At 35.0% G+C, this 144179-nt stretch overlaps 9 protein-coding genes across 17 annotated transcripts; 6 read left to right on the forward strand and 3 right to left on the reverse strand.

Annotated features, from left to right (window-relative positions):
* The first annotated feature begins 6679 nt into the window (after window positions 1-6679).
* Window positions 6680-10314, forward strand: LOC104904795 (peptide methionine sulfoxide reductase B5). Its single transcript, XM_010693179.3, has 3 exons — window positions 6680-7139; window positions 9471-9627; window positions 9938-10314. Exons 1-3 carry the CDS (start codon window positions 6763-6765, stop codon window positions 10085-10087), a joined length of 684 nt encoding a protein of 227 aa, XP_010691481.2. The 5' UTR covers window positions 6680-6762; the 3' UTR covers window positions 10088-10314.
* Window positions 10315-12859: 2545 nt separating this feature from the next.
* LOC104904796 (K(+) efflux antiporter 3, chloroplastic) lies at window positions 12860-24974 on the forward strand. Of its 4 annotated transcripts, XM_010693180.4 has the most exons (19): window positions 12868-13229; window positions 14643-15029; window positions 15536-15637; window positions 15958-16038; window positions 17193-17294; window positions 18150-18227; window positions 18342-18410; window positions 18644-18694; window positions 19533-19646; window positions 19732-19833; window positions 19932-20066; window positions 20911-21092; window positions 21177-21312; window positions 21856-21927; window positions 22016-22117; window positions 22585-22746; window positions 23621-23710; window positions 23806-23967; window positions 24593-24974. In XM_010693180.4, exons 1-19 carry the CDS (start codon window positions 13194-13196, stop codon window positions 24812-24814), a joined length of 2385 nt encoding a protein of 794 aa, XP_010691482.2. In that variant the 5' UTR covers window positions 12868-13193; the 3' UTR covers window positions 24815-24974. The 4 variants fall into 4 exon arrangements, with proteins under 4 accessions (XP_048492760.1, XP_048492759.1, XP_048492758.1 ...); XM_048636801.2 differs by lacking the exon at window positions 24593-24974 and having other exon boundaries at window positions 12862-13229; window positions 23784-23923; XM_048636803.2 differs by lacking the exons at window positions 23806-23967; window positions 24593-24974 and having other exon boundaries at window positions 12860-13229; window positions 23414-23686.
* A 4242-nt stretch (window positions 24975-29216) lies between these two features.
* LOC104904797 (probable sphingolipid transporter spinster homolog 2) lies at window positions 29217-38281 on the forward strand. Its single transcript, XM_010693181.4, has 17 exons — window positions 29217-29352; window positions 29679-29848; window positions 30381-30509; window positions 31331-31432; window positions 31826-31930; window positions 32003-32078; window positions 32476-32550; window positions 33201-33303; window positions 33394-33459; window positions 33979-34051; window positions 34915-34994; window positions 35651-35727; window positions 35929-36042; window positions 36253-36372; window positions 36684-36812; window positions 36991-37069; window positions 37693-38281. Exons 2-17 carry the CDS (start codon window positions 29679-29681, stop codon window positions 37803-37805), a joined length of 1611 nt encoding a protein of 536 aa, XP_010691483.2. The 5' UTR covers window positions 29217-29352; the 3' UTR covers window positions 37806-38281.
* Window positions 38282-38457: 176 nt separating this feature from the next.
* On the reverse strand, window positions 38458-45660 carry LOC104904798 (nucleobase-ascorbate transporter 1). Of its 2 annotated transcripts, XR_007270153.2 has the most exons (15): window positions 45412-45660; window positions 43518-43615; window positions 42555-42731; window positions 41802-41902; window positions 41625-41700; window positions 41369-41428; window positions 41094-41281; window positions 40899-40995; window positions 40644-40730; window positions 40161-40219; window positions 39974-40065; window positions 39813-39890; window positions 39573-39727; window positions 38908-39296; window positions 38458-38619 (listed from the first exon to the last, which is right to left on the reverse strand). XR_007270153.2 is itself a non-coding variant. In XM_010693182.4 (14 exons), exons 1-14 carry the CDS (start codon window positions 45485-45487, stop codon window positions 39084-39086), a joined length of 1557 nt encoding a protein of 518 aa, XP_010691484.2. In that variant the 5' UTR covers window positions 45488-45660; the 3' UTR covers window positions 38776-39083. The 2 variants fall into 2 exon arrangements, 1 of the variants encoding a protein (XP_010691484.2); XM_010693182.4 differs by lacking the exon at window positions 38458-38619 and having other exon boundaries at window positions 38776-39296.
* Window positions 45661-61012: 15352 nt separating this feature from the next.
* LOC104904800 (probable protein S-acyltransferase 23) lies at window positions 61013-71724 on the forward strand. 5 transcript variants are annotated; one of them, XR_007270131.2, is made up of 13 exons: window positions 61013-61453; window positions 61964-62104; window positions 63524-63636; window positions 64730-64809; window positions 65790-65953; window positions 66385-66523; window positions 66602-66701; window positions 68697-68754; window positions 69414-69491; window positions 69630-69728; window positions 70033-70111; window positions 70209-70365; window positions 71224-71422. XR_007270131.2 is itself a non-coding variant. In XM_010693185.4 (13 exons), exons 1-13 carry the CDS (start codon window positions 61205-61207, stop codon window positions 71410-71412), a joined length of 1650 nt encoding a protein of 549 aa, XP_010691487.2. In that variant the 5' UTR covers window positions 61015-61204; the 3' UTR covers window positions 71413-71724. The 5 variants fall into 5 exon arrangements, 3 of the variants coding, with proteins under 3 accessions (XP_010691487.2, XP_010691488.2, XP_010691489.3); XR_007270132.2 differs by having other exon boundaries at window positions 61014-61453; window positions 70033-70115; window positions 70217-70365; XM_010693185.4 differs by having other exon boundaries at window positions 61015-61453; window positions 70033-70115; window positions 71224-71724.
* Window positions 71725-72553: 829 nt separating this feature from the next.
* LOC104904801 (L-galactose dehydrogenase) lies at window positions 72554-75612 on the reverse strand. The gene is made up of 5 exons (XM_010693189.4): window positions 75245-75612; window positions 74397-74625; window positions 74011-74310; window positions 73405-73533; window positions 72554-73060 (listed from the first exon to the last, which is right to left on the reverse strand). The coding sequence occupies exons 1-5, from the start codon at window positions 75421-75423 to the stop codon at window positions 72929-72931; spliced, it is 969 nt and encodes a 322-aa protein (XP_010691491.2). The 5' UTR covers window positions 75424-75612; the 3' UTR covers window positions 72554-72928.
* A 14115-nt stretch (window positions 75613-89727) lies between these two features.
* Window positions 89728-93053, forward strand: LOC104905056 (transcription factor bHLH18-like). Its single transcript, XM_010693500.2, has 4 exons — window positions 89728-89763; window positions 90212-90733; window positions 91917-92309; window positions 92982-93053. Exons 1-4 carry the CDS (start codon window positions 89728-89730, stop codon window positions 93051-93053), a joined length of 1023 nt encoding a protein of 340 aa, XP_010691802.2.
* Window positions 93054-114284: 21231 nt separating this feature from the next.
* Window positions 114285-117366, forward strand: LOC104904802 (transcription factor bHLH25). The gene is made up of 4 exons (XM_010693190.4): window positions 114285-114486; window positions 114860-115441; window positions 115704-116072; window positions 116729-117366. The coding sequence occupies exons 1-4, from the start codon at window positions 114451-114453 to the stop codon at window positions 116801-116803; spliced, it is 1062 nt and encodes a 353-aa protein (XP_010691492.2). The 5' UTR covers window positions 114285-114450; the 3' UTR covers window positions 116804-117366.
* Window positions 117367-139399: 22033 nt separating this feature from the next.
* Window positions 139400-143483, reverse strand: LOC104904803 (cytochrome P450 76AD1). Its single transcript, XM_010693191.4, has 2 exons — window positions 142408-143483; window positions 139400-140205 (listed from the first exon to the last, which is right to left on the reverse strand). The coding sequence occupies exons 1-2, from the start codon at window positions 143293-143295 to the stop codon at window positions 139594-139596; spliced, it is 1500 nt and encodes a 499-aa protein (XP_010691493.2). The 5' UTR covers window positions 143296-143483; the 3' UTR covers window positions 139400-139593.
* Between the last annotated feature and the right edge of the window lie 696 nt (window positions 143484-144179).

The following is a 144179-nucleotide window of genomic DNA, read 5'->3' on the forward strand; positions in this document are numbered from 1 at the left end:
AAAAATAGGCGTGTGCCACTCAATCTATATTTTAGGAAATCAATCCCCGCATAATCCTCAATTGCTTTAAATAGGAATAGTATCTTTGGACTCCCTATCATATCCCATAATTCTCGGCTATGATCTTAATAACATTGAAAAACAGTGAATTTCATATACAAAAGATTATGCAAAAAAAATATTTTACTAATGGTGTTTATAAATACTGTCATTTTCTTAGCATACAACATGCAGAGTTCTCACTTTCTCATTCATCCTAGCTCAACGACCTTCAATACAAATCCGTATAAGGCCCATTAACATCTAATTGCACTCAAAATAGTTGGGACAATTCATTGGAGTTTAGCAAAATAGATGCTGTGAAAGTCTAGAAATTCAAGCAATTGCTTTAGTGTGTTCCGCGAATATATTTCTAAAGTTGCTGCAGTTGGAGTTACCATAGAACTAAATTTTCTATTACAAATATGAATCAAAAAACTTTAGCAGACATATTGAAACGATGTTCAACATACTTGAATTTTCTAATGGCATCATAAGTTACAATCATTCTGTGAAATCAGTTTTATATGCACGCGATGCGTGCGAAAATATGTAGAAAATCAAATTAATTGTTAATTATATCTAATAAATTAGGAATTTTTTTGTTGACTGTTTTCTTTTTGTAATGCCTTTTTTTATCTTTTTTTACTTTTAAAATTAATTAGGTAGTTTCCTTTTCTATTTTTACTTTTTGTATTTTTTAATGAAAGTAAGTAGTTATCTTTTTTTTTTTTCTATTTTTTGGCGTCCTATCCTTCTCGACATATAAAATAGAGATATAGAATCCAAAGAAAAAAATATATAAGTTACTATTATGCTAAAAAATCAAGCCAAATATATTTGAAGCAGTTACACATAGTTTTGTATTGCAATAAAATACAATCCAAAGTAATTTGTTCGAGCGCTCTTCATGTCCAAGGTGATAAATAAATCCAATCATCAACCCTTATGTGTAAGTTTGTGGTTTAGTATATGTACTATGAAGGATTAGTCTATTGTTATGAAAAACATTATAGGATAAGTATACTATGAATGGTACTATGAAGAATTAGTATGCAAACGAAAATTATGAAGGATTAGTATAATCGTATATGAAGATGGGTCTTTAAAATACTATATATGAAGGATAGTTTTAAGGAGAGGGAATCCATTAACAATTATTAGAAGATTAGTACAGTGCTAAACTTATGTGAAAAGATTAGTATGAGATGATATTAAAAAGCATAATATGAAGAATAATAAAGTATTAAAATTTAGCAACCACTTTATTCATGATAGAATTGAAGGATACCTTCATCTTTCGCAAGAGGGTGATTATATGATGTCGGTTTTTTTATTTTTGTTAAATAATGGAATTAGGGCCTGTTCTCTTCGGCATAAAACAACTGAACTGAACTGAACTGAACTTATTGGAGCTGAACTAAACTGAACTGAACTTATCAGAGCTGAACTGAACTGAACTGAACTGAATTGAATTGAATTTAATTGAATTGAATTGAAATTAACTGAATGTAATAAATATATAAATAATATTTTAAAAAAGAATAATATGAATATTAAATAATAATTATAAAGATAAGTAATAATAATGAATAGTAATAATAATAGTATTTTGGATATTTTTAAATGATAGTTATAAATATATAATATTAATAATCATAAATTAATAATAATAATAATTAATGATAATAATGATAATTAATAATAATTATTTTATATTATTTGTATTAATATATTAATACTTGATGATGATATATAATAACAATAATATCTAAGAAGTAAATTAATATTACTATTTTAATAATTAGATTTAATAATATAAAAATATTTAGTAATAAAAATAATGATTGGGTTGGACCGCAAAAATTACATCATACACCGTCTTGACGCGATTTGATTGGTTTATGGGCTAAAAAAAAAGTGGGTTTATTTGTGCTTTCACCTAAATCATGTTCCTCCTAATAATAATAGTAATAATAATGAGTAAAGCTATAATAAACAAAATAATATATAGAAACAACAACAATAATAATAATAATAATAATAATAATAATAATGATAATAATAATTATAATACTTAATAGTAATGATATATAATTAAATAATAATAATAATCATAATAATAATAATAATAATAATAATAATAATAAGAAGAAGAAGAAGAAGAAGAAGAAGAAGAGTAATTAGTAAAATAAATTATACCAACATAATAATAATATTTAACAAAATAATTATAAAAGAATGGAGCTGAACTGAACTGAACTTATTGGAGCTGAACTGAACTGAACTTATTGGAGCTGAACTGAACTGAACTGAACTGAAAATAAGCTGGGGAGAACAGACCCTTAGATTTTCCCCTTATATAATATAACTACAATTTATGGAAATGATGTGAAACATAATATTTTTTACAATTTTAACAATATTCATGTGAGATATGGAAGGTTCACATATATTTTTCATAATTTTAAAGGTAATATATATGGTTCACTAAAAGGTTGGGTTTTCAAATTTTTTGAAGGTAACATATGCCAACTACCAAGTCCTTATTGAAAGTTGAGTTTTCAGAAATTTTGAAGGTAACAAAAATTTTCAAAAATGGAAACCTTATTCACGTGTTTAGAGGAATGGAATCCTTATTGAATGTTGTATGTATATAAAGATTTAACAACTGATATATTTAACGAATTTAAAAGGAAAAAAAAATAAACTGCCAATTTAAAAAATAAGTGTCTAACACTTCATCTATATATATTGACTAACGCAACTGTTCATCTATGTAATTTCCTCTTCCCTTAGTCTTCTCAAATCCCTCCACTTAATTGTGATAACGGTTTTTAGTGTCAATGAAGCTCGAAGTAATCCTTAGTATGAATTATGATGACATAAGAATGGTTAATGGAAAATTTCTATCTCCCAACTGAGAATTCTTTTTTTTTTTTACCAAGAAGACATGGGTTTGACAATTTTACGATCGGGTTGTGTTAGATACTTAGATATGATAAGGTATCCAAGAAGTTTTACTTTAGGAGGTCGTTTGGTTCACCTCAAATTCCACTGGAATTTGGATTTCCTAGGAAGTACAAAATAGGTTAGTTGTTTGGTATGCAGAAAATAGGGAATTCATGGGAAATAAAATTTCCAAGGACATGGAAATTCCTATGTAGTGTAGGAAATTAATCACCAACCCCCCCTCTTGGTGATTAGAAATTCTTGTGTTAATTACAAATTTCTATGCTCAACCAAACACCCAAAGCCAAATCCTAGGGAACAGACAAAGGAATTTACTTTCCATGAAATAAGATTTCCCATAGGAATTAAGTTCCAACGGTAACCAAATGAGTCTTAGATATTGACCTAAATTCAGACTTGAAGAGCTAAAGTTGAGTATGAATACTCCTCAAATTTGGATTATTAAACATTTTTTTATTGTGACAACATGGTATTGTACAAGTTGCATAATATTTGGCCAAGAGCTCACAAGGTGTCCAAGAATTTCTTTGAAGAGGTGAACTTGAACAATGAAGAACACCCACCAATTTCAAATCCAAAATTGCTTCCTTTTTTAAATAAGGATGACTAATGTATTTTGGTTATCAAATAAATCAATAATAAACGACTTTTTATTTATTACTAAAAATTATTCCTTCGATCCTATTTATTAAATATTTGAATCATATTGTTATATGCAATGATGAATAAATTTGTACTTCTAATGGAATGCTTTGAAGTTTGTTTAAATAATATATAACTTCAATTCACACGAATCAAACATTATTGCAATTAACTAATACACTACCTCCTAAACCCTAAGAATATGTACTAAATAATTAACTAATTTCACTACCTCTTATAGTTTTAGAAAAAACCATTGATTTCATTTGACATTTCAGCTGATTTTTAGAATCATATGCATGTTTTGCTTCAGATTTTGTTTACAATGTCTGTGTGTATTTTTTTTAATAGAAGTTATACTTCATATGACATAATATAGAAGGATTTAGAGGGCATAATTAAGAAATTAACTTGGGCCAAAAATAGGGAATATAATAAAAATGGTTGGATTTGAATTTCTTCTTCGTTATATTTCATTTAAGCCTTTTTTTAAAAAAGAAAATCAAGTATTTCTTCACTATAATGAAAGAATTGAATTTGAGGTAAAGAACTAAACCAACATGCAAAAAGATAATTTAGTAATCTTCAACCTCCAACGGATAAATAAAGAAAAGTCTTGAAAAAGGGGTTTGAAAATCTAATATGTGTTAAACGTCGAAGGATCTGAATGTTACCACTAATGTAATGTACAAGGAAGTAATTCAGAATGTGTAATCAATAATCATAGTATTAATCTACTTGACTATTTAATTTATTTTGTTACATGATCATTCACACTCTAAGGGGCTGTTCTCTCCAGCTTATTTTCAGTTCAGTTCAGTTCAATTCAGTTCAGTTCAATTCAATTCAGTTCCATTCAGTTCCGTTCAGTTCAATTCAGTTTAGCTCAGCTCAGCTCTGGACAATACTTTTACTCTCACATATCACTATTCATTTCAGTTCAGTTCAACTCAGTTTAGTTCAGTTCAGTTCAGCTGTTTTATACCGAAGAGAACATGCCCTAATTCATCTACTAATCTGTGTTGTTTATCAAATTTGATTAGTTTTGCTCTTATTATAGAAGAATTGATCTTTTGTTTATATTCATTGGCACCATCTCAACGTTTTAAATTTTGTATTACTTTTGATTTTATCAAAAAAAAATTGTAATGAAATTGTTCTTTAGAATGATTTGGCTAATTATATCAGCGTTTCCGTTGTCATTCTAAGAGAAGATTGTGTTTCATATAAAAAATTGAATTATTTATGTAATAGAAATTTAATCTAATTATCTCTCATAGTGTCAAACAAACTATATTATGGAAAAAATAACTCTAAGATCCGAAAAGAATACGTCATATAATGATTAAGAAATATAGAGCAAATCATGACAAAACATCGCAATATCCATTTGATTTTTATGAGCAAAATGGTTATTTTTTTTTGAACTGCCACATAAAACCTCCCGTGCATTTTTGCACGGGTTAAAAACTAGTAACTCAATATTTCGAATAAAAAAGTGAAGTTTGTAATCTATGGGGAGTGAAAGTAGAGAGAGATGAAGTGTGAGGAGTAGGGGTGTAAGTGAATTGGACTGGATTGGACTTTACCAAATCCAAATTCAGTCCAAAGTTTTTTGGACTCGAGAAATTGAGTCCAAGTCCGATCCAAATATTTTTTTTGAGTCCAGTCCAATCCAGTCTGATAATTTTTTCTTGAGTCCGAATCCAGTCCAGTCCGATTATTATATCTTTTTTCCCAATTTAGATTCAATGATTCACAACGTTTTTTGAGATGCTTGAGCATTTGACATCTGATTCAACTATCAATATCCACAAATTAGATTGAAAGCTTAAATTAAAGTAAAATACTATGAATAAAAAGTTGAATTAGATGCTTACCTTGATCTAAGTTGAGAAGAAGCAGAAAGACTAAGAATTAATCTGAGGGAGAAGTAGAGAATGCGAGAGTCGAGACAACGAGGTAGAAAGAAAATGAAGAGTAAGAGGAAGTGAGTAGTAAGGACTGAGGAGTGAAGTGAGTAGTAAGGACTGAGGAGTGAAGTGAGATAGAATTAGTCGGCTGCAGTGCTGCTAGTATAATTTACTTATTTAACAAATGGAGCTAAGTGCAATAGTCTGGCGCCAAGTAAAATTTTCTGGCGCTAGTTTTAATATATATAGAGGGAAGGTTGAAAACTCCCAAAATTTTAAATATAGTATCAATTTTTTTTTAATATATACATTATAAATGTATTGAATATATATTATATATAAAAATATTTTTGGACTGGACTGGACTGGACTTATTGGACTCCAAAGGGATGAGTCCAAATCCAGTCCAAAAATATTTGGACTCGAAAATTTGAGTCCGAGTCCAGTCCGAAAAATTTTCAGTCCAGTCCAGTCCGACAAGTTTGGACTGGACTGGATTGGACTCTGGACTTTTCTTAGTCCGCTTACACCCCTAGTGAGGAGTATGTGAGGGAAGGGGTAATTTTGTCCTAATTAGAGTGACGTTTGGAGAAACTAGGGCGATATTAAGCTGCTTAAGCGTTATTCTTTTGAGCCATATTTCAGTTCAGCTATTCAGTTTAGTTTAACTAACTTTAGTTCAATTTACCTAATTTTAATTTGGTTCAATTTAGCTCACTTGAGTACAACTCAATTTAATTTGTTTAGCTTTCTTCAATTTAATTTACTTCGGTCCAATTCAACTTAGTTCAAGAAAAGAAGAAAGAGTAAGGGTGTGTTCTCTTCAACTTATAAAATAAGTTTTAGGTCCAATAAGTTCAGAACAGATTTAATCAGGTCTAACTTTACACAACCCTCATAATAAATTTTAATAAGGATCAAGCAGGTCTAATAAATTCAATTCATGTTTTTCGGGTGAAAAGAATACACCTTACTTATTATAACTACACATAAGGGAAAACTTGATAATTGTTTTTGTTTAAAAAAACCATATTGGATAAGAGGGGCCCAACAAGATTGTTCTTTTTGGTGCTAAACAATCTCAAAGCTATGTGTCTTAGCCCAACCCAAAGATCTTGGAAGGCTACTTTTTGAGCAACACAAATATGGCAAGTAAAAATTAGATTATCCAACAAAAACAATAATTTTCAAAAAAATGGGCTTGAATATCATCAGAATCTCACCCTTTTCTTCACCCATCACCTCCACCACCACAACTACCTCCACTAGAAAACTCTTTCCAAATTTCTCTTCCAAAAATTTGACTTCTTCCCTTAATCATCCCAGAAAGTATTCCATACCCACTTGCTTAAACAAATCAAAGTTTGGATCTTTGGAATCAAAATCTGTTAATCACACAAAATTTTCATCTGGGTTTGGTGGGAATTTGCATCATCATCATCATCTTCTCAAGAAAAGCTTGAGGTTTTCAACAATGGCGGCAACTCCTGATTCAGTTCAGAAATCAGAGGAGGAGTGGCGTGCTGTTCTCTCTCCTGAGCAATTTCGTATTCTCAGACAGAAAGGAACCGAGTATTGCTCTAATTTTGCTTTGCAATTTGATTTGATTTTGAATATTATTTAATTAAACTTCTATATATTATGATTTTGTAAGTAATTTGTAATAATCTATACATTAGCTTTTAGATAATGAATTTATTTAAACATGGGTATGAACAATTTGGAATTTGCAAGTTTGAGGTCATAAACATGGAACAATTTTTTTCAGGAAAATGGTTGATTGTGTTGGAAAGTTGTGATGTTAGGAAGTTTGTAGCATAAATTCATGTATAGTAATGGGTGTTGTAAATTATAAGGGTTTTGTGAGACATAGATTTTGGGAAAAGAACTTGTGTGCTAATGTAGAAATGTTGGTGTCTGAAAGTAGGTCATGAACTTAATTATACTTGCTATACTGATCAATGAGTGAATTTATGTGGCAACTGCTTCAATTGTTCTTGATGATAAATGGGATTATGTTGAAACTGTAATATGCCGAATTTCGTTACAATCTCAATGGCTTTTTATGTTATGCTTAGCACCTTCTTACAAACCTTGATCTCAAAATAAAGAGGGAGAACATCTCCTTCAATTTTCTCTCTTCAATCTCCCTGAATCACAGAGGGTATTGTGGGACGCAAAACCTCTGGAGGAAGCCAAACGGCTTTTGCAAAATCCAAGCACAGCTCGAGCTTGCCATTGTGCTGTATGCTGGCCTGAAATAAAAGCAGCAACTGTAATAAAATTTGCCATTGCGATCTACATGTGCTGTTCCGTGACCCGAATATAAGAGCTCTTCATCATGACTAGGGTTGTAAATGATGCGAGTCGAGCTCGAGTTTGAGCTAGCTCGACTCGACTCATTAGCATTTCAAGTTGAGCTCGATTGGAGTTGAGCTCACTCGAGTCGGTTTTGACCGAGTCGAGCTTTGATTGAGTATTTTTCGAGTAACTTGCTAGTGTATCGTGTTAAAAGCAACCCTAAGGTAGAAAATATGTCAAATTTAGGTACTTTGTAATTTGTATAGATAATTGAGTATTTGAGCTTCTCACGAGTATCGAATCGAGTTGCTCAACTCGACTCACTAACATCTCAAGTCGAGTTGGAGTTCGATTCGAGCTCACTCGAGTCGAGATTTTACCTAGTCGATCTCGAGTAGCTTGCGAGCTGTCTCGTCTCATTTACACCCCCTAATCATGTTATGCCCATGCCTTTATGCTTAACCATCCTGTGATGAACTCTATAATGCTCTAGTGCTACACGAAGTGCTACTATTGACTCCAAAGCTTGCCTTCATGCCTGCACAATCTAGAGTCCGTCCAATTCTGCTGGAGTTGATATGCTGGGTCACCAATATGCAAGTATTCTGTAACAATATTGCACGGTTAGGGAAGCTATGTGTGATTGGGTTGCACTTAACTAGTAGATAGGGAAAGCCAGAATTGCTGTTCACTTTCCATTCACCCACTATAAAAATAAATTAGATTGAATCATGAAAAGGAATCAAAGAAGAAGAAACATGTTGATTCATTGCTTTGGTTTGATATATGACCTGGGAACAGTAAGACTCATTGCAGTTTTTATCAGATTTTAAGTCATCTGCGTACACAAGCAAGCTGCCTTTTGTCCTGTTTACCGCATTCAACCAGGAGAAAATACCTCTCAAGTGGTGAGGGTGATCTGGAATAGGAGCAAATGAGTATTGATTTGGGGTTGTATACCCGACAATGATAATATTGTTTGGTTAACTATCTTTGGATGGTGAGATATCATTTACTCTAGTTCAAAACATCATGATCCTTCATCAGTCAGAGAATTCATTTAGTTTAAGTTTTGTTTTATGCCCAGTGCTTGTGTGCATTCGGCTTCCAATATTTTCCAGAATAGATGTCTTTGTGGTAGTTTGCGAGTTTTTTGCTCTAAATTGGCGTGTTGAACATAAATTCAATATTTTTTCACTAGTTGCCGTGTCCCCGAGTCCATATCCAAAATTTGGACACTTAACAAACATGTCCGCGAGTCCTTGAATTTAGAATTTCCCAAGTCCGACCCTTGGACCCGTACCCGAGTCCGAGCATCCTAGTGTTGAAGTATACAATAGTCAGATGTGCATGTGAAAAGAGAATGTTTATCAGTGTGGTTAGTTGTAGTAATATGAAGCATTGCTTTCTGCTGCCTATTTTTAAGCTGTCATGGCCATTTAGAGTCTTGTATGCAGTCTTAGACTGAACATTTCATCAAATCATTTTGATGTAATTAAGTGGCATAGACAAATATATATAATCACTTGAGTTGCAAACCTTTACCCCTCCAGTCTTCTTTGTTTAGCATGTGTAATGTGCTCGTGGACATGTTCATTGCAGATACCCGGGAACAGGAGAATATAACAAATATTTTGAGGAAGGAATCTATTCTTGTGCAGGGTGTAGTACTCCTCTCTACAAATCAACTACCAAATTCGACTCTGGCTGTGGTTGGCCAGCTTTCTATGAGGGACTTCCTGGAGCCATAACTCGCACTGTGAGCATCTTCTTATTCTACTTAGTTTTACCATGAATTAGTGATTTTTCATTCTCAGTTTCTCACTGTAATGATTACGGACACGTAATGATGGTACTCAGCCGTACTCACTGTAACCTCTAGAGTCATGAATTTGCTATGCCTTTCCGTGTCAAAGTATGTCTCTCATACCATGCTTTCCCATTCAAAATTCCTTCCTAACACACGCAGTATCGTGTCGTGCTGTGCTGTTTTCGTGTTGGGTCGTGCCATGATCTGGGTTGGCCTAATACGTTGCAACTTGGATCTAAATTGCTGTATTGCTTTGCAGCCTGACATCGACGGAAGGAGGATTGAGATTACTTGCACAGCATGTGGTGGACATCTTGGTCATGTATTCAAAGGTGAAAGATTTCCAACACCCACAGACGAGCGCCACTGCGTCAACAGCATCTCACTGAAGTTTGTTCCTCCAAAGTGAGAGTGTTGGCTATTCTATAACCTCTGATATTTGGTGTTTAGGCAACGTCGTCTACAAAGTCCTTTTATCTGGTCCTGAATAAGTGTAACCTTTTACTCTATATGTCTTGTGATTTCATTTCACCAAGATCTCTTTGTTGCAAAAAGCAATCTCACATTGTGTATACTGTATATTGTGGTTTTCCAACTGTATGTGACTGATTAAAGATTTTGATTTTCTTGTGGTGAGATGATCTTTTTTTAAGTATAATTCTATAAACATGAGCATTAGATGAGATGGGGTGGTACTAAATCAATGTCCACAAGTTCATTTTTCCGAAGCGATTTAATGCAACATTTAATATATCAACTTACCTATCTCTTGAAATAAATGGGTCTCTTAATAGATCAAATTCATTTTTTGGTAGCTACAATTTTCTCATGGATTGAGTGAAAGATGCGTGATTTTTCCATGGGTTAATTGGATATATTTGCTCTTTTATCGAAGGTACATAGATTAAGTGAAAGATGCGTGATTTTCTCATGGATTAATTGGAATGTTTTTCCCAAATTATGTCAGAATGATAGACTTTCTCATCAATAGTTGTTTGATTCAGCAAATATAATGGGGTTGTGCTGTATTGTTCGATCTGATTTATTATAGTTTTTTCTTTTCTTAAATATCTATTGTAGATGCCTTTTGGCCTTCAATAATGAAATTTCTCCTTGAAAAAAAAAAGAAGAGGGAAAGATGCTTGATTTCTCATCTCTAAATGTCGAATTTTTCCCTTTAGAATCATGCGTAGGAATGGCAACGGGTCGGACTTGGACCGGATTATGCATAATCCGACTCCGACCCTACAAAAAGTCGGATTTTAAATCCGAGTCCGACTCCGAGATCCGACTTTGAAAATCTGAATCCGACCTAAAATCCGAACATCCGACTCCGAACCTGATCCGACTTATTTTTCTTCCAATTTTTTTATTATTTTTTCTGTGGAAAAAGCCTATATAATACAACTGGCTGAAAGTCCAAGTCAGATTATACATAAATAATACATTACATAAATAAGAAAAAATGATTGATTGACTCAAAGTCGGAGTCGGATTATTTTATGAGATCCGACTCCGACCCTCCTCCGACTCGGAGTCGGATTTTTTAAACGGAGTCGGAGTCGGATTACTTTTTTGTCGGAGTCAATTCGGATTTTTTCCTTCGGAGCGGAGCGGACTAGGGTCGGATTTGGATTGGATTGCCATCCCTAATCATGCGAGTCCGACTTCTCCTCAAATAACTATGTAATCTCTACATGCAACTGTGTCTTCAAAAGGATATTAATTTATTATAAAAATGTATCAATGTTACAATTTTTAAATATTTAGAGCATATGCAATGTTTTGAAATTAAAGTTTTAATTTTTAACAACAACCAATTAGATGTTTTCAAGGTAACAATTCAAGTTTCGGAAAAGCAAAAATTATTAAAAGAGACGGTCTAATTTTAATATAAAAGTAGACCTAGTAACTAAATTGATTAAAATAGTCACAGAAAGAAATTAGCCTAGTGACTATTGGGCTAATTCCCTTTTTAATATTGGGCTTCACACTATTGCCTAATTTTAATTTAAAAGTAGGCAGTCTCTTACAAGACAAACTCTCGGAAAAGAAAAGGAAAGATAGCCAAATAAGTATCTACAAACGCCCTTAATGTAATCTTTATTTGGCTAACAAGTTCAGTGCCTAAATCATTATTAATTAACCAAAATACCCATGCATAAATAAACTAAAGTTAGAGATGGCCACAGGTGCAGGTTTGGCGGGTTGGTCCGTAGGCCCTAGTAGGCCGGGTTTAGATTTCACGGTCCAGATTCGGACCATGAAATTCACGGTTTGGGTGGTCTGGTTCATGGGTTGAAAACTTCTTGGCCAATCTGTTACCCTTTTTTACGTTTTGGTAAGTGGTTCGTGAGCCTAGCGGTCTGACAGGCTGTCATGAAATTTTTTTTTTTCAAAATTATTTAATCATTGGAATCATTTATTATTGTTACATAAAATCTTTAAAATTAATTAAAATATATACAATTACTAATATTTATGAATAAGTTCATTATTTTCGAATTTGATTGAATTATAATATATGCAATTTGATTAAAATATATACAATCTGGTTGAATAATTACTTGGGTTGGACTAGTCCGATTCATGGGTCGTGCTGGGCCAATTTCGTGGACCAGGATGGGAGATTTTAGTAGCGAGGCTTTAGTGGGTTGGACTCAAAAAAATTGGCCCACGACCCACCCACCAATTTCACGGTTTGAGTTGGGTTGGACCGAGCTTTTCGCGGGCTCAACCCAGACTGCCCAAGAGGGGGCTGGGTTGGATTGATCCGCACTGTTGACCATCTCTAACTAAATTTAGATAAAGAATTAAGTTAGAGAAACAAATACGTGTAAGTTGAAAATGTTATTTTTATAAGGTAAGAAGAAAACCCTCTAGGATGCCCTCGCACCGACCCCACTAGAGACCCATTACAAGTCAAACACACTCAACCACCTCCTTTATTTTCCAAGCAAATACTTGGAGTAAGAATTGAATCCTAAACTTTACTAGGGGAAATCGGAAAAACTTACCACTTGAATTTAACCAACGCTCATTCCCAATTGAAAAATATTATTTAGCATTCGATTTCAAGTGATAGCCACTCATCAAACAATCCTCGTACTTTAAAAAAAAATGAATGCTAATGAGCCTTACATTTCCCATGATAGTATAAAACTGGTAGAATTTTTAGAGGAATGAGCAAGAGAAATATGAAAGGATAACAAAGAAGCTGATGTTAACAGAGCCACGTAGGCCCTTTCACTGGAACAAAATGTAATCTCTGGTTGCAATTCAACCTTCAAAATGTTGTACCACAACACTCCACACACTGACCACCGTGGATTCTCCACTTCTTCTCACTTCTCTTTCTCTCTCCTCCCACAAACTCTCCACAAAAATTAAATATTTACAATACACAGTTGCTTATATTTTGCATAGTTCAATTCTTAAGTAATTTACTTGAAATTGGGTACAAAATGATTTGATCATTTTGCAATTTTGCCCCTTATAATCTTTTTGTTGGAATTATGGCGGATTCTATGGTTTTTTCCCATTGTTTCAAGGTATTAAATTTAATATCTTTCTTTGCAACTTTTTGGTTTCTTTTGGTTATGTGGTGAATTGGGTTGAAATTTTAGTTTTAGTAATATGATGGAGTAAATTGCAGTCCCATTTTTAAGTATAAGTTAAAATTCCTTATTTTTTTGTATAAAGTTTGAATTTTTATAGTGGTCTGAATCAAATTGTCTGATTAAATTGTGCATGTAATTTGCTGCAATATAATGCTGAAATGGGTTATTTGATATACAGTTTTGATGTATACATATTTTCTTTGATGGTGTTAGTTTAGGAATTAATGACAAAATCACACATTCATCGGTGTAACTGTATAATGCTAAGTTATGAGGGTTGCTTAGTTAATTCAATGTTATTATCTATCTTTATGTGATACTATGCATTTTGGATTTTTATTGTGGTCAATATGTGGCACGAAAATCCTTATGATGTTTAGAATAGGTGAAGGGGATTCGAACCGGAGACATAAATGCCAATAGGGCAATACCTCATTAGCATGGTCTTTAGTCTTTACCACTAAGTCAAGACCTCATTTACTTTGCATTGTGCAATACAATTCAATTGCTGTATTTCTATGGAACCCGAACTTCTGCTTGAAACTAGCCAAATTGGGATATTAGTGGAACCTGTTTTGGTTACTTTGACTTCTAAATGTACTAAACATGTTAAAATTGTTGTAAAGATGACGATTGTTGTGTGATATTAGAGAAATGGAGAATAAGACATGCGGTCTAACATCTGTTGTCTCACCTTTGGACACCTCTGGGCTCTGAATCTGTGAGTTACCTTCCATTCAGAGACTCAATGGTTGTTTCCCTTGTCAAAGTACCAACTCAACCAAAAGTTTAAGTTGTCCCTCATACATGACGCTAAATATTCCACTTAGAAAGGACGGGTTGATGAGATTTGAACCTGTGACCTTTATGGCACGCTGGCGCGGGTACCATGTCAAACGACCAACTCAACCAAAAACTTAAGCTGATAGTTGGAGTCCTAAGAATAGTTTTATACTCAATCAACTGATATAATTTTAAGGGGGCAGATATTACATTCTTAGAGAAAGTTGTTTAAATTAGTAAGAAAACATCCTGTCAACGAACACAGGAGGAAAAATCATTTTGCCAGTTTTGATATTAAATCATATATTGATGAAATTTTGATGCCTATCTTCTCCTCGGCTGAAAAGCAGATAAGTATAAAAAAAGGGAAAAGTAGTTGAGCGCACTTGCAAGATATTTGATAATCTGTCAAAAAATGTATCGGAATTAGTATAGACCTTTCAATGTTTGATAATCAGTTGAAAGGTGTATCAGATAATGATGGAGTGCACTTAGAAGATGTTTCTGTGCTCAAGTATGAACCTGTATTTTTAACTAATTTGTTTTCTTATATACTTGCAGGGTTCTGAGGTCACATATAGGAACATTTTTAAAAAGACCTCCTCCCATAAAATGTCAAGTCTTCGTAGGTGTTCGCGTCATTTATTATCTTCCAGGGATCGCCTGGTTCATCTGCCCTCAAACATGATATATTCAAGGTTACAAGATGCTTATGTTAGGAGGAGTGTTTGGGACAAATTGTCAACATCAGTTTCAGCATCTTTTAGTCATAGAAAGTTATCCTTCTCGGGCTTTAGGTCAGGTGACAGCAAGAGATTTCAGTTGCATGCTGTGGTCGACATAGCCACTGCGGTTGATGTCATTAATGACTTGGGGATGGATACCTTGACATTTTTGGTTGTTACCGTCATCATTGTTCCTGCATTTAGAACTTTAAAAGCTAGCCCTGTAAGATATTCTAATACTTTTCCGGTCTCTGACTTTATCTGATGTTTCTATATTCTTTTCTACGAAATTTCTTCAGTATGCCATGAAAATGTCACACTCGTTATCTGACTTAAGGCACTCAGAAAACATGAAATATCCCGACAAATAAATGTTCTCTTTCATTTACAGAGTTTTGTTTTTGTTGCTGCAGCTTAAGAGTGTAGCCTTTTTCTCTAGCTGACCAATGCTTTCCATTAATTTTACTGATTTTTATTTTTCTTTCATGTCTAGTTGTCTACCGAAAGTCTGTAAGGAATCTGCAAGATTGTGCAGTGATCTTTGTTTAGAATTTAGATCTTGAATTTATTAGGTGCATCTAAAGCATCTAGATGCAGCATGCCCAGTTTGTGATTTGCATTACTTGTAATATATATGGAACACCTGCAAGAGTTGTTTGTTTGGCATGCCCATGGCAGCTGGAAAGTTTCTGCTTCTAGAATGCTTAAAATCATGCTTTTTCCTTGCAGATACTCGGATTCTTTTTTGCCGGTGTTGTTCTAAATCAATTTGGCCTTATAAGAAATCTTACTGATGTTAAGATTCTCTCTGAGTGGGGTATCCTTTTTCTGGTATGGTTTCTTTTCTCTGCTTAAGGATTCCATTTTCTATCATGCCTTTAATTTATGTTTAGGTATGCTGCTTCAAATAGCTATAAAACTGGGTGAGTTATGTAACTGCTGTCCAGCATTTATTTTATGCAGATCTTTCAATAGCTATAAAACCTTTCAGCCTTATGTGTCATAGCCTTCACGATAAATAGATGTTAGTTCATATCTTTTAATAGCTGCAAAGAAGCACGCAATTGGTATTGCTGCTTTTCCTACACTTTTCTATGTTTGAAAACTTTCATATGGACCTTCGGTCATTCCCTTTTGTTTGCTGTTTCCAGCTTTTTGAGATGGGATTGGAGCTTTCACTTGCACGTTTAAAGGCTCTTGCTAAATTTGCTTTTGGCATTGGATTGCCTCAGGTACATCTTGTGCAAAGTAGTGGCATTTCTATAACTCTTAGATGGTTTTGTTACCTTTCTCGTTTAGAGGCTTTAACCATTGTCATTATGTGTTCTTATTCGTATTTGAAGTAGCAGCTTGTCTTTTTTTTAAATCAAGGTATCATATATTTTCTTTCCCCTTCTCTTTTGGGGTGGATAAGAGAGGCTTCAGATAGAAGTAGTCTCTCTCTTATTGCAAGGGTACTGCAAACATGTATCCCCTCTTACTCTATTTAAGTAGAAGCTTTTCTTAGAGGCATGGAGTTCAGATTGATGTCGATGCATATGTGATGAGTTCAATTAGGTGGATATCATCATTTATGTACAGGACGGAGTCTCCACCTTTATATTTATTTGATTAGATTAAAAAACTTCACTGACATCGATAGCACTTTGAGCTTCAAAGGATATTCATTGTTTCCGATACATAATACTTACATAGTTTCTTGTACATATTTTGATATTTAGGTTTAAATTTGATGTGTTTTGTCATTATTCTCTGCTAAGTGCTAAGTACTGGAATACTAGGAGCAATCCTACATATACCCAGTGGGTATTTAACCCACTAGAGATAATAAGGATCTAGATTAATGAGTTGGATTACACTACATATTCATTTTTATCTCTAGTGCACTATCTACCCAACTGAGTACATAAAGTTTTTTCCCAATACTAGTAGATGTCAATTTTAAAGAATGTGCTGAAGTTGTTGGTGCTACGTGATGTTAAAGACCTAAGCTATTAGAATCATAGAAGGCAAGGCTGCTACTTCTTGAATAGAGCATAGCCGCATATGCTTTGTGCCTCTAATTTGATTGTCATGGGAAAAACAAATTATGAGGAGGAAAAAGGCTAGACTTTTGCTGAAATAAGCCTAGAATGAAACTTTTGTACACTACCTTACAATTTGTGTGCTTCACCAGCACATATAAATTGGTAATTATTTACGTGTAGAAAGCGCTATCCGAAAAAGTTTTACATAACCTAGACTCTCTTGATTGTGGCATGTTTCCATTGGTTTAGCCTAATTCTACATGTTGAAAAAACTGGTGTTTGCAGTTCGGCTTGTATGGTTATATTTTTATAAGCATACCAATGTTACTGTGTTTGGATTCATTTTCTATCCCTTTCAGGTTCTTTTGTCCACACTTGCTTTCACAGCATTTGAGCTTCCTCCAAATGAGGCACTTGGGACAAAAATTTTGGAGTTCTTGTTTCATTCACGATCTGATCTGGTATGTAGTTTACTCTTATCGAAGTTTTACTCGGGGTTCACAGTTTGATTACATTTTATCTTGTCAAGTGTCAATTATATGCAGCTGCTATTGGAAGATTTTGACTGAATTATCATTAGTTGGCATAACGGTTTTTCTTTATGTTTGAACTTGAAGGGTCTTTTCCCATCTGAAAGTGTCTTGGTGTGGATCTAATCCTTCTCCGATCTAGTTTCTTAGCATTCTCTTGCTTGCTGGCCACATTTCTTGGTGCAACTGATGAGGAGTAGTGCGATCAGTAGACATGTTCTGTTAAAAATTATCTTATGACTACTTTTTTTTTTTCCCTTGGTGGGTCATTACTCTCCCGTTAATAACTATATTCCAGATGTGAGAAGAAAAGCTGATCACAGCATATGAGAACTCCTGAAGCTAGCAACCTTGAACTCACGCTGTCACACATACACCTAAAAACATTTAGTCAACTATCTGTTCCTGAACTCTTGAATAACACAAGTTCAGCTTCCTTTTGGCTACGATATCGTTTTAAGTCTACGCACTATATTTAGTATGAACATTAAGCATAATAGGAATGATTTATGATAGAACATAGAAGTGAGATTCAATTAATGAAGATTACCAAGTGAGTTTCAAAAGGTAGTTGAACGATGAGCAAACCATACAAATGAAACTACAAAAGTTACCTGAATCCACTGCTTCTAGATAATGACATGCATGTGTAGTAAGAATCTCTTTCAAGAAGACATAGTGCATGTTTAAGTTACTGAAAACTCTTCTTCATTTAAATTTGTTATGTTAATTGTTACCTTTATTATTGTTGCTGAAGGTACTTCTGTATTTTTGAGTCACTTACAGGTTAATATCAGAAGTGTTGATGAGGCCATAGTCATAGGTGCTGCATTGTCATTGTCATCTTCAGCCTTTGTTTTACAGGTAGTTGGAAATCAAACTCTATAACTTCTTAGGTGCATTGATTCATTACTTAGTTAATACCAAGTAAAGATTGCTATGAAGTTCTGACTTACTTCATGTTACATGTCTTTTTAGCTTCTTGCTGAGAAAGGTGAGCTTCCAACAAGATTTGGCTCGGCTACTTTGGGGATTCTTCTGCTACAGGTTAATACTCATATGTCCAGGTTACTTTTCCATAAGTTACTTATAAATTTTCTCATGATCATTCTCTTATGGTTTCAGTGTTTAAACTGATTACTCATTATGAAATGTTTTCTAGCAATTGTCTGTGATCTTATCCTTTTCTTGTGGATGTGAATCGGAGTTTCCCCGAAAGTGGAACTTTAAGTAGGTTTCTCGATTATTAACCCTATATCATAAAATTGTCATATTTGCAGGATATAGCTGTTGTCCCTCTCTTGGTGGTACTCCCAGTGCTTGAGAGCCAGGTAGATAATACTCCTCAGTATGCAACCGATTATCTTCATCCATGTTGCTGAGAAAGAAAACATGCTTTAGTCTTAGGTTCTTTTGTCGGCTAAATGATGATTCCTGTGTTATCTATACGTTGATGGGTATGTGGCAGAAAAGTCTCATGTGTAGTTAAGACTTTGATAGTTACTTGTTTTGTGGAACTAGGAAACTTGTCTCTAGGCTAAATAAAGAGTCGCCCTTGTACTTGTTCTCCAGATGCCCGGTAGAGATGGAGGGGATGATTATATAATGATGATCGCAGTCAAGTACCATTGCCAACTATTCACTCCTGCTATTGTAGTGTACCGTGCTACCTGACATCCAATAACAACAATAATATGATGCAGTGTCGGTCCCTCTGTGTGCAGAGTCATGGTCTTTTGAGACAAATTATTACGTTTCTTCTTCAGTCCTTATGGTTTGCAATGAAGTGCAAGGGTAATATGGGATGTGTATCTTGTAAAATACTACTTAATTAATCCTCCCCTTGAGATAAGAATTAGGATAGGGGAACTAAGATGAACTAAATATCATTTGTTTGGGTGGTGGCCTGGTGGGTGTTGTTGAGGTACATGAGGTAGTGTTTCTGTGCCTCTTCCAATCGCTGGAGATACTCATTTCCAATAATAGTTTCTTTTTGACGAATAAATGGAAGATGTGGCGGGGGGACCCTTTCATGCTGCCCTTATTCCGTTGTCTTTGTTTATATTTCTGTTCTTCTGTCCCTTTCCTCAAGCTTTCAATGGTACTAACATAATTTCCCTTTCCTCAAGCTTTCAATGGTACTAACATAATTTTTGGTGTTCTCTGAAGAATATAGGAGAGGCAAGCATTTGGCCAATGCTTGTCAAGGAAAGTCTAAAAGCTTTAGGTGGACTTGGATTGCTTTCTCTTGGAGGGAAATTCTTCCTGAGGCGTGTCTTTGAGGTAGATTTAAATAATTTATTCAAGGGCCTAGGTAGTTGAATTATCTACTCTAAATCTTCAGTGTGAGTGTGTGACATATTATTAGGTTGTTGCAGAAACAAGGAGCTCAGAAGCTTTCATTGCTCTCTGCTTGCTTACAGTTGCTGGGACTTCACTTGTTACGCAAAAGCTTGGCTTCAGTGACACGGTTCTAATGCCTTTAATTTGATATGGGAATAGTTAAAGTCACTGAGTATTCTTCACTCAACTTACATTTACTTTTTCCCTCATTGCTTGCAACTTCAGCTTGGAGCTTTTTTGGCGGGTGCCATATTGGCTGAAACAAATTACCGAACACAAATTGAAGCTGATATAAGACCATTCAGGGGTTTACTTCTTGGATTGTTCTTTGTGACGACAGGAACTTCTATTGATACTCAGGTACTCATCAAGTCATAGTTGTGTTGAATAAATTATACTAGGTTTTCGTGTTCATCTTTTAGAATAAAGAAAAAGGTTTCTTTCCACTTCTTCCATTCAATTAATGGCAATGTGAAGGCTTTAACATTATCACTTGGCTAGGTGGCGTCTTTGAACTCCTAAACAAATGGCTTTATCCATAGAATCCTTGATATTTCTTGTTAATATATTTTTTTATCAGCCATGGATGTCTTCTAATCCCTCTATCATTCTCTTTTGTTTGCTTCCTTCATGCCTCCGCCTTTCTGCCCTTATTTCTTCATCTGTTGTGTTGCTCCCCATCTTTCCATAGTGTTTCACGTTGTTTCGTGGTGACTAGGTAAACTGGTTGAATTCCTAATCTGTTTTGTACCATGCATTGGCGTTCCTCACTTTTTCTTATTTCTCTCTTTTCTTTATTCCCTTTTCGCTCAAATTCCAGTTTTTCAAGTTTGAAATCTAGAAATAAAAACAAATAGATGATTCAGTGTGCACTACTACTATGCAACTGTGCAAGCCTGCAAGGGTACTCTCGTTGATATTCTTTTTTATGCATTACATGCTTTTGGGTTGTAGAATTACTTGTGCTGTTTTTCCTGATTTTTGTGGGAAATAAGGGATATTATTCATTCCACTTCGAGCCTTCTCCATGGAATTTGATGCAGGATGGTCTTGAGTCATGGCACGTGCCATATACATAGTTGTCAAGCTGTTATACTATCTTCATGAAATGGTGGGCATGTATAACAGATTATTTTGATTACATCTGCAGAAGTAATAATAATAATTAGAATGTTGTCTATAAGTTCTTCATTTTCCTTTGCAGCTTCTTGCCCGAGAATGGCCCAATGTTCTCACACTCCTGGGAGGCCTGATTGCTATTAAGACGATGATAATAACAGTTGTAGGACCCCGAGTTGGACTATCCTTGAAAGAAAGCATAAGAATAGGGTTTCTTCTTTCTCAAGGAGGTGAATTTGCATTTGTGGTTTTCTCTCTTGCAAATAGGCAAGTTATTCATATAATGCAACTCACCTTTTTTATGCAATTTTTGTTTTTTCTCTGTTTATTGATGAGATTTCATGGAATCAGACTAGGAGTATTACCGCTTGAACTCAACAAACTTCTCATAATTGTTGTTGTGCTGTCAATGGCACTGACACCTTTGCTAAATGAACTTGGACGGCAAGCTGCTGATTTTGTTGCTGAAAAATTCGAAACAGGCACTGTAAGTATGTGTTAATTTGATATATGATAAAAGGCTGCTTGGTATTTCTTAGAGAAATATATTATACTTAGTAGCATAGGGCCAAGGTTTCTTTGAAAGAGACTGAAATACATGCAATAATATCTGTTGGAACAAGCTCCCAGCAATCTGAAAGAAGTAAGCTGGGAACTTCTTTCTGAAAGTTATACACATAGGAATAGACATTCACGAAGAATTATTTTGCTAGAATATAATAAATTTTAGTTGTGATTCACAATTCTCCTATCTTTAAGCAGATACATAGTCAGAGAAATGCTGTGGTAGTTTGAAAGAAGTGCATACTTATTGACCTAATTTGGGAAAACTATTTTTAATAGAATCAAGAGGAAGCAAATGCAGGATATCTAATGTAATCTTATGAGAAAGGCTAGAAAATCTCAGAACAATGCAGTCCGTCTATGCCATACTTCACTTGGGAAAGTATTAATCTGAGTCATAGTGGTTTATCTGTTTGTTTGCATATGTTTATATGAATATGTGAGCATTTTTGAATTATAATGACAGAAAGCTGTAGAGAGGCCGAATTATGACGTTAGTGAACCAGTGGTTATTCTTGGATTTGGACAAATGGGTCAGGTAGGGTTCCCACAAATCATCAAAAAGAAGTTGGCAAGTTGACCAACACAATTAGCATTCTCATTGCTATTTGTGACTGCAACTACAGGTCCTTGCAAATCTTTTGTCAGCTCCATTGGCATCTGGTGCAGATGGTGAAGCTTCGGGTTGGCCATATGTTGCTTTTGATCTTAATCCTGCTGTTGTCGAGGTTGGTTTCAAGAGAAATATACAGCTACATTATAAACAAGCAAAAAAAATGATGAGGCCGTCCCATCCCCTCATAAAAGGAAAAAATAGTCACTCCTGATTTTCTCTCCCAAACCCACCAAAGTTCCCTCATAGTCACCAAATCTCTCTATGTTGAAATCTTCCATTAGGTACAACTAAATATCAACTATATGCATGTATAATTGTGTCAATCCTTACAAAATGATGGCATTGAAAACGAAATCTTTTTAGTTTGAAGCATCGACTTGAACCCCATTTAGTTTGTAACTTTGTATGGTAGATGTCCAAATGGAATAACTTCTCACCCACAAAAGTGTTTCTACTTAAGAATGACCTTTTAGCAGTCTAATTCTTATAACAGTATTGTATTAGCTTTTTTATATAAAATAATCAAGTAATGAACATCGCCCGGGTTTTACCTAACTACTTTTTTCTTCTTTTAAACAGAGAGCAAAGAAGAACGGGTTTCCAGTCTTATACGGTGATGGATCTAGACCAACAGTGTTGCAGTCTGCTGGCATATCTTCTCCTAAAGCTGTCTTAGTCATGTATCCTGAAAAGAACAAGGCGATTGAAGCAGTTAAAAGTGTCCGACTCACCTTTCCATCGGTAATTACTCATCGTCTATCTTAGCATAATATTTTACTCGTAAGTTTAACTTTGATGTTCGAATGTTGTGAATGTGAAGGCAAAACTTTGCCTTGAGATTCTGATATATCAATTTGATTTTCAGGGGAGCCTCCTATAGGCTGTCAGTGTTTGATTTTAAACAATACTCCCTTCGTTTTTTTTTTAATTGCTACATTTCCATTTTAGGAAATCAAACTACCAACTTTGACCAATTGTGATTTTTTTATAAGTAAAAATATAGTCATGTGTGGTCTTGTTAGATTCATCTTGGTGTGTAGATTCATGATATCAAAATTTTGTAATTTTTACTTAAAGGAAATAAGAGATATTAAGGGTTTTAAAACATCTTGAAAAACATGCCCAAACAATGTAGCAATTCAAAAACGGAGGGAGTAAAAGAGATACAATAGTTCCGACTTTTTTTCATGATCTCTAACACACACTATCGACTATTGCTATCTTTAGTTACAAAATAGTGTAAATATGTAAGAAGTTGATATCTAGATAATACAAAATGAAACAAATCTAAACAAGAGCTCACATGATACTACGAAATATTTTGATATATACTTCGTCGTACTCCATAGTGAAACAATACACTCAAAATTGTAAAGTTTGAGCTGAAAACATTTTTTTTGGTGCTTAGAGAGCCACAAGGGGAAATGATTTTGACGGGATTGGATCCTAGATCATGACTTTAGCAACTAAACTAGTTGACGTCCACTCTAAAAAGCAAATATTGCAACTATCATGAAATGGAGGGAGTTGTTTGAGACAATGTATAATGGAGGGAGTTATTTGAACAATGTACAATTACACATATTCTTGACCTGACAACGATTTTACAGAACAGGTCCCAATATATGCTAGAGCCCAAGATCTTAAGCATCTGTTGGATTTGAAGAAATCAGGTGCAAATGACGCAATTATTGAAAATGCAGAGGTAACTATCTGTGATGTTGTGGCAGTTGAATTGTCCAACTTATCTGCTTCCCAAGAGGTTAACATGGTACTAGTTAATTGTTTATCTATGAGCAGACAAGTTTACAGCTCGGCTCAAAGCTTCTTAAAGGATTTGGTGTGATGTCTGACGATGTAGACTTCTTGAGTCAGCTTGTTCGAAATTCGATGGAGATGCAAGCGCAAGATACGGTAAACAAAACAGATGGTCAGGAATACAGCACGATGGAGCCTGCGCAGGTAATCTCTTTGTGAAAAAATTCTTCTTTTAGGCTTTGTTTGATTGTATAGTTGATGATTTTTCATGAAAAGTATCTCCCAGGACAATACAATTGAAAATTAGTTTCCTGTAGTTAGTTCCTTAAGTTGCAAGAGTAAAGGAACATTGTATTTTCTTTCCTTTAAAAAAGGAAAATGTTTTCAATTTTTGAGATAATTATTCTCAATCTTTACAAACCAACAAAGGGAAATGAGAAAATGACTTTTCGATGAAGATGTCTTCCTCCCAAATGCTCCCTTATCTTTGTCTCTGTCTTTCATTAGGACAATCAAAGTGGGAATTAACTGGGAGCTCAATCATAGAACTCAATCAAAGTTGGGTATTGTGTTGGTTTCTTTCTGGGAAATATTCGCGGTTATTAATATTAAAGATGAAGGTTTCCCTTCCTGCTGAACTGAGCATTTCTGAGAAGTATTTTTAGTCTTTTTGTTTTTGTCTGTGATGCTTAAACTTTCAGGAGATAATGAAATAGTCGAATTGCATCCTTGCACGTCTTATAAAATGCACTATAGTTATTCTTTTCTCTGACTCAATATTGAAGCTCCAAATATCAATCCTCAAATTAGTTCTTTTTGTCTCGAAAAGTTTCGAGTTGCAGATATAATCAATACAAGAACAACAGGAGTTGCTGGAGCCGAGGATAACTTATCTGAATTAGATCAATTGATTGAAGGCGAGGTTCCAGACATGGAGGATGAAGTCGTCTCTTATTCGGACATGGACAGTGGGAACAATTCAGTGATGAAAGGTGAAGGCATTGAAGAGAGTGATAGTCTTTCCTACAAGGCCCCTAATGACAGGAGGTGAAAGTTCAGACAAGTTTTTTGTACATGATGTTGTGTGATTAATGTACCCTTATTGCTACACTATTTGTCAATATCATATTCTTCAAAATATGATTTTGTACAAGTTACAATTTTTTGGACACTATTTTTTTATGTAAATAATGAAATTTTACTCCATATCAGGGTTTACTGTCTTTTTATTGAGCTAAGTTCTACTCTCTCCGTCCCATAATATAATGCTTGTTTCTTTTTTACACAGTCTTCAAGATGTAACTTTGACCTTTAATATCTTCAATTCCGTATTAATAAAAAATATAAAAAGTTGATATTATGAAACTAAACATCGAGACGAATCTAACAAGATCCCACATGAATATATTTTTTATATATATACAAATGAAAATATTCGATCAAAGATTATAAAGTTTGACCCACCAAAATGAAGTAGACACTATATTATGGGACGGAGGGAGTACAATATATTCAAAAAAAAAACTTTTGTCTTTGTGTGTGAACACACCACTTTATGCCAATTTCCCTCCCACCCTTCATAAAGAAGTACTATAAGTGACATCAAACCTACTTGGCAACTTGTAAAAGGTCTAATAAAAACAGGTTATACCATTTTATCTATATACCTTAAAAAGGTAAAGAGCTAACTACTAAAGAAATTCAAAGATGACCTTGAAATAATTTTCACACCAACTTTTGTGGTCCATGAATATAGTTTGGTTACTAGTTGCTCCTACTTTTTGCCTAATAGAAATTTAACATACATAAGCAATATTCTTAGCATAGATGTTTACTTATATTGTTCTATATATATTTCCTATTTTCATATGGATGTTTAATTTGGCTCTTTAACCTAAATTTGTAAAAAAAAAAATAGTATAATGGATACTATATGTGTATGATCAAATATATGCATCAGATACCATAAAATATCATTACATTTTTTGAGTAGATGGAGTATTATTTTTTATTTTTTTGACAATGACTAAGAAAGAGGAAGGGAAGAACTACTCTTTCCTTGCTTTATTAGCAAGGAAATGAGCCCTGGAAACCTCCTCTCTGTTGGCTTTAACAATTGGAATAAAGTCTAATTTACCTGCTTCTTCCTTTATTTTACCCACTATGTTCCTAATTTCAAGTGGTGGGGCGCTTTGTTTTGACAGTGCTCTAATGATCTCGATACAGTCAGATTTTATTGATATAGCTCTAGTCCCCGGTTCTAAACTCTCAATGCAGTGTAGGATGGCCATTGCTTCTGTTTGGACCGGTGAAATTGCCAGGACCTTCATAGCTCCCCATCGGTTCTCATGATTGTCGTCCGCCCAGGCAACAGCTGCCACCGCATCGTTCTGAACTATCTTGTTCTTTTTCCAAGAGCCATCAACTTGGAAGCACCCTAGATTTCCATTTTGAATATATCCTTGCCTCCAAACTAACTCATGTTTTTGTTGCATGTTTCCTGATTTTCCATACTCTCTCTCTCTGTCCTGTATTCGAGTGGCTTCTTCCTGTCTTTTGATCCATTCGTTAACAGCATCCGTCGTTCGTTGGATGTCTGACGTACCTCCTCTGAAAACCATCTCATTTCTGTGCAACCAGATTGCCCACATAGTAGACATAATTTTAACTGTTATTTACTGAGTTTCTCCTGGATCAAAAATGAAGTTTGGTTGGCTGGTGTTGTTTACTTGTTCATGCCCTGATCTTTCCCAAATATTGTTGAGAATGCTCTTAATCCACATTCGGAAAGGTGGGTGGTTCTGACCCTCCAATCTGATTCCCAGTGTTCCAAACCAAATATTTCTGGAGAATTGACAATCCCGAAAGAGATGCTCCAGGCTTTCATCTTCAGATTGGCAAAACTTGCATTTTGGATCAATATTATTAGGATAGTACACTTTTCACGTGTCAGTACATATATAAATATGTGATGCTATAACTAATTTGACTCTTAAAACTCTAACAATACATTTTTACTTAATTTTACTATAGTTGTTGAGACTTCAGAGTAAGGGTCTGTTCTCCCTAACTTATTTTCAGTTCAGCTCTGAACAATATTTTTACTCTCACATATCACTATTCATTTCAGTTCAATTCAATTTAGGCTCCGTTTGGTAGGGCGTAAAACATTTTCCCGGAAAACTGTTTTCCTCTATTTTCAGTTTTACATTGTTTGGTTGGCAAAAGAGTGTAAAACCATTTTCCCTTGGGGTAAAATTACTTCCCAAGGATGGAAACCATTTTTCCTTTCAAAATGAAGGGAAAACTATTTTCCTTCTCTCTTTTGTACACTCCTCTCACTACCTCCTTACTTTCCCTTTTCATTTTCCTTTCATTTCATCCTTTTTTTTACATTGAACCAAACAACGGAAAACTAATTTTGGAATTGTGTTTTCCAATGTAAATTGTTTTCCATGAAAATCATTTTACACTGAAAATATTTTACGCCCTACCAAACGGAGCCTTAGTTGTTTTATGCCGAAGAGAACAGATCCTAAGAGTACTTAGATGCCAACTACGAGGACATTAGGTGGTAAAGTCTTATGACTTATAGCGGTGTTGCCTAAAACTTGATGTTGAATCTCGCGCATAATTTCGAGCTCTATTCGAGTAATTTTCATATATCTGAAATTATTTTATTAAGCTAACCTTATATTTTCTAAAAATAGCTTATTTTTGTTAAATTGAATTTATGCGTGTAGATTCTCTACTGTTTTCTTTATAAAATTTACTAATTTGAACTTAACTGGATTAAATTTTGCTGCATTGAACTTGTTTTTATTAAACTAAACTTAATTTCACTTTTTTTCCCCAAGTTGAGAAATAAGTAAGATTGTAAGAATACATATATTTCCCTTTTCGGCCCTGTTTTGTTCAACTTATTTTAACTTATTTAACATCTTATAAGATCAGATAAGATACGATCAAATAAAATACGATTTTTTCACCAAATGCCCCCGAGCTTTCACGAAATTCACCGGGTACCCTAGCACTTTTGAAAATACACGGGGTACCCCTCAGTTTTAACGTAATACACCCAAATACCCTTAATGACTAACGGCATTAACTGCCGTTAGTCATTAACCCTAATTTTCTGTTTTAAAATCCTAATTAACCCTTAACTCTTACCTCTAACCCTAATCCTAACCCTAACCCTAACCCTAACCACCAGCCACCAACCACCAACCCTCCCCCACCCTGTCACCACCCCACCAACCCCCTTCCCCCACCCTCAACAGTCCCCCCCCACCCCTATCGATTTCCCCACTCCCCACCATGGCAGCCTCCCACCCTCCCCACTCCCTCGCCCACGCAGCCTCGAAGCCCCCACCCTCACAGCCGCCACCATCGCAGCCCACGCAGTCCCTCTCCCCTCGTTGGCGTTTCTTCGTCACTGTAAGGCTGCTGTCGTCGGCGTTTCTTCGTGGAAGTGAACCCAGAAGCGGTGGAAATTAGCAGGGAGGGGGAGATTTGACCAGGGTGGGGGATTCGACCGGAATGGGGGAGGGTGGGGGGATTCGACCGGAATGGGGGAGGGCGGGGGGATTCGACCGAAATGAGGGAGGGTGAAGGCGCTGTGGGACTGTTGACGGGGGTGGGGGAGCTGCGGGATAGTAGGGGAGGGGGGAGCTGCTGGGGTGGGGGTGGTGGGAGGGTGGTGGGAGGGTTAGGGGTTAAGGTTAGTATTTAGGGTTAGGGTTAGGGTTAATTAGGACTTTAAAATAGAAATTAGGGTTAATGACTAATGGCAGTTAACGCCGTTAGTCAGTAAGGGCATTTGGATGTATTATTATAAAACTGAGGGGTACCCCGTGTATTTTAAAAAGTGCGAGGGTACCCGGTGAATTTCGTGAAAACTCAGGGGCTTTTGGTGAAAAAATCGAATAAAATAATATGTTCTATCCAACTTATTTTCACTTATTTTATAATAAAATAAGATTAAATAAAACAATAAAATAAGTTGAATCAAATAGACCCTTCAACAGTTTGACATATCATCCTACTCTATACCAAACCAAACCAACATTTTGACATTGGGCTTTTAAAAATAGTATAGATAAAAAAAATGGGCCAAATGGTCCCATGGCACATGAGAAATGAAACTTTAACATGACTAAAGTTACCCGTGACATTTTGTAATCAATCATTAATCTCCACCAACAAAAATTCTCAAAAATCAATCAATTATAAATCTATATTCCTATATGAGGTATTTGATTTATGAATATTAAAACAATCTAAATGTTTCATCCGCTTCATAATACTCGCTACACTTTTATTATGGGAAATTTTATATTATGAATAAAGAAGTGTAACGAGTAATATAAAACGGAGGAAGTATATCAAATTTACCGCAAAATTCAACTTATCATCTATTCACTTCTCTAATCTTCTATCCACGTCAATTATTCCTGCCTTTACTAGGATTATTATCTTCAATATTTAACAAAAGATGGTTGAAAAAATTGAATTTTAACAAACTTTTTTTTCAAAAAAGCAATCAACCACAAGATGACGGTTGTTGTGGCATCAACAATGACAGCATAGGTAAAAGATGATAGAGAAACAAAATCTTGAAATCTAATCTTAGTAAACTTTTTAAAGAGAGAAAATTTCCGTTTTTTGAAAGCTAAAATTTCCGTTTTTTAACCAAAAATATTAAAAAAGATCACATTTTTATTTTATTTTTGCTCTACTTATTGAGTTATTGCTTCAACTTATACCATTTACATCACATTGCGTGATTCAGAAACACTTAGAAGTGAGAAGTCAATTTCTCAGACAATAAAAAACAAAAAAAATTGAGAATTTTTACTCTTTTTTTTTTTTTGTTTTTTTTTTTTTGGGTTTTGTTTGGTGGGGTTATTTCATAGATGGGAGAAGAACAGGTAAAACCAGCAGAAGAAGATTCAAAGATATCTTCAGTTGTTGTTGTTGCTGTTACTGGGGAAGAAACAAAAACAAAAACTGAAGAAGAAGAAAAGATGGGGTTTTCTGAGATCAGAGATTCTGCTATTCAACCTTCATGGTTTACTCCAAAAAGGTAACCTTTTTTTTTTCATCTCTTCTTATCCTTCTACTTTTTATACTCTCTTTCTCTTAATTTTTCTGGGTGTTTGACTTTATGTTGTTATGATTTTTTTGATTTTATGGGAGTTTGATTTGGTTTATTTGCTTGTTTTTGTTGGAAAGATTTGTGATTTAGGCAACTGGGTATTCTTTTCTTCATCTGTTTTGATCTGATGTTCTTTGATGGGTGTTTGCATCATGGTAGAATTCTTTGTCTTGAAGTAAATTATATGTGGGTTGTTCATTCTGTCAAATTGTGAATGATTTTTAAATGCAATTTTAGTTGTGGGAAAAATAATGGATTGTGAGGAAATTAATAATGGATTATGAGGAAATTAGTTTAATTAGGGTTGAGTTGATTTTGGGTAAACAAGTATGATCACTGGCTGTTGTTGCTTGATTGGGATTTAGTGTTTATGGTGATTTTGTTTATCTTTTGTGGTCTTTGATTTTTGGTTAGATTGCAGATTTTTATGTGGTTAGAGCTCATTGTGTGTTCTATACAGGTTACTGGCATTATTTTGTGTCATCAACTTGATAAACTATTTGGATCGAGGAGCGATTGCTAGCAATGGTGTGAATGGTGAACGCCAGACATGTGAGGGTGGCATATGCTCTGGTGGTAGTGGCATTCAGTAAGCTCTGTGAACTGAATATTTGTCTTCTATCTTTCAATTTTTTGCTTCAGAGTTCAGGATATTAGGACTCAATGTCATTATTAAATAATTTATAAGGAAAATTGATAATCTGCTTTCTAGTCCAGTTCACCGGTACATCAATCATTGGCATCCGTTGCAAAGTTAACATTGACAAATATATGGGACATTTCTAAGAGGGTGCTCCGAATTCTTCTGAGTTGAGAATCTTTTTCTCCTTTCGTATTTTCTGGCTAAAGAAATCTCATAGGTTTTTCCGGGGTGTCAGGGGCCAGGACAAGAACAGTAGTTGCTAAAATTGGAGTCAGATGTTTAAAATGATAATATGGTACAAAGGGTCTCCTGAATTTTGTACTGTGAAAGCTCATCGCTACTAGCTGTTGGAGTTCTAAATGCTGCCTGAATAGTGAATAGTTACAACATTGATCAAATAATAACACACAACTTGAACATGGGACTGGAACACAGTCGTGTTTATCTTCATAGTTTTGCATGTTTGCATTCTTAAGTAAATGTCTATTTTGTCATTTATCTATTCAATAATTACTTTCCGTCATTTCCTTTAAGTTGTCTCATTATTGTCCCTGTTCTTTGATTTTGTCCTATGCACATATTATACGATTAGAGGCATTTGGCTATTTTTGTCTTCTTGTTTGTGTTACTTATTCACCGTGTTGTCTGTGTATCTTTGGAACATATCCTGTTTTGCAATTGAAATTTGTCAGCCATCTCTATTGATTTAACTTTTTTTTTCTTGTGTCCTCGTAATTTGATCTTATCGCTGTGTTTAATGTATCTAGGGGCCAATTTAACTTGAGCAATTTTCAAGATGGTGTGCTATCATCAGCTTTCATGGTTGGACTCCTTATTGCCTCCCCAATATTTGCTACATTAGCAAAGAGGTGTGTAGTTTCGTTTTCAGCTTTAAAATCAATTTGTTTTATTTTTCATGTAGAATGTGTTCTGGACTTCTGGGCTGATTTTAGAAGAAGTGAATTTTATTTGGTACTTCCGATATTTTTACTGCAGACCAGATGCACTCTAGGCACTTCTATCTGGTTATCCAAGTCATTGCAGTATTAAAACCCAGAAAAAATCCCGGTTTTTTTATGTGAAATTTATTTTTCGGGATTGGTTTACAGATACCAATATAGATTCAAGTTAGCTGAAGGACAATGAGCTTACCTTTCTAAATCTATTGCAGCAATCAATTAATGTGAAGATGTACTGGGATGTCATGAACTCATGATTGATGTGAGTCTGATGACACTATGCCCTTTTTTTTATCTTTGCAGTGTGAATCCGTTTCGATTGATTGGAGTCGGATTGCTAGTCTGGACTATTGCTATTGTTGGCTGTGGGTGCTCGTGGGATTTCTGGTCCATATCCATTTTCCGAATGTAAGTCAAAGCTGGCTGTTACACCTTCTTTTAAGTTCTGAATTGTTACTCATAGGATTTTCTCTTTTTTAGGCTTGTTGGTGTAGGTGAGGCGTCATTTATCAGTCTTGCAGCCCCCTTCATCGATGATAATGCCCCTGATACTCAGGTATCCTGTTTCTCTTCTCTCCTCCCGTTCTTGAGGAGTTGGGGACATCTCAGAATTTGACCATATTATATCCTGTATTCTGAAAATGCATGCATTAGTAATTAGATTCAATTAGGGGTAGCATGAATGAATTAAGATGGCTCCTATATTTGTCTTGCTGCAACATTTTATGATCATATAGCATTGGTGGGGTTTCGTGGTTCATTAATGTTCCAGTTACTCTGGACCACTGAAGAGTTGTGAGTTTATAGCTATCAGTTTCAACTTTCACGTGTTTCTGCCCTGCTCCACTGCCCAAATATGATTGCGCTAGTCTTTCTTCCCTGAGCCCTGACCATGTAACTGCAACATGATCAATCAAACTGTATTTCTGATTGCTTTGTATTTTGTTGTGCAGAGAACAGCATGGCTTGGATTTTTTTACATGTGTATTCCAGTCGGATATGCAGTTGGCTACATTTTTGGCGGTTTGGTAAGTTCGCTAAATTTTTGCTGTCATAGAAGATCTTGCTTAGAGCTAACATTTGTTGCTTGAAATTTAATGTGTTACACTTGGTCAAACTTGTGCTTTTATAGAATACTGTTTGTGGAATCTCTCTCCTGTCTAGGAAATGCAGTGCAATGTGGCAGTAAAATTTGTAGTTTACAATGTTACTTGCTAATATATGCTAATATATGTGGCAGACAGTAAAAGTGCATTTCAGAAAGTGGACATAACGTTTTATACTAACACAGATGTATCTTCAGCAAATTTAAAATAATCTATTTAATTAAGTTTGAAAATATTTGTTGCCACTTCATTGGATATATTGACTCTTCATTTTTGGATATATGTGGGTGATCACCCCTTGGTGTCTTTCTAATATATCTCTTTATTACTTACAGAGGTTATTTGATTGCAATCACAATATCAAGTTACGAGTGATAAATGAATTAACTAAGCTGTAGATTACTCGTCTAAAATTGACTAGAGCTCAGTTGACACAAGCTCGGTCATGAGTATAGCTGAGAAATCTACTCAAGATTAACTTGCCTTGTAATCAATGCCCCCTTGTGCCTGCTTCAGGATTAATTCTTGGGGTGATTGTTATTTTACCATACTGTTATGTTTCAATATTATAGGTCGGAAGCCATCTTGCGTGGCGTTGGGCTTTCTTTTTAGAGGCAATCTTGATGGTTCCATTTGTTATTTTATGTTTTGTTATGAAACCACTGCAGTTGAAAGGTGTGTGATTTCTCCATGAAGTACTTTTAAAAGCTTATTGTACTGCTGCTAGATTGAACTTATATTTCTTTTTTCATCCTTAATAATCAGGATTTGCACCTGCTGGATCCAAAAAGGCATTGGCATCTGTGGAAACAGTTGCTCCTGATACACAAGGTGTGCATGAAATGTGATGCTCCCCTTGTCTCTCTTAATTTTCGGACTATTAGTCAAGCATTTATATATGTTCTTTATGTCTCAAAGTTGATATTTGAAATGGATTCATTGAAGGATCACATAGATAGGTGTAGATATACGTGGTTCGTGAACATCATGTTTTTGGCGTGATGAACATTTTCATATAATAAATGCAGTATGTTTAGGATGTGCTTCATGTGACAGTTTCCAGAATACTGAGTGTGTCACTGATTTACTTTGAGCATCTGGTGGAGTCATGTGAAATTATTGTAACATGCGTCTGATACGCTCAAATACTATACTATGTCTCCTTTGTTTCAACTATTTCTGATTAATCCATTTTTATGTTATCTGCTTGCGAAGTTAGAATGATGTAAATATTCATATCCAGTTATTTTATGAAATTCAAAAGATTATTATTCCTCAAGTAATTTGTAATTAGATGCTCGCGTGGCTGTCATCATTTTTAATTATGGATTGGTGTGGATTGTCTTGCAGACTCAGAGATTTCAGCGACTGATAACAGTAAATCTGGTGAAGAGAAAAGTGATAATTTGGGTGAAGCTTCTGAGTAAGTTTAAACCTTACTCTATGACAAAAAGGGTTTAATATTGTTAGATAGAGAATCTTTCAAATGATTCCTATCTTCAAGTGATTTCTTGAAGTACAAATACTAATATTTTTATGGATACTCAAACTTTTCAACTCTTTAATTACAACACGTCTACCTTATTAGTCCATTGCCCTCATGCTTTTAATGATTTTACTCTCTGAGTAAGGTAAGAGAAGTCAGATGTACACAACATTACCCTTGAAATAAATACTTTATTCAATTCGCAACAGTTGTATGCTACTCCGCAATAATTAGAAGTGCACAAAGTTCAATGAGCCATCTTAATAGGGTTTTTATTCTACAAATTCAAACAATGAACTTTTGACACCATTGGAAATAGGCTTTGGTTTGAATTAATTGAGTGTAGTTGGTAAGAGAACATTTTTCAGGAAATATTCTTTTGTCAAATTTCCTTTGTATGGTTTGTAATTGAGTGATTTTCCCCTTGCCCAATCTCCATTACTTAACTTTCTCTTCAGAGCTCCATCTCTCACTGTTGAGTTCATTGCTATCATGTTATTCTGTCCATTTCAAACTATAGAGCATATATACAATGTAAGTCACTTTACAAATCTAATGCACTATTCAATCCTATCTTTTCAAATTTGCCTTTTTTCTTTCTGATATTCATCTAATTGTTAATCAACTCTCAATTAACTGTCGTATTTCTGAACTGAAGTCCTTCCTTAATTTATAAATATACAACCTTAAATGCCCTATATTTTGAAATGGAGCATATGCTATATAGTTGGTACTTCATATATAATCTTCTCACATTTAATCCAAATTACTTAGTCTGTTTCCTTGATATTGTATTGCAGATCAGGGAATGAAGTTACCAGATGTTTGCGTGACATGAAGGTGCTTCTTGCCAATAAGGTTTATGTTGTCAATGTTCTAGGTACTTCCATGTTCTTCTGCAATGAGCTCCGACTAACATCCTTGATCTAGGTTGTTGAACCTATCTTGTTTGAAGAAGAGTAAACATTATTTTGTTTGCTTGTACACCTTCTCATTCAAAATGTTTTACTCCCTCCATTTTTCAAATGTTATATAACACTGTTTGGGGACAATTTTTAAATAAGAGAGGATAGGAAGGACAAAAAAAAAGAATTTTGCTGTTGGATGAGGAGAGTTAGGGAGGACCCATGTGCCAAATAAGGAAGAAAGTTGAAACCACTCGAATCTGCAAGTACTATATTTAACTTGAAACAGTATGAATACCACATTTAATACATCTGGTCGAATATTGTCATTGTTGACCATTATTTTGCATCATGTAATTATCGCAAAAAGTATGAAATAGTCGGCAGAGTAACCATTAAGAGTAACAAAATATTGTTTTATTAGGACTAAAATTCGTAATTTGAAAAATAATAATCACTAAAAGCAAATGTGGTCTATTATTTTTAGAGAGGAGGTTGTAATTATTATACTGTTTTATTCCCCTTTAGTTCAACAAATGGTTGTTGCTGCCTATGGTAGATAGCCTCTTAAAGTCATTATATGGCGAGTCGGATACTTAGAATGTTTATGCGTATGTATTTACTTCTCCAGGTTATATATCATACAACTTTGTTTTGGGTGCATACTCATACTGGGGACCAAAGGCTGGTTACAATATTTACAAAATGGTAGGTTCTCACTTCTTTTAGATTCCTTTTTTATGCTATCTTTGTTTTCCTTTTCGGGGAGGGGGGTCAATACTTAGTAATCATGAGTTTATTTCCTAAGGTCCTGAGCAATCGTCTTTAGAACTTGTCATGTGTTAAGGATGAACTTGTTGCAATGTGCTCGCAATTTATGTCTAACCAACAATTTGGGTAATTTTATAGGACAATGCAGACATGGTCTTTGGTGGGATTACAGTTGGCTGTGGGTTAGCTGGAACTATTGGTGGAGGTCTCCTTCTTGATTACGTGAACTCCACCATCTCCAATGCTTTCAAGGTAAAAGCAAAAAACTTGACGGCTGTGTTTTGGCAGAGAGCTCAGAGCAGATTGGTTTTTGAACACTGTACCAGCTGAACGACCTTTTTTGATTCGTGAAATAAAAATCTTGCGATGGCTAACTGTCTTAAAGTTATGTTGGCGTGGTCTGTATATTAGTCTTTTTCATCATTTTTAGTGTGGTGACAATCTTTCTTGGGAAAACTGCAGCTTTTGTCGGCATCAACTTTTCTCGGAGCAGTATTTTGCTTTAGTGCTTTCTGTTTCAAGAGGGAGATATATTTCCTCATTTTTTTTGCAATTGGGGAACTCCTAGTCTTTGCAACTCAGGTATCTTTCCAAAGCTCGTCTGTTCAATGGCCATTTTAATGGTTTCAAACTTTTTATTTTTTCTTGTTATAATGTGAAACTCATGGTTAAGTTAGAATTGCTTGTAAGTGATGTTAATAGGGACATAATAATAACCATACAAAAAAATCTAACTAATATTATACTTCCTTCATTCTGAAATAAGTGAACACTTCTCTCAAAGAGCTCTCACATAAAAGAGAGAAGTGCTTCACTTATTTCAGAACGGAGGAAGTATTATACTTCTATGCTATAAAGCTATAATTTAATATTTTACTTGTTGCTACATGCAGGCCCCTGTAAATTATGTGTGTCTACACTGTGTTAAGCCCAGTTTACGACCACTTTCTATGGCCATGTCTACTGTATCAATTCATGTGTTTGGTGATGTACCTTCCTCGCCTCTTGTTGGCGTCCTCCAGGTAAATTTTCACTTCACTTTCTTCCTTATGCTCTTCATATTCTATCTGAGGGCTTCATTTTATACTTTGATACCTTTATGAAAGTTTATTTTATGCTGGTAAGCACACTTGCTTTTCACAGTTACGATTGTGGATACCATTTTCACGAGTTTACTAAACTGTTTATCGCATGTTGCAGGATCATATTCATAATTGGAGGAAGACAGCTTTAAGTTTGACATCTATTCTGTTTCTAGCAGCTGTAATATGGTTCATAGGTAAGGCTTATTTCCTGAACCCAGAGACTATGATCTAAACGTGTGAATTTGTATTGTGGTACACTTTTGGATTAAGGTAACAAAATTAGGTGGCGAATTACATTCCCGTACTCGGTTCCATGTATCACTTCTTAGGCTCTTAGGTCACACACCCTCCCTTGTCCACGAAGAATTCTTATTTGACCTTTCAGATCACACTTATATCTGAAACTTTTGACTTAGCTCTAACTAGATTCATATCAATGCGTGTTTTTGGTATCAATTTTTTCGAGTTTGTAGTTGTATCTGATCAGAGATACTTATGACCAAAAGAGTGCATTGAAAATTGTAGATGTCGAATAGGACAATTATTTGGACCAAAGGAGGACTAGTAAATACTTTGCCTTTGGTTGGTTTATGTAGATTCTATCTTTAAGAGAGGCATGTTGACTGTAAACATTTTAATGCATCAATAGATGGTGAAGTAGAATCAAACGAGAATCCTATCTCTTTCCTTACCAAACTTTTTCTTTGAAGTTAAAAACTATCTATAAATGGTTTTACCCTAATTAAGTTTAGTTACACGAGGGTATCTGTGTATCTGTTGCTTACCATGAAACTCATAGTTTTGTGTTTTGTGGCAGGGATCTTTTTTCGCTGTCCAGACAAATTTAACGAAGAGAGCGAACATAAAACCAGCGAACTTAACAACACTAACAAAGCACCATTGCTAGAGGACGAGGCAACTATTGCATAGTTCGTAACTTTCAGCCTATATAACTCAGACTCGCCATTTCATTCAGATACCCATGTTGGGTCCTTGGCACTTCATTTTGGACCGAAATATAATTGCTTTTCATCAAATAGCCGAGACTAACACTTGGACATGTAACTATCCAACACGAGTACACTAGGCAGAGTGAAATAGGTTTAAGCTATCAACTTCATAGCAACTGGGAAGCACAGTCTGTCCTGCAACTGTATATATATTCTCTTTTGTGAGTAAATTATAGGAATATCTTTTGGTCTGTCTTATCCCTCTTTAAGATTTTTTTCAGGGTCTCAATTTTTTCTTAGTAAAGTAGCAGAGGATTGTTTAGCTTTTATTACCTGCTCATTCTCTGTACAGTTAATCATAGAGTAGGATGCTATCAATTTTATCTGGTCCATGATACTAGATACTCATAATTCATGCTTTTCTGAAATATCAAGCAATTTGGATTCTTTATATTATTCATAATGTGAGGCATCTCTTAATTTTGATTCTTCATTTTGCTTTTGTTCTTTCTGTTTGTTGAAGGAAAGAATGTAACTATTTGCAGATAAAGTTTCTTTGGGACTGGAATCATATACTAGTCAAATGTTGCGTGTAATAGTTATACACAAGAATCTCCATAAAAAGTCCGATATTGTACATTTTGTACTCGTGTTTTGAACTTACAAAACAAATTATATTTCGATTTCTCATTCGGGGATTTGAACTCTATAGTTTGCTTTTAAATGTCCCAAAACATTATAATTCAATCAAGTTTTTAGTCTTCATATCCTCTGATTCAGTCTTTAGATAAATCCTGAAAAGAACAAATAAATAAAATAAACTTAACTAAGTGAGAAAGTAAATCAAATTTTGAATTCTCTGAAATTTAACTGGGTTGCCCAGAATAGTTTCATAATCAAATCTATTACAGCTTTCCAACTACTATTAATTTGTTGTGCATCTTTGAACAAATCAGAAATTAGACATTTTATATAGATATAAACTGCACAATTGCAAAAGTTCATGCAAGATAAACATGCTATTTTTATTGCATGCCATTTACACCTGATAAGGCATTGAGAAGAATTGATATAGAACCTACCCTAACTCTAGGACCTTGCTGCACACGGTCCACCAAAAATTACACCGGATACGTTAGAATGATCTAGCGTTTTTACGATCAATATATATCCAGTTTGTTGCTGAATCTCCGTCGTCTATCTGAACTCAGCATGGTTAGTCTTATCAGAACTGATAAAATTCCAAGGGCGGTTTTTACTATGTAGGAGGAAAGAATCTGTTGAGATTAAAAGGTAATGTGTAAAATTCTTCATTCCTGTTGTCTCCTCTAAAACTTCTAAACTTCACCCACCACGGCATCCCTCTATCTTTTTTTGATCTCTCTACGTCTAATGTGTTGTCCAAGAAAACTGCAATGATCAAGCTTACTGTCGGTGATGATATGAAGATCGTTGTCACAAATGCATTGAACTGCCAAAGAAGAACAGCAAAATAGATATAAACAAAATGTTGATTCTTTTTCCTATCAGTTTGAATGATAGTAATCAAAATGTCAAAATGAGCTTATGAAAACGTTGTGAGGGGAGTGGGTCCCATTATTAAAGAAAAAGTAGAGAAGAACGCTTGGCAGAAAGTCCCTCAGAGTCAGAAGCACAGATATATGCTAACTACAACTGCAATGGAGGGACTTTGAAAAGTTACACAGAATAATTTGAAACATTATTGCAATGTTGCAACGAAACTTACCCATCCTGCATTCGTCCGAACAAGGCCATGATGCGGAAGATAGTCGTCGAAGAATTGAGGTATAGATATACCGAGAAAAAGAGAGATCCCAATTATAAAAAGATTCCTCATAGAGTTCATGTTTGTAAATTGTAGAAATGATAGTCCAACCGAAGCTGTAAACCAAATAAAGCCAGTTCAGTAAATAATACTATTATCTCAGCGACATAGTAAAGTTAAAGTTGAAGTTGTCACACATACCCACAAGGCCAAAAAGAACACAGTATAATGCAGCGAATATAGGGAATGGTATGGATGCAAAAACAGCACCAAATTTTCCTGCCACAATAAGTTATAGTTAATAATTTAAGATTTAAGGAATTAAGGTTATTTATTAACATATACATAAAAGCAAATCCAACCTAAAGTAGAAAAGAAAATCATAAAACCGGCTGAGATTTGAACCACTCTCCGACTTCCTACTCGAGTGAGCCCTAGCAATCCGACATTTTCCCTGAAATATGATGCAAAGAAAGGCGGTCATTTTGCTTGAGGGAGGAGCATAAGGGAAGTTCAAGACAGCCAGACCTTTATGTTATTTGAACTTACACAGACACAGTAGATCCAGTGCCAGTTCCAAAGAGACCATCCAGCAAAATTCCAATCCCCTATGAAAGCAATAAATACGTATTATTGTTAGTGCTAGCAAAAATTGTCTTTCTACCCTCTTTAACGGTATCCCTCTGTCTCTAAATATTATGCCATATTTGATTGGAAAAAAAGGTCATATTGAGAGTATTCTCGATAAAACAAGCGAGAGGAGGATTATGGAGCCCAATGGCCAATCCGAACTGACATTACAGATTTGCCCCACCCCTCCCCCTAATCTTTGTTTTGTGGAGAACTGTTCAATAAATAGCCGAACTCATTTTATTGGGGGTCATTACACAGGAATTGAGTTAAAATATAGTATAGTTATCCTTCATTTCTGAACTTGTATATTTTTACTCCACCAATTTAGCAGTCAATCTTATTTCTAGTAGTCACTATTTACAATCAAGAAGTCCAGTGGTCAATGAAATAGCAAGTTACCTGCCATCCTATGCCGCGACTCAGAACATAAGCTGGAGGAGGAGTAGCAATCGCAAGCCTGGATGCTGCCTTGTAAGCAGCAGTTGACTGTAAAATTCACAAAATCCAAACAAAAAACGAAACGTATTATTGCTAAGGCTAAATGAAGGTTCTGATATGTTACAGATTAAACTACTCTTTTCGAAGAATTCAAGTTTTTGAAAAATCACATGCAAACAAAGGGGTTGCCAAAGTTCAAAGATACAAGGTTGGTACTTCGATCATCGAAACAAAAACAGATGCCATCATAGCAACGGAATGACCGGCTGCAAAAGTAGGAGGGCCCCATTGCAAAGGATATGGAAATTTAAACCTGCATGAAGTTCAATAAATATAAAGATTTAAACACACCAATGAATTACAACTTTTAGAAGGGCATACGACTGCTATAAGCTTCATTAGGAAAATTACCATGGGGCTGTTGATATGAGATTTGACCTATCTGTACGACAACTGATCTGAGTGCTGTGGGGTTTATGTTTGTAGGCCCCAGCTGCTGTCAATATAATGGCATAAACCCACACAATCGTGACACAAATAATGACTGGAAATCGCTCGAATATTGGTATATCCCTCAAAGGTCTGATATGCTTCAAATACTACAATGAACAAAGCCAGACTACTCGTTATTATCACTAAGATGAATAAAAGGAAACTAGTACAAGTATGTTAACCAAGTTACTCACTTGAGACGTTCCAATCACGAGCAAGAGCATTGGAAACCCAATTTCTACGCAGTTTCCTAGCTGAAATGAGAAAAGAGCTTGAAATGGTTAACTGTTATAGCCAGTGAAATAATACTAAGAGAATTATTTATGGGATGTTTGATGTGCTAGATTTTATGTCTAGCCATGAGTAAAAAAAATTATTTGTCAATATAGATTAGGATTTTTGTGAGTATTATTTATCTACACTTAGTCAAAAATTACTCTTGGAGCTTACTGCTGAAAATCCTCGCTGAAACAACCCTAAGCCGACCAATCCAACAACTGGTGCCATCCCAAGAGGACTAAAGAATCTGTAAGAACATGCAAATGTACGTAATCTGCATAAAAACACCAAGCAACAAGAGAATAGGACCCACCAAACACTAAACTTGCGACGAGATCTGAGACATACCGTGAAAAGAGGCCCCAAAGTTGGCTGTAACCTAAAATGATTTGTATACTTGAAGAAACAATCAGAGCTCCTTGAATAGCCCTCATAGTTTGAATAAATCTCTGGAAAAAGAAGGGAAAAGAGTTGGATTTGAGCAAAATGGTCAGAAGAAAAGAAATTAGTTCAATATATTGATAGTGGTTAACAAAAGCTAATATAGTCAACATCATACAGAAAATAGTTCAATCTACATATACTGGTTAGTGGTTAACATAAAATACCTTAAAAGAAAAGGGAAAATTACAGGTTTAAATACTTTAAGATACCATAAAAGAAAGGCTTGCATTTTCATGAACATTTTGCACTCAGCTTTAGATAGTGTTTGGTTTGTAAATGGTGGAAAATAGTTCTCCCCGGGATGAAAAACCATCTTTCAAAAGGAAGTAATGCTAAATATTTCTTTTTATAGCTTACCTTCCTTGTTCTCTTCTCCCATATATCCTCTCCCCTCTATTATCAATTTTCCTTTTCTCTCTAACCTTTCTCGTGAAGGACAAACAAGCGAAAACCGATTTTTATTGAAAATGTTCTATGTCCAACCAAAGAGAGCCTAAGTTCTACTTCCGAATCTTAATTAATTAAAATCCATACAAAAGCTAGATGCCTGAGTAGATAAATTATGTCCTACATAGCAACTTTACTGAACCAGAGAATGGACAAAGCTAAGAAGTATCTGATTTCCATGAAGTCAAACAAAGTGAAGGATGAACTTACATCATGTGAATCGGGAATGCGCTGCAGTGATGAGTCATTTATAATGTATGCTACAGGGATAATATAAGCAAACGATCCTCCAACTACAGCGGGTAGCCTGGTCCCAAACAATGCTTGCAAGAGTGTGTTAATCCCTGCCACAAATAGGAGAGTTTGTATGACCCGTGCCTTGTCACCCTGGTCATGTTAAGAAGGTATCACAGTGTGCAGAGCAGCAGAAGCATAGTAGACTGGCATTTGCACAACCAGAAAAATCAAGAAACATAAAGAGAAATTTGATCTTGCTTGAACTCTTGAAATACATGAATCTTGAATGATAAAGAGAACTCTAATATCTCTAGGACAAAGAGAAAAATCTTAAAGTTCATTTAATACCTTCACCTTGACCATAAGAGCACATTTTAATTTTCCGTATGTTACTCAGACTCTTCATTTCACTTCAAGTACCCAACTATCCATGTTGATCTTCGACATCCCGACATGGGTGTGGACACTTCGACACTCCATTTTAGGGTCAAAGTCATGGAGATTTTGCGTATGATAGCCAAGCACGATACTTTGACATATACTTGTGTCCAACACAAGTACCCACCCCGAGTCCGAGTAAATCTCGAATCCTATTTAGGATAGGCCATCCATAATACAATGTCTGTCTTTGTCGACTTTCACAGAGATTAAGGAAGTGGAAAAGAACCAAGAAAAATGGCTTGTAGTGGAGTATTGCATTATATTTTAAAAACATTGTAAAACAGTTGGGAATATAGCATGTTTTACATGTTAGTCTCTAGAAGTTCTATCAAAATATGATGTTGTAATACATACAAAAAGATTGAAACAGGAAGACTGAACTCCATAAAAAGAGGAAAATGGCTCTTCACTTGCTATTTTTTACCCAAACTTTATCTAACATGTAAATCAACTTGATATAGAAGGCAAAGAAAGGACTTAGGGAAAAGGGCTTACATCAGATCCACCCATTGCAGGGACGATTATTGTAGGAATCATCACACTTGTACCAAGCATCAGAATGTAGTTCTGAAATGCTAAAAGGATGGTTTCAACTGCAACATGTTGCTTCTAGTTAAAAACAAAAAGAAGGAAATGCAAAAGGCTACCGTACATGCAATCTAAACTAAAAAAGTAGAATACATGGTGGGAATTAGCAATATTAGTTAGTAACTTAGTATGTACATATTGAAGTAAGATCAAGGTTTTGAGAATTTATCAAAACTATAAGTTTTGACAGTATAGAACTACCGGGTACACTCGTGACCACATAGTTCAGAAAGGTTACTCTCAGTGGGAAATGTAGGAGGAGAGTTTGCAACGTCATCCTTGCAATTTTTGGCTGGGAAGTTCCAAAATGTTGCATGTGGATATTTAACCAAAGGAAAGCCCCCTTCTACTACGCTGTTTGATTGATGTGATTCAACAACCGTACTGCTTACTACTTTGAACCGTCATTCCAGGATTTGCAGTTTGATATCTCATATTCACAATGCGAAAAAGGGTTTCTTTTAGTGGATGGATTACTAAGATTACAAAGTATAGAACTACCATCCATGTAATATGGTATTTTTTCACAAGATAAAGTGATCATCACCAGAAGAGGATCTACTTAATAAGGAGCTTTATGCTTTTAAACGATCCAAATTACCTACAAAAGTGGTTTGTAATCATAATATTTGAAAATCTTGTTTTGCGCTCTAGCTTGGACGCAGAATTTCTGCTATGAGGACTTATTTTAGATCTAGTTTAACACTCCAAAATAAAACTTCTTATTTTTTTCACCACAACAGAAGTTACAATTTCGTCACACATTAAGTAAAGCTCTTTTTATTTAGAAACCCCTTAATCTGATAATGGAGCTTGAAGACCACTTATGAAACAAACCAACTCACCCCATAATAGGAACTCAAAATTTCGTAAAGAACGGAATTATCATTCATTTCCACCAGCCACTAGCCACTAGCAAATGTTCATCTCATCCTCATGACACAACAAACTTCTAAAGCTCCATGGACACTCATTCGCTCGATCACACAGAAATCATTCATCTCAATGAGTTTGTTTCCATACTACAACCAATCTATCATTGTTAGTTTTAGTGTAATGTTACATCTCATACAAAAAAATTATATTAACAGCACTAAAATCAGCATTGTTGACCAATTATAATTTGGTTGATTTTGAACCTCTATAATTAGATATTCTAACAATTAGTATTTTATAGTCAATTGTGATAAGAATTTGATCAACAAACAGTTTACCATAAAACCAAGATGGAAAATGATGTTCTAAAACTTCAAACTAGTACTTGATAATCGACATTTCTGGAACATTAGAAAGTGACACCATAACATTAATAGAAACAAGCATATAACTAAGACAAAGCTGTCACATTTGACTACTAAAATATTTATAAAAATAAAAATTAAATATTCCTACTACCAAAATTAAACTTATACTTTCAGAAACCCAATAAATCCAATTAAATTTCATTCCATTTTCTACAATAATAGGACCACTTGAAACAAAAACTATAACTTTTACAATAAATGTGGCAGATAACAAATGCAATTACATTTTTTTTATAAAAAAAGATTACAAATTTAAACAAATTAATAATAATTCCAAAAAAACTAAAATGAACCCTTCTCTTCATTCCAAAAACCCATGTAAATAAACCAAAAAAAATCTCTTTTTGAAGCTTTTTCAATGGTGGTGGGACATTTTAGAAAACTAAAAAATAAGGTGAATTTCCATTGATAAAAAAGTGTAATAATTACCAAATTAATGAAAGTTTATAGTACCCATTAATCAAATATTTAAAGAGTAATTAAGAGAGAGAAAGTACCCCAAGGAGGATTAGAGTCTATGCAATATTCAAGGTCTTGAAGTTGTTCCATGGGAGGATGACTAATATCCGCCATTGTTGAGAGCTTCAAAGCTCCACTGTTACACTCACTGAAGAGAGAGAAACACCCAGAAAAAAATACAGAGGAGAGAGAAAGTAAGAGAAGTGTGAAAGAGAAGAGAGAATAATTTTGAGAGTGGAAGAATTAAAGTGGAAAAAAAGGTGGAAAATTTTAACAGATAAAAAGGTGGCTAGAAATTAGGAATAGTTATAGAAGAATGAGAAAATTTTAAAATATGATATAAATATAAAGGACTAAAGTTAGAGAGAGAAAGTGACAAAAACTTATTATTTGGATTTTAGTTGCTCTTTCTGCGGGAAGTTTAAGTGATTATAAACTCAAAAAACATTTAATTTGTTGTTGTTGTTGTTGTTGATTTGATCATATGATGAAAGATTTTAAATTTAAAATTTGAGTTGTTTGTACTTATGTTACTGGAGTAATTAAGCTCTGTTTCGTTTATTAACTACGACAGTGGCCTTGATGGTCAAATGTTTACAGGGTGATTGTTTCATGCAAATTGCAATCATGTTAGCATGGTAGCATGACAGTCATACCATATTACCATTATTGCAAATTTTTTATATAAGTAATTCTTTCGTTTCTTAATAAATGCAATATATAGTAAGTGGGCGTATATAAAGTAATGTAGAAAGAATAAGTTGGGACCATAATAAGGGCACTTTTTTTCGGCATAAAACAATTAAACTGAACTTAAATGAATAGTGATATATGAGAGTAAAAATATTGTCCATAACTGAACTAAACTGAATTGAAGTGAACTGAGCTGAATTGAACTTAATTGAATTGAATTGAACTAAATTGAACTGAACTAGATTTAAGCTGGGGAAAACAGACCCTGAGTAGAATAATTCAAGTGATGAAATAAAAAAAATGGTCCCTCTTGCTTTTTAGTGGTATATCTGTAATAATATTGAACTTTTTTTTTACTATTTTGGGCTTGGTTGCATTTCTTGTGACTATTCCGAATAAGAAAAGTGTTGCAGTTATTAAGAAACAAAATTAGGATGTAATATTTAATGTGTTCCTCGTCTCTATATCTTCAGTTGTTACATTTTGACATGTAGTATACCAAAGGCTTGGTCTAATGGTAAAAGTTGGGCCTTATGACTTAAAAATTCATGGGATCAAAACACCCCACTAGGGGGCTCTTTGAATGTGAGGTTTTCCTTAACATCCCTCTACCTCCAAGTAGTATGACTTGCAAATCGGCTGGTTATACCTGTGCGATGTGCCACTTCAGTAAAGTCCATCTTACCAACTTTAAAAATTAAGTTTAATTGAATAAGAATTTGTACACGTAATTACTTTTACAATATCTAATACTTCCTCCGTTTTTTTTAGATGTTACACTTTCTATTTTAGCAAATTTTAAATTAGATGTTACACTTTTATTTTAGGTAATAACTTCTCTCTATCTCTCTCCTATATATCACATGTTCACATGAGACCCTTTTGTTTTTCATTCTCTCTATCTTTCTCCTCTCCAAAAATTACCTGGGAGTCCGTGATTTGAAAAGTGTAACATCTAATAAAAAACGGAGGAAGTATGTTTTTCAAAATTATTGCGATATGTTATTAGCCCTATAATGGCCCTGTCCAATAATGAACATGTTCATTAAAGCCATGTGCGATAAAGCCCTATAAATTTGGTCCTAACCATTTAGTCACTGGGCTACCCTGTCCAATAACAAGTTCTAGCTATAGTATGTGTAAATTTAAGATCCGAGTCGAATTCCGTACATTATTGCGCTTAATCATTATTTTCAAAATCTGATTAGTGAAACTTTAAAATTATTTTGAAGCAACTTACGAAATATTCTGGTTGGCACTAGCGTTTGAGGTAGCGGTTAGTGGTTGGACAAGATTGAAACGCTACTTAAGAAAATTTTGAGTGTTTGGTAATGAAGTGGTTGTAGTAGCGGTTAACATTTGGAGTAGATTATGAGTAGCGGTCGTGGAGCGTTACTACAAGTAACGTTTGAGATTTAGAGGTGGCGGTCTAGCAAATAAACACTATATAATAGCATAAAGTAGAATTATTAACCAATATTTTTTAAACTTTTTTCCTTTTACTGTTTATTAATTGTTTTATTTTATGGCAATTCAATGTTTGTTTTACAATAGCAGAGATGTAATTTAAATACTTATTTTAAAGATAATATATTTTACAAGTATTTTATTTAAACTGGTAATATAAAACTTTTTAGGGTCAAATATTTTCTTAGATTTATACATTTTTTTGAGCACCTAAAAAGTCGTATACTCCTTTTTGTGTAACTTCTTTTAAAAAAATAAATATTGAATTTAACTATTGAATGAACATATGAAATTGTTTTAGTTCATTTCATATTAGAATAAATGTCATTTATTGTCTTTTACTATCCCAACAACTACTTTTGCCAAGCACTTCTAATAGTAACTAATTTAATCGCTGATAGCTACTAGTAGACCGCTAGCAACTACCCCCAACAGCTACAACTACTACAACCGCTAATAGCTACTAGAACCGCTAGTTTTGCCTAACATGCCCTTAAGTTAATCAGCTATGTTATCAATTTCAGCTAACTTATCAATTTTCAGTTTAATTTCAATTAGTATTACCAAATAGAGTCTTAAACTCATAATGCATATTTTTTTGACATGTTGCATATTTTTTTACATGTTGAATCAATCAAATGTTAATCAAAACCTATATAAAAAACGTATCATCAAAGTTAAGATTATTTACGAATAAATTCCATTGGGGATAAAGGGTAACAATTTTTCTACATATAAAAACTCCCCAAAAAATATTTACGTGGTAATTAAGCTTTTCTTTAGGAGACGTGAAAATAAAGCTTACATATGCATCATCGTAGAACAAAGTGGGGTCCACGGTCAGGAGTTCTACAAAATGGTCAAAAACAAAACACGAACAGGTAGTAAGATGAAATCAGAAATCAGAAATCAGAAATCAGAAATCAGAAATCAGAAATATTCTTGGATGTAATCTTGTAGAGTAAAAAAAAATTACAGTCTCTCATCATGATTTCATTTTTTGTACGGTTGATTCTTGATTGTTTGACATATCTTTGTGCCTCACTTAACATATCAATATCTTATCCGTCTGTGTTCACAAATTATTATATACGGCCGGCCACACCAAAAATTTCGCATGTGATGGCTCATAGTATTACTTTTGGGTGGGTCAAGTTTTCCAAATAAAAAAAGTTCAAACGGTGTATCAATTAAAAAAACAATTATTTAAGGAAAATGTGACAATTAAAAAAACGGATGGAGTATATAGAAGAGAAAGTGGAGTTCTTGAAGTCATATTTTTCCCCTTGGGGGATTCTCATTTTATACACGTTATACATTTGACAGAGTCGCCTTAATTCGGTCGAAAGCCTGTGATAGTAATTGACATCAGTATTTAAAATTTAATTTATTATGTATAACTATAAAATATAAATATTCATTATCTAATATTACCATGCAATACCAATCTAAGTCGTTCCTATAAAAGAACGACGCCATATGACTTTTCAATGTATGTACCCCCGTGGCACAGGAATTGAACACATGACATTTGGAATGAAATGTGAGATTTTCACCATCAATCCACTACAATTTCAATGTTTAATGTTTTGAAAGTAAAATATAATAAAGTCTTATACTTATTTGTAATTGTTAATAAATATACAATTTTTTTTTGATCAATAACATTTATATTAAGTTGTAGTAACATTCTCTTACCCTAATTATATCAAAAAAGATTAGTTCTATGTTGATTTTTTACTTTTTTTTTTTTAACAATTCATCATGTCATAACGTTCATTTTCTAGTTTTTACTTTATATAAAGTACATTACGAAAATCTAATCAAAATCAATTATGAAATTGTGATAATTGTAATTTATCCGGACATCATTCGGCCCAAAATAAAAAGTACCTAAAGTATGGGTATAGGAATAAGGTGACTAAAATTAACGATAAATTTCAAAATTTAGAGGTCTCTTAAATCTTAAATTTAGAGCTCTTATGTTGTATGTCTTCTTAGTTTTGGGAAAATTTCATGAACTTTTGTTTTTTATCCAATAAAAGGTAATTTCATGACCGTACTTATTTATTCCCCTACTGTTCATCTCACCATCTCCTATTGGCACGGTCAATCAATAAATTAAATAATTTTCCTTTATTGATTATTACTTTTAAATATTAAAGTAGTAGTATATTAAAAGAAATTTGTTATATAAGGTAATTTTTTAACAAAAAATTTTTAAAATATATTTTAAAAAAATAGTTATAAAAAGTATTTTTTTGAAATTTTCCTTTCAAAGATGGTCCTGCATTTGGCCAATTTTATTCCTTTTTTAGGCCATATTTTCTTACCTGTACTATTGGTGGTCTTGGGGCCTCTTATCATGTAGAGACTTAACTATTGTTTTTTCTTTTAAAAGGAATAGACTCAACTATTATTAGACCTAATGTCATGTCATGTGTAGTATAAAGTTGTAGCATCACAATATTATTTTTTAAGATGTACAATTTTTCTTCATTATTTGTAACAAATGAGGACCCGCATTCATTTTTTGTTTTTCATATTATTGGTTTTTTATCTCATAAGATTGCGAATTCGATGTATAAGGCCTTTGTGGATTTTGTTGTATTTGAAGAAGTGCATATTAGAGGAACCAAAATTAGAATTTAGTTTGTCTTATTACTAAGGTCAGTTAAGGATGATTATATAGGAATAGTTGCGGTTGTTTTTACTACTCTTTTGGGTAGAGATTCGATATTTTTTTTACTTGCTACACTTTTTTAGTATGTAATATAAAATATTACTTGTTTTTAGTATGTAATATAGGAATAGTTATGGTTGTTTTTACGGTTGTTTTTAGTATGTAATATATCATATTACTTGTTTGCGTAGACATCTTTTCACACTTAAACTAGTTTTTAGGTCGGGCTACGCACTGGATAATTATATTGATTAGTATTTAACTTTGAAATGAGTAACATGAAGTATCACTTAGTTTTGTACTTAAGACATTAATATATTTTGTGATCACATGGTCGAATATCATTCGACGAAATTTCTATGTTTTTATCGTATATAAATCACATGGATTTAGCTGTAATGAAAAACGTCACGTGAAAACGTTCCTTGTTTGGGAAAGTCTTTTATTATATTAGTATATATTTTCAATTATATATCTATGTAATGTTAAAGTATATGGTGGTTGGGAACCATTTTTATGTTCAAAGGGAAATTTCACCATTTTTTTTCTTTTTTAAATAATCAAGTTGAAGTCCCTTACAAGTTGGAGAGAGGAGAATTTGATGATCACTCTTACAAAAGTGTGAGACTTGATCTAAGGATCTTTAATTTGGAATCAAAGGTCATACCAAACCACTAGACTGTCACCTACTGTTCATCTCACCATCTCTCTGCCTTTCTCAATAGTCATGTCATATCTCTACGTAGCAACTAGCAAATACTTCCTCTATTTACTATTACTTGCAACATGGGATCTCAAAGAACAGAAGTATATGAGAGAAATAAAATATAGGACCGATGTTATGATGAAAAGGAGACATAGAAAACTCAATATCAAAAATAGTATTGTTGCAAGTAATTTGAGATCTAATAAAAGGGAAGTATTGCAAGTAAAAGTACACAAAAAGAAATATTAGAAACGCAAAACTAGAGATAGTTCACTTGGAATAAGGTAACTCATTCTCTAATAGTAGTACATGGTGCATAATTTGAGTAGTAAGCTCAAAATGAATATGTAATTACTCCTGCATCTTCTTTTACTTGTCACATTATGTTTTCCATATTTTAAGATACAATTTCAAACCTTAATATCTTAGTTATGTATTTTTACAAGAGAAAGTTATAACAAGATTTGCATAACTATGTTTTTTCTTTACGTATATAAAATTATAAAATGTCAAAATTATCACGTAAATAATATATGAAAATTAAATGTCAAAGTAAAAAAAGACAGGGGGATAGTTTATTAGGTGTTGTCACTGTTGTACCATATGTGCAGCAGCGGAGGGCTCCTTGGTTAATTATCTAGGGAAGTACGCTAGGAATATGTGCTCTCCTATGCGAAGCAAGTAAGCAACGCCCCAAATATGCCTTCCCTAAAATTTCTACAGTTTCTAAGACTAGGAGTATGACAATTTAAACTTAAATTATTCTAAACAATAGACAATAGCTCAAGGTTTTAGAAATATTATTATTGAAGGGGATGATCTTGCGATTATCAATTCTTTGAAGAAATAGTGGCGTATTCCTTGAAAAATCGATAATATTATTTTTGATGTAGGTATGGAGCTTCAGCATTTTACAAATTTTTAAGTTGTCCACATTTTCAGGGAGGTCAACAGAGCAGCGGATTTTATGGCCAATAGAGGCCATCTTAATTCTGCGCTTGTTTATTCTTTCCTTCCTTTTAATGTTGATTTCTCTCTTATCATTCGCAAGGATGTTTTAGGCTGATCCCAATTTAATGGGGTCCAGTTAAGTAGTTAAGTTTCCTTTACTTATTTTTTTAAAAAAAAAACAATAGTGCCAAAAAAAACACCAAAGGGAAAAATAATGGGGTTAAATTGGTAAATAACTGGAGTTTAAGCATGCTGAATGAGTGAATGCTCCAAAGTCAAAACGGTGCATGGGACTAGCACGTGCAGCTCATAAAGCAAAAGCCAAAAGGTAATGATAGCAATTAGCAAAGTCTTTATTATTTGAGTATTTGACCATCCCTTTAAGGGTGCGTTCTATTCAACTTATTGGACCTGAACTTATTGGAACTTATCTGAACTGAACTTATTGAACCTGAACTGAACTTATTAAACCTGATTGGACCTGATTGGACCTGATTGGAACTTATTGGACCTGATTGAACCTGATTGGAACTTATTGGACCTGATTGAACCTGATTGACCTTATTTGACCTTATTGGAACTTATTGACCCTGATTGAAACTTATTAGACCTTATTGGACCTGATTGAAACTTATTAGACCTTATTGAACCTGATTGAAACTTATTTGACCTTATTAGACAAAAACATTGACCATGAATAACATAAATATTACCACTAACGTAAATACTACCCCTCAAAATTTTTTATGGAATAATAATTATTATAATTCGTCCTTTAAAAAATAATGATTATTAATTATCTCTTATGATAATTAATTTAACAAAAAAATTACTATTTATATATTTGCCTATACATAACTTTCATCACTAATATATCTAATAGTGTTGTTTTAATTTTATAAAACACTAGTAGAAAATCAAAAATTAATAATCATTATTATATTGTTAACCTTAATTATTATTATGAATATTATTATTATTATTATTGTTAACCTTAATTATTTGACCATGATTATAATATTATTCAATAGCAATATGAATAATCAAATAATAGACAATAATACAATATAATACTATACATTGTGGTACTTTAATAAAAATTCTAATAATAACATAATCAGCTAATAGTAATATGAATAATAAAATAATAGACATAATACAAAAATAATAAAAATAATAGACATAATACAAATAAATAATAAAATAATAGACACTAATACAAGTATAATACTATATAATCATTGTGGTACTTTAATTAAAATTCTAATAATAACATAATCCGCTAATAGTGATATGAAATTATGAATAACAAAATAGTGGACAATAATACAAATGTTTATTAAACATTGACTATTTGGACCTTATTGGACCTTATTAGACCTGATTGGAACTTATTGGACCTTATTAGACCTGATTGGAATTATTGCACCTGATTGAACATTGCACCTGATTGGAACTTATTGCACTTGATTGAACTTATTGGACCTTATTAGATTATGGAACTTATTGCACTTATTAGACCTTATTGCAACTTATCTGAACTTATCTGAACTTATTGGACCTGAAACTTAATTTTTTAAGTTGAACAGAACGCACCCTAAATGTGTTTTTATTTGACAACATTTACATAGGTATTAGTGAAAGAAAGGTAGTAATGCTAATTCTTTTTTAATCTAAGAAAAATTAATTATATAATTCAACTTTTTTGATGAGTTCGCAAAATTTAATTATTTTTTATTATTTTAGTATAATCCAAACTTTTTAGCATAGCTTTTCAACATAATAGACCCAAAACGGATTGGTAATAACAAGAAAAAGAAGAGTTCACATTATTTTTAGAAGCTATTATAAAAAGTAGGAGATTATTAAAATATAATGAATAGGTGGGATTAAATTTGACGAACTGAAAATATTTGATTATTAAAATCAATTTTTCCTTACATCTATACATTTTGTGTTTTGGTTCTATACATATACTTTATCTTGACTATTGTCTATGATTTGTCTACATGGAGAGTTATAGTCATGTGGAAAGATATAGTTTCAAAATATCAAACTTTTATAATGTAAAATTATTGTTAATTATATTTATTAATAATCAAAATGTTTATGGTGACAAACATGAAAATTCAATTGTGTAAAATAAAAAGTAACAAATGTAATATTATAATTTATCAATATCATGGGATTCTGAATAAATAACTGAATATGTGTAATTTTTGAATTAACAAGTTTTAACTCTATTAAAAATTGGGTTATGATATATGCAGCCCTTAGGACTGTATATAAGACATAAATGCACTATCATAATGGAAATAAATTGTGAATTTATGGAATTATGCATCAATCGATATAATACATGATCAATTTATGCATATTTTTTCCATTTTTAACTTCTTATGTGCGACCTTTAAAACTGCATATAGCTTTTCCCTTAAAAATTATGTAATTATTAAAGAGCGGATGGAATAGAAGATAATTTTAAAGAACAAAAATGAAAATCATAAGAATTGTAGTCTATTTAGTAACAAAACTAAAAGACAAACATTAGAGCATAGGCCTTTTGAATGTAGCACCATATTTTAATATGCAAAAGCTTACTAATTTGGTTGTAAAACTAAAAGACAAACAATTAACAAAAATCAGATTAGAAGGCAAAAAAAAGAGTTGGCCCACATTTTTTTTAAGGAAGGCGCCAATTACATAGAAAGAGGGAATTCATTTCCCTCCAAAATTTTTATACAACCAATACAACTAAAATATTCTGTTACAATTATACAACCAAAGGGAACAAAAATTTTCCCTCCAAAATTTTAAAGGTAGATTACATAAGAGGTATTGAAATTATACCAAAAAATTCGAACTTAAGGGGGAATTGAATTTTCCCCCTAAAAACATGAAAAAAATCCTAACAAATTCTGGACTTATATACACAACCACTTTTACACTTGCATTTATTATTTTCACACTTCCATCAACATAACCAAACAGACCAAGCAGCAGCAGCCACCACCACCATCAAAGACACCAACCAGCAGCTTAAACCACCATAAAAACCACCCAGCAGTAGCCATTTCCTTGGGGGGGGGGGGTTTGGGTAGATTAACTCTCAGAGCAAAATCATCATAGAGTTTTAGGGAAGCCATTTCTGATTTCATAGCTTCACTTGAGGAAAGTGTGGAAGCTTTCTCAGCTTGAACATGTCTGGCATCCATAGCTTAGCTATGGCCCCCCTAGACAGTTCTACTGATAACACTTCAACACCATCCCCATCAGCTCTTAATTCACCACCAACTTACCCAACTTTTGATCTGAATGACCCACTGCCAGAACCAGAACCAGAACCAGAACCAGAACCAGAACCAGAACCAACCATTACCAGACTTACAAGTTCAACCACAACAAGAGGCCTTTGATCTTAACAGAGCACCAGCAACATCAAGTGAAGAAGAAGAAAATAACTTCTCAGCAATGGAACATGGGAATGATGAAGAAGAGTTGGTGGCTGAATGGTTAGATGATGATTCAGATGTACACATCTCAGAATATGAATGGACAGATAGTGGATCAGAGGAAGAACATGAAGAACATGAAGAACATGAAGAACATGAAGAACAGCAACAGCCACAAATAGTTTGTTAAACATTTTGTATATGTAGTTAAAAACATTTTGTACTAAATCTTACATTTATAATATGTAAACATGTTGGGTTATGTTAAGTTAAAAAAATAAAACACTTGATATATCATCCATAAAAAAACAGTTAGTAAAAATAAAAGTTCAAGTTTAGTTAGGTTTACAAAAACTGTAGTGCAAAAAACAGTTAGTAAAAAAAAAAGTTCATGTGAGGTTAACAACAAAAAACAGGGTATCATTGTATCAAACAAATGATCGAGAAAAAAAGAAAATCAAATTGAACATTGTTTCACAAAAACTTCAATTAGATTTCATTTTTTTCTCGATCATATTTAAGACAAAATGATAATGAAGGCCAATTTCAATAAAACACAGATGAAGGCATGATTTAAGTTCCTCTCAGGGAGTCCCCACTCATCCATATTACTCAACACATGCTATTAAAACAGAGGAAAAGTTGAAAAGAAGAGCACAAAAAATTGTGGCAACATGAGTATACTGGTCTTAAAAGGCATAATGTCCTTGGTATAAATCATCTGACCTCATTCATCATTGAGGAACATAGTGCACCTCTCATGTAAACTTTGTATATGTCATTAAAACTAAATTGGACAGCCAAACAAAAACCAAAATATAACACAAATGCCTCATCAATTCTTTATACTACAATTCTATTCATTTTACCCCTGATTAAATGCAAAATGGAGTAACTATTTGGATGTAACATCCTATTTCATCATAGAGGAACACCAAACACACACAAATAAAGGCAACAGAACATATATATAACAAAATATCATATAAACAGAACTAATCAAGGGTCAAATGCACAATTTTAAAAAACAAAGGCAAACTATCATATAAACAGAACAATTATGGTTCAATGAACATGTTTTAACAAATCAAGGCAAATATCATAAAAACAGAACAATTCAAGGATTAAATGAACATGTTTTAACAAATCAAGGCTAAAATCATAAAACAGAACAATTCAAGGAAAAATGAACATGTTTTAACAAATCAAGGCTAAATATCATAAAACAGAACAATTCAAGGAAAATGAACATGTTTTAACAAATCAAGGCTAAATATCATAAAAACAGAACAATACAAGGATTAAATGAACATGTTTTAACAAAGCAAGGCTAAATATCATAAAAACAGAACAATACAAGGATTAAATGAACATGTTTTAACAAATCAAGGCTAAATATCATAAAAACAGAACAATTCAAGGAAAAATGAACATGTTTTAACAAACAAGGCTAAATATCATAAAAACAGAACAATACAAGGATAAATGAACATGTTTTAACAAATCAAGGCTAATATCATAAAAACAGAACAATTCAAGGAAAAATGAACATGTTTTAACAAACAAGGCTAAATATCATAAAAACAGAACAATACAAGGATAAATGAACATGTTTTAACAAATCAAGGCTAAATATCATATAAACAGAACTAATCAAGGTAAAATGAACATGTTTTAACAAATCAAGGCAAATATCATATAAAAGAACAATTAAGGTAAAATGAACATGTTTTAACAAATCAAGGCAAAATATCAATAAACAGAACATAATGAAGGCTTAAATGAACATGTTTTAACAAATCAAGGCAAAATATCAATAAACAGACCTAATGAAGGCTAAAATGAACATGTTTTAACAAATCAAGGCAAAAATCAACTAAACAGACCTAATGAAGGCTAAAATGAACATGTTTTAACAAATCAAGGCAAAATATCAACTAAACAGACCTAATGAAGGCTAAAATGAACATGTTTTAACAAATCAAGGCAAAATATCAACTAAACAGACCTAATGAAGGCTAAAATGAACATGTTTTAACAAATCAAGGCAAAATATCAACTAAACAGACTAATGAAGGCTAAAATGAACATGTTTTAACAAATCAAGGCAAAATATCAACTAAACAGACCTAATGAAGGCTAAATAACATGTTTTAACAAATCAAGGCAAAATATCAACTAAACAGACCTAATGAAGGCTTAAATCAACATGTTTTAACAAATCAAGGCAAAATATCAACTAAACAGACCTAATGAAGGCTTAAATCAACATGTTTTAACAAATCAAGGCAAAATATCAACTAAACAGACTAATGAAGGCTAAAATCAACATGTTTTAACAAATCAAGGCAAATATCATATAAACAGAACAATCAAGGCTAAAATCAACATGTTTTAACAAATCAAGGCAAAATATCATATAAACAGACAATTCAAGGCTAAAATCAACATGTTTTAACAAATCAAGGCAAAATATCATATAAACAGAACAACTCAAGGCTAAAATAACATGTTTAACAGATCAAGTGAAAATATCATATAAACAGACTAATGAAGGCTAAAATAACTATATATACAGATCAAGGCAAAATATCATATAAACAGAACAACTCAAGGCTTAAATGAACATGTTTTAACAGATCAAGTGAAAATATCATATAAACAGACTAATGAAGGCTAAAATCAACATATATTATAGATCAAGGCAAAATACATATAAACAGAACAACTCAAGGCTTAAATAACATGTTTTAACAGATCAAGTGAAAATATCATATAAACAGAACAATCAAGGCTTAAATTAACAGATCAAGTGAAAATATCATATAAACAGAACAACTCAAGGCTTAAATTAACATGTTTTAAGATCAAGTGAAAATACATATAAACAGCACTAATGAAGGTAAAATCAACATATATATACAGATGAAGGCAAATATCATATAAACAGAACAACTCAAGGCAAAATAAACAGAAATTAAACAAATCAAGGCAAAATAAACAGAAATTAAACAAATCAAGGCAAATAAACAAGTTTATAAACAGATCGAGGCATAAACAACATGCGTATAAACAAATCGAGGCTAAAACATGAAAAAAACACAAAAACCTAAACATGCAATCTAATCAAACGCAACCCCACAGGCAAAGCAAGTTAAAAAAACTTCCTAAAATTTTAAAAACAAAGATTTAAGTTAAGGAGTGGACCGATCTGAGTCAAAATTTGAAAGGGGACTCTCCGAAACCATTTCGAGATGGTTTTTATACCAAGAGAGGTAAGCTCGCCATGATTTAAAGCCTTCCGGAGGTGGTTCTTCCAATTTTTCAGGTTTTTTGCCCTCAAATACACCACCAAATTCAAGATCTGGTGGTTTTCTTGAAGGCGCGCCACAAGACCAACAAAACGAACCAAAATCCAACGATTTTTTTGCAACCCTAGAATTTTTAGCCTCCGCATCTAACTCGTCCATCAAATCAAAGAGCCGTTTCTTTGATTTCGGAGTTAACTCATCCATGAAATACCCAAAATCACTCAAAAATACCGAAGAAACAGGGACTCGTTTCTGAAATCACTCCAAAATGACAAAATCTAGGTTTATAATGATCGCAGAAAAGAGTAGATAATTAATCTACTGTTTTTTTCAACAATTTTGGAGTAAAAAACCCTAGATCTGAGGGTTTGAAGAAGAAGAAGAGAGAGGAAAGTGACAGTCAGAAGGAGAGAGAGAGTCAGAAGGAGAGAGAAGAAAATGACGGAAGTTTGAGATTAGGGTTTTGGAGGGAGTAGTTATAGGGGGTTGGGTAGGGTTAAATGGAGGGAGTGGGGTAATAAATAGAGTTAGGTGGGTTGGGTAGGTTTAGGGAATTGATTAAGTGGGCTAATTTTTTGGGCTGAATTTTGGATCTTTTGTTTTATTATCATTTGTAGTAATGTTGGCAAATGTAGCAAATAAATTGAGACAGCTCTAAATGGCAAAATGTAGCAAATAAAAAGAGACGGAGGGAGTACTTTGAAGCACATAGATCAATAAACAATTGAAACATTCATTCTTGTCAAAATGTCAAAAGTGTTTTTTTTTGCAGTATTATTGTCTGACAGTTATTTTGTTTCATATTGAGCTTCAAGTGTGATGTTTTCGAGGAATAATAGCTTGCTATGTTGTTCTTTTAAAGAAAAATAATATAAGGTCCATTGTTTATACATTCTAGGCCCAATGGCCCATGCATATGATTGATCAATGTTACAAAACCGGGGAGGCAGCCCAAGCCCAAGCATTATTTTTTTTTTTTTTTGGAAATTTACACAGTACTAGCTGTTTTAGAGCAATATATTTTAAAAGTTTCTTATTTCACAAAACGTATTGTTGTTTGTTGAAGTTCTTAAAATCAATCCTTAAAAAAAAAAAAGTTTTGCAACTTGAAGGGGAGAAGTGTGTCTAACTCAAACGGAAAATTATAATTATGTATACTTGTGTATATTAAAAACTCTTAAGGAATATATTTTACTAACCTTTTCAGTACATGTATTTAAATGATGACTAATCAAATACCAAGTGTACCACCTGACTATCTGTTGAATCCTAAGTTCATCACCCAAAGATACAAAACGACAACATTGCAATTACTACAACAACAAAGGAAGAAAAGTCCAAAATAACATCTTCATCAATTACATCCTCCGAGCATTTTCCTAACAAGCCAATAATTAATCAAGCGACAACCATCATGCTAGAAAATATGATTTGACCTAATATTGCAATACATATAGGTATATCAAATTCAAAAATAATCGGGAGTGAGGAGGGCCAACTCCCCCTTAAATCCTAATTCCTAACATAGTTTAGCCAGTAAGCTATTTAGCCAAGACACACATGACAATAACAAATTAGGTATTATATGAGTATAATTTATTTTTTACATAGTTAGTTCAAGCCTCATAATAAAAATTCATGCCAAAACCCATAAGATCAACTCGAATTTTTCAAGTTGAGCTCAAATTAAGCCAACTAGCATCGTGATCAACAATGTGTTATACTACATGAATACAGACAAAAAGTCAAAAGTGATAAATATAATAGGAGTATAATACTTCTATATCTTGTATTAAGGGTCTGTTATCTTTGACATAAAACAATTGAGCTGAATTGAACTGAACCGATTGCAACTAGACGTAATTGAATTGAAATGAATTAAATAACTAAAAAATGATAGTTGGAGCTAAACTGAACTGAACTGAATTCAATTGAATTAAACTGAAAATAAATTGGGGAGAACAAGCCAAAATCATTAAACGACTTAATTTTTTTTTGAAAGGATTAAACGACTTAGGGCCTGTTCTCACCAACTTATTTTTAGTTCAATTCAGTTTAATTTAGTTCACTTCAGTTCAGTTCAATTCAATTCAGTTAAGTTCAATTCAATTTAGTTCAATTCAATTCAGTTCAGTTCAGTTCAATTCAACTTTGGACAATACTTCTACTCTCACATATCACTATTCATTTCAGTTCAGTTCAGTTCAATTCAATTCAATTCAATTTACTTCAATTCAATTTACTTCAATTCAATTTACTTCAATTCAGTTCAGTTCAATTCAATTCAATTCAGTTGAAGTATTTTATGCCGGAAAGAACATGCCTTAATCCGTTCACTCAATTCCATCAATTGACTGCGCCATTCATATTCATGCTACCTACTACTACTAGCCCACAAATCTCATTTCACGGTGACCAAAATTAGACGCCATTTTAGAACCTTCTAAAGTTCTAACTAATAAACCCCAAATTACTCAACCCTAGAAAATAAATCAAATCCCTAATTTTGGTTCATTCAATCTCAAACCCCCAAAATTCTAATGTGAAGAACACAAATTAAAAGTCAAAATGTCATCATCAGAGATCGAAATCGTTTCAGATTCAATCTCACCAAACAACAACACAAATCAACAACAACAGCAAAAAATTGTAATCACTGATGTTTTTACTGCTTCAGTTTATGGAGACTTGCAGAAACTTCGCAAATTTGTCGAAGAAGACGGTGCTTCTCTCTCCTCCCCTGATACTAATGGTTACTACGCTTTACAATGGTCTTCTCTCAACAATTTCCCCCATATTGTTCAGTATATTATTGAGGTATTTTTACTCCATTTTCTAGATTTTTCATTTTAGTTTTTGTTCTTGTTTTTTAGATTCAACCTCAATATTTCACACTAAATAGTACTTTCTTCGTCCTTCATCTACTAACGTTGACTATTTCTTCTTGTTATTATATAAAGTAAAACATCAGGTGTGATTTTATTAGATTAGTCTATATAATTTTAAAATATCAACTTTTTATAATTTTTACTTGTGGGCAATTAAAAATATGAATGATCAATGAAGCGTATTGAGGTATGTGAAAGAGTGGATTTAACACTTATTAATGTAACAGTTGTTTAGGAACAGAGGATGTATATTCTAGTAGTATTTTAAAATTTGCTGCCTTTTTCTTTCCTGTGTGTGTTTTATGATTTTAGGCCGATCTTTTAATTGTTGTCACATAGGCTTATGTAATGAGATTGTTTTAATTTGAATTAGAACTGAAGATGAGCTGGATGATTTGCATTTTGATTCTGTTTGTTATTCCTTTTGATGTGATTGAAGCATGGTGGAGATGTGAATGCCACGGACCTTAGCCAGCAGACCGCGTTGCATTGGGCTGCTGTTAGAGGCTCTATTGGGGTTGCAGACCTGTTGCTACAGAATGGAGGGCGAGTTGAGGCTGCAGATGCTAATGGGTATAGGGTAAATTATTTGGCAGATATGTTTGTACATGTTAGAACTTAGAATACATTTCTTGTGAATGACTTTATCATGAGTGTCGCGTGAGTAGGGTGTTTTTTTGGGTATGTGTTGAACTTTGTTTAGAATGAGGCAATTCTTTTTTCTGAAATGCTTCCAGATTTTCATGGATATGTAGTTGATTGTACTAATGAATTCCATGGACCTTGGCCAGCATACGATGCTTTTTAGAAAATTGATTGTTCTGATGATCCAACTTTCTAATAATTGGAGATAATATGGGTACTATATGCAGAATATAAGTTCTCTGAATGTTTGAGTGTTATTTCAAAGGATGGAGGGAACTTCAGATCTGTTTTTGATAAGCTATAAGCCAGGAAACTATTTGCAGAAGTAGAAGAGTTCCCTTCAACTTCTTGAGAATGCACCTTCTATTGACACTTTCCACAACACTTTTACCTTGACCTCTATTCTCTTAGTGAGTTAGTGGAGTATATGGTCACGGAATTCCGTTTCCTTAGAGATGTGGATCTTCAACAACTTCATTGTTTTTTACCCCTATAAAGTAGTGTTCTTATAAGCTGGAATTTAACATATTGGGAGCTTTGAGATTTTTGGAACTATTTCTTTTCTCAGACTTAGTTTGCTGACTTAATCTATCTTTACTTGGGAAGATGTGCATAAAATTTTGAAGCTTTCACTAAGATTGCCAATATTTTATATTATTAATGCCAAGAATATGTAGGGAAGAAGCTCATAAGTTGCTGTCATGTTTTGCTTTAATAGTAATGAGATATATCTCCTTACTAGCCATAGTCATGGTAGATATGGAATATGTAGGGTTCACTTTGCATCAAAGGTTGCCATCCTTTAAGATGTTGACTTAGAGGTTCTGAGAGTAAGCAGGGTATAGAACCTTTGAGCATGTGGTAATTTGGTGCATTTGACAGCAACTGAAAGTGAGAATATAATGAGGCCCCAGGGTATAGTGCAGTGCTTGCTTCTTTTCTTTTTAGTAATTTTGGCCTTTGGGTTGTTTGTGTTCATTTATTTATGTGGATAGCTTGTATTTTGCGTCTCTTTTGACGAGATGTCCTTCACTTTCCCTCTTTCTCACTTTTTAATGGGAGGAGTCGGTTTGTTTTGGTGCTTATAGGGGGAAGCAGGATTGGAGATTTTTGGAACAAGCATTTACAAGAACCTTATGGAGTAATAAATTTTTGTAGAATGGCGTGTGTGTATTGATAGCTGTATATTTTTTGTCTCCTATTTTTTGTCTCTTGTTTGTAAAGTCTCCTAGTCCTTATCCGTAATCGAGATGACTTCTTGCAGTAAAATATCTCGTCTGAAAAGTTGTTCAATGATGGCCTGTGTATTTCTGCTTGAGTCTGTCTAACTTATGAATTTTTCTACATGCTACAGGCAGTTCATGTTGCTGCTCAATATGGACAGACAGCCTTCTTGAACCACATTATTGCGAAGTACAATGCTGATTTTGATGCACCTGATAATGATGGAAGAAGCCCACTGCATTGGTGAGTTCAAGGTGTATATTTGGGAGTAATGCAGGACTTGTAAGATGTGGTTTGGCTTTTTTTTGGGGGTGGGGAAGGGGGGGGGGGTGCCATCCTACTGAACATTGAGGCAAACGAATTCATAATTTCCTAGATACACATGCTACACACTTTTCTATGTGGAATTACAAGTCACATCCTTGCTAAAGGTACCCCAGGCCAACTTTTGCTGTCAGCTTTGATGTTGGAAATGAACTAACTTTAAAAAGTCTGTATGACTGTAACATAATTTTTCCCTCAAAAAATAAACTATTTGTGTGTGTGTGTGTGTGTGTGTGTGTGTGTGTGTGTATGTGTATGTGTATGTATGTGGCTCATATGATCTATCGTTTAGTTGTTGATTGAGAAGATTCTGAATGTGTGCAGCATATAATTAGCATTATCTGCTACTCTAAGTCTTGGGGGAAGTGGGGGGGTCAGGTGCATGCAACTATAACCTGGTGAGTCTTTCTGAAGTCAACTTGATGATGGTATGATGTGCTTTTACAGAGGCAGAGGCGAGCAAAGCAAAGAGGTTTTAAGGGTGTTTGGTGGAGTTGTATTAGACCAAGATGTACGCAAGTTCTCTTTTTTGAGGTTCTTCTATAGGCAGATCCAGGTGCTTCATTTTGGGATTTTGTCCTCTATGAATTTGTAGAATTGATTGTCCTTGGTCCATTAGCTTCAAGGCCTAGGTGTTTCCTTTTATGTTTTGGGTCTCTAAGTTTGGCAAGATGATAGTTGTCCCTATGTCTCCTTTTGCATGTACAATAAACCCCTTTGGTGTCCGTTTAGTGAAGTTAGCTTTGTTTTAAGCTGTTGTTTGCTGAGTCAAGTGGAATCTGTGGCTGATGTGTCTTGTCATAAGTACTGCTAAGCTTTAGTCAATTGAGACCTATCCTGGCATTGGTGTTTGATTTGAGCTCTCTTTCTCGATATTTTTCGGTGTGAAATGATTACACACTTTTATAGTTGTATACACGGTCCCCTTTGAAAGATAGAGATAATGTTTTAATAATCCTCTAATTTTACTCCATGATACAACAAGCAATCTGATAAGTCGTCCTTTGAACAGGGCTGCTTATAAAGGATTTGCGGATACAATTAGATTACTTTTATTTAGAGATGCCGACCAGAGTAGACAAGATAAAGAAGGTATGGCACTCATAACTTGTTTTTTCTGCTGTAGATTTTTATGTCTTCCTGCCCCAACTTGTGTCAGATACTCACATTAGTCTTACTATACGGAGTACGAACAGATATACTGCTGTATATTCGTAGACCGTGATTCTGATTACTGATCTACATACTTATAGAAAAAGAATCACTTGTTCTAGACGTGTCCTAAAATATGAACGTATGTGGTGGTTCCATATTTAGTTACATCACTACGTATTACCACAGTACCTCGAACCAGGCCATAAAGGCCGAGACTGGGAGTTAGATGTATGCAGCCTTGTCTAGGCTTAGTGGTGCAACTTTACAGAAGCTGTTTCCTGCACAACAAATAGGAATAAGAGAATAGCTTAGAGAGACATTTGTGTGCTGCTTTGTGGTCCTTTTTATATAGATTGCTGATCATTATAATATTTCTTAATGTGGCTGTGTGAGAGTGGCGTGCCATTAGAATTTCAGGAGGAGTGTCAAACTCAATTCCAATAGGCCCTTGTGGTATCATTTCATCTTGAAAATTATGCTTCTGGCATGTCTAAATCCTCCGAAACCCTAGAATTATTGGCTTGTTTGGTGGATTTGCATTATTTAACAACTTCCGAAAGAATTCTTAATATTTCTAGTATATTATAGATAATTATGTTTTAAATACATTTCTTTTATGGTTTACACCCCTTTCGTGTCTTTTGTATATGAAACTTTGTTCTTCTTAAGATCTGGAAGCTCAAAGAATTTTATTTCTGTTATGTCTTCTCAACTTTACCTGTCCGGTGTCTTTTGCTCCGAAACCATGATAGTTCTTGCACTGGTCTTCAACAATCTATTTAACAGCTTTGTATATGAGGTAAAAAATGATGATTGGTGATCTTACAGTGGCACCATAAAAAGAAATATTTTACTTTTTTGGTTTTTGTGTTTATAGTATGTCTAATTTAATGACCCTAACTCTTCGTTTTTGTAAGGTTGCACCCCTTTGCATTGGGCTGTTTTAAGAGGGTATGTTGAGGCATGCAGTATACTTGTGCATGCTGGCACAAAACAAGAATTAACGGTGAAAGATAAAGCTGGTTTTACCCCAGTTCAGCTGGCGTACGATAAAGGTCATCGGCATGTCGCCCTTTTGCTTGTACGTAATAACAAGATGGGATTGAGTCTGTGGCATTTTCTTGTGGAGCTAAAGTAGTTGTCTCGTTGTTTTTATTCTCTTTGTCTTCTCTCTTTCCTTTTATACTTCGTAAGAGTCTTGGAGCAAAGCTGTATGTTGGCACATACCATCTCAAGTGGCCATTCAGTTTATCAATGAATCCATACTGAGACATTTAAGAATTCTGTGGTTTTTATTTTCCTCATATCCTGACATTGAAAATCTAACTAATGATGTATCCATTATGGTTTCTCTCCTATATATTTGTTGAATTCTTTTGCTTGGGGGTGGGGGGAAGAGTGAATTGTGAATTGCGTCATGCTTTGAAAAACTGGAAGAAAGGACTTTGCTTTTCTAGAATCTATAGATTACTGTCTTGTTAATGTGATGATTTTTATGTTGTTTGTATTCAGTCTAATATTCAGCGGGCTCACACTAAGCGTCTAAAAGGCACATTTTGGGCTGGGAAGGTGATTGGAGTTGGTTATGCCCCCTTTTTGTTTTGCACCATCTTCTGTCTCATGGTCCTTTTCGTAATCTCAGTTCTCTTAGGTGGGTGTAATCTATCTTTCTTCTTGCATCAGTTGAGTTCTAGATGGTCTATGACTGACTATTCATAACTCTCTCTAGCTCCAAGTCTTGCCAAGGTGACTGCTGCTGTTGCACTTTGGGGATGGACTGCTGTATCTCTCTGTGCTGGTGCGTTGATAATGTTTTATCGTTGTAGCAGGTATTCTTGCTCGATAAAACTTGGCCTTTTTTTTGTCACATTGTCCAGTATTGGAGAGAAATAGTTTAAAGTATCTATTTTTTTTTTCAATTATATAGCTAGGCTGCTATATTGATTGGTTGTTTAAAAGGTCTGTTCGTAATTGGTGTTCGTGCTTCTTGTTTACAGATTATTATCTCCAGAGGATAGTTGTGAATTTATGTTCATGAATTTTGTTTATGGATTAGTATCTATCACTTACTTGAGTTTGGAGTGGGAACTTTTCTGTCTCCTTTGCTTCAGTGAATCATTTGGCTTTTTGTTTAAATCTTTTTCCTTATGCGTAGACTAGGAAACTAGAGGGCCATTATCAGTCCTCTCTCTGTGTTTGTTGGTCATCTAACCGATAGTGGTCCTTTCCTTGCTTTAGATCATTATATTTTTAACTCTCTTGCTTCTTTCACAGTTTGTCAATCTGATGATTATGTGAGTAAATCATACAAGAATATGAACCTGGGAACACACTGGATAGAATCTAGGAGATGTATGTGTTTGCATAGGAGTCTAGGTGGGTCTTTGCACCAGGGTATCTGAAGAGGAAGAATCAACATCTACATCACATTAAGCTCAGTTCTTTAAACAAAATCTTGTCATCAGCAGGTCATCGGGGTTGGATACATGTAGCCTTACACTTACATAATACTCCCTCCATTCCATTTTATAGTTCCCGTTTCACTTTGGGCACGGGAATTAAGGGAACCATGATTATTATGTACTTGTACTGGAAGTTGTGTTTTTTGGAATTATTGCCATAAAAAATGAAAAAGAATTAGAACATTAAATGTGTGAGCATGTGAAAAGAAGAGAGAGAAAGTAAAAAAAGTTTTTTTCTTATACCCAACCAATGAGAGTGGAGGAACAATAAATGAGGGTATCAAAAACCCATGTGAAAAGCTGGAGAGAGAGAGAGAGAGTAAAAAGTGATGTTCAAAAATGGAAACAAGGGAAATGGGAACAACATTTTGGGACACCCATAATGGAATACAAGAACTATAAAATGGGACGGAGGGAGTAGAAAGGCAGTTTCTGATTGACCTTGATCCGGCAATCAATGACCATCTGTCACTTCTCAATAATCAGAAGTGCAGACAGTCGAACTAGTGTATCTTTGATTCTCTAAAAAATGGACGTTCGAAACGGAGGAGTGAGACAAATCATTTGGATTGAGGATGTGATGTCATGAATATCATATTCTCAGTAGTTAGAAGTCTCTGACTTGTTAAGGATGGTGGGGATTAATAGTTCAAATCTTCATTGATCAGGCTTACGTATAATAGGATGTTTTGATAAGAGGATATAACCGTTTTCCGTTTGTTTGGGTACTTGATCTTGAATGTATATCCGGTCTTATACTCCATTGTTAATAGAATACCTCATAATGTGGTAGCTGAGAGTATCACAGAGGGATGTGACATGCAAAGCAGGCAGCAGCGCCAGGGTAATCTCTCTCTGTCAAACATGCCAGGAGTGTGTGACGTGCGTAGGTCATAAAGTATTTTCTGCCATTTTACGGAGCTTAGCTACTCACTGCTCCTGCAAAATTAAGGACGGGAAAATAGTTTGTTTGTATCTACTTTTATAAAGATCAAATCTTGAAGAATTCTTAGGGGTTTCCACTGTGGTTTGAGTCGTGATAAGTTCTTTTAGTGGTTCCCTGTCATTACTATCCACATTTTTTTATTTCGTGGGGAAAGGGCTTGCTAAAATGTTTGGTTTAGCCGTAACTGTTAATTTCTGTGGCGGGTTGTCCCATTTCTTAAAGAAGTTAATGACAAAAACTTTAACCTAGTACATGTGGCAAGTTCTTGCACATGGTAGCCCTACACTATGACATGACTTTTATATCTAGAAGGATTGAGTTTATATGTGATTTCAAATATTTGTTATATAAGAATGATGTTATATGCGCTATTGCCAATTAGTTATGCATATTCATACTTATGCTTGTTGTTGCAGTAAAGATCCAGGTTACATAAAGAGATATGATGGTTCTGGTGATCTTAGAGAAGCACAGGTCTGTTTATTTTTTATTTTTTGCTTCTTTTAATTTGAAAATTTGAATAAAAACAGGTACGAAAACTGTTCTTGAGTTCTTAAATGGTCATAATCTAGAATAATAATCGAAAAATTGAAATTAATATGGGTGTTATCCTACCTGAGAAATTTAAAAAATTCCATGGGAGAAAAGTACAGGAGAAATAGACTTTGACTTCCTAGAATCTCGATAGAATGAACCTTGTATTAGATGAGAGCAAGGGATATCTGAGTTCTTGTTCAGGCTTTCTTGCGACTTGAATATTGTCTTGTACATCATAGCCTGTTAAACATATGTTGAATAGAGTAACGCCCAAGTGTTTATGGAGGGTTATTCTAGAAGCCATTTCCTTGCTAGACACTCTAGTAGCATTGCAATATCCGGAAAAAGGAATGTAAAAGTAGGACTTCTCAGAAGTTCACCCATCCTAGTAATACAAATATCATGAGAAATTCACTTTATCTCTATGACTTTCTGATGTGAAGATGTTTACTATTCTATTAGATTTGTGGTTGGGGTTTGTCCTTGACGCCTTATCAATAAGAGTTTTAGCATGTTAGTGTTATTATTGCTGTATAGCTTTCTGACACCTTTGTCTTCTGTTTCTTTCTTTTCTTCTTTTCCTGGGGAGTGTTCAGGATCCTTTATTAAATCTTGATATGAACAGCTCCTCTGTTTGGACTGGGAATTGGTCTCAGCTTTGTCCAACATGCAAGGTATAATCTGACAGTCCAAAACGCTACGACATATATAAATTAGATTTTGCTGATTGCTTTTGTTATCATTTCTTTTTCAGCTTTTCTGTTTTTTCTTGTTATGTTCTTGCTAATTTGGTGTCTCATTTGATTCAATAGATTATTAGACCACTCCGTTCAAAGCACTGCCCTACATGTAAACACTGCATTGAACAATTTGATCATCATTGCCCTTGGATTTCAAATTGCGTGGGGAAGGTCAGTACATGCTGGTTTGCTCTTTTTGACAAAGTGTGATCAATTGTGATGTTGAGTCAGTGGACACTGTTGCTTTCTCTTCATTGTGATGTGGTTTTATGGGAAAAGTATAGGTATATATTATGTTTGATGTTGATTATCTAATTGTTTATCCAAGGAGTCATTGAACTGTTACTGTCTGTTAGGCAAAGTTTAATCCCTGGTTGAAGTGGGATAATCACCACAGTTCTTTTGGCATGCATTATAACATTTCATTTACTTACTCGTCTGCATTTTGATAGATTATCTTCTGTTTGTGTTGCAGAGGAACAAATGGGATTTCTTTGTATTTGTCTGTCTTGGAATGGCGACATCGTCTATTAGTGGAGTGATATCTGTTTTAAGTATGTGAGTTGCAGAAACAATGCGCTTTGATTATTCTACTGTATTATATTATGATATTGTAACATTTCTTTAAACTGGATTCCTGATGCATGTTAGAATTACAGGAATTTGGACTGCAGTACCAGCAATTCCAACTAGTGAAGCATGGATGCATCATGTGATAGCTCATCATCCTGGTGTTATTGTATTTTTGGTGATGGATTTCTTAATATTTGTGTCCGCGACAACGCTGGCAGTTTCGCAAGCAAGTCAGGTATGGTGAAGTTGTATTTTTCTTATTTCGTGATGCAGCCATAGCTTCTTAAGTAATTCTTTTGGGGGGGAAGAGAGGAAAATTTAGACAACAAGGCACAAGCCATGTATCGTGCCTTTCTTTGTTCTTGAGTTGGCAAGGAAGGCAAGCAACCATTTTCAGTACTTGTCTAGAACTGGAGGCTTTCAAGGCTCACTTACTCTTTTATAAATAAGGGAAAACACTATCTGGTATCTCTCGGTTTGGGTTCTTGGATGTGATGAAAAGGCAGGTTATGGTGTATAACAGCTAGACATTGAAGAAGTGGACCTTTGTGGGTACTCAACCATATAGTTAATTATAGATTTATAGTATGAAATACAATAGTTTTACATTTCAAAGGTTATGGAGACTCGATGTCTACTCGTAATAGTTGTTCACCTTATTGGAACTGCTGGAGCATTCTAAGTTACGGAGGGTAATTGCTTAGGGTAGTAGCCAATGACTTGGATATCGATCACAACTTAAATCTTCATAAAATGGTGTTAGGTCTCTCCCTCAGCTCACGTATGCTATCTTAGGATGGCCAGAAAAGTTTTTCGGCTTTCCTGAAATATAAATGTACCACGATTTGATTTCCAAACATGCCCCCCACTTCAATGGAGTGGGGAAGACCTAGTAGGAGGGGGTGGTACAATGTGACAGTTTACTCCAGATGCTATCATGAAATAGGGTGTAGTTTACCGAAATAGGTTTCAAGAAAGTATGTGGTGTCATTTTCTATATTAGAAGTAATTGCTATCGTTGTAGTTCTTTCTTCCTGCCATTTTTGCACTCTGCTGGTAAATGGTAATAAGTAATTTCTCTTCCTCGGTACAGATAGCTCGAAATATCACAACAAATGAATTGGCAAATACTTCCCGGTATACATATCTTCGCGGTCCAGATGGCCAGTTTCGTAATCCTTACAACCATGGTTGCCGAAAGAACTGTGGTGATTTTCTTATCCAAGGCTACACTAATGATGACGAGATTGCATGGCCTCCGCTGCAGGCAGTTACCCGTTAAAAACAATTAAGGGTATAACAGGGAGACCTCTTGCTGCTTCACCAAGGCATTTTACTTCTTTACACAAAGCAGGATGTCGTTGCATATTCTTCTCTTAAAGGGATACCTCTTGCTGCTTCACTAAGGCGCTATACTTCCTTACGCTCAGCAGAAATGTTGTTTGCATATTCCTCTCCTGTAATTTTTCATGATTCCATTGTTTTCCCCCCCAAGTTTGTGATAGTAAAAAAAAATACATCAATTCAGTGTACAGTCGACTTTTACTATATGTAAAAGGGGGTTGAGAATGAATTAGATGGCATATTCTACAAATCTCTCCTTCTCTATCTCCCTCGCGTGTGCTTTTTTTTTTATTTTTCTTGGTTATGGTGGTATAGCATGGAAGAAAAAAGGACGTTTAAAGGATTTGTTGTGATTGTACTCATGGTAGTTTATCTGGGAGTTCTCTTACATATTTGCCTGACCAAGAGGATTTATTCAGTTCATTCACCGGTTACACATACTAGCGAGAGGTCTACTCGAAATTCGAGCTGAATATGGCAGTCTCAAACCATGATCACTTGACCCATTTATGTCGATAATTTTCTTAACATAATGGTCATTCAGTGTAAGGAAAACTATGCTCATAAATAAGGATTTTATGGTGCATAAAGGTCCCTTTTAGCCGTTGCTACACTAATGGTTTGAGTTTTGTCATCCTATGTTCCTCTCTATCATCATTTTGTAGAGATGAGTTACATTGGTCTTTTCTACTGGCTTAACTTCGTTTTCTATCCTAATTAAAAAAATTGTAACAAAAATTCAACTGCCGAACATTTTATTTTTCATAATTCGTATTTTGATCTGTTATCACTTTAAATGTAGTACTTACCCGAGAGTCATCCAAGGCATTGCAAGATCCTTGTGAAGGTTTTGTACAAAATCATATTGTCAGGCCAATAAATTCCGAAAATGGTCTCAAAAATACCAAACTTGAAGGCTATAATACACACTTTTGGACATTTTTGAATCCCGGCAACAAACTCCATGGGATGAATTCTAAGTTCATAATAGATCAATTGAGATTACACCCATGCCTAAAAACAGGCATATAGTGGCCTTAGACGTATTAAGGGATTGAACAGGAACTACGCAAAATACGTTGCAGAAGGGAAACAAAATGCATAAGAGCTGTGATTTCCTTGAAGTTATTAGCTATAGTCACTTCCACATTTTTACGATGTCCATATCTGATATCACAAACAACGCTGACAAAACCACTTTAGTTGAGCATGCCTAAGTCAGCAACAAGGGAAACAAAATGCACAATTTGTGTCCGTCAAAAAGGAGTATGATGGTGCCAAAATAAAATGTACATATACTCTATACTTTCCAACTTTTTTTTTACCATCTCGTAACCTCGTAGGCATCTCCATGGACGGTAAGCGACATTGCAAACATGAATTTTTGCATGAAAATTTTCACTGAAGATTTACACACTAGCCAAGTTTGACACATATGCTGCCAACAAGTAGTGTCAGCTTTGTTGTATGCCACTGTGCCAAGTTTGATTCTTTACTGGCTTTAGAATGCTTTCTATTTCTGCAAGAGTCTTCTCATCCTGTCCTGCAGCTTCAAGTTCTAAAGCGGCTGCGACATTTTCCTCCACCTGAGGTGTTAGAAAGGAAAACCAAATCAAAATTGACGAGAATTCTCCTGATTTGTTCAACTCAAGAGGATCCATTTAACGACTTATCTTTCCTCCATGAACATGAGAGGTGTGACTTAAAATTAATTACTGTATCGATATTTCGAGTTTTCTAAAAGGGATATACAAGTTCTACGGTACCAGTGTTTCTCAACATACTCAAACTACTCATAAGCTACGGGTTCAAATTAGTTGATACTCTCTTGCTGATATAGTAGAGAGTTGTTATATCTTACATGCAACGAAAACTTCTCTATTTAAGAAAAGATAGGGTGATAACTGATAATGCAAATAGAGACACTGACCTGTCTAACAGAGTTCATACCAACAAGGACAGTAGAAATGTCTTTGTTTGACAAGCTGTACTGCAAAGCTAATTTTGAGATACTTTTTCCGTTCTTCTTGCAGTAATCAGCAGCGGCTTTGCATGCAGCCTGTAGGCAGAAGAGAAGATGATAAAAGAAAATGAATAATGAATTTTTTAACTCACAGGCTATGTTAGGTATGTAAGACATGTTTAATAGAAATTATTTTCCATGAAAAACATTTACCAAATGGAAACACACTGTCATAGTAGTTTTCCTCTATTTGGTTCTTCACAAAATCACAACAATAGTTAGAGAATGAAAATGGATGGGAGGGAACGGATAGGAGAAGAAAGCGAGGAAGGTAAGATATAGAGAGGAAATTGTAAAATTCTTTCTTTTAGATAGTAAAATGTTTTGCATCCTTGCTGGAACTATTTTCCACTCTTGCCTATCCACATTTACAAACCAAACAACGGAAAATGGAAATATCACTTGTCCATAAGATAGTTTTCCTCCTGACTAAACGCTCCTTAACAACACCAGAATAGTTCAAGAGGCATAACCAGAGTATCTCTTCATGAACTAGTGATAGAAAAAAGATACCTTAATCTCACTGGAAGCTGGATGCCACTCTGGGGGGCCATTTGCTGTGTGAAGCCCCATTGAAAGTGGAGAAGCATTGATCACACCGACACCTTTACTCTTCAAATAAGGTATCAAATCTTCCAAGGTTGAATCATTGATACAATAGTGGCAATATGACAGAACAACATCAATTGTCTCAATTGGCACTCGGTCAAGAACGTAGGTATATACTTCCAATGGAAGTCCAGTTATACCAATGAACCTTGTCTTCCCAGATTCCTTAATCTTCTTAAGGGCGGGAATTGTCTCATTGACAATCTGCAACACGCAAACAAGTGAGCACGACAAGAAAGTCAATAACACGGTTAAATCAGGACAACGAGGGAGTAACCTTGATTTAGCACCTGATCAAGAGAGCCAAATTCAATATCATGACATTGCAGTATATCGACATAGTCCAGTTGCAATCTCTCTAAGCTTTCATCAATGCTCCTCGTCACTCTTTCAGCACTAAAATCGAAACCTTCTGCATAACGGCCACACTTCGTTGCAACAATATACTGATCTCTAGGTGCACCAAGAGCTTTCAAGCACTTTCCAAGAACTTTCTCGGACAACGTCGCACCATAGTAGCTAAATATTAAAACAAAACCACAAATTTAGATTCATCACAAATCCATACAAGATAATCCAGCTTATGTCCATTCAAATTACACATGCAACATGCCAACATCATTACAGTGATAAGTTACCACCAGTCTGTTTCTCAATGAACAAACACTAATAAATTCTGTCAAACAAATCTAAAATTCTCCAAATTATAAAAGCTAGCAACAACCACATATTAAGTCATGTATTGTCATCCCTCTTGTAAGATATCATCACATTTGAGAAACTAACAATTCATGAAGAAACCATGTGAATAATAAACTATTGCAACCAAAATTCAAGTCCAAAATCATAAAAAATAAATCCAAATCAAGTTAAGCAGAAATATGATATGGGAAACAGAAATTTTAGGTCTTTCAAATGAATTATTATATGGGTACAGCAGTAATTCACATGGAAAATTCAAATGGGTCATCAAAGATTTCACCTTTCTTTTTAGCAACAAGAGTCTAATATGAACAAACCAAAACACCAAATACTAAAATCTTCAAAATCCCAAATCAATGAACATCAAAATACCATTAAAATCACAGATAATAAAAGAAGTAAAATTTGCCAAAATGTAGAAGAAGATAAAACTTACGGAGAAGTGTCAAAAAAGTTAATACCCATATTAAAAGCTTGGGTAACAGTATCAATGGCTTCTTCCTCGGAAACATCACCAAAAACCTTGCCAAGAGGAGATGCGCCAAAACCCACACAACTGAGGTTTAGACCAGTTTTTCCTAATTCTCGTCGCTGTAATTTGTGATGGGTATCCATTGTTTTTACGATTTGTGAACCAATCCTTTTCTACCTTTTACGAAATCCAAGTACCAAAATTTCCTAAATATATCGGTGAATTGAAGGCTTGAAGCTATAATTTCACAATAATGAGAAAATGGATTTTATGCGGTTTTGATTTTATTGTGGCTCTAAATTCTCTGTATCTCATCAAGAAGCCTGTAGTATAGAAAATAATGTAATAAATATAGAATACTACTACATTCGATTATTTTAGGATTTGTTCTTCTCGACGTAAAATAACTGAACTGGATTGAATTAAATTTGAACTGAAGTGATTGTATGCTTAATAATATCTCTTCACTGTTTTCCCCTAAAAAAAAAAAAACTGAAATGATTGCAACTAAACTGAACTTATTACAACTGAACTGAACTAAATTGAACTGAAATGAATTAAATTACAACTAATAGAAATTACGGTTATTTCACCAAATACCCCTGACAAATCAAAAAATTTACAATATACCCTCAATGTTTCAACAATTCACCATATACCCCTGACATTTCATTTTTGCGCACCAAATACCCTTTTTTTAATGTCCGTTATTTCTCCGTTAGCTTTATTTACGATTTTGCCATTATTAATCCTAAATCCTAATTCTAATCTAACCCTAACCCTAATCTAACCCTCACCCCAAACCCTAACCTACCCAGCCCACCACCCCTCCACCCCTGCAGCCGCCACCCCCTCTCCCACCCCCCTACTACCGCCACCCCACCCGTAACCCACAGCTGCCCCTCACCTATCCCCGCAACCACCCACCCCTCCCCACCCCACGCAGCTTTCGCACCCTTTCCCCCACCCCTGTAGGATTTCGCACCCCTTCCCCCCACCCCTGTCAGTTTTCGCACCCTTTCCCCCACCCCCGTCGGTTTTCGAACCCATTCCCCCTGCTCCCGTCGGTTTTCGAACCCATTCCCCCTGCTCCCGTCGGTTTTCCACCCTTTCCCCCCACCCCCGTCAGTTTTCGAACCCATTCCCCCTGCTCTCGTCGGTTTTCGCACCCCATCCCCCCACCCCTGCCGGTTTTCGTACTCTTTCTGCCCACCCTTGTTGATTTTCGCGCAATTTGATCAGGAGAGAGAGATGCGCGTGGGTGGCGAGGGATTACTGCTGTGCGGGTAGTGGCGGGGTGCGTGGGGGATGGCGGCTGCGGGGGTGGGGGAGGGGGGAGCTGCTGGGGTTTAGGGGTAGGATTGGGGTTAGATTAGGTTAGGTTTAATTAGGATTAAGGTTAATGATGGCAAATTTGTAAATAAAGCTAACTGTGGGTTAACGGCAGTTAGGCAAAAGGGTATCTGGTGCACGTTTTCGAAAACTCAAGGGTATACGGTGCATTTTTGAAACATTGAGGGTATATTGTGAATTTTTTGATTTGTCGGGAGTATTTGGTGAAATAACCGTAGAAATTATAGTTGGAGCTGAATTGAACTGAACTGATTGTAACTAAATTAAATTGAACTGAACTGAAAATAAAATGGAGAGAACATATCCTTAATCCATTTATCAAAATAAGGTAAATTATATTCTTTTACTCACTTATCCTTATATTATTGGTTAGGCGAACTTATCTAGTGAAGGTTTAGTTTATGAAAATATAACAGAATCCTAAATATATCATGCATGATGGAAAATATGTGTTTTAGGTTAAAGATGATATGAAATTCAAAACAAAATGTACGTGGAGAAGACAATAAAGCTGCTGATTGGGTCGACAATGTTGGTGACGTGGTTTCCTGTTTGTTAAACATTGAGTTGTGTCATAATTCAGCTTTTAGTTATATTCTTATAAATGACGCTTTAGGGTGCCCAATTCGTGAGGATGAGCTCCTACGTCTTCGCACCATGCAAAAAAAAGTGTGTTACCTAATAAATTCAGTTTAATAAACAAATTTTTATGCTAAAACTAATCATGTTAAAATAAAAAAGAATTTCTAATATAAAAAGCACTAGTAAATTGAACAAAAGAAAGAGTTGTAACTTGTATCAAGTTTCTTTCAGCGTTATCTTTTAGATTGTCAAGTATGTTGACTCTATCACGAAATTTGACACAAAAGCCGATTGTATAATCAAGGCTATTAATTAACACTAGGGCTATGTTTAATTCACCTGAAATTTTCTGATCTGAACTTATCTAATCTGAACTTATTTTTTCTGATATGATCTGAACTGATCTGATCTGATTTGATTTACAAGATCTTATCTTTTAGATTTTTCTCAATATATAAGAAAAAATATAGTCATGTGGGGTCTTGTTTGATTCGTTCCAATGAGTATTTTATTAATATTTAATTATTATAATTTTTACTAATATGTAATGAAAGATATTTAATATATAGTAATAACGATTTTTAAATATTAAGCATGATCTGAATTGATCTGATCTGAACTTATTTTTTTCTGATCTGATCTGAACTTATTTTTTTCTGATCAGATATGATCTGATTAGATCTGAAATAAGCAAAAACAAGGTGAACTGAACCTAGCCTAATTCTAGCACACCGGAAGCTTATATTGCAATGAACTTTTTGTCAGAACAAGATAAAGAATATATATATATGAAAGTTGTGCTAATACATTGTTATAGAAAAAAGAATGAAGCTACAAATTGGTTGTACAGTAAAGGATTTAGTAAAAAATCACTATCCTATCTATAGTGGCTTAGTGGTTAAACTCTTACATTTTATTTTAAAGGTTATGAGATGATGGATAGTCTAATAGTTAGAGCTTCCCTCCCGATTTTAAGAAGTACTGGGATCGATTTTTACCTTTGACAAGTTGAAATTTCCTTTATTCCCCCAATTTATTAAGGTTTCTCCAGACGTTATTAAGAAATAAAAAAACCAACGCATATCTTTTTCTTTTCTTTCTTTCCTCTTTGGTGGAAAAAAAGAACCCATTTTTTGTGTGTGTCACAGGACTTATGTATTGTTGCTAAATGAAGTAACTCCTCAGCTGGCCCAAACTCAGGGGCCCACGTTGCTGGTGCTACTCTATTGAGTTACCCACCTGGCCCAGCATTAGCATCAGCCTTCTATCATATGGCCCAAAATAGAAAAGATATGCTGCTGCCCAACTAGTCCAGAATACATGTTCCACCATAAAATTAGCTAGTGTCGGGTACGGTGATTTCAAGACGAGATCGGTTGTACTACCTTCATTCTTTTCCTATTGTAACAATAGAATTTTTATGCTTATTAATACACAATTTTAATTATTAGTATTTTATATTATTTTTCAGTCAAAAATATACAAATTAGATATTTTAAAAGTATAAATCGAGGAGACGAATATAACAAGATCGCACATGACTATATTTTTCCTAACGTAAAAATCACAAGAAATAGTGAACGAGTGGTGAGTGAATAGTGTAAAAATCTCATTATTGCACTAAAAAAAGAACCGAGGAAATATGTATGGAAGATATTGCATACTCTACGGCTTGCTTCTGTTGTGTTTGAGAAATCTCTATGTTGTTTTCGATATGTATCACTCGCTCTAGTTTTTATTAGTTTACCCATTATTTCAATTACAAAGTTTTACGAGAACTAGGTACGTGGGTTATCGAAGGTAAAAGGAAATATTAATTTATTGTATATTTTATTAAAGTTAATGTTGTGGGCCAAGAGAAGTAGAACGAAAAACACTTTATTGTAAATATAATAATACAAATTTGGCAGGATCATTCCAAAAACAGAAAAATTGTTTAAAAACTAATAAATGACAACCTAAAAGAAAAAGTGGATAAATTAATAAAAACCTGAGGAAGTATTACATGTAGCCGTGTAGGGCATGTTCGGCGCAAGCTTTTGAGGTAGCTTTTAGTGTTTTGATTATGTTACAACACTAATTAAGAAAAATAGGAATGTTTGGTTAAGTAGTGGTATGAGTAGCTTTTAATGGTAGAAGTAGTATTTTGGTAGTGTTTGTCAAAAGCTATATTTCGTAGCTTTTGGAGTAGTGTTTAGTGGTCTATGAATTTTATATTAAAGTTTTATTTGAGTTTTTGTCTAGTTATTTGTAAACAACTACTTTGACAACTTGTTTTACCGAACATCAACAAGTTATAACGCTACTTTGACATCTAACAGCTAAAAGCTACACATCAACTACTAACAGCTACCATCACAGCTAACAACTACTCTCACAAATAAAAGCTACCACTACAACTACCGTTGCCAAACACGCCCGTAACCCTCTTTTTTCACTAGATTCATTTTATCAAACCTAGCTAAAAAGTTATAACAAGTTGTATCTAAATTGAATGAGTTAACTAAACCATGATATTAATTATATGATCTAAATCCGAGTTATGTATTGGAATCTTCAAGAATATGCTAGGGTTAAAAACTTACAGAATATAAGGTCATACCGGATTTGTTCAAGATAGATTTGAAACAATTTGATTATTGTTAATTACACATCATTTGAGGTAATAAATGCTCGATTCAAGTTTTTATTTCCATTTTAAGTTTCTTATACGTAGCCCTAAGAGCTATGTATATCATTTTCCTATTATTAATACCAAGTATATATTTGAACATGAAATCTGATTGCTAACCAAAATAGCTAACGCATACTTTCAAATAAAGAGTAGAATATATACTGATTGACTGATTGTAGGTTGGTACATGAACCAATATCCACCACTTAATGATCTAAGCTTCGAATTATACATTAAACACACTATACTATTATACTCCATGCATCATCAAAATGAAAGTGATAGTTGAACTACATACGTACGATAAAAAAAACTACATTAAGAAATTGCAATAGATGATAAGAACTCGGTTGGTGAAGGTCTAAGGATCCTAATTCCCCAAAATAATGGAAAAAGTGTATCAGATAAAATTATTTATCACTTGTTAATATTATGCACAAATATATTAAGAGATATTGCAATCTTTCAAAGACTTTCATAAGATCAATGGTTACGTACGTGATCATTCTTGATACTTAATACTATAGATTCATTTTCCTAGTTGTAATTAATTAGGTGACCACCTTTTTCGGATAATTTTGTGAAGGCATTATGTCCTCGACTTTTAATACAATTACTAAATACAACATGGATCATATTATGGAGATAATAAATTCATTAAATTGGGTCGTCTATACGTCTTGCTAGAGAATGCTATAGAACTTCAAGTTAAGTAAATAATAAGCCGAAGCCCAATTAGATGGATCCTACGAGTTTACACTTACATAATCTGGATCAACAATAGAAAGACCTAGAGCCCATGAATGACTCTAGGGGTGGCCGGCCAAAGAGAAAGAAAAGAAAAGGATTCCTAACCTAATTTATTCCTATAATTAGGCGGGGGAATTAGAAAATAAAGTAGTCAGTTTTTCTTATTATTTTCTCTCTCCTCTTTCTTCAAAAGCTACGTAATACTGCTCCAAGAAGAAGTGTCCCTCTTCCTCCCAACTAGCATTGGTGGAGCGTTGATCTGGATTGGTGGACCTAGTAGAGGAATCTCAATTGCGGTTCTATCTCCGGATCTCGAAGAGCTTTGTAGGAATTACGTTTCAAAGGTTAATTCTAAACTATTATGTGATCTTTAAATGTATATGCATGTGATCCTGTTTAAGTGCTTATTAATATGATTCATGAAATTTCGCTTATAATACTTAAAATCTAACATTTTGACAATAATATAAGTGGCTTGAATTTTAATTTATTAATATTTGAATGATTTAAGTCATGAATATTATGGTAGATCAAGCGGGACCCGATCCGATCCGACCCATGCATTATGGTATCTTCTTTATCCGCTCCGTCATGTGTAAGCCCGGACTTGATCTACCCCCATCCCGACCCGAGCTTCCATTGAACAACTCTATATATATTTTTCAATCAAATACTATTTTCTTCAACCCTATTAGCCATAAAGGGCTGCGTTTTTTAAAAAACGCAGCTCTTTAATGGTTTATAGGGCTGCGTTTTTTAAAAAAACGCATCCCTTTGTGGGCTTTTATAAAAAAAAAATTGAAATAAATTTCTAACCTAAAAATATACATCTTCCTTCTCGTGGGCTTCATTTTCATTCCCTTACTTCTCACGTCATTTACTCAATCTCACATTCTCCCTCTTCTCTCTCACCATCCTCCCTTCTCTCAACACCACGCCGCAGCCCAGTCCTTCACTTAGCTTCGCCGACTTTTTTCTGACCCTAAGATTGATTCTTGTTAAATTTCTTGTTTAGGGAGGAAGAAAGGAGAAAAGATTGAGGTAAGCCATTGATGAACAAGAGGTTGAAGAACAGTAGAGGAGAGAAGATAGAGAAAGTGTAAAGCTACATTTTTATTATTATGTAAAAGTGAGCAAGAATATTAACATCTACCTATTTATACTAATTACACTAATTACAATATGTAACAAAATTAATGCTAGAATTACAACTAACAACCTAACAAGAATATCTAAACTCTAACAACCTAATATATACTTCAACATCCCCCCGCAAACTGGAAATGGTTGAACAACCATTTTCAGTTTGAGCTTTCAAAGTGAACTTCAAACTGGACAACCAGATGTTGCTGTTGTATGCAATTGAAAAAGGAACCTTCACTTGTGGGCTTGGTAACTTGCAGTCATCTGCTAGAATGAAGAAGTAGAATAGGAACTTTTATTTGTTGTTGTAATATGGCTTCAGGTGCTGCACCATATACCACTAGGTAGTAATATACTAACAGAAAATACCACAATGCACCGAAATTTTTGAAAATAGAAATCCAATATACTTTGAAACTTCTTGTCCTCTGAAGCAACCACCAATCAAAACCATAACAAACTTCCACCATAAACCACTGATCATTCTCCAGAAATATACAGGTACACTTGCAACTTGCATCCTCCAAACACACCATAACAACTACAATACAAACACCATAACTGCTTGCCATAACAACATCATCATGTACCAAGCAACAAGGACTTCATCCCACTCATCACCACTACAATGGTCATTTCATCTTTCTCACAATATACACCATAACTTGAATGTAAAGAATGAAGGATAGCGTGTTTGGGAATGAAGAGAGGGGAAAAAAATTCAGGTATGAAAAGGAAAAACAAGGGAAAAGGCTAGAGATAGAAATTGACCCTTTGGGTCTTTTTGAGAATTGACCACTTTGGGTCGAAAACAGACCACTTTGGGTCTGAAAGAGGACCAATGTGGGTCTGAAAATGACCTCTACGGGTCTGAAAGAATGAGCCACAATGGGTCTCATCAAAAGAAAAATCATAAATGGATCAATGAAAAAGGACCATCTATTTGGTCAAACAAGATCACAATGGATCACAACAAATGCCTCTATGGACACAAAACAAGCCACTATGGGCAACAAAGAAGCCAACTATGGGCAAAATGACCAACTATGGGTCTTTGAAAGAAGCCTCTATGGGCGAAATTGACCAACTATGGGTCACAAAACATGCCTCTATGGGCGAAAACAAAGAAATAACCACTATGGGTTGGAGGTTAAAGTCATAAGACTATCAAATTTAGAACCTAACAAGGTAGGCTTAGAGCAAAAAGAGATCACAATGGATCTTTGAACAAAACAGAGAAATGATCACTCAACAGGGATCACAGAAAAAATTCAGAGAAGTAATTCAGTAGATAGACTGAATTCAGATGATGAAAAGAAGAATTTCAGAGAAAGGGAAGAAAAGAGCAAGAAACCAAACACAACAACATTAGCACAGCAACAAAACCAAGAACATACTTCTACAATTTGGTTCACCAGCAAACCCAAAAAGACCAACCAGAAGAACAACAACGCAACAACTACAATTCAATTCATGAGCTACCAGCAACTCAACAATCCAAAATCACCAACAAACCACATCGTACTCCAAAGTAATTTCCCACAAAAAAATTCCTCCAAATTTCTATAATCAGTATCAATATCAACCAATTAACTCAGCAATAACACAAAAATTACTTCAACTAACCACCAGAATTCATCTCAAGACAATTTCAGGAGTGCAACAACAAATTTATTAGAACAAACTATGAGCTTGGATTAAAGAAAACCAAACCAGAAAATTAGCACGCCATCCATCATTTAGCACAATCCACATCATCAAACCACAATGCAAAACCTACTTCTTGGAACACCAAGATTCATCTTCAAGAACTGGAACCCACCTTTAGGAGAGAGAAGCATAAGCCCATTTTTCACAAACTAATTTGTGGGAAGCTTGAATAAGAATACCCACAAATTTTGAAGCCAAGATATTAGTCGACCAAATTGAAGAGAAGAATGTGAGAAAGACTGATGTCAAAGAACATCAACCAGAGGCGAAGAATTCCGAGTGAAAACAGCGAGCATAGATCAAATTACCACCAAAACGACAGTAATTCAAAGAAATTCGAAAGAAAAACGAATTATCAGAATCAATAAGAGAGAGATGATGATTTTAGGTACGCGAATCAGCAATTATCACAAAAGAACCCTAGAAATTGGGGAAAACCCCCAAGAATCGATAAATTGTTCGATTCGAGGTTTGAAAAGATGATTTGTGAATGAAATTAGATGATAAATTGGAAAATCGAATCCTAATTGCTCAATTATGAGCCTGAATTCAGAAAACTTCGAACAGAATTTTTTTTTTTTTTGGAGAAAATGATGATGAATTAGGGATTTGATTTGAACAAGAATTTGTGCGGAATTTACGAGCTAGGATCATTCCCGCTCTGATACCATGTTAAATTTCTTGTTTAGGGAGGAAGAAAGGAGAAAAGATTGAGGTAAGCCATTGATGAGCAAGAGGCTGAAGAACAGTAGAGGAGAGAAGATAGAGAAAATGTAAAGCTACATTTTTATTATTATGTAAAAGTGAGCAAGAATATTAACATCTACCTATTTATACTAATTACACTAATTACAATATGTAACAAAATTAATGCTAGAATTACAACTAACAACCTAACAAGAATATCTAAACTCTAACAACCTAATATATACTTCAACAATTCTCGTCGCTTGATTTCAGTTTGTTCGCCGACTTTTTTCTTACCCTCCGTTCGTCTTCTCCGGCCATCTCCGTTCGTCGCTTGATTTCAGTTTGTTCGCCGGCCATCTCCGTCCGTCTTCTCCGGGTCGAACTCCACCATCTTTTTCGTCGTCGAACTCCGACAACGACAACAAGGATAGAATTTTTCGATTTTTTTTTCAGATCTAGGTTTGAGTTTGAGTTTTGTTTAATTTTCATTTTCATTTTTGTTCTTTTTTTTCATTTTCAGTCATTCTGAATTTTTTGTTTGCAATTTTTGAGTTTAATTTTCATTTTGGTTTGAGTATTATGTATTTATGTGTTTGATTTGTTTTTTCATTTTCGTTCCTTTTTTTTTCATTTTCTGTCCTTTTTTTCCATTTTGGTTCATTTTCGTTATTTTTTTTCGTTTTTAGATCTATAAATTTCGTCTGTTAAAAAATGTCAAAAAAACAAAAAAAGTCATTCAGATTATAGAATCGGAAGTGATTAATTTGGCCTTAATTATACAGTCAGAAACATGCTGCATAAGGTAATTGTTATGACCATTACTGATGAATGTATAAATTATCACAATCCTAAGAGGCTAATGATGGATTGCTGAGTGGAATTGTTTTTTTATGGGTTGAAAGGGTTGCGTTTTTGTAGCAAAAACGCTGCCCTTTGTACAAAGAAGGGCTGCTATGAAAAGGGATGCTGTCAGAATACGCAGCCCTAAGGGCCTTTTTTAGCGCAGCCCTTCATGTGTTTTTCCACTAGTGAATCTTTTAATAAGTGCATCGACAAACGTACAAAGTCAAAGTAGGAAAGATAAAAAAAAATATACAGAGGGAGTACCGTATTGGAGTATATTGAGATAACTAACATCTTACACAAAGTTATTAAAATCACGATTCAAATCTTAAAATCTTACGATTTTACGATTCAAAATATGGTAGACGATTCGATTCGCGATTCTAGACGATTCTATACATTTCTGTTAATTAGCAAAAACCTCGCAAGTTTAAATCATGTTAACAAAGAAAATAAGAGATATATATTGTTAGTTATTGCCAATATAGTGGGTAAACAACTATTTTTTCCAATTTTTAGGTCTTTTAACTTATAATTTTAGCATATTCAATGAAGATTGAGTGCAATATCTTGATTATACATTTTTGTAGAATCTTACGATTCTACGATTCGATTTTACGATTCGATTCTAAAGGTTGTTTTCGATTCAAACTAGAATCTCGATTTTAACAACATTGATCTTACATTTTAGATACTTCCTCCGTTTTTTTAGATGTTACACTTTTCAAATCACGGACTCCTAGGTAATTTTTGGAGAGGAGAGAGATAAAGTGAATAAAAAACAAAAGGGTCCCATGTGAACATGTGATAGGAGAAAGATAGAGAGAAGTTATTATCCAAAATAAAAGTGTAACATCTAATTTAAAACTTTCTAAAATAGAAAGTGTAACATCTTAAAAAAACAGAGGAAGTACTAGAATTCAACAAATAAAGAAAGTTAGGTCCCTCCCCTCAAAAAACAAAAAAAAAAAAAAGTTAGGTCTCGTTCTTTTAAACTGTGAGAAATTGAACTGTGAAAAACTAACAAACTGAACTAATTACGAAAAAGCTGAACATAAGAATATATCTAAACTGAACTGCGAGAAACTAAACTCGTTATAACTTATAAGTCTAAAACAACATGGACTTACTACAATACTTCATCCGTTTTGAAATATTTTGCACCATTTCATGTTCTCACGCTTGTCAATATATGTTTTCAACCATCAATATATTTGATTATCAATAAGTAAAAATTATAAAAAATTGATAATAAAAAAATATATGTTAAGAAACATCTAATAGATCCCACATAACTTAATTTTTTCTACAATATAAATCACTAAAAATAATCAAAGTGTAACATGTGAATAGTAAATACTTTACAAACAGTACTAACTATTTTTAAACGGAAGAAATCTATATGTGTTAAAAATAATTTTGCATCCTGAACATCAAATAAATGACTTTTTAACGTGCATGATTGGAGCCTTGGAGCCTGGAGGTGTTTGATGACTTTAGTAGTTTGACCAACAGGAGAATTCTTTTCAACAACGTGGGGAATTAAAAAAAGAATAAAGCCATTTTGGGGTGTATGTCGTCATCATTGCGATAGTTTGAGCGAATAATATCGCACAAAATCAGGTATGAACTGGTTTTATGTTGAAGCTATAATTAATTAAGCCCATAGGGAAGTTACTTAAATTAGAAAGTGGACTAAAGATGGATAATTACAGCTTACCAGACACAACAAAACACAACACAACTTAATGCGGCTGCTTAAATTATTTTCCTTTTAATCACCTTGTGGTTGAGGTCATACCCCATAGGTCAGGTGATTGTATTATTGCCTAAATTACTTATTGGCATTTATGTTTAGCTTAAATTATATAATAAAAACTTAGTACAAAATATTTAAGGTGCTTTCACTCCACATAAATTAAAGTTGAATATTTAAGGGTTAATAAGGTCTAATAGGGTGTAAACACAAGGTACAATCAAGGTTAATCATGTTCAATAAGTTGAACATGTTAAAACCCCTGTTTGGCAAAATTAGCGGTCGTGATAGTTGGTAGTTGTTGACCTGTTGTAGTAGCGAGTAGCTGTTAACTAGTAACTGTTAGATGTCAGCATTTTTATTTCTAATTGGTTGATATGAGTGTTAAGTAAAAATACTATTTTCGAAGGAAAACATAATCCCTTCATATATAATATGCTACTCTTATCAAACTAGTGGAAACAAATTACGGTTCCTTCTCAACCATAAACTTCTCAATTGTTTTCATTCCACTAGGATACCAAACAACTATTAAAGGTAAAAATTATTATTTTCATTTCCCCTCATCCAAATCATTTCCGTTCTGTTTATATTGATTATACCAAATGTCCCCTTAGTTACAAACTTAATTACAACATTTTTATTTACTAATTAGCTTCGTAAATAAATACATGCTTACACCCTAAAAAAATTTAATGCTTACAGATAAATTTAGTTTTCAACAATTATCGATCTGCATCGTCTAGCTTTTCATAGCCAATATTAATTGAAAATAACACACCCTTATTTATAATTTACGTACGTACAAAATTGTTCTTAAGTAAGTTAAACTTAATTTTTTTTGATTCGATAAGTAAGTTAAACTTAATAACGTAAGCATGCAAATATTTGACAATCCACACGAGCTTATAAAAAGTATTAATAATCGAGTTGAACAACTTCAAGTTTTTATTTTTTTCGATTCGACTCGTTAACAACCCTTGTAATTATAATTATAGTCATGTAATCGTTGAGTTTTGGTTGGTATAACTACACCCCTAAAGTCAAATGCAACCCAACGACAACTCCTAATTTCCTGGAAATTGAGCTGAGCTATTGACACTCTTTTGCATGGATAACTTTCAACATCCATTCACATGATAACTTTGAATTTGCTCTGACCATAATAACATATTACATAACTCCACCAAAAACGACAGAATTTATGCTTTCATATTTGCCGGCCAAATTATGGCACATAACTATTTCGGCTCGATCAATATAATTGCTTCCAAATTCTTCTAGAAAAGAAAATTTTGTGAACTTCTATTATATGTTTCTCTCTTTCTGACATTAGAAAGAAAATGTTGGAGACTTTTTCGACCAAGTCAAATGTTTTATTTGAGTTCTTTTTTCTGCTTTCTACTTTACTTTCAGACTATGGTTCTTTTTCTTTATTATGATCTCATTTTCACGTCATCCAATATTTTCACTTTTATGCATGTTTCCTCTACTTTGACAATTTGATAAAGGGGTAACAAAGAGCTATGATTAGGTCAAAATATAAAAGGAGGGTTATGATTATTTCTTCTAATTCTTACCCACTATGGCCTTTAATTGAGCCATATTCTTCTTTCAATTTTAATGTTTCTTCTAGTCAAAGGAAGCATAAAATATGCAATATTAATTATATTAATTATGTATATATATTATAATATGCAATCTTATCCTCTATTATGCTAGGTCTTCAAGCATAAAATCAAAGAGTTATCAAAGATTGGGAAAGATCAACATGAAATCATTTTGTGATAAGGTTTTAATAAATTTTATTAAAAAAAAAACATATTTAATATATATCTAGTTACAACACAAAAGAGTTATTAAATTGTTTGGTTTAACTTAGGCTAGTTTGATTTTTGGGTTACATAATGATATTAGTTCTAATATATTTCAATCAAGTCCTTAGAGTATTTCCTCCGTCCCTAAATAAAGTGTCAATTTCTTTTGAGCACAAGTACTAAGAAGGAATCATACGTAGGACCTTAGTTGTTTTAAATTATAATTAAATATAGAAGTGGGTACACTTTTATGAATCATTAATTAAGGAGAAAGAATGTGGACCATATAGGAAAGTGGGTGATATTATAAAAAATGAAAGCAAAATAATATTTTAGTTGGTGGATTCATACCAAATAAGAAAATCAAAAATCTATTTGGGACAGACATAAATGGAAAAGTGACCACTCTATTTAGGAACAGAGGGAGTATATATATTTAGCGCGTATAATTTGTCTTATAAGAGACCATCTACTTTTAAATTGAAATTAAGTCCAATATTAAAAAGAGAATTAGCCCAATAGTGACTAGATTAATTTCTTTCAGTGACTAATTTAATCCACTTAGTGACTATGTCTAATTTTATATTAAAATTAGACCGTCTCTTTTAATAATTTTTGTAGCGCGTATCAACAATAAGTATCTATCCGCGTACATTATGACCTTACGAGTTACGACCTTGTTTAGTCGTTGGGACTTCCCTAATACAAACTTAAACAACTAGTAATCCTCATAATTCAACGTCTATCTGGAGTAACCATCATCTGACATCTATGATCTATATTAAACACATTAATCATATGTGCCTACCAAATATATAGTATTATAGTTTTTTTTTTTTGCATATCTATTTGTTTACTCAAAATGGCTTGTTACTAAGATTCAATACATACATATATCACCAATATAATATAAACTCGCCATGATTCAGGTGAACCTTTCACTATTGATCATTGCACATATAAAAATCCACTTTAACATTTCAACTCAAAAAGTAAAAAATGCTTATAAATTTCCCTGCAAGATTATTATATATACAATAACAGAAATCCAATAAGCTGATTACTATCTTCCCTCTCCCTAATTAATCAGTACTTGCTAATACTTTGGTACCAAAACTCATACGTATATATGGAGGTTTCAATGTTTACAGGCTTCAATGATATGGTAATTTTCTTTTTATTGTAACATCATTTTGTAAGAATTTAAGTTTGATAGATGTAAATAATTATCTAGTTTTTGATCCATATGAGCCACGAAGGTAGTACAAAGAAGAGGAAGGGGGTCTCGAACTTGAGACCTGTCGTTCACAGCATCTCAATCTTAACCACTAGGCCAAGACATCCTTGGTTAAATAATTATCTAGTTTATGGGTATAAATCCCCACTTTTCAGTCTTTAGAAGTTTTCTTATGGGTTGGGACCCCCTAACTCATGAGGGCTGAGCCTACTTGACCAGTTAATTACCGAATCAAAAAAGCTAGAATTAGAGCCATATGATAAAGCACTGATTAGGGTTTGATATAAAGAGATTTTTGAAGAAAACTTTTGCATGTTTTACATACGTAGTAAATTATAGATTTACTTATATTAATGTTTTGAAACATAATTTGCAGGAAATGGATGATCTTAGCTTCATAGATAATATCCTTCAAGTCAACTCAATGGAAGAGATTTTTGAACCATCATCATCGACATTTTTACCTGCTTATGGCAATAACTTTCAGCAACATACTAATGAAGCTGATCATCATCATATAATACCCACCCAACATCCCAAGATTACAAACAATAATCAAAGGAGTAATTCATATATGATTGATCATGCATTGAATTATTCACAAGATCAAGATGCCTGTAAATTCAATATGTTGTCTTTTTCAAATTCTTCAAGTTGCTTAAACAATAATACTAATTGCATTGTTACCTTCCCCACTGAAATGGAGCTGGTTTCTGATCAAGCTGCAATTGACAAACAAGGTTCCATTTCGAAGGCTCGTCGAGTTGCTAATGGAAGTAGCAGCTTTGCTAGCTTGTCACAACAATCTAAGGACCATATTATAGCTGAGAGGAAACGTCGAGAAAAACTTAATCAGAGGTTCAGGGTTTTGACAACCATCATTCCTGGGCTAAAGAAGGTACTCTTTCCATTGCTAATTATATGTTTGTTTTAGAAAATGGTATATATTTCAGGAAAATGATATACATACCCCTTAGGGCTATGTATAAGAAGCTTAAAATAGAAATAAAAATTTGAATCAAGCACTCATTACCTCAAATGAATCAAGCATTTATATGTTTGAATTATATTGTGTTTAGTCTTCATGATATATAAACTTGTAAATTCAATGAATTGTTACCTAGGGATCCTAGCTAGTTGTTCAAGCTTTTGTAACCAATAATTATATTGTTCAATAAGATGAGTGAATCAATCTATTGCCTTTTCACATATTTATCAGTTATGCATATATACTACAGTTAACATCTACTCCCTCCGTCCCAAAATATAGTTTTCATTTTCCTTTTTTCACGGTACTTTATGCAAGTAGAATCTAAAAGGAATAGTAATAAAGATTTTTTGTTTATTTAAATAAATGTTGTATGGGAAAAGATGATTATATTCTAGGAGAGAGAATGGAGAATAATTGGTGAAAGAGCATCAATTGTAACATTTTGGTTGAATAAACAAATGAAAATACAAAATTCAAGAAGCAGATAAATGATGGGACACGATTTTTCTAGACAAATTACGGAAAAATGTAGAACTAAATATGAAAATGGGAACTATATTTTGGGACACCCAAAATGGAAATGGGAACTATGTTTTGGGACGAAGGAGAGGGAAATTATTAACTGTATATATTTATTGTCTTGAAAACTGAGTAGTGCCTAGTGTACGTTAATCTTTTATTTGTGCATATTATGGAGTGATCATCAATATTACATTGGCTTTCAGTGACATTAGAATTACATGTCAAGATTTTCATCGTCTTAGACACCTTGACAAAATTAGGTCGTCTATTATTTACAAGAAACCTTCAAAATTGATGCAAAATAAGTAACACGTACACTACCTATTATTAACCAAAAGAGTAATCTTTGCGTATTTTGCTCAACTTTTTTATGATTTCGCATGAAGAATACATGATCTCGCCAAATGTTTATGTTATTAGACACTCTAATAAGGAACCAACTTTAGCTATTGTTGGATTGTAAAACAAACCCTAAATTTTATGTTGAGTTGATTTTTGTTCATGATATGTCCTCTTAAACATACATGTAATATAACTATATAAGTTCTAAGTATTGGAGTGATTACAGATGGACAAGGCTTCAGTCCTAGGAGATGCATTCAAATACGTAAAACAATTGCAAGAACAAGTGAAGAAACTCGAGGAAGAAACTAAGATGAAAACAATAGAATCAACTGTTTTAGTGAAAAGATCTAAGGTAGTTTCTGAAGAAGAAGATGATGATCATTTCTCTTCAATGGAAGATGATGATGCAATCTTTGATTGTTCTTGTACTGCTCCATTCCCAGAAATCGAAGTCCGATTTTCCAACAAAGATGTTCTTATAAGAATTCATTGCCAAAAGAAGAATGGAGTTTTTGAAGAGCTTTTATCTCAGATTGAAAGTCTCCATTTAGTTGTTATTAACAGTAGTTCATTGGTATATGGATGTGCTTCTCTTGATGCCACGATTATTGCTCAGGTAATCACTTCTTCTTTCTAACAATAAGAAACTCAGTTTTTAGAATATTGATCTTTGTTAAGTCATAGAACAGAATTAAGATTGTGAAATGATAATATCCTCAAGTTTTGATCCTTGGAGTTTGATAAAGTTAGGTTTATTAATTAGTAACCCTATATCAATTATCAAGGTATTCTGTTTGAAAAATTATCGTACTCCTTAGTCGTTGTATCTTTTTTAGTTGTTCCATTTCACTTTTACGATTTAGTTTCCAGCCAGTGTATACACTGGACTATAATATATATTATTATGTATATAGAATATAAAAATGAGTAGATATTCTAAAAATATATATAGTAACAAATCTAACAATTGTCTTGCATGATACAAATTTTCATATAAGTTACTCCCATGCAAAACTAATCTGATACACCATGTAATAATTTCTACTACATTGAAATTTGAAAACAACGCAAATTTGGAACTCGTGTAGTTCGTATATGCATGAATTTACTAAATCTTGCTCAACCTTTTGAGATTACTTAATTGAAGCAATATCGATCAACAAAAGCTAATTAAGGATTTATATTCAAGTGAAATATGATGTTTTGATGAGAATTTATAAAGATTTGGTCTACTTGATCTTATTGTAACAACAAATTGGTGTTTTCCACTTTTCTTTTCCATGTTCAGATTGGTGCTGAATTCAACATGACAACCAAGGATCTTGTGAGACATTTATACACTGCTCTCTCAAACCTTTGATGTAATCAAACAAATTAAATCAAGGATGACCTAAATCAAAGAAGACGAGAAGCACTCTTATATACTCTAAAGTATATTATGAATATGGTACATTCAAGCTAAGGGGAATATTTTGCTTATAGCTCATATTTTAAGTGCTCTAAATAAGTAGAATAACAAGTTGATCAAATGATTAAACGAGCAAAATAGAGCATTAGGTATACCGTACCATGTTCATGCATGGTACGTACTTTCTGATATACAGTGGATGTTTTTAATTCAGCCCAACTCTAGTTTGTAGCCTTGAAATTTAACTTCTATATCTAGGTAAATATATTGTATTAACATAACATGTATCATACGATAGACGTACATCTATACTACATATAATGATCATACATTCAGTGTCTTGGAATTCTATTCAACTATATAGAAGGTTATTAAACAATATATTTTATGTTTTATACTTACTAATTAAGGTATTATCGACTGGTACAAACCTAATAGGTGCATTGTGCAGTTTTCGAAATGCTAGGGTACTTTGTGCATTCCTCAAGTTAAGGATATCTCGTGGAATTTTCCTAGATTAAATTATTTCAGTCTTATAATTATTCTCCCTTTTAAAAACATAGTAAATCATAAGTTTTTATTAAACTATATAGTTATGTTCCAAGCTTGTTTCTAGCAAAGTGCTTTCTGAAGCCTATTCTCTTCACCTATTTCATTATGCCATATTTACAACTTCAACTTTAAAAGCTTTTTTCTTTTCTCTTTAATTATGTTACAAATTATGTACATGCTTGAGATAACCATATTTTTATACCAATTCTCAAAGGAAAATGAAATTTTGGATGAAATATTGGCACAGTTTCATTCCATGCATGTATTATATGTGAATATGCCATCTAGCAAAAATCATACTACCTCTGTTCCTTTTTAATAATTACTGTTAGAGATGTTGAGATATGAAATAATATCTTTATGATTTGATAAATAATATTGATATATCTTTAGGATACGACAATATTTTCTTTTAGGAGATAATTTCCTATTTTATGTTATCTTAGGTCTTGTATAAATACTCTCGATTGATGAATGAGAAACACAAGCCTTTCAATTCTAAACACATATTAGCCTGAACACTTACTTAACATGGTATCTAAGCCAACCAAAATATTGGATTAACGACCCTACACTTCCGCAAACCTTGACGGCCGGTGGGTGTTGATAATAAAACCCACCGGCTGGATTTTTAAATCCTTGAAATATTTTTTTTTCCACTGCTCTTGATATTACGTTATCACATTGTCGAAGTTTGTAAAATTGTCTCTTGAACCATCACTTGGATGGTCATGGCTTCAAAGGGTGTTTGCTAATGATTTGCACCAAAAAAAAAAGCCAACATATATATGCGTGATGGCTGCAGAAACAATGTAGTTTATTTTTGATTATTTTTGTCTCATGCGAGAATTTTGCTAGTTATGGAATATGAATCACTTAGTAGAATAATTGCTTATTGCTGTGGTTTTACCCATACGCAGCAATATATCACGTAAAAAGAAAATATAAAATAATCAAATTGCTGCGGTTTCGGCCAAAGACTGCAGCAATATGATTTCAACAAAAAAAATTTGAATTTTTTTTTACTATTTGAGTAAACATATTGTCGCGGTTTCTCAAAAAAAACCGCAGCAATATATGAAAATAATATTTAAAAAATATTATTTTAATATATTGCTGCGATTCATTCGAGAAACCGCAACAATATGTTTGCTCAAATAGTCAAAATAAATCATGTGAAAAAAGATAAAATATTAACCTATTGCTGCGATTCTTACAAAAAACCGGAGCAATAGGTTGTTTTAGGTATAAATAAGATTTGCGGCCCAATTAGGATTTTGTTCCCCTCTCTCTCCCTCATTAGCTCAACCATTTCTCTTCACTCTCCTCTCTCTCCTCACTATCCTCTCTCCTCTCTCTATCCTCTTCGGCGCTGCGATTTCACCCTCTCTCTCATTAACTGTCACTCGTGGCTTCTCTCTCCTCTTCGGCGCTGCGATTTCGCCCTCTCTCTCTCATTAACTGTCGCTCGTGGCTCGCCGTCTTTTGTTGCTCGCCGTCCTTCGTGGCTCGTGACTCGCCATTCTTCTTGTCGTGGCTTGTGGCTCGCCGACCTTCGTCGTTCGTGAATCGCACCACTACCATGGATGAGAACCCAAAGGTAGTCGATGGTGGCGTCTCTGCTAAAACCACTCAACGACTCCGCTAGAAGAAAACCCAAAGGTCGCTCGTGGCTCGCTGGCCTTTGTCGAGTGCTGCTGAAAATTCACACTCCTTCGTCGAGTGTAGTTTCAGATTCTCGCTGTCTTTTTTTGTTTTTATTGTTTAAGATTTTTTTTGTTCAGTGTAGTTAGTTTAATCCTCGTTTCTTGTATCTCATTTTCTTTTATTCCGCAAGTGTATTTCGTTTCTTCTGTATCTCAGTTTTTTTTTTCTTCATTAGTTTCATTTTCGTTTTTTCTTTGTTCAGTTTTCTTATTGTTTTTTTTTTGTTCAGTTTTCTTATTGTTTTTTTTTGTTTGTTAGTTTCATTTCATTTTCTGGTTTGAAGCTTCTGATTTTTTGGTATTTTTCTGAATTTTTTTTATCTTTCGAATGTAATGGCAAAATGCAATTTTTTTTTTGCTTACACATGTACCTATTGCTGCGGTTAGCAATATGTCTATTTTTTATTATTAAATATAACATATTGCTGCGGTTTTCCCTAGAAACCGCAGTAATATGTTCCAATATTGATGCGGTTTAAAACCACAACAATATATTAGTTACCTATTGTTGCCCCATTAATTGTTGTGCGACCAAAACCGTCGCAATAGGCCACTTAATGACGGGAGCAATAAGCATTTTTTCTACTAGTGGATGTTTGACGCATGGTATTGCTTTATTGGTTCTCCGTGTGTCGTAGACATGGTTTTATAGGTTCGTTATGCCTTGAGACAGGATTTATCGGATCTCCTTGTGTCGTGAGACAAGGTTAATTAATGGTTCCTTTTGTTGGGGTTAATTACAAGATTTGAGCATGCTCTAAAAACACAATGATTTTGAGCTTGGTTTTGCTCCGAAAAACTGTAACTGGATTTGAGTTTGGTTTTACTGTAAAATAAACCATTGAAAAATTTAAGCCGACATCCCCGGATTGTGCATATAGACTTCGTGAATGCTGAAGCTCCAAGTTGACAGATTGATTTGGTGCTAATATTGACGAATTTTTATTATTATTATTTGTCCAATCGTACAGTTCGTGTTACTACCGTTGCGATTGCGGGGGTGTTAGCTATGTTGAGATATGAAATAATATCTTTATGATTTGATAAATAATACTGATATGTCTTTAGGATACAATATTTTATTTTAGGAGATAGTTTCCTATTTTATGTTATCTTAGCTCTTGTATAAATACTCTCAATTGATGAATGGTAAACACAAGCCTTTCAATTTTAAACACATATTAGGCTAAACACTTAAACAATTACACTTACACATTTCACGGATGCACTACTTTGAGCCTTTATATCTCTAAATTTGTATTTGTAAAAACATAAAAAGTCGATATTCTAAAAGCACATATCGAGACGAATTAAACAAGACTCCCCATGACTATATTTTCTCTTAACCATAAATCATAAATGACAGTCAAAGGAAAATTTAATTAATAAAAGTGATGGAAAAGTATAATTATTAAAAAGGAACGAAGGAGAGTATTAGATTAAACCTACAATAATATTCTAATCTGATGTTTGAATTATACAACATACATATTCTTAGTTGCCTATAGTTTCGAATCAAATTACTCCACAAAATCAATTGCAATCCAATAGTTTAGCTAACCTCTTGTTTTGGTAAGTGTCATGGTTTATTGTTAATCTATTATTATGCCAGAATAGGAATGCACGTAACTTGCTAAAAGAAGCGGTCAAGATTGCTCTGATCAAGACAGTGAGATCAGTGAGAATAGGACAAATAATGTACAAGCAATTAGAGACAAATTAAATTAAATATTGTAAGAGATCCAGCCAACTAACTTAATTACAAGATTGAAATATTCTAGGAATCAATATAGCAATACTTTTGTACTACGTGAATTAGATGAAAAAAACTTTTTGCACCAAATATTAGATGAAAAAGATTGTAGCAACACCATATCTACTATGAGCCTATGTTTTTCAAAATCAAAGAGAAAAGACTTTTAAAGCAATTTGCTTCTAATAATGACTTAGAACCCTAATCATGATTCACTGATTATCTGATACGAAAGGTTTTATATATAATTGTTCCTTTTTACTACTAATGGAAAAAAATGTAAATATATATACCACTATGTTTTACGGAGAATAATTAGAATATTTTTCAATTCTCCTTCCAAGATCCACGCACCAATCATCATAACCTTTTGATCCGTGCATGTTAGGTTGGGAAATTTTGTATTGCCAAGTTCAAATGAAATTATCCCCTATAGCTATAGCAGTTCCATATTTCATCTACTCCACGCATCAATTACCTTTTAATTAGATGGGTTAGAGGGGTTCTTAGCTTCGGTGTCAAATTTGAGTCGTTTAATAACGCTTAATTTGTTACAAGTTCTGGTGCATTTTATGCTCTCTTAATCTTATAGTTGTTTCACTACTTTCATATTTGTCAATGTACATTTTTAATATGACCTTCAGTATCTTTAACTATATATATATATATATATATATATATATATATATATATATATATATATATTATATATATATATATATATATATATATAAGATCACATGAGAATAATGCTCATTACATGAGAAATGAGAATGAATCTCAACCACACGATTGGATTAGAGTTACAACACTTGTTCATTAGAGTCTACCCCCTTTAAAAAAATTAAGCCCAAAAATAAAATAAAAAATTTGATTTTTTTTTCTAATATTCTTTTTTTGGAGTTACATCACATTTTCATTAGAGTTACACCCCTTATTCATAAGAGTTATAGCACTTAAAATTCATTCTCATTTCCCATGTAAGTATGCATTCTCATATGAACTCACTTCTATATATATATATATATATATATATATATATATATATATATATATATCGCCATCGAACAAGTGAGGGAGCCCTTGAAAGGCGAAAATAAAGCAACCGGAGTCGTTCAATACAAAGAGGGATGCAGGAGGTGAACTCAGAGGCAGGACGTCGTCGCTCTTTTAGGCAGAGGAGGCTAGGGATATTTTAACAGTGTCGTGAATTCGAGCCAAAAAACGAGTAGGTCTCATCACAAGCCTACCCCAAATTCATAAGCTCTCATGAGTTCCAATACTCGTTTTCGGGTTTTATACTAGTTCGGGAGCCTTTCGAGGGCTCCCGAACTTCTTGAAAAGCGGTAGCAACACTGACTTCATTTTAAGACAAAAGAAGGTTAGCAAGTTCCCTTTGGTAATTGGTCGAAATCTCTGCTCCATACTGTTTTTTTGTTCTTGATTGGATTTTTTAACAGTGTCGTGAATTCGAGACAGAAAAAGGGTCGCTTAAGAAATGAACTTCCTTTTAAGGGTAAAAGCGAGGAATTTTGTATGAGCTCTTTCGGGCAGGGAGGCTGGGGATGTTTTAATAGTGTCGAGAATTCGAGACAGAAAAAAGGCCGAACTCATGAGAGCTTATCGGCTTGAGGTAGGCTCGGAACCACCTATATGATGCAGGACGAGACCTACTCGTTTTCGGGTTACAAAAGACAGAGTTATTATCTTTCTCTTTTCAACTGTTATACATACATATATACATATGTATATATATATATGTGTGTATATATATATATATGTGTGTATATATATATATATATATATATATATATATATATATATATATATATATATATATATATGTATATATATGTATATATGTATATGTATATATGTATATATATGTATATGTATATATATATGTTAAAATTTCAAGTATATACATTGAGATAAATCTCGCAAAGTTTTACATAATAACATTCAATTTTACATATCTCTCTATATATCATCAAAGTTAGTCATGCGAATAATATAATTTTATAGTAAATAACTAAAACTATGGTGTCTTAGGGGAACGAGTCATGATTGAGATACCTTTCGAATTAAATCATGGCCAATTAAGACTTCGAGATTGTGGGAGAAATGCACTAATAATTTAGAGGTTAATAAAATGAGATGATGACATACTCAAAACATTTAATAAAAAATTCCATGATTAGGACTTTTTCTATCACATTTATATGCAAGTTGCAATTACTAATTCTCTCACATAAGTTTCCACTCCCTAGCCAAATGAAAATGATTGTTGAACTTTCTAATTGATTGAGATGATGATCAATGGACAGTCGCTGAGAAATATGGCAACTGGCAAGAGATTTAAGCAGAGATTTTTGGAATAAATAACATTATCCGCGAAATAATAGAAAAACCAAAACAGCAAATCATCACATATATTTAAATTTAAAAGTTAAAACGAATCTGCCAGGGGACAGCGTAATCTTTTCAAGCCCTTCACACGAATGTTGATCAGTTTATTCAATCTTGATATATTCCATTCCCTATCTTTCTACGTACTTGCAAGTTAGCATGACCAATTCACATCAACAACTGAGAAGCAGGTGATAGCCTAGTGGTATTGGCTTCACCTCCGATCCTAAAGGTCACGGGGTCGAGTCTTACCCCTTATAAGGAGGGATCCCCAATTCCCCCTTTCTTACAAGAGACTTCATCTTACCTTAAAAAAAAAATCAATAGCGGGGTCCCGATTTTAAAATCGGGAGGTCACAATATAAAACAAGATATTCAATACAAAAAATTCACAAATTATTAAAATAAGCGGTCTAATTTAACATAAAATAAGACGAACTCAAGATTGAATTTTTCAAACAAGTTCATTCCATTTCACTCTAATCTAACACTATACTAGTCATCCCTTCAATTCTCCTTCTTTTCTTGATTATCGAACTACAACAGATAATTTCAAAAAAATAACTCAGTAGTTTTACCGATCGTATTAAACTAGTCACTAAATGGATTAAACTAGTCAATGGATGAATTAAATAACGTCATTACTAAATAGATTAAACTGGTCCCGAGATAGATTAACATGATCCCTAAATAAATTAAACTAGTCACTATATTAAAAAAGGTGGCATGTTGCCTAATTTTAAGTTAAAATTAGGCGGTCTCTTACAAGACCAATATTTTAAAATATTACAACGCAAAAAACATTATTGTCTTTGATTTTTTGGATCTAGGTGTAAACTCACCGTTTCCTATATTCATTATATAATATAAATTAACACATATGAACTAACTTTTAAACTATATGAAAATCAGTCAATAAATTACTATCATAAAAAAACTAAATCATCATATAAAATTATAAATTAATCAACACTACCTAATTTATACAAATTCACAAATTCACACATTCACACATTCACAAATTCACACGTACAAATTCATGAGACGTGAAGCCAAAAGCCTGAACTCTGATTCGAAGGGCTGCAATTTTGAATAGCGTGAGTGAGATTAGTATTGGGAAAGGAAGTAGGGAGAAACTAGAAAGTGATATGCTTAAGTTTTAAAAATTAAAAGATTTTTAATTTTTTAGGTTGATTTAATATGTTAGGAATAGTAATGGTTAATAATATGTTTTCTCAAAACTGTGAAAGAATCTATAGGTTGCACAACCATTCAAAACAAATGTCCGAACGATATATTCGTCTTTTACAATATTCAATACATATGTTCGATATAGTAACTATATTATAAATGAACAATTATTATATTTATACTAATGGTTAATATTTGGTTTAGAACCTGCGAAAAACATATATAAAAATACGAAATGAGATAGAAAAACATATATAAAAATACGAAATGGAATAGATGGAGTATATGATAGGATTCTCTATGCTTACAAAGTACAATATTTTGAATGAGGAAACAGGTTAAAAAGGCCCAACTTAACTCCTAATCATGCATCAATTTTAAAATGGCCAAAAAAGAAATAAATCACGTTTCTTTATCTCCTGGCTTTGAGCTAGTCAGCCATATCGTTACTTTTGCAAGGAAAAGTTCTACCTTTATTTCTATTTCAAATGTTTTTCTTACATGAATGGATAAGAACTACTATTAAAAAAATCCTATTAAGTTTCTAGATATGGAATTTTGAGTCCACTATGAGTCTCTGACCAGTGACCAACCAAAAAAACTGCCGACCAAGAAAATTTTGGGGATTGAAGAAGGAAGTGTCAGTAATGGATGAAAAATTTCATAAAATTACTTTTTATAATTAATATTTTTCGAAAAATTATTTTGAATTTTTTTTTCAATAAACTATTTATATAATAAGTTTCTTTCAATATACTACCATTTTACCATTAATGGAGTTAAATCACAATAATTGAATCACAATTAATTGCTTTTCTTTCTTCCCCTCTCACTTCTTTCTTCTTTTTTTCTACTCCATCGGCAACAACACTTACGAAAATTATCATTTATCAATTAGTATTAAATACAAATGTAAAATGGTAGTATATTGAAAAGTGTTTCTGTCTAGAAATTAAGGTTAATGGTCTGTGCTGAACAAGTCCTTAGGTCCGAGTTGGGTTGGTTATCAGTTCACCGGAAACCTGCAAAACACAGAAAATACTGCCCCGGGGGTTGTTCCGGGATCGCCCCTCCGACGCTCAAGTCAGTTGATGATTGAGGTAGAGAGAGAATCTAGAGTGAGAAGCTCAAGTTAGTTAGGTGAGTATTCAATACCTTTGCATTGATGGGACAAGAGGTATTTATAGTGGTGAGAATTTCCATAAAGTGGTGTGCTGGACATGACAGCTCACTTGGGGATTGGTGATACCTTTTCATTGGGTGATTCTGGTGGGACCCATGATCCTTAGGTGGCGGCGCCACGTGGCATGATTTCCTTGGAGGGATTTAATGGGCCCAAACATTTAGCCCCACGCCGGGAAGGGGCAGAAGGGCCGTCCGACCGGGTGAAGCCCCTTGGTGGCGTAGAATTCCCTCATCTGACCAACCTTAGTAGGGAAAGCCAGAAGGAGACCAGGTCCAATTAGACCGACCTCCATGGAGGGAGATCAGAAGGAGACCAGGTCGGGAAGGCGCCGACCAGGTCCATGACATTCGCCGGTGCAATTAGGCCGACCTCCATGAAGGGAGGCCAAAAGGAGACCAGTTCGGGAAGGCGCCGACCAGGTCCATGATATTCGCCGGTGCAATTAGGCCGACCTCCATGAAGGGAGGCCAAAAGGAGACCAGGTCGGGAAGGCACCGACCAGGTCCATGATATTCGCCGGCGCAATTAGGCCGACCTCCATGAAGGGAGCCAAAAGAGGACCAGTCGGGGAAGGCGCCGACCAGGTCCTGGTATCGCCGGTCAATTAGGCCGACCTCCATGAAGGGAGGCCAAAAGGAGACCAGGTCGGAAGCGCCGACCAGGTCCATGATATTCGCCGGTTCAATTAGGCCGACCTCCATGAAGGGAGGCCAAAAGGAGACCAGGTCGGGAAGGCGCCGACCAGGTCCATGATATTCGCCGGTTCAATCAGGCCGACCTCCATGAAAGAGAGGGTCAGAAGGAGACCAGGTCGGGAAGGCGCCGACCAGGTCCTCTTAGCCCCAAGTAGCTCGGACAGGGGTTAACAAGCCCTGGAGAGACTGACCAGGTGCTCCCCAACACTTAGCAACATTGGCTAAGTGAAGGGAACAAGAAGAGACCTGGTCGGGCAAAGGGTGATGGAGCCCCAATTTGACCGACCGGGTTCCGAATTGGACGGTGTTGCTCGGACAGGGGCTAACAAGCCCTGGAGAGACCGACCAGGTGTTCCCTAGCACTTAGCAACATTGGCTAAGTGAAGGGAACAAACGAGACCTGGTCGGGCAAAGGGTGATGAGCCCCAAATTGACCGACCGGGTTCCAATTGGAGGTGTTGCTCGGACAGGGGCTAACAAGCCCTGGAGAGACCGACCAGGTGTTCCCTAGACTTAGCAACATTGGCTAAGTGAAGGGAACAAAGCAGAGACCTGGTCGGGCAAAGGGTGAGGAGCCCAATTGACCGACCGGGTTCCGATTGGGGTGTGCTCGGACAGGGGCTAACAAGCCCTGGAGAGACCGACCAGGTTTCCCTAGCACTTAGCAACATTGGCTAAGTGAAGGGACAAACAGAGACCTGGTCGGGCAAAGGGTGATGAGCCCCAACTTGCGACCGGGTTCCGGATTGGAGGTGTTGCTCGGACAGGGCTAACAAGCCCTGGAGAGACCGACCAGTGTCCCTAGCACTTAGCAAATTGGCTAAGTGAAGGGAAGCAGAGACCTGGTGGCGGGTGATGGAGCCCCAACTTGACCGACCGGGTTCCGAATTGGACGGTGTTGCTCGGACAGGGGCTAACAAGCCCTGGAGAGACCGACCAGATGCTCCCTAGCACTTAGCAAACTTGGCTAAGTGAAGGGTGCGAGTAGAGACCTGGTCGGACGGGGTGATGGAGCCCCAACTTGACGACCGGGTGCTGATTGACGCTTGTAAAGCCCGAGGGTGGCTTTGAGCTGGAGCCAGTGGCCTGCCACATGGCGCTTCTCAGCTGGGTAGTTGAGCTGGATGGGACTTTCTGGAAATTTTGACGTTTCATCTTCCATTGGCCATGTGGAGGCACCTGATAGGTTTATGGAGAGACGCGTCCCGAGGCACGCCTATATATTTGTACGGAGAGAAGAGAATTCATTTGTGCAAAATCTTCTAAAAAATTCTTCACTTTCTCTCTCTAAAAGCTCTCGCTTCTCTCTAAGTTTCTGCAATTTCTCCGGTTTCCGTCGTCCGACCAGGTACGCTCTTGCTTTTTTAGTTTTATTTCGCTTTTTCTTTTCAATAACCTCGGCCGACTCCCTTGTCAATACAATAATGGGAGAATCGTCCGAGTCGGTGACACCTCCGACCTCACCTCCCTACAATCGGTTCGAGGAGGTGAGGGGGATGGGAATAACGTTGGTGTCGACCTTAATAAGTTGCCCCGACCCCTCGCCGTTCCTGACGCGGTTCTGCTTCCGAGCCCCTCATCGTCACTAGAGGAAGAGGCCGAGGACGCTGTTCCCTTCCCTTGGGAAGTGTCCCTGGCCTTTTCTTCTAAAGCCAGTTACTTAGATAAATACCTTGCTGATGGTGTAGTGAGGGTGACGATGTCGGATAGCGAAGATGTTCAACCTCTGGCCGACCGGAGTTTCCTGACCCGGATCCGAAGGGAGGACCGGGGTCAAGTTTCCGCTCCCTGCTTTGATGAAGGCCCTCCTTGAGGACCCAGGGGGCAGGCTGCAAGGTTTCAGATAAGGGACCCATATGCTTGTCCGACCAGAGGCCCATCATACTGTTCTCACTCCCCCTCCGGGCTGTACCGCGGTTTATACAATCTATGGAGATGGGGCTCCGGTTTCCATTGACGTCCTTTGTGAAGGAACTCCTCAACGCCTACAATCTGTGCATAAGTCAAATCTCTCCGAACTCTTGGGGAAGTATTGTTGCTGTTCAGACAGTATGTGCTATGCTGAGCGTCCGACCAACCATTAGACTTTGGCGCAATATGTTCAAGCTGGTCGAGATGTCGGCTGGAGACAACGGTCCAGGTTGGTGGTATTTCCAGGCCCGACAGGGTACAGGTAGTGCTCGACCTGCCCACGTCTCAAAAGGGCTTTAGGAGGGGTTTGCCTTCGTGTTTTTTGGAGGGACTGGGGAATCCCCACAGTCCGACCGGATGTGCAGGCCCAATCATGAACTTAATTTCAGGGTTCCGGAGATGTCCGAAGAGGAAGCCTTGCGGCCATTTACCTACAAACCGAGGCCCAAATTGTTCAAGGGGGGGAGGTTTATGTTGCCAGCAACTGGATACCGAGCTGCCGCTTGTTCAAGAGCGAGCACTTGCTGTCGGCGGTCGGGCTAAGCCGGACATTTCCCAGGGGTAATCGGCCGAGGGGGTTGTTTAACTTGTTTTTGTTTGCACTTGCAATTTCTCATATTTGGTTGTTTTTGCAGCTTGCTCTTTGACACGTCTCCTCAATCCGATCCGAAATGGCCGAGAAGTTGAATTACGCAGCAATGAGGGCGGCCAGCTTAAGGCTGAGTTGAAGGCAAAAAAGATCGGAGTCCCCAACCCTCCAAAGGTATGTCTCGGGTTTTGGCCGAGTACCTTTCTTGTTGGTTCCGAGCTGATCTTGAAACTTTGCAGGATCCGTCGAAGCCCAAAGCTTCGAAGAAAAGGAAGGAGCGGATCCGCATAAGGTGGCCAAGTCCGAGAAGGCGCTGGCCAAGGCTCAGGAGGAAAAGGCTAAAAAAGCCAAGTCCGTTGAAGTTAATAGTCCCCGACCGGAGGAGCGGGCAGACAGGTCGAGGGGACTCGGATTTCGGTTCACTCTGAAGATTTCCGACCGGTCCAGAGCCCTCAATATACACCGGCCACTCTGCCTCATGATGACCCGGAGGAGCTCAACTCGCGTGGCCAAACCATTCGCAGAATTGGATGCCCACGGGCTCGACACCCGCTGGATGAATGCGGTCGAGTGCCTGTACAGTCCCACCGACCGGGAGTACATTGCGCAGTCCAGCGGCCCGGAGAGCGAACGACCTCTTCCGCAGCTGGGTTGAGGTGAGCCCCTTTCGCTTTTAACTTCGCTATTTTTTTGCCAAGTACTGAATCTTTTGTTTATTGTAGTTTTCTGCTCGGCTTGTCAATGTGGCTCGGAACAAAGTGCACTTGGCCGACAAGGTCTCCGACTTGGAGGCTCGAGGCAAGAAGCAATATGAGGAGCTCGCGCGCTGCCAAGGAGGGCCAAAGGATAGCTGAAGCCGACCTCGTCAATGCCAAACGCTGCATCGACCGGGACCAAAAGGACTTCAAGGCCGAGCGGGAGCAGTGGGACTTGGCTAAGCAGAAACTCATCAAGGAGAGGGATGAGGCTGTGATTGCCAAGACTGCTGCCGAGGCCCGAGTGGTGGAGGCGGAGAGCCAAATCACCCAGCTGCGATTCCAACTTGCGAGCTGGAGAAGGCTCCCAAGACCGAGGACCAATGGTTTGCGGGTTGGAAGGAGACCAAGGCCTGCGAACTGTTCGTCAAGAGGTCGGATCTACCGCCCAGCAGATGGGGGTAGATGGCGCCCTTAAGAGGATGAAAGCGGCCCTGGAGAGATCGCATCCCTCTCTTCCTTGGTCCGAGGTCATGGGGAGCTACGAAGCTCTTCTGAAGGAGGAGGATCAGGCCATCCTCTCGGAATTGCATATTGGCCTCTCGGATGATGATGATGATGATGATGAGGATGCGGAGGCAGCTGAGGAGGATCAAGGCCAAGGGGTGGCCAGGTCTGAGGAGCACCATGGGAGTACTAATGATCAGACCGACCCCCCTGTAGCTTAGGCTTTGCTTTGCCTTGTATTGTTTTTTCTTTTTGATTTTAACCTTGGTAGTACCAAGGTTTTAGGATGTAATATTTTTCTAACTTTAATGAAAGTCTCTTTTATTTTATCCGAGCACCTTTTATTATTGTCGATTGCAATTTTTGCTTCAAGTATAGATTCTCGAACTGGTTAAGTTTTGCTTGATAATGCTGGTCGGATTTAACTCGAACAACTTGTGGTTGAAACTGGTTAAGTTACGAAGAATATAGTTGTTCGGACTAAATTCGAGCACTCGAAACTGGTTAAGTTTAATTCGAACAATTGAAATGACTGGTTAAGTCTTTTTATTTTATTAACTTAGAAGATTGACTGGTTAAGTCTTACAAACCGAGTGACTACATGCCACGTCTGGCCAGTATCTCGGCTATATGCCCCTAATTGCAATTGACTATACATATATTTCTTTAGGTTGTCCAGATTCCATGGCCGAGCAAGTGGTATGCCTTCAGGATTTCGAGCTGAAATGTACCAGGCTTGATAATTTGGTTACTTTGTAAGGACCATCCCAGTTGGCCCCTAGCTTGCCTTTCAGATGTGATAGCCCCGTAGCTTCGACTTTCCTGACCACCCAATCTCCGAGCTGGATCGGCCTTGACTTGACTCGACGATTGAACTGCGAGTTACTCTTTGCTTGTAGCGGATCGACCTTAACAATGAGTTGCCCCTTGTTTCTGGCAGCAGGTCGAGATTGACAGGCTTTTCTCATTCATTTTGCTCGAAGTCATAAAAGGTGATCCGAGGCGATGGGATACCGACCTCTACGGGCAGTACTGCCTCACTACCATAGACCAGTCCGAACGGGGAGTGTCCCGTTGCTTCCTTTACCGTTGTCCGAGCAGACCACAAAACTCCAGGTAGGTCGTCCACCCAAGCCCCTTTCGCTGCGTCAAGGTGATTTTTTGATCCCCTTGAGCACTATTTTATTGGCCTCCTCGGCTTGGCCGTTAGTTTGTGGTCGGGACACAGCAGAGAACCTGGTCTGTATCCCAAAACGGGCACAATATTCCCGAGTTGGTCCACTATTAAATTGCCGACCATTGTCCGAGACCAGGGCTCGGGGAACTCCAAACCTTGTGATTATGTTCCTCCAGATGAAGGCTTGACTTGTTTGTCAGTGATGGAGGCAAGGGGTTCGGCTTCAGTCCACTTGGTGAAATAGTCTATGGCCACTATCAAGAACTTCCGCTGACCCGATGCTGGTGGGAACGGGCCGAGCAGGTCCATGCCCCATTTGTCAAATGGTAGAACTGCTTGAATGGGATTGAGGGGGGTAGCTGGGGATCTGGGAATATCCGAATGGATTTGGCAAGATGGACATCTCTTAACCAATTCTTGTGCATCTGCCTTGAGGGTAGGCCAGTAATACCCAGCCCTTAGAGCTTTTCCTGCTATGGTTCTCCCCCTTGATGGCTACTACACGCCCCTTGGTGTATTTCCCTTAGGATGTAATTTCCCTCTTCAGGGGTTACGCATTTCAGCAATGGGTGCGTGTATGACTTCTTGTAGAGCTGCTCGTCATGCCATAAGAACCAACCTGCTCGGTGCTTGATCCTTTCGGCTTCTTTGACATCTGTTGGGAGGACTCCATCCCTTAAGTATCCGACCACCTCATCCATCCAAGTGGCCGTTCGGTCTAGAATCAGCTGTTCTTTGGCATTGATGCTGGGCTGGCGAAGCACCTCCCACATGATAGTCCGAGGGGCTGACCCCTCTGCTGAACTAGCCATACGAGCCAGAGCGTCGGCTTGCTGATTCTCCGACCTGGGTATGTGGCTGATCGGAAATGGGAGAGTTTTTTGATGGACTCTTGTGCCTTGCCTGCCAGATACATCCTCATATTGTCCTCCTTGGCCTCGTACTCCCCAGAGACCTGACCCACTATAAGCTGTGAGTCTGATCGGGCCTCAATGGCCGTGGCTCCTGCAAGAATGCACAGCTGAAGTCCGAGGATGAGTGCCTCATATTCCGCTTCATTGTTCGACCCCAGGAACTCGAATTTGATTGCATACTCCATTTTTTCTCCGACCGGGGGCTTAAGCACTAGCCCGCCCCCATCCTGACTTGGTGGAAGAGCCATCCACGTATAGCTCCCACTCTTCATTCTGGCCGACCGGGGGCCGAGTTGTGCATTCAGTTATGAATCCGCCAAGGCTTGAGCTTTGATGGCCCTTCTGGGCTCATATTCCAGGCCGAAATCAGCCAACTGGTCAGCCCAATCAGTCATCCGACTGGAGTGGTTCCTGCTTTCTATGACCTTGCGGAGAGGCTGTCCGGTAAGGACCTTGATTTGATGGGCTTGGAAGTATGGTTTCAGCTTTCTGCTTGCCATGACGAGGGCGAAGACCATCTTCTCCACCTCACTATATTTTGCTTCTGCTCCTCGGAAGGCATGGCTTATGAAGTAGACCGGGTGTTGCGTCCCTTCCCTTTCGGCTACCAGAACAGCACTTAGGGCGTATTCGGATACGGCCAAGTATACAAACAATGTTTCCCCCGGCAAGGGGGACATGAGCTTGGGGAGAGTTGACAGATGAAGTTTGAGGGAGGCGAAGGCTTGCTCAGCTTCTTCGTCCCATTCGAACTCTTTTCTCTTAAGGGCCTTGAAAAAGAATAGGCTCTTATCAGCCGACCGTGATAGGAACCGTCCAAGGGCAGCTAGACATCCGGTTAGGCGCTGCACTTCCCTGACGTTCCGGGGGGATTTCATTTCCAGAACTGCCTTGATCTTGTCGGGGTTGGCCTCAATACCCCTTTCATCTACCAGAAATCCGAGGCACTTACCCCCTTTCACTCCGAAGACGCACTTTTTAGGATTGAGCATCATACGATACTTCCTAGTGTGCTCAGCGTCTCCCTCAGTCGTCTGGGTGATCAGAGTGGGCCTTGCTTTTGACGATCATGTCGTCAACATACACCTCGATGTTCCGCCCAACTGATCACTGAAAATTTTATTAACTGTCCGCTGGTAGGTGGCTCCGGCATTTTTCAGTCCGAATGGCATCATTTTATACAGTATACCCCTTGCGGGGTGGTGAAAGCGGTATGAATCCGATCATGTTCCGCCATGGGAATTTGGTGATAGCCTGCATTAGCATCCATGAAGCTTAGAAGGGCATGACCAGCTGTCGAATCGACTAACCTGTCTATTTTGGGCAGAGGATGGTTGTCTTTCGGACAGGCCTTGTTCAGGTCTGTGAAATCCACGCACATGCGCCAAGCTCCGCTCGGCTTTTTCACCAATACAGTTAGCCAGCCATTCCGAGTACTGGCATTCCTCAATGAATCCTGCTTCGAGCAGTTTTTTTACTTCCTGCGGCAGCTTTGCATCTTTCCGGACCTTGATGCCTTAGCTTTTGCTTGACCGGCTTGTATCCCTCCTTAATGTTCAGCTCATGACACATAATTTTGGGGTCAAGCCCGGGCATCTCTGAGGCCTCATAGGCGAACACGTCCTGGTATTCCCTGAGCACTTGCACAACTTGTGCTCTTGTTTCTGGGTTTAGGGCCTTGCCCACTCTTACAGTCCGACCGGGTTCTGTCCCGATCTCTACTTCTTCGTCTTCCTCAGCTGGCTGAGGTCGTTCGTACTGTTTGGGGTTTTCTGTTATGTACACCCCCAAGTTCCTTGGTGAACTTTCTTCCCTTTTCCTCTTCTTCGAGTCCTCTTGGACGTCGATCTCAGTTCTGCTCTTTAAGCTATTAACATAGCATTCTCGTCCAGCCTGTTGATCTCCCTGAATTTTTCCGACCTTCCCCTCATCTGTTTCGAACTGCATGAGGAGTTGGTACGTGGAGATAGCAGCTTTTGTTTTGTTCAGAGTGGGTCGCCCCATTATTATGTTGTATGGGAGGGGGATGTCGACCACTAGAAAGTCGATCGGTAGGCTTCTGCCTTTGCCTTTCTCTCCCATCCGAGTAGGGAGCTTTATCGATCCCACGGGTTGTACCGAGTTACCCCGAAGCCTATGAGTGGCTGGTCGAGTGGTATGACATCCTCTTCGCTGTATTTCAGCTTTTTCAGGCATTCTAAAGTTATGATGTCAGCGGACGACCCACTATCAACCAAGACTCGCCTTACCCGGGAGTTGGCTACCTTGAGCTCGATGACCAGGGGGTCATCATGGGGTACGCTGACTGGTCGACTGGATTCCCCGAAGGTCATCACAGGACATCCGACCGGCTTGGTTTGACCTCGAGTACTTGGTGCTTGAGGTTTTGGAGATGAGCTTTCCTGGCTCGGCCGGTTAGGCCCCCCGAAGCGAAGCCACCCGAGATGACCCCAATGTAGCCTTCAGTGTCCCCACTATTGGACTGACCGACCTTCTGCTTCCCTTCTCTTCACTCGTGTGCTTGAGGTAGCGGTTCAGCTTCCCCTGGTCAGCTAGATTGTCCAACCCTTCTTCAGTTCCCTACAATCCTTTGTGGTATGACCACATTCCCGGTGGTACTCGCACCACTGGCTTTTGTCCCTCCGGTAAGCTGAGGTCCGGATGGGTTGGGGATTGGGCAGCATGGACTTGTGCTTGATGTCCAGGTATATTTCTCTTCTGTTTTTATTGAAACGAGGGTCGTTTCCATGATCAGTGAACCTATCCGACCTACCGCCCGTTTTCTGCTGTTTGGGCTGATCTCTGTTGTTTCCTTCTTCCTTTCTCTTTACTTCCCTCTTCCGAGTGGCGGCAAATATCCGCCGCTTGGATGAATCTTTGAGCCTTTGCCATGGCCTCTGAGAAGGTTTTGACCTCACTTTCAGCCAATGTCCATCTTAGCCGGCCAGGTTGTAATCCGGACATGAGAGCAGCAAAGGCCACAGCATCTTGTAGGTCGGATACTTTAGGGACTCCTCATTGAATCTTTTTATGTAGTCGGCAAGACTTTCGTTTTCTCTTGCTTGACCCCCATGAGGTGCAAGCTAGTTTTCTTCTGCCTCTTTCCGGCCACGAACTGATGGGTAAACATATCCTCGAGTACGGTGAAGTCGGTGATGATTCCGGCCGGCAATTCTTGAAACCAATTCAGCGCAGACCTTTCAGTGTGGTAGGGAAGAACCGACACCATGTGGCCTCACAGCTGGTCTGCACACTCATCTGGGCCTTATACGTGGCCATATGATCTTCCGGGTCGGTTAGGCCCGCGAATGGTTCAATAAGTGGCGTTTTGACTTTCCCCTGGGTAGGGGTGTCAATGATTTCTCGGCTGAACGGAGTCATGAACTTGAGACTCCCGCTGCCGAGCTTTAGCGGTTTGGACTGAGCGGAGTCACCGTGCCCCTCACGCTGAGCAGCCTTACGATCTAGGAACTGACGAGCATCATATCCCTGACTGCGGCGTTTCTCGTTGAGGATATTCCGAGCGTCTTCCGGTTTGCGGCCAGGATTTCCCCTTGGCGATCTGGAGACATGGGTCTCCTCCCTCCGGAGAGCTGCTTCCCGAGGCGCCGACCTCTCGCCCACAGGTGGGCGCTCATCTTGCCGAGAGGGGGGCCTTTGAGACTGAGTTCTCTCCTTAGCAGCTGACCTTTGCCGGTTAGGCTGGTCACGAAGGGAGCGAGGGTTTCGCTCTTCCCTATGAGAGGGCCTCTGGATATTGTCCTCACGTTGCTGGAGGTTGAGCTGGTTATGCCCTTGCCCCTGCTGGAGAGTGGTCAGCATCTGCATAATGCTTTGTTGCAAGGTTTGTTGCAGCTGAGCTGCTATGAGTGCAATGTCAGCTGTGAGTAGAGGCTGGGGGTCAGCGCGTTGTATTTCTCGAGAGGGAGAAGGCTGAAGTTCCTGAGAGAGCTCCAGGTTAGGATCCAGTGTATGAACCGATGGGGATCTAGTTCGTGCTGACCTCCTTGGTTGGGGTGAGGGTTCCCTCTCAGTTTGTTGAGGTTGGGTAGATCTGTTACGGGCGTTCTGGAAGGTGCCATGGCTGACTAGCACTGAGATTAAGTCCTGAGTAGCAAGAGAGTCTTTCGAAATGGTGGCGAAGTAACTTTTTGTACTTTCCCCACAGACGGCGCCAAACTGTTTCTGTCTAGAAATTAAGGTTAATGGTCTGTGCTGAACAAGTCCTTAGGTCCGAGTTGGGTTGGTTATCAGTTCACCGGAAACCTGCAAAACACAGAAAATACTGCCCCGGAGGTTGTTCCGGGATCGCCCCTCCGACGCTCAAGTCAGTTGATGATTGAGGTAGAGAGAGAATCTAGAGTGAGAAGCTCAAGTTAGTTAGGTGAGTATTCAATACCTTTGCATTGATGGGACAAGAGGTATTTATAGTGGTGAGAATTTCCATAAAGTGGTGTGCTGGACATGACAGCTCACTTGGGGATTGGTGATACCTTTTCATTGGGTGATTCTGGTGGGACCCATGATCCTTAGGTGGCGGCGCCACGTGGCATGATTTCCTTGGAGGGATTTAATGGGCCCAAACAAAAAGAAATTTGTTATATAAGATAGTTTTTAAAAGAAATTTTTTAAAAGGTAGTTTTTTGAAATTTTTCCTTAAAGGATTGATAGACAAAAGGCATATACTATTTGGTCTCGTACTCTCGTCTAAACGTGAAATTTTGGTGTGGGGTTTGGATTTAAGCCTGATCTAATTCGATCTATAGAAAATTTGAATTAAAATTTTTCAGTCCAAATCCAAACCAGTTAGAGTTTGATTCTAAACCAATCCAATCCGAAATTTCAGACACTAGATTGGATCAAATTCGAATTATCTAATTTTTAAAAACTTTATTTTTTCAATGAAATAAATTTGGCGCGAACATCACATAAAGTCTCGGTAATATAAGTAATTCATACAAGTCTATAAAAATTCATTAATAAACTAATAACAACTAAAAATTCATCACAGCTCATAATTCTTTACAACATAAGGTTTAACAACAGCATAACACCATGTTCATTGTTCAACTACTCAAGATGTTCAATTTTGTAGCAACAAATTAGGGTTTTAACTTTTAGGGGAAAAAAGGATTGTCGGCCATTTGTATTTTTTTAAAAATCATAAATTTACAATATAAGACTTATTTATTCGAATATTTGGCATTTTTGGATCCAATCATTAGGGGTATACACTGGTCCAAAACAAGACCGAACATGTTATACTGGTGAACCGGAATCCAAATTTCTTTTGGTGACAAGACCAGAATTTTTCCGATCCGATCCGGTTTCTGTTCCTTAGAGCCCTACCAAACCAAATTGAAGATAAACCCTTAACTATGGTTGCTGCTCCTTGGGGGGTAATTAATATGATGGCAATCATTAGACCATAAGAATCAAGAGGCATGATTTACTCGTGTTATATACTACTCATAATCACACTATTCACTAGTCAAAAATAACACTTTGCGCGTGTCAACAATGTGTGACAATCCGCGTACACTGAAGGTTATTACATATTGATATTACCACACTCCATAATCACAAAATATTTGTATCAAAATATATATAACTAGTACATACTTTATTAACTAATAGTAACTCTGAAATATTCAACATCTAGCTGGTGTAATCATAGCTTCAAAACAGTAGTGGAACACATTAATCATATGAACCTTATTAAATACTAGGAATTATAGTAAATTTATATATGTAATATGTGGTTACTTCAACGTAGGACCTACATGTATAATAAAGCCAAAGTTTCAATAACATAATAAAAATTACAATAATAATAATAATAATAATATATTCTCCATGATTCATGGTTAATCTTTTCACCGGCCAATAGAATATAAACCCAGTTCACATTTCAGCAAAATGCTCCATATATTCTCCCAACACATTTTGCAATTCAACAACAATTATTAGCATCTAATTTCTACTCCTCTCTTTCTCTCTCTAACTTCTCTCTCCTTAATCAATTGATAATACTTAGTATTAACACTAATTAAGCTCATACAATATGGAAGTTTCAATGTTCACAGGCTTCACTGATCTGGTAATATATCTCTTATTATTATGGTCCTTCAATATTTCATGTCTCTTTCATAATGTTTAGTTTTTTTGGTTATTTGTTTGCACCAAATCCTTGCCTAACAACATAATATGGTTAATTCGGGTTTTTCTTGGTTACTATCTTCTAAATCCGAAAAAAGAAAATAGGGATTAAGCAGTTTTAAACTTTTTATTACATATCCCTTTTAATTTGAATCAGTATTTGGGTGTGTCTGCGTTCAATTTTCCTAATTAATTTTATAATCTATGGTAATTTGATTTCATAAAACAAGGCCAAAATTACTTCTTATTACTTCATTTCAAGAAATTTTTTGGATGTCATATAATTAATTTTGCTTTTCTTACACATTTTGTAGGGAATGAGTGATCTTAACTTCATCCATCATCAACTACAAGTCAACTCACTTGATGATCTATTTGGACCAACATTATTACCTAATTATGGTAATAATTATGATAATTCCGGATCTAATCAATCTATTAGTCGTAAGAGATCTGCAACACAAACTGATTTACTACATCAAACACACATAGAAAAACCTTACAAACAAATTAAATCAAACAATTGGAGTTCTTCTTCTTATGATATTAATCATGTACTAAACTCACAAGATCATGATTCTAATAATTCCACTATGTTATCTTTTTCAAATAATTCTTCCAACTCCTCCAACCAAAATTCTAGCCTTGTTACTCCTAAAGAAGAAGTTGCAATCTCTAATATGACATATCCTTCTCATGAAATGATTGCTTCTCAAGCCTCACCTGAGAAGAAACGTTCTCAACTCGAGGCTCGGCCTCGAGTTGATAACAGAAGTAGCAAGCTATCAAGCATACCACAACAATCAATGGATCATATTTTAGCTGAGAGAAGACGCCGCGAAAAACTTAGCCAAAGATTTATTGCTTTGTCAGCTATCATTCCCGGACTAAAGAAGGTACTTTCTTTCTTTATGTATTAGTACTATAGCATATGAGTTATGCACTAGATAGGACTATATATGAATTAGAAGTTAAAAGTGAAAATGTTAGCTCAGTGGAGTACTACTTCGGATTTTCAAGGCTTTGTTGTGCTCTGCAAGTTAGTAGCCTAGTAGGGGTTGGTCTTTCAGCCAATTATATGGCCTTAGGGAATGCTGATTTGCGAAATCATTAACAAGTAGATGATGCTAACTGAGTGAAGTATCGTTTTATTGACAGATGGACAAAGCTTCAGTACTTGGAGATGCAATCAAGTATGTGAAACAAATGCAAGAGCGAGTTAAGATACTTGAGGAAGAAGCAAAGAAAAAACCAGTAGAATCAGCAGTTTTTGTGAAAAGGTCTTATGTTTCTGTAGAAGATGATGATGATCATCTTTCTCCAGAAAAAATGTTTTCTGATGGTTCATATCCTGATATAGAAGTCAGATTCTCAGACAAAGATGTTCTTATAAGAATTCACTGTGAAAAGAAAAAAGGGATTTTTGAAAAGATCATTTCTCAGATTGAAGAACTTCATCTTGTGGTTATAAGCAGCAGTTCATTGGCATTTGGAAGTTCAGCTCTTGCTGTAACAATTATTGCTCAGGTAATTAGTCCCTTTTTCTCTTTACAATAAACTAACTAGTTTTTAGGCCCGGGTTATACTTCGGGTAATTATAGCTTTCTTGTATTAATATTTTACTTCAAAATTATAACACCAAATATTACATGGTTTAGTGATTAAGACTTTAGTATATAAATTTGAAGTTATGAGATCAGAACTTATACCATGTATTTTCTAATTTTTTATTATATGGAGAGTACATGAAACAAACTGACACTCTAAGCAATTAGCGCCACGTGACACAGTTCCTTGTTCAGTAAACTCTATTAATTGAAATTTTCATATAAATTTGAGAATGAACTGTACTCAAAATAACTCATACCTGTATAGAGTTTTGTTAATTTTGGAAACTGATAATTATTTTTAGAATTGATAAACTACTCTTTACTTTCCAGATTTATAATCAAAATATGCGCTTGGTCTAATTAATCTAACTGATATTTTAGAACAGAAGAACAAAACTCAAAGCTTTTTTTCTTGTATGTTGGTAAATGTTTTTCTGACATAAGTACTAGAAATTTCTTATGTTGTGAAAATGGTTTTATGACAAAAAGATAAGTATAAACTATGTATTTGAAACACTCAAAATTCTCTGAAATTTAATCTGACATGTTTCTTCTTCTATAATTTCTGTGCAGATGAATTCTGAATTCAGTATGACAGCAAAGGATCTTGTCAGAAAAATACACACAACTCTCAGAAGTTTCATATGAACAAAATTAGGGTTACTTAATTTCTTACACTATATATATAATAATACTCAGATTTGCTGCTTAATCTAGCTACTTCATGGGAATAGTTTCAAATGTAGTCTAGTTCATAGTATTTTTCCAGAATAACTTGTGCAAGGCCGTTCGATCGACGATCAATCAGTTCATCATATCTCTCTATTAGATCATCCCCTTACATCAACAGATTGTTTGCTCTGAAGTTCATGTTTCAGGAGGGTTAATTTTTCTGGTACATTTCTTTTTGCATGGTTTTCTAGTAATAAACCTTGTTACAAGTTACCTTAATACACCCACCTGTTGTTCATAAATGACTTTGGAGCTCTATTTTAGCTTTTTTTTAGGGGGTTTAGATCTAGTATCAACTAAGTGTATGTTCCATAATTGTTCTTTTCTCATTATGTAATATTACCTTGTTCTTTTTTTTAAAACCTTTCTATAAGGTTTTTTTTTTCTTTTCTGTTCATGGATTGTCAAAGAGGCCTTTGTTTCTGGGTATTATGTAATATAATTGGTTTTTAAGAGGTTTTTGATGCCTTTTTTCTTCATCTTCCACACTTAAAAGATACAATTTAGTTATATATAGTAGATTTAATTAGTAGTACTTCCTCCGTCTTTTAATTGTAATATTTTGACTTGTAAAATATTCGTAGATCAAACTAACCTGAACTTTCTTTATTTTCGTAACATATATAAAACCAAATGTTAGTGAGTATGATGTTGGAAAAATCCCAGTATAGTTTTAATAATAATACGTATAGGAAAGCATTGCACGCCGCCATGTATCACATTAGCTCACGCACGCATTTCCTTAGAAAATTATCAAAAGATTTGCATAAGAGATTTCGTGCACGTGATCTCTTACTTTATAATGTAATGATGTTCTTACCACTAAACTATGACTTGTGCTTGTGACAAAATGTTAACCTCAAACTATACATATTTTTTATCTTATAAATTTTATTCGAGGCATCGATCGAGCCCAACAAGGCAACAATAGTTGCAATTAGAAACAAGTGTGGAATAATATAATTAATATACCACATCTCCTATTCATGGATGACTTCTGTGCACATCTATTTAAAGAGAACTTAATTCGTTTATATAGGTTGCAATAAGTTAAATTAAATTAGGTTTAGGATAATTCTAATAAGGGTTGCTTAAGTTCATATTATAACTACGAACGTACAATAATATCTTTAGTTAAAGTCAGATAAGTGAACTCTAGGCTAAAAGAACATATAAAATGAAGATATCTACTGCTTGAATTAGTAGGTAAAGGGACTGTTCAACTCATTCAGAGATATCTCGAATTCAAGCTCTGTGAAGTTTGCATACCTCACTTTAAATTGAGTATCCGTTTCCCTCCTTTTCCTGCTAGGATTGGAAATCCTGTATTTTCCATATCCATACGATGGAGTCCTTGGGTTTCCGAAATAGTGTAAAAGAAGTGCTTCGAATCATTGCTATTTGACTCAGACCTGTTCTAAGAAAGTCGAGGTATTTCGAATTGTTTGTTGACACGAACAAAGTCAGGAAAAACCTCTGAAATTATTTCAATAGCCTTGATTAGAGAGCTTTAACTTATTAGTTAGGTCACTCTTTTTTCCTTTCTCCTTAAAAAGTAAATTTCTTAGTTCATGTAATCAATGTACAATAAATTTTTTAGAAATTGCATAGTATAGGGTTTGATCCCGATATGTCAAATACATATACTAAAGTCTTAACCACTAGGCTAAGTTGTATCATTGTATGTAATGTTATTACCATAAAATATTATATTAATAAATGAATTTTTTCTTACCCGAAGCATAACCCGGACCTAATAACTAGTTTTCATAAAAACACACTCCACAAGATAAAGTTACCCAATCTTATTGGCAATAGTTACAATTAAACACATGACAGCATAATTGTCCATCGTCTTACAATATCACTTGCTTTAATATTAAAAAATAGGGAGAGACTAGTCTCTTGAGATAATTGTTTCATACGATGTCTTATTTAGTGTTCCAAATAACTACTTCATCCGTTCCATAATATAGTGTTTGTTTCATTTTAGGTGGGTCAAACTTTAAAATATTTGACCAAATATTTTCATTATTATATACAAGAAAATATGCTCATGTGGGATCTTGTTAGATTTACCTCAATATGTAGTTTCATAATAACAACTTATTATATATTTTTATTAATAAGAAATTGAAAATATCAAAGGTCAAAGGTCCAAAAAAGAAACAAACACTATATTATTGTACAAATGGATCGGAGTATAATTAATTTTGCGCCTCACCGATTCACTAAAATTATTTACGTACTGTAATTATTATTTTTAGATCGATGAGATGACAAAACTTAAATAGAGTGGAAATAAGATGAAATACAAAATAAGGCACACGATCTTAAGAGAAAATACAAGCACGTTTAGGCATTCATACTAATCTTTCTAAAGTGATGCATGAAATTCTTTATCAATGTAGCTATCAATGTGTATGCCTTATAAGTTGCGGCTTCCATGTCCACTTTCCACTCTCTCTCGCTCTCTCGGTATGTTGCTTTCCTTATTATTTCTGCTTTTAATAATATTTATAATTTATGATGCACATATTCTTAATTATTTATGAAAGATTATCAAATTAAACCTTACATAAGAAGAAAACTCCGTCAAAAATAATGAAAAGGGAAGAAGAAGAAACTTAAACATCATAGTGACATAATCTCTAGACTTGGCATCTTTAGTTTCTTTCGCACATGTTGTATATATGAAAGTCATAACCTATACAATAAGATAAAACCTAAAATCAGGGTGACGTACTCTTTAGATTTGGCTCTCCATTTACTTATTTCGTTCACTTATAAGTTACTATGTAGTGTTGACTACTATTAGGGCATTAAATGCGTACATGGAGCAAAATTTCAAAGGATAAAAAATTAACTACATGGCCACCCTGTTTTTTTACTTAATTTGAGTTTAGTTCACTTCAGTTCGTTTAATTCAATCTACAAAATTGACAGAGTACGTGTACGTCTCCTCAACTAATTATTCTAACTTTTTTATAACAAATTGAAATTAGTGAAGTTTCAATAGATCAATCTAAATAAGTCGTTAGCTCAATTGAGATAATATAAAATAATATTAATATCGGAAGACTTATATCAAGATACCTTTGGACTCAATTTCACAGTCCGATCCCTTGGACCGCAAAGAATGAAAGTTGTGCCATCTGACAAAAAATTCAAATGCGTCCAAATAAGTTTCAATTTTAGATAAGCTTGAATAAGTTTCAATTTTAGATAAGCTTGAATAAGTCGAAATAAGTTAAATGAAAAGCTTATTATCCCCATTGTAAAAAAAAAAGAGTATATATATAGAAATTTGTTACATGTTACATCTTTTCACAAACTATTGATTGTAATATATTAAAATGGTATATATATAAGTCGTTCCTTGAAAATTATTGAATACACTTAACAATTTTGTGATCTCACTATTCGTTTCCTCTTAAACAGAAATGAGTAAAAAAAAAAAAAAAAGGGTCAATAAGTAATTAACATTATTATAAGCTATAACAATTCACTTGCATGAGTTTTTTTCCTTGTATTAGGAAGTTACTTTGTTTCCTTATAGATGTTATATTCTCCTATAGTTTTAATGTAATTATTTAGCTTTGCCTTTTGTGTTAAGCTTAAGTTACAAGACTCTAGCTTATTATATATTGTAATATTTCTCTACAAATTAATCAAGGTTCATCGACTATTTTCTTGAGCTTTATGAGTCACCCCTTAACAACATAACGAAGAACATAATATTACTACGACCATTTCTCTGTTATTAACCACATTACACAATACCAGCAAGGATGTCTTGGCCTATTGGTTAAGATTGAGATGTTGTGAACGATAGTTCACATGTTTGAATTCCCCTTACCCTTCTTTGTACTACTTTCGTGGCTCATATAAATCAAAAAAATCACATTACACAATTATTATCTTGAGGCTTTTATATTATTATTTACATTATATAAAGAGGTTTTAATTTACTCATGGACCATGGTGCATATATAGTGGATAGATTGTCAAAGATGATACATTTCAATTTTCAAGATCTTAATTATCTGATTGAAGATGGAGTTGCTTTTTTATAATTAATATGATAATATAAATTACAAGAATTAAAAAGATTTTATTATTGATATAATGTCATAATCATCTACTAATAATTTTGTGATAGATTTTTTAAACTGTGAAGAACATCTACTACTAAATCTTTTTTTTATAGGAATCTACTACTAAATCTTAAGACAGCCATGCACAAACCCTTTTATAGTGGTTTGCTTGGTTCATGGTTGGTTGTCAGCCAATTATTAAGGACTAGTAATACAAATGACCTTATTAAATTATAGCTGAGTTGTAAGACTAATTAACAAAAAAATAATATTAAAAAATTATTTGAAAAATCTAATTGAAGATCTTCTTTAAAGATTCCATTTATCTTAAACCTAATTCTTTGTCTTTCTTTCACATTTTCTTCTCTTTGCAACATTTTTGGCCCACAATTTTCAAATGATGCAATCATATCATTGTTCTATTATGTTTTACTACTATGTTTTACGTGTATGTGGAATCTTTTAGCAAAGATTTGAAGATGACAGTCTTTTTTTTCTTCGACAAAATTATGTTAGATGTTACCTTGGGGTTCATAATTGTCAAAGCTTGGAGAAAAGCGATAACTTGGACTATCTATGTTTTGGCACCGACATTATAACTGTTTGGCTAAAGTCCACAATAACTCCTACTTCCTCCGTTTCATTTTAATTATTGTTACACTTTGATATATTACACTATTCACAAATTTTATTGTTTTGACCATCATTTGTGATTTATACGCGGATGATAATATAGTCATGTGGGATCTTGCTAGATTTATCATAACATGTATTTTATTAATATGTACTTTTTATAATATTTACAAATACAAAACTAAAGATATATGTCCTCAAAGTTTTACATTGACAAGCCTAAAAAATATAAGTGTGTAGATTAAAATGAAACGGAGGGAATATTCAGCATATCTCACACAATCACACTCTCATCAGAACATGTCAAATTTATCCATCGGTTTCTGGAGTTGTGTGATATTTCAATAATAATGATCATCGTCCGGCCCACCACATGATCACCTCTATCTTAGATATAACAATAAAAAGCCTTTGAAATGAACAAATAGAAATAAAGGAAAATTTTAATTTTCGACGTTGTGTGATATTTCAATAATATGCTTCCTCCATGCTAAAATATGAGGCATGTACACTTCACGAAACTTTGCTTTATTTAGCCATACATTTCTCTTATATATGATGACTAAAATTACAAAAGTTCTACCATTTGATTTATCTTGAAAATATTATAATAATATTATTTTCTTGTCATTTCTATTAACATGAATTGAGAGTAATTAATAGTCAAAGTTCGACCTCGAATATTATGTGTACTATATATTTTAATTATAATATCTACTAGGCATTCATCTCAAGTGTCACATCGAAGAGATGAGTTACCTAATTTATAAGAGTTCACAACTACGTCAACATGATACCTTAGCTTCTTAGGAAGAAGCCCAAAAACATCCCGTACAAGATTCTTTCAAAGCAGACCATATCATACTAATTGTGGACCATTAAGTGGACACATGTGCCCTACAATATCAACCCTTTCAGAATTTATACTTATGCATAAATATAGATATATAAAATTGTCAGGTCCTTTACGGACAATTTAAAAAGGATGACAATTTAGTTCATGTAATCCATGTTAATAAAAAAAATTAGAAATTGCATAGTATAGGGTTTGATCCCAAGACCTCAAGTACATATACTAAAGTCTTAACCACTACGTTAAGTTGTATTTAGTTTTATTATCATAAAGTATTACATTAATAAATGAATTGTTTTCTTACCCGAGGTATAACCCGGGCCTAATAACTAGTTAGTATAAAATATCGTGAAACTCAAAATATTACACGTAATCAGGTATAAGAATGGGGAAATATAATTCATACTGGTCAGAGCCCATAAAATCGCGGGGAAGTTGACGAGAGGATAAAGAGCAGCATAAAGAACCCAAAATGCCACATTGGGCTATCTGTTAAAAGCCTTAAATTTTAACACGATGCTACATGGTATCAATGACAGTCTAGCAGACATCGAACCCCAGATGTTGGCCCATACGTGAAACTTTTTTGAGCCCAACAATACCTTCTATTATTTTTATAGTTCACATTTACCCCTACTTGTTGTATCTTCAAGTTATCATTGTGTCGTTTGTAATTTATATGGTGATCTCCGAGTGATAAGTGAGTGATGGTGATAGTTGAGGATAGAGATTGAAGTAATATGGATGAAGGAGAGAATGAAGTTGGGAAGTGGAATCGTCGTGGTGGTGGTGGTGATGTTGTTGGTGGTGCTTGAAGAGGGATGTCTTGGAGAGATTGAGATTATGTAGTGGAAGAGTTCGATAGGAATTTTATAAAGATAAAGTGTATTTCATCAACAAGAGTTTCCTCAAGTGGTAAGCCGTAAGCATATTGATTTCGCTTAATGGAGATCTCGAACTCGATTTCACCACCGTATGCAAACACTCTTGTTGGGAGACTCACCACCAAAACCAGATGTGAGACCCGAATTGGACTCGGATGTAATTAGAGTTAAGCTCCGGTGAATCGAGTGAGCAACCAAAAAATGATTTCTAGGTTTTTTTTTTTTTTAAAAAAAAGTAGTTTTAACGTCACATAAAATTAAATTTTGACTTGATATAAATTTGATAAAGAAAAGATTAAAACATAGTAAGCTCTATATAAAATGCCACGCATTACATGTACACCCATCACCCATGTTTATGTAGGATAAAGTTTGCAACAATAAGGTGTATATCGAACTCACTTCAATTCATTTAATTATAAGATTTTAATCATTTTCCCTCCTATATAAGGTAGATGTATCTACATTGACGGTTCCTCCTTTTTCTGCTTAGAGTTTGTGATCTGCTGATATAAAAATAAAATAGTACATTAGAATTAAACATTCTTAGAGAGTAAAAAAAATAACTATTGAATGATAACTCCTAAATGGAGTACTTCCTTCCTTCCGAATTAAATACAACAATTTCATTTTTTCACTATTCACACTTTTCATTTTGACTAAGGTTTGTGATTTGTTCATAATTAAAAAACATCGTGAACTGGGATTTTTTCAGATTCGTCTCGTGACGCACTTTTATAAAATCTAATTTTTATAATTTTTACTTTTATGTAATTTTAGATATTTGTGGTTAGAATAATACATCGGCATGCGTAAAAGTGAATTTGTTGCATTTAATTCGGAACGGAAGAATTATATCTAATTATTTTCAAAATTAAGAAAGTTTGGCCCTATTCTTTTGATTAAACAGAACTGAAATGAGTTAAATTAAAGTGAACTAAAATAAAGTGAAATAAAACTATAAAGAAATATACTTCTTCCGTTTCATAATACTTGCTACACTTTTCATTGTGAGAAGTTTCACATTAATTGCTACACTTCCTTTTGAGCAACAAACTCTCTCTATCTCTCTCCTCTTACATGGGCCCCTTTTCTTTTTACTCTCTACCTCTTTCTTCTCCATAAATTACCTGAAAGTCTGTGAATTGAGAAGTGTAACGAGTTATATGAAAAGGAGGAAATAGCTGAACCAAAATAAACTGAAATGAACATGACCTTAAATCTCTTTCACTCGGAACAAACTTCCCCTAGGAAATGAGGAAATCCGTACAAAAGTTTTGATAAACAACTTGACCAGGGTCACGGCTCACGGGGGAGGAATGATAAACCTCTTTTTGCTAGATGTTTGCAAACATCTAGCATCTATGTGGCAACATATAAGTAGCCCACATGTCACAATATTGTTTGTCCAAAACAATTTACTTTTTTATAGTTTTTAAACTGTTATATCTCAAAAATATATATTATAAAAAATAAAAAAATATACCAATATTCATATATTTTTATTCTCTACAAATAGACATCCATCTTGATATAATTTCATCATATTTTTATTTTACTCTTCTCTCTCTTTTATTTAGATATTGACAATTTTACCCCTGCTAGATGTTTGCAAATATCTAGCAAAAAGAGGTTTATCATTCCTCGTCACGGGGCGCTTCTTCTCAAAGCTTTTGCTTTTGGGACGTACTCGACCCGGCACTACCTAACCTTATTAGTACCTTTGTAACAACCGAACTAGTAAAATTACTACTACTAGTCTATTGTCTATTAGTAATTACTAATTAGTACAAATCAATGCAAAAAAACAAAACGAAAAATGTGGATGAAATGAAACAACAAATCACTGGAAAAAACAAAAGGTGGATGTAACCAAAGGACAAGACATCTCATATATACTTAAGTAGTGAATAAGTGATATAAACGTGTTTTTTTTTTAACATCTTTGAACTTTTTTTGTTTGTTTTCCTAAATAGAAGAATATGTTAAGCATAAATGCATAATAGCATAATAGCATATGCTAAAATGGAGTGGCATAGCATCTGCCCAATCTGCAATACCTTACACTCATTGTCATGGGCCTCATGGTCTCGATCATGTCACTATGTCAGTGATCCGTATTGATTTGAATATATGTGACCATGTTATTTCAAAGGAAAATTTTCATATATATATATATATATATAATATATATATATATATATAATATATATATATATATATATATATATATATATATATATAATATTATATTAATTATATATATATTATTTCCTTTTAATCTTTCAGTCACATATATCGATTTTTACTCTTATCATAACACTATCTCATCTATTACACTTTTTTTTTTGAGGGGAAAGTAGCGGAGTTGTATTACTTAAGGGACAAAACGTCCAAAATATAAGGAGCAACATCTCGGAGACAGTGATTCTCCCAAGTTTGTTCGACTTCATAAAAAACAATCCTAGCAGGATAGTGAGCTATAGAGTTACCATCCCGCTTCACATGAGGAAAAATTATCGAAGCAAAAACTACAACAAAGTTCAATTACATCACCTAAAATTGCATCCAAATCCGAAAAGAATATATATAGCAGACGATGACAAATGAGATATAATGACTTGTGAGTCGGACTCGATAATTATTTCCTCCAAGCCATGATTTTTTGCCCAAACGGATAGCCATGAGAATTGCCTTGCAATCTGCCATGTCGGGAGGCCACCAAGCTCTCATGCGTCTGACTGCCGAGAACAAAACACGCCTAGTGTGGTCGCGAGCAACCGCTCCCAGGCCTACCCATCCCTTCTCAATTGCATAGTGACGCATCAACGTTCACCTTAACGATGCCTGCGGGGGGGAGCTACCCACTGATTTGGGTTGCACTTGACAGCAGCCTTGTTGCCAGGGTAGATTCACTTAGAGTACAAGTCATGATCTTCAGTTTGTCTGCTTACTCTTTGCGCCATAACTTCAAGTGGAGAGCTCTTACCTTCGAACATACACATAATTATTACACTCTGACCACAGATTGCCGGCCAACCAACATCCCCTCTGCACCATCTTTTGATCCAAGTCCATCCATCTCACAATTGTCTCGCACATACTATCATCATAAAAAACATTCAGCATGTCTGCACAGCCAAAATCATCCCACAAACTCCGTATCCTACCACAAGTGAACAACACATGAGAGTTTCTTCTTCGTTCGAGCACCAAGGGAACTTCCCATTGTGAGTGATATGGAGCCCCTTCAGTACAACACGCTTGGGGAGAGAACAAGTGTACATCCTCCACAAAGAATGTCGAACCTTTGGTGAAACATCAAGCTTCAAAAGTTCAACCCACGCTCGATGAAAGTCATCTAGATTACCTCCCTTGCCTATAATATATGTCGTTTAAACCATATATGCACCATCTTTTGAGTAGTCCCATATAAAATCATCACACCCCGTATGTAAGCTTAGAGGAATGGCTAAAATGCACTTAATTCATATCTTGTTCATTGAAATCCTGCTCTATGAACTCCGATTTCCACTCCATTGTTTCAAAATTAATGAGGTCCCTCACCATCTCCACCCCATCAATCCTCTCACTCCCAATGAACCTCCCCTTCTCATCTCCAACCGACGGCTCACTCCAAATATTAATGTTGCACCCGTTTTCCACTCTCCAAATTAACCCTTCCGAAACTAGACTTTTGGCATTCCAAATACTTCTCCAGGAAAAGCTATTAGAATACCCCAATCGAGTTTCAAGAATGTTTTTATAGGGATAATATTTTGCTTGCATTACTCGACTAAGAAGTGAGTTCTTGTGATGTATTAGGCGCCACACTTTCCTACCCAACAATGCATCATTGAAAACCATAGGGTCCTTAAAACCTGTCCCCCCCCCCTCTAATACACTTGGGATTACATATCTTCTCCCAGCTAACCCAGTGCATTTCCCTCTCACTTCCTTTCCTTCCCCACCAAAATCGAGCCATAGTCGAATGGAACTCCTAAATGATTGCAACAAGCAACTTATAAACACCCATGAGATACGTAAGAAGAGCTTGTATAACAACTTTAATCAACACCTCTTATCCTGCTCTCGACAAAAGTTTCTCCTTCCAACCTCTGATCAACTTCTTCCACATTCTATCCATAAGGCTCTAAAATATCATTTTCTTTGATTCACTACAAATAGTAGGGATACCAAGATACTTTAATCAAATCTGCTTTCTGCTCCCTGCTAACTTCGTTACTAAAAGATACTTCCGACTTTTCATAGTTAATTTTCTGCCCGGATGCCAATTAGTATTTGTTCAGAATATCAACTATTGTTAGGTATTCCTGTTGAGTAGCTAAATTAGTCAAGAGAAGATTGTCATCTTCAAAAAGAAGATGATATATCTCTGGTCCGGCTTGCTTTTGCTCCATGAATTTCACCCCTGTGAACTCTATGTTATAACATCTGAGAAAAAGCATCAGCCACCAGTTAGAATAAGAAGGGAGAAAGAGGGTCACCCTGCCTAAGCCCCCTCGAGGGGCTCACCATTCCACATACTCTTTCATTAATACCGAAAGAATTAGTGACAGTATTAACAGATTTCATCTCATCTATTCCAATATATATGTGTAATCTGCAAAGTTCCCCGTTAACAAGTTAGTCATGCACAAAAAAAATATCAACTAAAATATCATTTGTTTTCTCTGTAGATGAAAGTGTGAAACGGTGGAAAAAACATCATCACTGTAATTTGCAGTGAACCCTTGCTAAGCTTCACATTCACAGCATCACAGCTTACCCTGCAGCGGCGCCGTTCGCGTCAATCTCTCCGGTGTGCGCTGCTGCAGGGGCAACCATCCTCCCCGATGCTTCCTTCACCTCTTTCACTCCCTCCCCTTATTTTCTCTTGCTTAGTCTATGTTGATGGAAATGATATCTCTACTTATGCTAAAGGAAATGGTAGAAATATAGTATCAATTGGTGATTTTAGTATTAATTCATTGTTCTCACCTGATTCTAATATGAGCAAGGTTGTGCCACGTTCTCCTTTTCAAAGGCCAATAATTAAGAAAAATCAATGTCAATTACTTACTCATCTTGGGTTCCGTCGCAATATGAAGAAGAATAATCAATCTTAAGTTCTTCAGAATCTAGGATTCCGTCGAAAAATGGTAAAGAAAAAGGGTGTTCAAGTAGCAAAGAGATGGTGTAGTGAGGGGTATCCCAATGGCTAAATGGTTTCATTCTTCAATGTTTAAGGAGTTCATGAGTTCTTTTTTTGCTTTGTTTGATTTTATTGTCTTCTTTGGTGTTTTTCAGTGGGTAAACTTAGATGTTGTTTTTAGGCTCCTCAATTTGGAAGTTGTGTGATGTTCTAGCTTGTTCTAGTGGTTATTGTTTAAGGGTTCTTGTTGTGTTTGGTTCGGTGCTTCTGGTGTTTGTCTTACTCTTCCAAATGTCGTAGCTTTGTATTTCGATGTATGTCTTGAACTCTTTTATGAGTTTTACCGAAATGAGTTAAATTATACAAAAAAAGTTAGGCAGGCTCATGATCTATCCAATTCCTTTAGATGTTTGTCTTAATTTCTTCATTGTGTGTCTTTTGTTTCCTAGTTTTAAATGTATCTTGTATAAAAAAAACATTATCTCATATTATTTCTTCTTGTAGATATCTTATCATAATTTTACAACACTTTATAATCGACGCGGAAGTGAATCATTCATAGAATATAAAACGTTTCATGAGGCTTAGCTTAAATTTTTGGTTGAGTATAAATAGGCGCACTTCGACATGGCATCGTAGTCAGCGTGACATAAATGTCGCAAGTTCAAAATCTTACCCACTACACGTATAAAACTATTTTTCGGACTTCAATCATTAACTTAAACTTTTAGTTGAACTGGTTCTTTGATAATTGACATTCATGACCTTTTTATTTTTGAGGGAGGATTAAATTACATTGTACAGAACTATTCATATTCGTGTGAGATTTGAGTCACCATGTGTGAAACTATCATCATACCTAATAAATTTTGCCAAGAATTCATCGAATTAAAACCTCTCAAAAAAGATTTAGTTTTATAAGATGAACTAAAGAGTGTAAATGTTTAATAAGTGAACATGGACATAGTTCATCTCAAAAAACAAAGTGAACATAGACATCAAATTAGGTAGAGCCTAGAGTAGAGAGAAATAATTGAGGATTCATATCGCCTTCATAGAGACAATAGAAAAATGCCACTTGCATCACGTGTCCTTTTTGTCTACTGATAACTAGATTGATTAGGAGATAATTTGTTCTAATTAACTAGTGGTTGAATTACTCACCTCTAAATTTTTTTTTTTTTGACAGTACCCCTAAATTACTACTATCGTTTTCAAAAACATAACAGTACATCTTAGGGTATCCTACTCTTTAATGTACTGTAGTTGTATCTGACTTGTACTTGATAAAGTAAAGTTAAAAGATAAATTTAACTTATTTATAATATTTTTTTGCGTACTGTATATACTTTTGAAATATGATTCAGATCATGCTCCCTATTGAGAAACAGTGGAATGAACAATTCCACTGTTTACATGTGTGAAGTCCACTGTTTACATATGTGCGAAGTCCATTTTTCCTGCGTGCATTTAATGCATGTCAGGTAATTTTCTCCCGTGTTGAAAATTTTGCAATTGTGCACAGTAGAAACTTTGCCTATATATACCAGTGTAAGAAATCAGTTTTACAATCAATGCAATACAATACTCTATTGATATATTTGCATAACTTCTCTCTCTATTTCTCACAACACGTTATCAGCACGAGTGTTCTACCGGAAATTTTTTTTAAGGTATCTTTAAAATTTTTACATCCATTTTGTTTTTAAGTTTAAATTTTTTTTCTCCAAGCCCAACCCTTTTACTACCCGAACATGGACCAACAAAGTAACGGGATTAACATTGTTTTACACAATGTCTCTGTCTCGGGTATTTATTTTTGGATAGAGCGAAACAATGTGCCATTCACTACCAACCCAGCGAGGGGAACTGTAATACAGCCCCGACCCAGTAACCGTAACAACGGTACAAATACTCATACCAGAGAAAACCCACAAACCCCTGTTCCCAACACCAATAATAACCCTCCTATACAACCAGCTGAAAATCAACCTCCGCCCAGTAATAAAAGAGATAGAGATGAACAGGAAGAAACTAGTAGTAAACGTCACCATACTACTAACGCAGAAAACAAATAATTTTAACGCCACCTTCATGGAGGGCAAGGACATTTTATTTACGTTATTTTATTTTATCTGCTCTTAAACCGCCTATATGGACAGGTTAATTTTTTTATTGCCACCTATATGGACGGCCTAGTGAAGTGATAGCATTATTATGTCTTATATGTGCAATAATGTCGTATGTATGCAGGGAACAAGCATTCAGAACATTATTATATATTATTGTCTCTAATCTTCTACTTTTTTTTGCATTTATAGTTACATATATTATATTACCAATTTACTAGCATGCTCTAATATATTTGTCAATATTAGAATTTTATTGCGTTGTATATTTTTTAACTGTATATGAACTGCACAGTTAGGGATAACCCTCTATAAAAGCGGATTACCATCCCCATTTTCACCACATATCCCTTATCTTCTTCCGATTTTTTTCTCTCTAAACCCACAAATTTTTTTTCTTCTTCCTCAACCTTCCGGCCACCATGTTTAACGCCGACGACAACCGTCCTCCACCCTCATCTTCCTCTTTTGAAGAGGATTTTAGGAAAATAAAACTCTACTTATTTCTTATAGCCGGTTTCTTTTTCCTCCTCATGGCATTAATGATATATCTCCTAATACATAAATAGGAGACAAAAAAAAAATTTCCCCCGGAAGAATGGCGAAAAATGCACATGAATATCAATTTTTTTTGTCTTTAAGTGCATTTTAGGAAGTTTTTTTTGTTTATTCACTTGTTGTTTTTGTTTCTATTTTTGGTATTTTCTTGTTTTTTTTGCTTAGCTTCATTATTGTTGTATCGCTATTTTTAGTTTTTTTTGTTTGTATTATTTATCTATAATAATAATGATATAAATCAGGGGGAGATAATATATATATGTGATTTATCATCATTACTAATTTCAAATATTTACCTATTTGTAGTCAAAAGAATGGGAGATCTAGTGAAAAGACAATTTAACATACTAGATCTATCTGGGCAAAAGTTTTTAGAATGGACGGTGGACGCCCAAATGAATTTAAAGGCCCAAGGACTGGAACATACAATTAAAGATGTGACAACCCAACAAGGGGATGCAACTACAACAGCCGCATCAGTTAAAATTGCGACTGTACAAGAAAAGGCAAAAGCCTTAGTCCTCCTAAGACATCATTTACATGAAAGTTTAAAAAGTGAATATCTACTTGTGGATGATCCAAAAGAACTATGGGATAGCCTAAATGAAAGATATGGGCATCACAAAAATGTGCTTCTCCCAAAGGCACATTATGACTGGACCAATCTGAGGTTCCAGGATTTTAAAACGGTCAGTGATTACAATTCAACATTGTTTAGAATTGTATCATTGTTAAGATATTGTGATCATCCCATCACAGAAGAGCAAATGATAAACAAAACGCTCTCCACTTTCCACGCCTCTAATATCATATTGGCAGAACAATACAGGTTCAGAGCTTTCAAAAAGTACTCTGAGCTAATCTCAGTACTACTTGTGGCTGAACAAAATAATGATCTTTTGCTGAAAAATCATAATCTTAGACCTACGGGGTCTTCAGCCACTCATGAGATAAATGCTATAGAAAGCTCTAATCCACCAGAAGCAAATGCTATACATAGTGGTGGACGCGGTAATTACAACGGTCGTGGGAGAGGACGTGGTAATTACCGTGGCCGAGGGCGTGGACGTGGAAGAGGCCGATTTTCCCCAAAATAATAATTTTAAACATTCTGATAAAAATTGGGGACAATCATCTGGAAATCAGAGGCAGACGTCCTATAAAGGAAATGATACTTGCCATAGATGTGGCATGACTGGGCACTGGGGCCGCACATGTCGTACTGCCAAACATTTGGTAGATCTATATCAAGCTTCAATAAAAAACAAAGGAAAAAATGCTGAAGCAAACTTTGTTAATGAAGCCACTACATCCATGCCCAGCCTTGATGTTTCAGATTTTTTTATGGATGATGCTGAAGTTGAAAATAAGTTTGTTTAGATCACAATCGATTAATGTGCTTAGTTTATTTCAACTGCTTCAATATCCACTTTCATGTATTTGTTCCTTTATTATTAATAAAAATACGTATTTTTCTTATACTAATCATCGTATTTATTATTTATGAAGATATGAATTCATCAGAAGTTGGAACTAAAGAACAATGTCTCCTGGACAGTGGGACAACACACACCATATTGAAAAATAAAGAGTATTTTTCAAAACTTACAATATTCCAAGCAAATGTTAGTACAATTTCTGGGACAGCCAAGCTAATTGAAGGCTCTGGAAAAGCTTGCATTATATTTCCAAATGGGACAAAATTGATAATTAATGACGCATTATATTCGAGTAAATCTCGAAGGAACCTCATAAGTTTCAAAGATGTACGTCAGAATGGTTACCATTTGGAAACAATGACAGTGAACAAAGAGGAATTCATATGCCTAACGGCAGAGAAAAACGGCAAGAAATACATCTATGAAAAATTGCCAGCAATTTCCTCGGGACTATATCGCATAGATATACGTCCGATTGAAATTAATATGATATCTAACCAGAAGTTAGATAAGAAAATCATTTACTCTATGGCATGACCGATTAGGCCATCCTGGCACAGGAATGATGCATAGAATCATTGAAAACTCAAATGGACACTCTATAAAGAATGTCAAAATTCCTCGGTCAAATGAATTAACATGCTCTGCATGCTCACTTGGCAAATTGATAATCAGACCATCTATAAATAAGATTGCCACTGAATCTCCAATGTTTTTAGAAAGAATTCAAGGAGATATTTGTGGGCCTATTCATCCTGCATGTGGACCATTTCGTTATTTCATGGTATTAATTGATGCCTCTACTCGATGGTCACATGTGAGCCTTCTGTCAAGCAGAAATGTTGCATTTGCAAAACTTTTGGCTCAAATAATTCGATTAAGAACTCAATTCCCAGATCATACAATAAAGAAAATAAGATTAGACAATGCTGGGGAATTTACATCCCAAACATTTAATGACTATTGCATGTCTATTGGGATTATTGTTGAGCACCCTGTACCTCATGTACATACACAAAATGGTCTTGCTGAATCATTAATCAAAAGACTACAATTAATTGCAAGACCATTAATAATGAGGTCAAAATTGCCATCTACTACTTGGGGTCATGCTATATTACATGCGGCAACATTGATAAGATTAAGGCCGACAGCCTATCACAAATTCTCACCATTACAATTAGTATCTGGTCGAGAACCGAATATCTCACATTTGAGAATTTTTGGGTGCGCTGTACATGTACCTATTGCTCCGCCCCAACGTACTAAAATGGGTCCACAAAGAAGGATGGGAATATATGTTGGATTTGAATCTCCATCAATTATCAAATATTTAGAGCCAACAACTGGTGATCTATTTACGGCTCGATTTGCCGACTGTCATTTTAATGAGTCGGTATTCCCATCCTTAGGGGGAGAGAAAGTGGACCCACAAAATATAAAATCGGAAATTACATGGAACGCATCGCAAATGTCGTTTCTGGACCCGAGAACAAATTCATGTGAACAAGAAGTCAAGAAAATTGTTCATCTGCAAAGTATTGCAAACCAATTGCCAGATGCATTCACAGATTCTAAGAAAGTGACAAAGTCACATGTACCTGCTGCGAATGCTCCGGAACGGATTGAAATTCCTAATGACAATAAGGCAATTGAAAATGAGTCAATAGCACGTCGAAAACGTGGCAGACCACCCGGTTCTAAAGATTTAAAACCGAGAAAAATGAAAAGGCAAGGGGAGACAACGAACGAAATTAATATAAATCTCCCAACAGAGCATGATGAAAACAAAAATGAAGAGAAACGTGTTCCAGAAGAAAAGGAACATGAAAGCGTAGACAACAATGAAACTTCAATTAATTATGTTTCTACAAAGAGACAATGGAATCGAAAAGATGTTGTCTTGAATGAAATTTTTGCTTACTCGATAGCGGTTGAAATGACATACGATGAAAATGATGTAGAGCCAAATACAGTTGATGAATGTCGCCGTAGAAAAGATTGGCCAAAATGGAAAGAGGCAATTCAAGCAGAATTGAGATCACTTGAAAAACGTGAAGTATTCGGTCAAATAACCCAAATACCAAAAGGTGTAAAACCAGTTGGGTACAAATGGGTATTCGTGAGAAAACGAAATGAGAAAAATGAGGTTACTAGATATAAGGCAAGATTAGTAGCCCAAGGCTTTCGCAAATGCCAGGGATTGATTATGATGAGACATATTCTCCAGTAGTCGATGCAACTACACTAAGATTTCTGGTAAGTTTATCAGTTTCGAAAGGATTGCAAATGAGATTGATGGATGTAGTGACCGCATATTTGTATGGCTCACTTGACACAGATATTTATATGAAAGTTCCTGAAGGACTAAAACTACCAGAAAATTGCATGCCCAAAGAGATGTTCTCAATAAAATTGAGAAAATCACTCTATGGGTTAAAACAATCTGGAAGAATGTGTATAATCGTCTTAGTGAATACCTATTGAAAGAAGGATTCAAAAATAATCAAATCAGTCCCTGTGTTTTCATTAAGCGATCTAAATCAGGATTCGCGATCATTGCTGTATATGTCGATGATTTGAACATTATCGGAACTCCTAGAGAACTTGAAGCGACTGCAAAATACTTGATGAAAGAATTTGAGATGAAAGATCTCGGGAAGACAAAATTTTGCCTTGGCCTGCAAATGGAACATCTAAGAAATGGGATTTTTGTCCATCAATCAAACTATACAGAAAAAATCCTAAACGTTTTTTCATGGACAAAGCCCACCCAATAAGTTCTCCAATGGTAGTGCGTTCCCTGAATGAGAAAGATGATCCATTCAGACCACGAGAAGAAAACGAAGAGATTCTTGGTCCTGAAGTACCATATCTAAGTGCAATTGGTGCCTTAATGTACTTGGCTAACAATACTCGACCTGACATAGCTTTTTCAGTAAACTTGTTAGCTAGATACAGCAATGCACCAACCAAGAGACATTGGAATGGAGTCAGACACTTATTACGTTATCTTCGAGGAACACAAGATCTCGGATTATTCTATCAGTCAAGACCCAATGCGTCACTCATTGGATATGCAGATGCTGGCTACCTATCAGACCACAAAAGGCTAAGTCTCAATCCGGATGTATTCACTTATGGAGGTACTGCAATATCTTGGAAATCACAAGCAGACTTTGACGGCCACATCATCAAATCATGCAGAATTAATTGCTCTTTATGAAGCTGGAAGGGAATGTGTATGGCTAAGGTCAATGATCAAGAATATCCAAGAAGAATGCGGGATGGAAACAATAACAACAAATCCAACTATCATCTACGAAGACAATACTGCATGCATCACCCAAGTAAGCGAAGGGTACATCAAAGGAGACAGAACTAAACATTTATCACCAAAGCTCTTCTTCACTCATGACCTCCAAAAGGAAGGGACGATCAACATTCGACAAATCCAATCATGTGAGAATCTTGCAGATTTATTCACCAAATCCCTTCCGGCGAAGAAATTTGAAGAATTAGTCCGAAAAATTGGAATGCGTCATCTTCATGATATATGCTAGATTCAGGGGGAGTATTATATGCGCTGCACTCTTTTTCCCTTCGATCAGGTTTTTATCCCACTGGGTTTTCCTGACAAAGTTTTTAATGAGGCAGTTGATTTTAAGCATATAAGGATATATAATAGTTGTACTCTTTCCCTAGTTATGGATTTTTTCCACGGGATTTTTCCTAACAAAGATTCTTAATGAGACAACGTCTATTATGACTTATAAGTGGACATTCAAGGGGGAGTGTTGAGAAACAGTGGAATGAACAATTCCACTGTTTACATGTGTGAAGTCTACTGTTCACATATGTGCGAAGTCCATTTTTCCTGCGTGCATTTAATGCATGTCAGGTAATTTTCTCCCGTGTTGAAAATTTTGCAATTGTGCACAGTAGAAACTTTGCCTATATATACCAGTGTAAGAAATTAGTTTTACATATCAATGCAATACAATACTCTCTGATATATTTGCATAACTTCTCTCTCTATTTCTCACAACACTCCCTTATTATGCATCTAATATGTGCTCATTTTTTATTGATAAGAATCATATGGTTGTATTATAACACATCGTAGATTAGCACATTAGATATGACAAAGTCGAAATGAATATCTTCTAGTTTGCCTTCGCGTAGGATCATTCACTCATTACTCATAGGCTCGAAAATCCCCAAACCCCCCAATCCTTAACAATATTGAAATTTTTGTTTCCACCAAAATTTAAACCTTGATCTCCCATGTAGTAGATAGAAAACCATACATTAGACCCGGCCCGCGGGTCCTTGATACGCCTGGTTTGATAGGCAACACTAATAGTGGTAATTGCAATGAAAATAACTATACGTAGGTTGTAAGGAAAATTTCATACTCATTATTATTAAGGTAATGGAATCTAATTACTAAGCATGTATTTTTCACATATTTCAAGTCTCACTCAATACCACATTGACATGAATATGGGGTTAGTAAAGTGATAGTCAACGATAATGCAAATTTACATAAAAAATACTCCATCTTTTTCATAATATAAGTCATGTTTTCTTTTTAGTAGTTTAACTTTGAAAATTTTGACCAAATATTCTTATTAATATACACAAAAAATACTCATGTGAAAATTTACTAAATTTGTCTTAACATGTACTTTCATGAATTCAACTTTTTTTTTTGATAGTTTGGATATTGTATTAATATTTCAAAGAGTACACCCCTTTAAACCCACCAAAGAGTGGAGGTGAATGAAAGGGAGTGTCAAGATTATAGCATCATACACAATTGAAGATATCAAAGGTCGAACTTGAAGACTATGTAAAAGAAAACAAGGCTTAGATTATAGGACGGCGGAGGGAATATAATTTAGACAGGTTAATCCTCGTTGACATGAGTTTTCACTATCAATATCAACAATGAATATAAAATGAACTATATATCAATATTTCATTTCCCTTGCCCTACCAAAAGAAACCATTAATGGATGATATCCCTCTATCTTTAAATTCTACTTTTTTGACCGAAGTTGAAAATAAATTATCATAGGTAACAACAATCCAATTGAATTAAGAAAAATGAACTAAGGGTCTGTTTGGTTGGAGGTTTTTTGGTATGGAAAACGGGTTGGGATAATAGACTCTCTTTTTATATGTTTGGTTAGGTTGTCAACTTATTCAACTCTCTTACTAGTCTAATTCTGATTCTACTCATTTGAAAACCCCTCTCATCCATGTCTTCAATAAAAACCCTCAAAAATTAGGGTTTTCAATTTGCGAAAATCCGTCGAATTTCTCTGTTAAAATTTTAATACTTTCATTCAAATCAACAATGGAGGATGTAGTAGTAGAAGGTGAGGAGTCCGAATAAGTGGTGTAATTGTAGGGATTGGTGAAAATTCAAGTTTGTTGTTAAATTGTGATGCTTTTGGTCAAAGTGTTGATCGATAGATCTATATTTTCTAGAACCTTTTGGTTTATGATTTTCTCTTAATTTATAACTTAGAATAACTTCTTAGAATACTGATGAAAATTTTCGTAGACAGAATAATTTTTTTTGCAATTTCTCTGAATTTAATGTAATTTTTATGAAATTATATGAGATTATATATAGTTTTTCCCCCATGTTTTATGTTAATTTTACAATAAAGTGAAATTAAAAAAAATGTGAATCCATTCAAAATATGAATTAAACAATGAGAAACGAAGTCATTAGAGAAATAATTCCAAACCTGAGTTAAAACAAACAAATGTTAAAGGTAACATATTCTATTGTCATTCCACCCCTTATCTCCATTCCATTATATTTATATACCTTAGTTCGAACCAAACGACCCCTAAATAAGTTGTGATTGGAGCAATATTGATCAATTGACTGAATCCAAGGCTACCTAAGATCGACATTTTTAATTATTATTTATTTACTCATTTTAATGACTTTTAATAAGCAAAAACAATCATGATCAATAAGTGAATGAATAATAACAAAAACTCAAAAGTTTTAGATACACGTACACATCCGATACAGAAGATAAGCAGGTAAGAGACATGATAGAAAATTAGTGATCATACATTTTGGTGTCAATAATACTAGAGTTAGGTTTTTTGTTTGAGTTGTAACACTTGAGTTAGACTGACAAACAAGTTAGCGATTTATAGTGAACCATAGAAATATTATATGATTTATATACTAACTAAGGACTCATTTGGAATTACTATTAGTTAATTTTCCGGTTTTAATAAATGTAAAATTTATATGATATAAGTGGCGGATCAATATCCATGGCCCATAATTTCAAAATATTATAAGTATATTATACTTCTGAGTTATGACTACACTATCAACCCCAAATAAAACAGAGATGAAGAGTTTTGAGAAAAATTTCCTGACTACATCAATCTATCAAGTTGAATACTAGTAAATTTTTTTATATAAAAAAGCATAAGAGAAAAATAAAAAATACCTTGATGTACGTTTAGTATTTATGTTGACCATACCTAATAAAATTGACTACGCCGTTATTTTTATTTTTTATTATTAGGAAATTAAGTCAGCTCAAGGGTTTAACCCTACAAAACTACTAATTTGTAGGAAACACCAACACATTGGCTAGTAAGGATGATCACGCCGTTATTAATTCTTCATACTTACCCTCTACATATGTTATGACTAACAGAATAATTGAATGCTTAGGTTGGAGACATTTACTTGATTTATCAGTTTAATACGATTCAACCAAAAACAATAATGGATACTATATGCTCATACTTACTTAATATAGTATACACTAATTTAATAATAGGACATGTAGCTTTCGCTTTATTTATACAAAAGATAATACCCTTCTAGAGAAGTTTGCAACAACAATTAGAGGAAACAAAAGTGCACAATCAGCCCACAGCCCACAACGGCACAACCCACTAGCTAGTTTCTGGGAACTGGAATAACTTGAAGAGGTTTAACCTTTTGCAATGTAATCCCAAATTTCTCATCCATGTCTAAATCCTTAGGATTGATACCATCTTCAAGTTTCCAATTGTAGTTTTGAAGAAGAGTAGCCAACATCAAGTTCAACATTCTATATGCCAAAGTAAGTCCAGGGCATATCCTTCTACCAGCACCAAAGGGTAAAAGTTCGAAATCTCGTCCTTTATAATCGATATTGCAATCTAAAAACCTTTCAGGAGAAAATACTTCCGGATTTTTCCATACCTTTGGATCACGACCAATTGCCCAAAGATTGACAAGGACTTGAGCATTCTTTGGTACAACGTAGCCATATAACTCTACGTCATTGTCTGCCTTTCGAGGCAGCAAAAACACAGTAGGAGGGTGTAAACGTAACGTTTCTTTTATAATGGCTTGTAAATAAGGTAGTTTTGAGATGTCGGATTCTTGTATGTCTAAGCAATCTTTTCCAAGAGCTTGTTCGATTTCAATTTGAACTTTAGTCATCATTTCCGGGTTTTTCACAAGTTCGGCCATCGCCCATTCTAATGTGCTTGCTGTTGTGTCTGTTCCGGCGTCAAAGATATCCTATCATAAATATTTTGATATTGTCAGCTAAATATGTTTTTTTCTATTGATATGAACCACAAAGGCGGTATAAAGTATAAAGAAGGAAAAGGGGGATTCGAACCTCTTACCTATCGTTTACATCACCTCAATATTAACCACTAGACCAAGACATTATTGGTAGTCAGTTATGTAGTAATACATGAAAAAAATTATTTTATGAAAGAGAAGTAAAAGTCTTGGGGGTGGGTGGCCCTTTGTAAATGCAACAAGACATAATAGCTGATTAATGAGATATCCTATCATAAATAGTATTGGATAAATATTTAACTGTTAAATGATGCAGAAATAATTTATGTCTGATCTGCTGGTGAAAAATTTATACCATTCTTTAAATAAGGTAGGAGCAAGTTGAAGTAGTTGTACCCAATAACAGAGGTGTTATTAATTTCCTCTTAGCAAATCAATGAGATATGTAGAGTTGTATTAAGGGTTATGTAAAACCGCTGAATAAGATTTAAGATTTTTTGTCCTCAAGCTTCTCCAGTTCACCGAAGTTGGTACAATGACAAACTTAGCTTCTTCAAAATTTTGGTACTCAATCAGATTTGAAAAGCTTAGTGCATGCGATGAGTACTTACCTACTCACTTGAACTGTTAGCAGGGGCGAACCCAGAAAAATATTTTCGGAGGATCAAAGGAAAATTTCCGAAAATTACATGAACTTTTCAATATTTTACCTACTTTTGAAAAATAAACCAAATTTTAGGTCACTTTTTTTTCAATATGGGAAACCACCGACTGTTAAAGGATGATTTTGCTAGTGAAAATGTTGTATGGGGAGAACAAATAAGAAATAAGATAAATTTTCGTCATCTTTGGTAAAATCAAGTCCACCGTGAAGATATTCATAAATTGCTCGACCATGGTTTTTAGCGGAAAATCACAGTTTAATAGGGTCCCAGCTACCGAAATTCTCTTAGTTCAATCTGACTTGAATTTCTCGATAAACATTTCGAAAGCGAGGGGGATGGTAAAGGAAAGAACCCTTAGTACAAATACATATACCTTATAGTTTTCCTTTTTAAGAGTTTCTCAATTTCTCTTAAAACTTCTTCAAAAAAAGTAATAATTGAAGTTCTTATATAGGACCACAGTCCACAATCGTAGAAAATTAACGATTTGGTGTTTATACTTTTAATACGCCGCGTACAGATAGCTTTGATGAATGGGGACAAAATCATGTCACAACCATTAAAAAATTTCAACCACTCCACTGAATACTGATCACATGATTCACATGCATGGTGGTAAGTTTATTTTTTAATAGTAGGGTGGCAAGTTTTTTTTAAAAAAAACACGTAAGAATAATTTTTTTAAACTATCCTCGTATAAAAAGTTTCCAATCTTCTTCCTTTTCTTAAGTGCCAAACAAATGCTTTAAGGCAAAAATTGAACCTTGATTTTTGTTAACAAAGATGTGAAAGCTGACCACTTAAGCGTCAAGCCAACCCTAATTCGTACATACTTCTCTAAAACTCTCCCTTAATTTTTCTTTTTATTCCCTCACCCGTACGATTGACAATAGACAAGTTAAATAAATTTCCCATTGATCGACCAATTTACTCTTTATTTGTGCTTTATGCCACTGAATACTTTTGTGTTTTAAGTCGTGAATGTGTGGCATTAATAAAGTTATTGTTTGAAGTGTCTATATTTTATTGATTATAAATTTATATATTATTATATGAGTTATGACAGTGCACATTATCCTAGAATAACAAAAATGTTATCGATATTGCAAATGTTTAACATCATATCCACATGGCCCATGACATTTATCCTAATACTTTTGAAAACCCATAACAATTTACATGAAAAAAAGTTGTTTTGATTTTCGGAATAATAAATCTAAACAATATAATATTTTGCATGTTTGATTTAATATTCTGAAAATTAATAAAATGTGAACAATACCCCTACATGAAGTAAATCATATTGACTTCCAATACTTTAAAAACTCATGAAATTAAAAGTATCTAACTATAGAAGAAAACAACAAAAATTATTGCTATCCCTTTTTTAGTCAAAGCGAGACATTCAAGTTATGACGTACAAAATTTATACTAAAAGAAGAAATTATCAAGCAAAAGAATATGGGGTGATTATGAAAAGCATAATGTAAAAACAATTAAGTCGTTAAGGAAATAATTAATTACTTACCACGAGAAGGTGATTAATTTCAGGCATACTCAACTCATTATCTTCATGGAGTTTAAGAAGAGTATCAAGAATGTCATTTGTTTGTTTTGCGCCGGAAGAATTAGAAGATCGAAGCTTTTGTCTTTCACGAATAATGTCTTGGAAAACATCAATGAGTTTATCAAAGTAACCAGCCAAACGACGTCGTATACCAAAGGGATCAATGTAACCAAGAATAGGGAAAAAATCAGCATAATTAGGCCTTCCAATTTCCTCCATAATATTCCACATGAGTTGTTTAAACTCTTGGGAAGCACTAGATTCATGACTTGCTAATTCGATTGAGAAAAATGTGTTTGATAATAAATTAAGTGACGTTGTAAATGCGGCCCGTCCAATATCGACGGGTTGCATTTTTTTGGAACAATCTTGTACGTATGATAAAAGTTGTTTCACCTTAGTTTGTCTAAGAGGTTGACTAGCATCAAGTTTTTGGTTGGAGAGTAATTGGACAGCGGAGATTTTTCTCATATTTCGCCATTTTTGGGATACGGGCAACCACGACATGGATAATTTGTCGTGGTCACCAGCCCTAACCGAGTCAGGAATGGTTCGGTTAGCAAGTGCTTGGTCATTTTTAAGGAACATTTCCTCGGCCACAGAGGCCGAGGAAACAACAATAGTTGTTACACTTCCTAACTTTAGGCTAATCAAAGGGCCGTGAATTTTAGATAGATTGGCAAAAGATCGATGAGGCTTTTCGCCAAGATCGAAAATGTTGCCAAAAATTGGCACGGGTTTGGGACCAGGAGGAAGCCTACGAGATGAAGAATTGGTGAAAAAGGATTTGAAAATGTGGTAAAACACAAACAAAATGGAAAGGATCACAGCAAGTGTTGCGTTATCCATTGTTTGAAAATGCTGGAAAAATATGAATAATCTAAGAAGCTGGCTAATTAAAGGAGAGAATAAATTAGAAAGCCAAAAATTCTAAGATAGTTGCAGGTTTAAGGACTTAATTGCGCAAGAGAGGAACAATATATTGTTGTAGAATGTAGGCTCAAGCTCTTCTTGAAAACTTGAGTGGTTTATTTATGCATGAGAATGCATGTATATATATACACAGGCGTAAGAACAGCTGTTGGATAGTGGTTGGTGGAATTCTACTTATTTTTAACGATGATTTAATATTGCAAGATTGTATAATAGAAGCCACATGCTTCCTGATCCTCTCTGTCCTTTCTTTGTTTTTTTGTTTTTCTATTGCATATTGGTTGGTGGAATTCTGTAAATTTTGTGTTTGTTTTGATGCGGAAATAAATTGTTTTTCTGTTAAAATTGCAAATTTTGTTATTATTATTATTATTATTATTATTATTATTATTATTATTATTATTATTATTATTATTATTATTAGTGTCAAAATAAAATATGTAAATAGCCTCAAAGTACAAATTACCTAGATTAAAAGCAATAATAATTTTACTAATAATACTTTAATTTATACGTTTAAAAATAAGTATGTATTCTCACGTTAAGAAAACATTTCCTCTGTCAACATTTCTTTTTGAATGGATTATTATTCATCAAAATCCAACTCAAACTAAATCCTATCTAAATGAATCATTTTTCACCTCTATTGATCACTTGTATGTATATAGGTGTGCCATTGAATGATGGTTGCTCACCTACGTAACATTGTTTTTATGAGTAAATAGAACTAGCTAGTAAGATATAGGTGTGCCATTGGTTGGTGGTTACACACATAACATTGTTCTTTTGATGAGTACTTA

This window comes from Beta vulgaris, chromosome 9, assembly GCF_026745355.1.
Source record: "Beta vulgaris subsp. vulgaris cultivar EL10 chromosome 9, EL10.2, whole genome shotgun sequence".
Classification (NCBI taxonomy): Eukaryota; Viridiplantae; Streptophyta; class Magnoliopsida; order Caryophyllales; family Amaranthaceae; genus Beta; species Beta vulgaris.

Bases quoted from the DNA above. Each gene is read 5' to 3' on its own strand.
- LOC104904800 (XM_010693185.4), top strand. From the start codon at position 61,205: ATGTCATCATCAGAGATCGAAATCGTTTCAGATTCAATCTCACCAAAC. The intron at 70,116-70,208 runs GTGAGTTGCAGA...GATGCATGTTAG, and splicing joins GTGATATCTGTTTTAAGTAT to AATTACAGGAATTTGGACTG. The intron at 70,366-71,223 runs GTATGGTGAAGT...TCCTCGGTACAG, and splicing joins CAGTTTCGCAAGCAAGTCAG to ATAGCTCGAAATATCACAAC.
- LOC104904797 (XM_010693181.4), top strand. From the start codon at position 29,679: ATGGGAGAAGAACAGGTAAAACCAGCAGAAGAAGATTCAAAGATATCT. The intron at 33,304-33,393 runs GTGTGTGATTTC...CTTAATAATCAG, and splicing joins GAAACCACTGCAGTTGAAAG to GATTTGCACCTGCTGGATCC. The intron at 35,728-35,928 runs GTAGGTTCTCAC...GTAATTTTATAG, and splicing joins GTTACAATATTTACAAAATG to GACAATGCAGACATGGTCTT.
- LOC104904801 (XM_010693189.4), bottom strand. From the start codon at position 75,423: ATGGATACCCATCACAAATTACAGCGACGAGAATTAGGAAAAACTGGT. The intron at 74,626-75,244 runs GTAAGTTTTATC...TTTAATATTTAG, and splicing joins AACTTTTTTGACACTTCTCC to CTACTATGGTGCGACGTTGT. The intron at 74,311-74,396 runs GTGCTAAATCAA...TGCGTGTTGCAG, and splicing joins AATTTGGCTCTCTTGATCAG to ATTGTCAATGAGACAATTCC.
- LOC104904798 (XM_010693182.4), bottom strand. From the start codon at position 45,487: ATGGCGGATATTAGTCATCCTCCCATGGAACAACTTCAAGACCTTGAA. The intron at 43,616-45,411 runs GTACTTTCTCTC...AACATGTTGCAG, and splicing joins AGACTCTAATCCTCCTTGGG to TTGAAACCATCCTTTTAGCA. The intron at 40,220-40,643 runs GTAACTTGCTAT...TTGCTTTCATAG, and splicing joins GTCGCGGCATAGGATGGCAG to GGGATTGGAATTTTGCTGGA.
- LOC104904795 (XM_010693179.3), top strand. From the start codon at position 6,763: ATGGGCTTGAATATCATCAGAATCTCACCCTTTTCTTCACCCATCACC. The intron at 7,140-9,470 runs GTATTGCTCTAA...TGTTCATTGCAG, and splicing joins CTCAGACAGAAAGGAACCGA to ATACCCGGGAACAGGAGAAT. The intron at 9,628-9,937 runs GTGAGCATCTTC...ATTGCTTTGCAG, and splicing joins CTGGAGCCATAACTCGCACT to CCTGACATCGACGGAAGGAG.
- LOC104904803 (XM_010693191.4), bottom strand. From the start codon at position 143,295: ATGGATAACGCAACACTTGCTGTGATCCTTTCCATTTTGTTTGTGTTT. The intron at 140,206-142,407 runs GTAAGTAATTAA...TATTTATGATAG, and splicing joins AAATTAATCACCTTCTCGTG to GATATCTTTGACGCCGGAAC.
- LOC104904802 (XM_010693190.4), top strand. From the start codon at position 114,451: ATGGAAGTTTCAATGTTCACAGGCTTCACTGATCTG. The intron at 115,442-115,703 runs GTACTTTCTTTC...TTTTATTGACAG, and splicing joins TCATTCCCGGACTAAAGAAG to ATGGACAAAGCTTCAGTACT. The intron at 116,073-116,728 runs GTAATTAGTCCC...ATTTCTGTGCAG, and splicing joins CTGTAACAATTATTGCTCAG to ATGAATTCTGAATTCAGTAT.
- LOC104904796 (XM_010693180.4), top strand. From the start codon at position 13,194: ATGGCGGATTCTATGGTTTTTTCCCATTGTTTCAAG. The intron at 19,834-19,931 runs GTTCTAATGCCT...TTGCAACTTCAG, and splicing joins AGCTTGGCTTCAGTGACACG to CTTGGAGCTTTTTTGGCGGG. The intron at 22,747-23,620 runs GTAATTACTCAT...TTTACAGAACAG, and splicing joins TCCGACTCACCTTTCCATCG to GTCCCAATATATGCTAGAGC.
- LOC104905056 (XM_010693500.2), top strand. From the start codon at position 89,728: ATGGAGGTTTCAATGTTTACAGGCTTCAATGATATG. The intron at 89,764-90,211 runs GTAATTTTCTTT...CATAATTTGCAG, and splicing joins TTACAGGCTTCAATGATATG to GAAATGGATGATCTTAGCTT. The intron at 92,310-92,981 runs GTAATCACTTCT...TTCCATGTTCAG, and splicing joins ATGCCACGATTATTGCTCAG to ATTGGTGCTGAATTCAACAT.